We start from the raw sequence: 143535 nt of genomic DNA, 5'->3' as shown, positions 1-143535 counted from the left end.
CATGAGTGTTAACCAATGTTTCCAAAGCTTTTGCAAGTGAAACTTTCTAAGGACTGATTTTTTAAGTTTTATTGCATTGTTACTCTGTCCTTTTTTAAGCCACATTCGCTGACTCTAAGGAGCTACCAAAACAATGTTCCTAAAGATCAAGGATGTGTCTTTAAAAAAGCTTCCTGGTTCTCTTCTGCATTTACAGTTCCCTGCTGAGAGTCTTCTATCAGCTAGCAATTTTATATGACATGCCACATAGCTATCCGTGAAGCACAAAATTTGTCCACAGTGGACTGGAGTATTTTTAATGGCTATGTTTCCTCTTCAGTGACTGGGGGAAAAACAGCATGTTGAATTTATTGCCTTGAGCAAGGTGGGCGGGAGAGAGGCCTCATGAGAAGTTAAGGCCCACACAATTGAGTGACTGGGTGCGAGGGACAGCTTCAAGACTGTTTAGCTAAACAACAAGACACTCCATAGTTAAAAATAATAATAGGAAAATGAGGTGTGTTTTCTGTTTTTTTTTTCCAGCAAGAGGATCCACATTCCTCTGCATCATATTTTTTATGTACTGTCATGATATTAACTAATACACACTTCTCTAACAGTCAAATGCAGCTCACAATTCCAGTTATTTTAGGCTTTCATATAACAACACCAAAGCAATATTTCGGACTTCAAACTGCTGTACACTTAAGCTTGTATTTGACTCTTAAGCACACCAAGAGGCCCAATGGCAACATAAGGTGAGTTCCTGTGGGGGTGCACTGAAACACCTCTCCCCTCTGAAGGGCATAGTTCACACTGAATTTCTCCATGTGAGTTTGTCTACAGAAAGTAATACTAAGGAATTTCTTATTGGGGAGAGGTATTTTCTTCCCTTTTCTGCCTTATCTTCTGCATGAGCCCTGGAAAGCTTTGTTGCGCCAGGGTGTTTTGGGAGTGTGTTTTGAAGGCAGCCCAGGTTCCTGCTTCGTTTTATCCCACCTGATAGAAGGTTTTAAAGCAGAGTGCCCTTGGCTGATAAGGCGTTCCCTTCTCGGCCGCTGGCTTGTGAACCAGCCTCAGCAGCTGCACCTCTGCAAAGGAGCACAGGGAAAAACACACCTGGACCGGGGCCTTGTCAGAAGCCCTCCGGAGAGCGGGGAGCGCACGGCAGCGAAGGGGCAGCAGGGCAGCCTCATGGGCGCCATGCGCGGGCAGGCAAAGCCAGGCTCGGAAAGGCCAGGCAGAGCAGGGACCTGCGGAGGTGCATGCAGGCAAGAGTTGCACCCAAAAGCAGGGAAAAAGACCAAGGGGGTAGCACAGGAGGGTCGGAAAAGACAACCGAGAGGTGGTCATGGTTGTACTGCTGCAATAAGCCACTCATTAAATAAACTTCCAACATAAAAAAAGATATTATTCCCAATATAAATTTCCACCTTAAGAGCCTCCCAGCATAAATCCCATATGGCAAACTTTAAGGCAGTGAGGAGTGTTGTCAGCTTTTCAATGTCCACAAAGCAAAGCAGCGCACCAAGATAAACATTACTGGGATGGGAGGCTGGATCCAAGCCAACTTTTTTTTTTTCCCCCTTGGATGAAGAAGCATCTTTTTACGCAGGAACTCCTTATAAGTATTCCCTTCTTCTGCTCAGTTGCATCCCTGAGCAAGTTGTTCACAGACTGCTAACTCCAGCGCTAAAGGCTGCAGTAACACCACACGCACGATGCGCTCACGCAAGCACTCACGCCTGCGAGGAATGTGACTCTGTCAGTGCAAACCATCCCTTGAACATCGCTTTTCCTGTGTTCTGCGTAGGGAGAGCTGGATTCAGCGATTTCATGCTCAGAAATGAAAACTTACCAGCCTGGCACAAGGAGAGGAGAGTAGTTTCACCCCCATTTTGGCCACTTGTGTCCTGGTACTGGGCAGGGTCACTTTTTCCATAGAAAAGCAATCTATTTTAAAAATACTGAAGGACTATCATCAGAGCTTAGAAGAGAAACGCTTGTCCTCTTGACAAGGGAAGAAAATGCAAAGGGTATCAGCTCCTCAGCTCCTAAGTGAGATCTCTAGCCTCCAGCATGTAGTAGAGCGAAGGGAAGATCCTTCTGAAGCACAAGACAGACACTGAGTGTGAAATAAACGCAAATAGAAGAAGTTTTCATCACAGAGTCCACTTGGTTTTAAAGCTGAAAGGTTTTATTTCTGTGTGGGCTATTTCTGGACCTGGCAGACCCCTTCCAAAAAGGGCACTACTAAAGATGCCTGGTGTGTCACTAGTCCCGATTTTAGTATTTACAGTGGGGTAAGCACAGCTTATATAAGTGAACAGTTCTCTACTATGGAAAGGCTGGAACACGAAACAAAGCAATGCTCCTCTGCTTGTCCTTTTGGTGTCAGCCTAACATAAAAAAAAAAAAGACAACTTTAACGATTGATTTTCCCAATCTGATCCTTGCCTGCCTTTTAACTTTTCAAAAATCACAGCCCCCTCTACATAATGGGCCACCCCAGCCCCTCCAATTCCAATAATGCAAATTACAGTGCCACAGTACAGAATGAGGGGAGGAGGCGGAGGGAAACCCTACGGGTCTGGGTAGGGACGGCGCCTCCGAAATACTTCCTGCTCATCGTTACACAGCACTTTTTCCGAAGTCACAGGGGTTTTAGGTTGTGGGTGGTTTTTTTTCCTTAAGCAGGGCCGAGGCGCGATGCGAGGCCCGCCCTCCGCACGTACTCCGCCGTGACTCAGGCCACAGGGACGGGCGCCTCACCGCCGCCCTGCCACCGCGCCCGACCCCCCTCCCCCCGGCCGCGCGCGCACCAACGGCCAGCAGCGCCCCACCCCCAACGGCCGGCCGCGCCGCGCCGCGCCGCGCCACGCCACGCCACGCCGCGCGGCGGGCCTGCGCGCGCCCCGTGACGTCACCCCGCCCGGGGAACCCGAGCCGAGCCCTGGGCGGGGCTTCCTGCCGCGGTCAGGGGAAGGGGGGGGGGGAGGCGGCTGCCGCGCCTGCGCGCTGCCGCGCGCCGCGCCGGCGGGTATATAAGCGCGGGGCTGGGGCGGCGGTGAGAGAGCGCTTTGGCGGCCTGAGGGGACTAGCTGGGCCGGAGCGTGCCGTGGTGCCGGAGCGGACCGGAGCGGACGCGCGTGCGCGGGGACGAGGCCCAGGCCCTCGGCGCCCTTCTCTCCGTTTAACCGTCGTCGCCCCCCCTGCCCGCCGCCGCCCCGGCCGTCGCCATGGTGAAGACCGTGGGCAGCCTGGTGAGCCCGTTAGGCGGGGGCGCGGCGGGGAGCGGGGAGCGAGCCGCTGTCCCTTCTCGGGCCGGGGCTCAGCCCGGGCAGAGCCGTGGGGGAGGCGCGCGTGGTGCTGGGGGGCTGGAGGAGCCCCTTGGGGTGCCGGGAGGAGGCGAGTCGCCGCGCCGCCCCGCCGCTGGGCTGCCCGGTGGCTCTGCTGGCTTCAGATGCTCGGTCAGAGTGCGAGTGAGTGTCGGGGGGGAACGCTGTGCCTTCACGCGGCGGTACGTTGTTGCTCTCTTCCCCGTGGAAGCCTTCAGGAAATGTCATGCTTCGTTTCTTAACGAGCTGAAAACGGGGCTCCTGCACTGTGGTGCCCTCGTGTAGACGTCTCGGCTTGTCTGACACCCTGCCAGCAGGTAGGAGACCAGGTGGCTTCCTGAAGAGACTGGCATGAAGACCTGCTGTATGACTAGACGGGAATTCATGGAAAACTGCAATCCTGTTTTCTTGACTTGAATTATTAAAAGCCTATTCCTGTAGTGAAATAACAGGAGTTGCTGGCATAAAATGTATTTTCCCTTGTTTTAGTGCTGTCTGACTTGTTCTGTACGCTAACCTGGCACCTCATGGTTTGGATGGTTCTGTGAATACAAACTGTGGTTTTGTGATACAGAATTGTAGTAAAGCCTGCACTAACACATGGAGAATACTCTGCTGGTGATGAAATAGTATGTGGTCTTGTGTACAGCAGCTGACATGCCTAATGGTTATTTGTTAGCTGTAACTTAGAAACATCTAAATACAATGAAACCATATTCAAAATACCTTCCTTGCAAACTTAGTGAGCTCATTTTAGGAAAAAAATCTTGCGTTTTTGAACTTGAAATTGGTTGAAACTTCAGTTTCGTCTGATTGTGAAGGCCTCTAGGTGGTGTGGTATGGCATCCAAGTTTGGGTGTCTTCTAAAGCTGTGCTCTTCTCAAGACACTTTCCTGTATATAGGAAGTCTGCCATCCTTTTCATTTGTGGTCCTCTGAGGTATCAACATCTGACCCAGAGCATACTAATTCTCATAGCCAAAGCTTGAATGCCTATGAGGACAGAATGCTCACTAAAGTTAAGATGAACTAAATGCCTTACCTCGCAGGTCCTGGAGGTGGGATGATGTGCGTTCAACCTGAAATACTTCTCTTGGTTTGCTCCCTGCCCCCCATGCCCTGTTTACAGATGGGCAAAAGGGGTTAAGTCCTTGAGTAAGGATTGAGGTTTTAATAATGAATGGAATTTTTTAATGAGGAGTGAATAAACCTGGCTCTGGAAGAAGAGTGCAGCCTGGCCTAGCTTAAAGAGCTGGAGTAGGCTTCCACTATCCTCCCTTCTATGAGTACTGAGTAGAGTACTATATGTACCTAAGGATCCCCAGTAGTTAACATCTTACCTTGTCTAGTTTTATTGCTCATTTGGTGAGAATGTGTGGATTCTCTGAATAGACATGCAAACAAAAAGTAGTACTTAACATAAACAAGTCTTCCATGTTCATGTGCATTGAAACTGGGTTAATTCTGTTGTTCAGTAAAGCTGTTTAAAGGTTTGTATTCTGCTCAGATACGAAAAGGAAAAAACTGTTATCTTTTACTTAATGCCAAAGCTTCTATGAGCTGATTTCTTTAAAGGAATGTGAACATGATGGCTAACTAAATGTGGCCTGTTTCCTACCAGACTTTTTCAGAAACTGACTAGCTTCTGAAGGATGGCTGGTTTCATTTAGTACTACTTCTAGGCCATCTCGCATTTCCACTAGTGGGCAGGAGGAGCAGTACTTGTGCAGATTTCTTTCTAAGCCTGTGGTCTTGAGTTTAATGCCTCACATAAATTTTAACGTGATTGGGTTATGGAACATCATATGCCTTTGATAGCTGAAGTTAGTGATATACAAAATACTAAAAAGCTGGTGTTGCAGGAGTCCAAAAAAAAGCTGGAGTTCTTCTCTTCACACTGACTACCTCCCCCCTATTTGAGGCAAAGGAGATCCTGCAAACCTGCAGCTTCAGATGTAAATGATAGTTTTAGAAGTAGTCTCTGCTGTCATTTCAATCAGTTGAACCTTTAGTCTGTTTTTGCTAGCTCCCTATTGTTAAACTAAAAATGATGTATTAACCAGGTTAGCACTCAGCTTATGATTGACAGAGTTAATCCAAGTTCAAGGGCAGCTTGATATATGCTGGAAATCATGTTTGCAAGCAAGGTGGTTGATTAAAGCTGTCCTGGATGTTTATTACTGTAGAGCAATGGACTCCTTGCACCATTGTCCTTGGTCAGTAGCTTCCACTTCGAGGTATTACCTGGTGCTGGGGATCTGCCCCTACACTAGAGCCTTTTGTCATTGGTTTTCTCTTACTTGGCCCTTAGAAATTGAGGTCTGCTACCCATGCATTTGCTGAATGCAGGATCTGTTATTATGCTGGAGGACAGAACATGCAAAATGAGAGTCTACATGTGCTCAATGAGGTTTGTAATTAAATGTTCAAAAAGTACTATCCAGAGGCTTCCCCTGATAAAATGCTACTTGAAGAAAATGGTAATAAAGCTATGTGAGTTCCTCTAGCTGCATGACTAAGTGGGTTTGTGGAGTGTAGTTTACTATTATCAGAGATTTGTTTTCTGTATGGAAACTTGCCTCTTCACACACTTGCTTCTACAGTTGTCTTTTGTGGTAAACCAGAAAGGCCAGGTAGCTTATATTTCTGCTGATTCTGTCTTCCCTTTTCCAGAAATATTAAGCACTTGGAGAAGTGCTGAAGTTTGATATCTCTAACTAGCAAGTCTAAGCCTTTGGACCTGGCATCTCTTCAGTCTCACTCCAGCAATTCTAGCTGATACTGGAGATGACTCATAGGGTAACACCTGACAGAAATCAATGGAGGCAGCAGCCAGGGATCTGGTTTCCAGTGGTGTGTGGTTTGTGATAACTTGTAGTTATTGTGTCCTCCCACTCTTCCCTTATTCTGTGCGGTAGCAACCTGTGATAGGTGGCCACAGCACCAACAGGGCTGGACTTCCTCTTGCAGGATAATGTAGTTGTGCAGCTTGAAGATTTTAGGGTAAGAGGACTGTCTAATTGATAGGTGCAGGAAGCAGCACTAGCAAAGAGCTGATAATGTTAGAATGCAGAGGTATGAGAGGCTGCACTGGAAATCAAGCTGTAGGATTCAATGGTGTGTTGAAGTCAGGCTTGACTGAGAAACTTGAAGGAGTTTCAGGGAACGGCATGGATTCCTGTGTACTGGCATACTGAATTTTATTGGCAAGAATGGGGAACTTCTCAGACAGGGATGCAGGAATGCATAGTATGTCAGTATGAGTGGGAGGGATGTGGAGAGACTGAAGGGAAGACTTGCCATTCCCTGGTCTGGTAGACTTGAGAGTAGGTGATATGGAGTGTTAGCTACTGATTTTATAGCAAAGTAAACTCTGAATATCCAAGATCCAATGTTGGAAGAACTTAATTAGCATATGGAGATTGCACTTCTGAAGATAGTTACATTGGGAGGGGAAGAAAGTCTTATCCACAGGAAAAGTGTAATGCAGGTTGTATTTGCAGTTACAGCAAGCGACAAAAGCTGTCACATAACTTTATCCATAAGAATACTGGTGCTGACTGAGGACCCTTTGTTCATTTATTAAACATACTTGTGAACAAGTTGACTGTATGCACTGTTGGCTCCTTGCCTGTATAGCATACTTCAAGGGGAGAATAGCTTACCAAACTCTAGTGCTGAGCTACTTTGGCCAATTACAGAAGCTGCCATTGGTTAACTCCTGTACTGTAAAATTTACTACTGTTTAGGTGTGGCAGTAACTTTGTAGCTTTCAGCAAAGTATTATTGATAGAGAACTCTAGTGCTCCAGTCTAAAGTTGAGGAGAAGAAAGCATCTATCTTGCCTGTGTGTAATCTGAAATGGAGTTTAAATTAACAGCTGTCCTGGAGCCTACACTGCCATGAGAAAACTAAGTTAAGCAATATTCGAGTAGCTTGTACTTTGGAAAAGGAATTGTGAGGAAGTAGCTGATTAGCATTTTCTGCTGCTGCCTGAGATACTTATTTGCATTCTGCTAGCATACAAATGCTTATTGTTTTTAGTGTTTTTGTTCTGCTTTTTGACTGAAAATCCATGACTAATGAGACGTGTAAGGAGCTCTAAATCAGAATGGTGTCCAGATATGACTTGTATGACTAACAGCATAAACTAACTTGAAGCTCTAAATCTGGTGATGGATGTGTATAGACAGAATACTTACCTGTTCTATATGCTATATGTGTAGCATTGCTTTGTCTACTGAAGTTGCACTCAAATTCACTTGGCAGAATAAGTAAAATACCTGTCCTAAGAGGCTGTTGCTTTAGAAAACATTTTAGAGTATACCACATAAAACATGCTTTTATACTATCTATTGTCTGGAAGAAGCATCAAGCTGGAATATTGTGCAAAGGTTTCTGTCCCTTTCAAAGGTTTCTATCCCTTTCAAATTCTGTAGAGAAAAGCTTGTCCTTAAAGAAAATGACTCTTTTCCAGTTAAGACAGTGAGAAAACAATGTTAAGCATAATGATCAAATTCAGAGTAACGCAGAGCAGCAGGATTTGGGATCAAAGGCTTGATGAACTTCTAACTTCATCTCATATTGGTGCTGTTCAGTGAGGTGGAGTGCTTGAACATCATAGTCTTTCCTAATTAAATAATCAGCCAGAAGACACTCACTGACTGCTAATAATGATGAAGGCAATTTGCAGTGAAGCACTTCGCTGAGATTTATACCATCATGTAAGTGGGGTGTTTAAAGAGCTACCAGAATGGTTGGTTTGTAAGGCTTAGAGTAAGCTAGCCATAGGATTAATCTAAATCCTTTTGGAAAGGAGGAAAAACAAATCCTTAATGTGTTCAATTCTTTTTTTATCTATAGTCAGAATTTGAGGCAGAACTGAAATCTGCTGGTGAGAAGCTTGTAGTCGTTGATTTCTCTGCCACATGGTGTGGACCCTGCAAAATGATCAAACCCTTTTTCCACGTAAGTAGCCTATATAAATCTGTTTTGTCAGGCAACTGTATTAAAGTATGTCCAAAATGTTTTTGTGCTACTTGACAACAATATGGAGACTTCTTTTTGCCATATATGATTGTGACTGAATTTTCTGAAAGAGAAATCACTGAAGTATCTACTTCACAACCAAGTAAAATAGGCTGAGTGAAAGTTTTGATTCAAGTGGGAGCTCAAATTTTCTTTAACTTCTGCTGTCCTAATGCTTACTCTGCATCACAGGCCTTCAGAGGCTGAGTGAAAAGTTGTACTGCATCAAGAACTTGGGATACAAGAGTGTTAAAACAATGGTTATCCTTGTGCATAGAGTGGTTGTCATTCAGTAACAATGTTATCTCCTGGAAAAGGATGGGATTTGGGCTGTAGCATCTGTGTTCCACTGAAGAATACAGTAGAACTAAACATCTTTCACCTGTGTACTGGGATATTTGAGTCTTTTCTCTCAGTGGGGAGCACATTTAACATGTGACAAGCTTTGCCTAAGGCTTGAGTTTCAACAGACTCTTCCAGGCATTGAAGCAGAAGATTAAAATGCTGTTGTGATCAGTAAAATAGCTACTTCAAGGTAACAAGGCAAGCCTCACCATGGGGATGAGCAAGCCTTACACTTTCTATGAATGTCTTTTAAAGAAAGCTTTCCTGGAGCACTGCAACTACACAGTTTGTCTTTTTTTCATTCTAGAGTTTGTGTGATAAGTTTGCTGACGTGGTATTCATCGAAATTGATGTGGACGATGCTCAGGTATGGTCCTGGGGCTATACCTAGGGAGGGCAGTTATTAAGATCCATGCAAGTGACAATGAGAAAATTCATAAAATCTGCCCTTGCAGAGACTAAAAATCACTAGAGACCATTTGTCCTTTAAGAAAGAGATAGGGACTTGTCACCTTTACTGGAAAAAAGAATGAATATTTAGTGGACACCCAAACAGACTGGGGAAGAAACTGCCCTGTGGTACCTTCATACTGATCCCTGTGGCATGCGTTAGGTAACCTGGGATTATTGCTGCTTTGAACTCCAGGAAGAAGTGTTGGTCTCTAAGGTCTTAAGTTGTCTTGATGCAGTCTTCCCTAGAACTACTGGATTAGAAAACTGTCTAATGATTTCAGACTGGTCTCTCTACTGCACTTGTCCCTGTTTTTCCCTTTTGTGTCTTGATTTAAGTGGAACAAAATGGCTGTTATATAGCAGTTTTAGCAGCTGGTAGGTACTTGAACAAATCAGGTTGAAGAATAAGAGTTGCTGTAGGACTCAAGACTTACAGATAGCGTTCTGTTTTGATACAGAGGTCTGTGCTGTTCCAATCACTTAGAGTACAGATCTAATAAACATGTATTTCAGTTATTGTATGAGTTAGATGCTGAAGGGATGATCTTGCAGACTTGCTCCAGGGAGATACAGTATTGCACTGCTTTCTGTTATAGGGGTGAACAACCAGAGGTGCTCTTCTGTTTGTTTAATAGCAATAATGGCTTTGTCTTGCTATCCCCTAATTGAAAGGAAACTAGTGGGTTATAAATTTAACAGCATTTTTCAAGACTTCTCAACTGAATATTGTCTTCTATCTCTTCTAGGACGTTGCTGCACACTGTGATGTCAAGTGCATGCCCACATTCCAGTTCTACAAGAATGGAAAGAAGGTAGGCTCTGCTTTTTGGGTGGGGAGGGGGCACGGAAATCATTCTTCTGGAGCACGCATGAGATTAAACGCTTGAAGGGGAAGATTGGAGGGGTTTAGACCACATGGCCTGCTTTCTCTTGGCAGTGTATCTGGGGCACAACTGGTATTAGGGCACTCCTAAGAGCAGTCATGTTCATTTTAATACTGCAGGAAATGTAGCATGGATCAGTAAGTTGACTGTCAAAACAAACTCCATTAGTCAGAGCTAGTGAAATGAGTTAGTGTTACAGTTCGGTCTTATAGGCAGAGCTTCATGATATATTACTGGGGTTAGACATCTGGGTCAAGCCTGCTGTTGCCTGCTTAGCACTCTGGTTTTACCAGCCTTGGTTACAATTTGTCCTCTGGATGTAGTTCCTGTTCAAGCAGGGATTTAACTACATATGTCTGTGGAGTCCTACCCAAATAAGTAGACACTGCAATCTGGAGTGCAGGTCCTGTCTGTCTCAAAGGTCTGAATACACCTTCTGTGTCTGCTCTACCCAGAGGTATACTCTGACAGTGTAGTGGGCTGCTTGTACACAGCACTCGGACTGAGTGTCTACCTGGAGTAAAGGCTAGCTGAACTAAAATTGTCAGAGGCTTTTAATTTGCCAGCCAACTGAATGTGTTAACCTTTACATAGGCTTTTCCGAAGTAAAACCAACTTGCCTGGGTGTGCATATTATGGCTGAAGGCAATAGAATTGCTTCCTTAATAGTGTATGTCAAATGTTGCATGAGCTGTAGTTCAAATCGGTATGGGGCCAAACAATGGGTGGTAATGTACCTATGATAATGTTCTTGGAATAAAGTTCTGTTTCTAGCAGAGATAATGCAATCAGAACTGTAATTGAGGTGAGACAAGGTATAAAACTGATATTCTTGACCTTGTTGTGTAGCACCTAATTTTGAGCAACCTCTGGACACATGAATATCAAGCAATGGATTTCATGGCCTGTAGTGCAGTCTTCTCTGTACCTTGTGCCCTTGTAGGTAGTAGAAGACAGCCACATTTTGTTTTTGGAGTCACAACTGTTGCCTTTGTTTTCTTGCTGTGTAAGTTGCAACAAGGACATAAAACTTTAAAAGCAGATGCCAAGCTGTGACAGGTCATTCAGAGGCAGTCATCATTTCAAAACATGATTGGAAAGGGTCCTGAGCAAGCTGAGGTAACTTTGAGTTACTTCTGCTGTGAGGTGACCTCCAGAGGTCCTTTCATTTTTGAGTCTGTTACATGGTTGGCTCAAGATAAATTGTTTTGTGGGGGGAGGGGGGTTCCCCCCTTTTCATGCATGTAGAAGGCTCCAACCATGGTGGTCTGGAAGTGATTTTAATATAGATTCTTGTCCTGATCTTTGAGTTGAGTGGGAGATGAATGGCTCTTAAACATGAGCTTACTACCTACCTAGGGCTGAAGAAACTGATTAGTGAAGCAAAGTTGAACAGATATATATGCTTCTGGATGCTATGCAAGTAGATGTTATGAAACATTGTATGCTGCACTTTGTAAAAATCAAACTCTCTTTACAGGTGCAGGAGTTCTCTGGGGCCAATAAAGAGAAGCTGGAAGAGACCATTAAATGTCTAGTCTAATCTCCAACTGTGGAGACCAGGGATCATGACTGCTTCAGCTAAATTATAACCTGTAACTTTTCTACTGAAAATCTAACCAAGTGATCTAGAATAAGTCATGGAAACTGTCCTTTTGGTCTGTGTAAATGAGTACAATAAAGTGTAAATTCTTCACTTTTGGATATTACCTAGTGTTTGAATGAACTTGTGAGCAAGTCCTTAGTATCACTGAGGTTCTTATTACTAATACTTAGTTGTTACTTGCTAAAGGAGTGCTGTCTGGATACAAAGGTTCTTGTGTCAAATGCAGTCTGATCTATTACTGGGCTATTGTTAGGAATGGAAAATAGTGTTGCACAGGACAGCAGTGATTGCTTTAGGAGAAGTCTTCTGTCACCCCACTCAAGGGCATCAGTCTATCATCTGAAGAGCAGCAATCTCACTCCCAGATACAGAAAGGTGAGCTTGGGAGTTGTAGAAAAGACTGTGGTCCCTGATAAGGATTTTGTTACCTTTTTTTTTTTTTTAGCCCTTAATCTGCTGTCAAGCTTGGTTTGAGACTTCAGAGGTAAGACTCACCTTAAAACCTGAACATCACACACATCATACCTTGAAAGTACAAAGCAGGACTTGTAGCTCCTGCCTTTTCAATTTTGCCTTACCATTTGTGTACCTTCTGGTTCTCTTAGTGGCAAGATCTGTTTAGTTTCTAAGATGGGCTGCTTTGTTCCCTGGGCAGTAAACTAGAACAAATGACTGAAGAAGTAAAACTCCTAGAGTCTTAAACCCAAGATTTCTGCTTTCTCTTCTCCTCAAACTATACAATATTGCCTTGTTAGATCATACTGGACATTCTGTGCTTGACAGTAAATTGGGCTCTCTAGTGCTCCACACCTGCATAAAGCTGTCTAAATTAGTGCTGACCTGCCTACCTCTGCATGCCATTTAACTATTCTTTCAAGTTACTATTGCTGTCTTGGGTGTTGTCTCCTGGATAAGTATTCAGCAAATAAGAAGCAGGGCTGTAGCTACCAGCTAGAGCTAAAGGTGAGCTGTGTTGTTCATTGAGTATCACAGATGAAGGAAGCAAGACTTCCTGCTACATCTGCAGACATCATGGGCAATGGTGAGCCTCTAGCCCTTGCAGTGTGGAGCTAGTGTGTGACTCAGGCTTACTCACATCACAAACATGCATGAGTTTCCTGGTTTGCCAGAGAGCCAGGAGCCTTTAGCAGCTTGCTGCATGAATAGGAGACGCTATTCAAAACAAGATTTTTCTAATCTGAGATGCTGACCGCACCCTTTTTCTGAGGGTAAGCCATCAAGAGCCTTCTTGGAGAGATTTTCCTTCTACAGTGAAAAGGACATGCAAAACATCTCCTGTGTGACTCTGGCTATGTGACTAACCAGAAGTGCAGCTAGGTATTAAAGACTGCTCACATAAGTCAGAGGGCAAACACTAAGCCAAATGGAGCTGTGGACAATTTTCTGGGGAGGGAATAAGATGATGTTGGAGCAAGAATGCACTGTTTTCTTTACAGTATCTGAAAACAATGCACATGTTTTGAATTTGACAATGCTTTTTCTCCCTCAAGAGGTCAACTCTGCAACAGCTCTGAAAGATCCAGGCAGGTAACTGCAAATTGAAATAGAAATGGGAAAGGGTGAGAAAGGTCAGAGTAACTTCTATTGAAACTGGAGTGCAAAGAAGTGTTTAAGAGAAGCACAGCAGGTCTTTAGCCTTTTTGCCTGCAGGAATCCTCCAGTTCTGAGAACTGGCATGTGAACATACAGTGGCCAAAATACTTGTTTAGCTTTATTTGAAAGCAGGTGTTCTTTAGTTCCTTGAGGCTGTCATGGAGCTTGGAGGTATCTCGCCCTCCCAGAACATGCAGTGAAGAACCAAATGTATTGGTGAGCTTTCCTCTTAAAGGACCAGACTGAAAAGCTTATTCCCTTCAAAATACAGTTATGCCACAGTTTGAGAGAATGTGTGCAACAGCTCCTTTTCATTAAAGAGCAATTTACATCTTAGATAGGTATTACAATTATAAGGATTTTCTTTTAGTTCTTTTGCAGCAGTTCTTCTAAAAGGAGAGTACCGCAGTTCAGGACAGGGACCAGATTGGCTTTTTCACTGGGTCATAACATGGACTATGGCCTCTTAACAAGACCTAGATATAAAGAAGTATTTTGTACTAAATGGAGCAGGTGCAAGTAATCTTACTAAATTCTGATTGGGGGTGTCTGCTATGATACATAGGTGATAGTCTGGAGTGCTCAATGGGTGCATTTTTGCCTTCTTAATGGCTGGTTTTCCACTCAGAGGGCATTGAGACCAGCATTATCATGCTACAGAAAAATGCAGGAAAGCCATCTCTCTTGCATGGAACTGATTTAGCTCTGGTGAGAATCAGAGGTGACCTGCTGTTTGCAAGAACTGAACCACACTGATAGTTATCTGAGAATGTCCCTCCATGAGGGAAATGATAGACGGCCGAGTGACTTAAATGTTTGGAGGAAACTTCGTGTATGTAGTGGAAAAAAAACAACATATGCAAGTGTTCTTTCCTTGAGTAAAGGTTTCAGGAAGAAGTTATCCTCCCCTCAGGTGATGATTGCAGTCTCTTTCACTTGGATGTGAAGTAGCTGAGATCTCTGCCTTGCTGTCAAACCAGTAGAGCAAGATGTTTTTCTCTGCAGGCCTGTTACATAGCTTTCTGCCTTACAGAGGACTGGTCAGTGATGTAAGTGTACAGGAACACAGCTACTTCCTTGAGCACAGAAATTATCCCAGCTGCATGCTCTAATGAGGCTTAATGAGAGGACTATCATGAAAGGGATGGCTAAGCCAGTGGGATTGCAGTGAGTGGATAAGAAGACTGTACACAATTAGACTGAAGTGAAATAGTGACACTCCTTGGCTTAACTCTCTCTGCATGTTCTGAACCTGCTGTAACAAGACACTTGGGAGAGGATTCTCCTAACCATCCACACACCACTTCCAAATGTTTTCTTGTAGCACTCAGGTATTACTTAAACTCCAGTTAACTGTCAAGTTTTTCATTCTTTCCTTGACCTGAATGATGTTAGGCTTGGATACTCCCACACACACCTGTGATTCTGAAAAAAAGTATTTGTAGTTATTCTAATGTTTTATCAATTAATTTGGTGTTCAAAATTTTGTCTGGTATCCACCCTCATAATGACCTTCTGAACACATTCTTAGCAAATGGTTTTGTCCATTAGCCTTTCTACCTACTTAAGAGAACTCATGTGGTGTAGTACTAACAACTTGCCTAAGTTTCTAAGCAGTAGGAGACTTGAAGGAATCAGACTGCCTCCCCCACTGCAGCTATTGAGCTGTGGCCATAGCAGCTTCTCTGTTATCCTGCGCTATATTGCAGGCAACTTTCAGCCACTCTGTCAGGAGGGGCTGTGGTCCAGTGGGTGGCAGGGTTGTCTGGCTCAACTTGCTTGTTCCGGTGCAGCTACCCAGTGACATGTCCCCCAGCCCTGGGATGTTGCTGTTGCCTCAGCTGACCCTTTCCTGTGTGAGAGCCAACAGTGGCCATGCAGTGAGAGGTGCCTGGTGTTTTGGGCAGGGTCATGCCATGGTGGGGAGGGGGGAATCCTCCTAACATCTAGAGGGATAGAGAGGAGGCGATGAGTTTTGTGGGGTTCCTGGTCCTGCAGAAGAGGAGGGAGATGACGTGTTCAGCCTGACAGGTTCTCTGTGCCTCAGAATACCTCATTCAACTTTTAAAAAAGAGCAAAAAGTCACTGGCTTCTGTTAAAGCTTTCAAATGCTGCCCAAACTTTGTCTGAGCCTTGTCAGAAAAGAAGTGCTCTGTATCACCAGCATCCCAGGGAAACAATGTTTTCCTGTCTTTCCAGGGCTGTGAATTCAGTGTCAATTTACACAAGGATTCTGTGTAACACACAGATGTAGAGATTAGGTTAGTCATGGGACTGGGAGCATCCTTTGCAATGGAAGGAGAGCTCCTTGGGGCAAAGCAATTAAAGACAGATGCAGGGAGGGAGGTCTGCAAATGGTGTTGGGATATGAGGGAGAGGTGGAAGAAAGGACTCAAAAAACAGACACTGATCACACCGATGGTGATAATGCACCATGGTGGCTGCAAACATTTGGTAACAGAAGGAGAGACAGGTTAGTCTGGAAGGGTATGTATAGTTCTGCTGCAAACTGCTCTCTCTGGCAGGTGTTGATGTTGCGAGCAGCAGTTGGTAGGGGATAAAGTTGAAAGGGCCTGGGAGAGGCCAAAGGAAGGTAATGGAGCCTGTGGGGCTGACATGGTACAATGACACCTCTGTGGGCAGTGAGATGAAGGGAGTGTAGTTGCCTGTCTTGTCTTCAGGAGGTTTTCCAGGATGTCATTGCCTGGTCAAGGCCTGGTGTTATGAGATACTCTGGCTCACCCATGTGGTATTGCTGCAGTAGGACAATGGAATAAAAAAAGGGTTGATCAAGTCCCTGGAGCAGTGACAGAAAGATCTGGAGACCAGAGAAAGGGTCTTTTCTCATGTCAGACTTTTTCAAAACTTTCACTTAAGCTTGGACAACCCTCCTGAGTCTGGCTTTCCAAACTCAAAGAGTGCTCATTCTCCCAGATGTGTGTAGGAACAACTGTACTGGGTTACCTCCAGCTATCTCCCTCTGCTCCAGCAGCAGGAGCTCCCCTCAGTAAGGCTATGTCAGAGCTATTGCTGATGTACGCTGCCAGGATGCATTCTGTGGAGTTTGCTGCCAGCTTTGTGGATGGCTGGGTGCAGAGTTGAGATTGCTTTTGTTTAGTACCTGGGGTCAGAACTGCTGTTCCCATCTGTGTGTGTTTGTGTGCAGGGGTACTGGGCTGAGATGTTCCCATGCCTGCCAGCCCCCTGGATGGTGCACTGGAGAGAGAAAGCTTGCAGTGTTGCATTTGACCTGAGTGCAAACAGTCCTGGCATGGCTCAAGGCCGTACATGCCCTGCTTGGAAAAATGCTCTATACTGATGAAATCCTAACTAGATTAACTCTCTTCTAGTGTTGATCCCTGACCCTTGAGTGACTGAAGAGACTGACATGCTGCCAACAGGCAGAGCAGGACCGAGAGGAAACCAGGCTTAGCAGGAGCCTGGCCATGGCATGGAATCTCTGCTCTTCATCTGAAACAGCTGTGTATTAAATCCACTCCAACTGCTAAAACCTCTCTATATAGGGGTTCCTTGTGATGAAGACCAAGTACAGAAACTTTGGCAGTAAGCAGGAAAAGTTCGAGTAGGAGCTATGAGGACAGGCATTTGGTGCAGCTGCTAGGCCATCTTTGCACAGCATTGGTAGGTGGTGGGAAGCTGCACTCAGCACAGCTGAGCTGAAAGTGAACTGCACTTCAGTGCCCTTATTTACAGTGGAGGTTTCTTGCAGCCTGGAACTAAGAGGCATAGCTGGTCAAAGGCCTCCAGATTTGGTAAGGACTTACTAGAAGCATCTGAAGAACTTGTAAAACTGTTGTGGAGATGTACATGCACACCTGTGTGAAATGCATTTTTCCTTCTCTGGTGAGGAAAAGCAGAAGTGGTCCAGGGTGGTACCTGGAGACGAGGAAGAATGCAGGGTAGCTGGGGCAAGGTGTGAAATCCATCCTCACTTGCAGCTGGCAAAGACAAATTTGGGACAGATGCAAACCTCCACAAGGTGGCAGTGACTGACTATTAACCTAAAGGGAAGGTTCAAGCTTCTAGATATCCGTATGGCATCATCTGGCCTCTGGGAATTGGAACATCTGGGATGAGGTGGGGATGTCTGCAGCAGATGTGTGGATAGAAGGACTCCAGGGATCAAAGAGTTCCCCAAGGTCATCCTGCCCTCCAGCTGAATCAGTCTATTAAATTTCCTAATTATTGCTTCAGGGAAGCAATCAAGTTCAGTTTTTACCCTTCTATGTAACCTTTTTTTGTTCTGCCATATATCTCTGAGAGAAGATGCAGTAGGGTGAGAAAGGGCTCACACAATGAGCAGCTCTCTGAACTGTGCAGCCTGCTGATGAGATGCAATGTTTAGTTTTAATACCACTTAGTAGTATCATAAGGAGTTTGGGGAAGAGGAAACTCCCCTAATGCCTATGGGATACATCTGTGAATGATTATCTTTGGACCAAAGGGTCCTTCATATCCCCTCACCAATTTCTATTTCAGCTGAGCTCTGGCCTTCCAAAGTCCGTCCTTGCATGCTGGGCTGCTACTCTGCATTCCCTGGCTAGCCCATCTCCATTTCCCCTCCTGGACATTTATACAGTGTTTGAGCTCAACTCAGTTCCCCTTTTGGCCAAATCAGTCTTGTGTGGCACCAGCTTAGCTCCCTGCACAGCAGAATGGATTGTTGCACTTAGGGTGATGTTTCGAGGGGCGTGTTGCTGCTCTAGCTACACTGCCTGAGGGTAACAGTCTGCTTGGGGGCCCTTCAAGTCATCCAAACCACTTCTCTCGAGCTGATCCTAGAGGCTTGTAGTTTACTAGGAAGCAGAGTCCATGTTCAGCTAGTGAGGACAGGGACAGGAAGTAACTCCCCATGCTGTAGGTAGCAGCTAGCAGCAAGCTAAGCTATGAGTGATCAGTTTGGAGCAGCTGCAGCCTAGCTGGTGGGGATGAGAGACGAACAGGAACGGTCAGGGGTCATGGGAGCAAGGTAAGAGCAAAATGTTCTGGTCACTCCTATAGAGCATGCATCAGAAAAAGTGGCATTTTGACATCAGATTTGATTCACCTGATGAACGAGGCTTGAATGAAAACAGGACTGGAGGCTGCAGCAGACCTGTGTCTTCTCCTGTGGGGTCAGCAGGCAGCAATACTCTCCATGAATAGCTCCTAGGTTTCAGCAACATATAGCTCTTTGCAGCAATTCCCAGGGCTTCCTGAAACAGCCCTCAGTGTAACAGGCCATGGTGAACTCCTCAAGGTTGGCTGATTCCCAAGCTCAGGCAGGTTGTTTTTGCCAGAAGCTCACTGGAGGTAGGGTGAGCCTCAGTCATTTGTCTCTCTAGGCTCCCTTCGTGCTTCAGAGCAACTTGCCTCATGGCACTGCCTCAAGAACCCCAGCTTGTTGGCCCCACAGTCTGATCCTTTAAACCTCTGGTCCTGAATGTCTCAACACTGCTCAGCCATCAGGTGTGTGTCATGGTATTGCGGGTGAGCTCAAGGGGAAGACACAGAATGATGCTTCCCTCCCCCCACAAAAAACAAAATTCCTCAGAAGTAATCTCACTGTTTTCCAGGATTATATCCATTATGAACGTTAACACAGCTAGGACTAGTAAGAAGGAAGTAGGAATGGAAACATACAAAAGCTCCAGCAAAAACAGCAGAAGTGTTAAAAGAAGAGGAGGACTAAAACACAAGCAAAGTGTCTATTAATAGATTTATTTTTTATTTCCATAATCTCAGAATAGTTGAGATATCTATGTTGCCTGATGAAAGCAAAAACAAAACAAAAATGAAAAAAAAAAAAAAAAGCCAGCCATATGAGCAAGCTAGGAGCCTCTGCCTACTGTTAGCCTATTCCTTGCTCCTTGCTAGTGGTTACAAAATTAAATCCCCTCTTGCTGAGTTCCAGGCAGATCAACAGATATTAGTCATCAGATGTGCCATCAACAGGCAAAGCCTTTGGAACTGCATTTTCCTTTCTATGAGTCAACTTAAGTTTGGTTCAAATTTGGTGAAATTTGATTTAAACTGTTACAGTTCTGATTATGGTTTTCTAATGTACAGCAAGAGGTTCAATAGTTTCAAGGCTTTGTATACAGCTTTGGGGAACAATTCTCAAGTTCCTCAAAAGCTAAACCATTTGCATATACCTACACTTATTAGAAAAATAATTTTAAAAAGTTATCATCACAAAGCATCCAGCGAAGAGACAGAAACATGCCTTTTGAATAGTGAGGCAAAAGCACTTAATTGAGTAGAATCACATCCTCCTGTGCCAATGTCTCAGGAACAGGATATGTGACCTTCAGACCTTTACGATGGCTTTTCCAAGATTTTCTCCCTTTAACATTCCAATGAAAGCTGCTGGCATATTCTCAAATCCTTCAGTGATTTGTTCATGGTACTTAATTTTTCCCTGTGAAAAGGAAGAAAACAAATTGCTGAGTCTTCATTTCATCAGCTGCCTACTTTTTATTGTCTTTGGGAGACTAAATTGCTACCAGATTCTCTCCGGCTTGTATGTTCCGGCTGAAACAAATGTTAGCTAGCGCACACCAGGGTAACTCTGCAAAACTAGATGTGCATATGGTTGTTCCATGAGAGGATCTGCTTTTGCACCAAGATCCTCCACTAGAGTCAAAACAGAGCAAAAGACACTGCTATAGAAACACACCATGACAAACTTAGTGCAACTCAGTCCCCAAACAACGAATAGGTAGGGGATTATTTCCTCAAAGCCAGGCTCATCTCTATCTATAATTGAGCATGGAACTGCAAATCCAAGTGACCAGAGGCTGAGTGTCCCCAAATCCTCGGTTTATAAAACCTAGAGCCTTTTAGCCTTCCATGTTCACACTCACTAGCTTTTCACAGCTACAAACCAAGTGTTAAACTTGGCCTTCATTTAGAAAAATAAAATTAGAAAAATTCTCTGGTAACTCCCTTCAAAGCTTGGCTCCCAATTCCATGAAAGCACCAATTCTTGCCAGTAATTCCAGCACAACAGTACAATGGAAATCCTTGCTTATATTACAAATGAAAGAAGTGTGAAGGAGCAATAGAGAAATTACTCTAATTAAAACTGTTAGGAAAGTGTTTTGAATTAAAATGGAAGGATCCTTTTTCAAAAGCCTGCACATATTCTGTGGTATATCTAAGTGATGAACCACCAGTTAGCATCGCAGGCCTTAGCAAAGCTGAGGGGATGCAGCATGTTCAGCATGGTTTGAGTGTCCCCAAAATGCTCAAAGAGCAAGTCAGGTGGAAGAAAAGTATCTCACTGGAACCTCACCTCACCACCTATGATAAGAGACTCCTTGCAAAAAAGGAAGCCATGGTGTGAGCACACCTGCTGTATTACAGGAAATCACCACTTTCTTTCTTACCTCCAGGACCCATTTTAGGAGTGCCTTCTGACCTTCCTCCCGGCGGTTATTCCAGCGGTGAACAATAAACCCTTCCATTTGAAGCTCTTTGAGGATCATTGGAAACTGAACATAAGGTCCTGCAAGAGAAAGGAACCAGCAAACCACTCTTAGGAACAGTTCTATTTAAAATTGGACCCAATGCATAAAGAGAAGCTTTCCGCTAGTAAAGAAAAGTGCATCACTTTGTTCCAGCCAGAAGCAACTTCTGTCCTTTCCAAATAGAATATCCAGGACTAAAGACCAAGGATTCATAGACAGAGTCACCCACAAAAACAAAGACCAGATCCCTAAAGCTGAGCTTAAATGTCCAACACTTCTGAAACAGTATAATTCAGGAGTCAAGTGGCCTCAATTTTGGCTGAGGTGCTTCAGCTTCATCCTGAAAGTATTGTTTTGCCAGCTTGTTTGATAGCCTATTTAAAGCTCAAAATCTCACATTACTCTTTGAAAGTTGGCAAATTTTCATATTCTTTCTAAATCTCAAAAAACTTAGATACATAAAAAACCAGTTCCTTAGGTGTGATAGTCTCCCCACCCTCAAAAGCTCATCCCATTTTTAAAGTGATTTGGGAGTCTGAAGACAGTCACCTGTCAGAGAGAATTCCATTTCTAAATCCTTTAGTTTTTTTCTAGAAGACAAATTTGGAAAACTGCCTGCTACTGAAAATGAATATGCATCTCAGCCATATTTCCCACCAGTTTCACCAGTAGCCGAATTCTTGGCACTTGTGAAATGGAACAACAAATTAAAACTAAGCTGCCTCATCTAAAAAACCTGACAGAAAATGCATTCTCTCATCTAAAAGTATGCACTGTGCCAGTGTCATCATTCTACTACACCTGCCTTCTTTTACTCATCTGTATCTACTTGGATCCCTGGGGAATCCTGAATTAAGTAGTTTAGTCTTTCCTTCATTTCTAATCAGCTGATGCTCACCATCTGTTATGAGAGTGTACAAAGGAGGGTGAATGTAAGTATTCATAGGGAGTGTGGCCTCACTCCAGCTGTCCCAGAATCATGGTCAGCTGTCTAAATGTACACACATATACACTCAAATGGCCCACTGAAACAACCAGTAAAAACTCAAGAGTCTCCCAACATGTCTCTCTACCATCACCAAACAGTAACTAAACTTAGATACAGGAAAGCAGGCCCACACCTTTCTGAGGCACGGAGTCATTGTACTGAGAGATAGCTCCACAGACTGCAATCCTGCCGTATTTCTTCATCTGGTGAATGGCAACACTGGCAAATTCTCCACCCACCTACAAGAAACCAGAATAAATGCAGTATTAGATAAAATCCAGTTTTTGGCATTGACTGCCACAGCTTGCCAGCCTGAAGTTGCTGCACCAAGGACAACAGGTTCAATCAAAGGGAAAAATGCTAAGTTTCACTACTCCAAAGCTTTTGTGGCTGCAGAATCCCTTACACTTGGTCAAAGCCTATGAGAATTCTATGTCAGTATCTTTTGAAGAAATAGCTATGAACACAGGCAACCAGTTTTAACTCAAATCTCTGCTTCCATGATGCTTGGTTTGGAAGTGCTGGGCAGGATTCACCCTTAGAGAGATCCCTTTCTTTAAGGAGCACCTCCTGGCCCACCTCTGCTTTTTCCCCACACCAGCCTGCACTTTTACCTGTTCGCACCATTGTGATGACAAGCTTTAACTTAATGATTTTCTTCTCCCAAATATTCCCAGTGAAGAAGGAGCCCACAGGGACTGGCTGTACTCAGAAGGGTACAGCTTTTAATTGAGAAAAGTTGTGAAAAAAATTACTGCTAGGGACACTTCTGCACAAAAGTTTGAAGTGAGAGGGAAGGGAATGGACACGACCTTAAAAGCTGCTTAAGACCTTAACAGCACATGACATTAAAGTTGGGAGGGAGAGGTAAAGCAACCAAGAACTCCGGCCACAGTGACAAGTGCTTTGCCCTGACATTGTGCATTCACAAGGATTCCCAGAAAAACATGGAACACATGCCAGTTCACACAGAAATATAGGACTGTCATCCCTTGGTCAGTGATCAAACTGCTCACAGAAAGACATGCTAAAGGAGTAATGATGGCTGCCCCTTAGACCATGTGGTAACTCAGGGAGTTTTGATATCTATCTGCTGCTTGTCATTTTAACTCTCAGTGGCTTGCCCTGTTGGCATCTAGGCCAGTGCCTCAGCTAATACCCCCGTGTAGGTATGCTATACACACATGAGTTACACCAGTGCTAGGGAAATAAAAAAAAGCCAGGGCTTGTTCTCTGGCTCCAGCACCAACAGACATGGTTTGACTCCCTCCATGCTAGTAAACTCTCTAAGCCTGCAAAACAGCGTTGTCATTTTCAAACAGCCTATCAAGAACAGTCCATAGCCCCTGTTAACTCTAATTGTGCCTCGGAGAGGTCAGAAACACTCTGCAGACCGCTCTAGCAATTTTACAAGTAGGTCTTGTAACTGTTTTTTATACCCATATGTATGTAGTCACCAGGACTGTGCACTGCAGGTCCACTCACTCTCGTTCCACTTCCAGCAACAGCAGCAAATTGTCTGTGATCCAAGGTGGGGCCAGAAATGAACTGCAGCTCTCTGCCAAGCCTCAGTTAAACGTCTTCTGCTTCCCTCACCTCCCAAAAATCAGACATACTTTTGAAAGGACTCTCTCTCCCTTCACAAACAGCAATAATAATCCAGGCTTCTCTTTCAATGTTTGTTCTTTCTATTACTTCCCAAGTTAAGTTTGGGAAGGGAACAGAGAAGCACTAAGCTCTTAAGGAGACCATTTCTCAATGGGGTTTACATTGCACTGAGTTGCTGCTACAGTCTAAGGAAAGACAATGGTCTGCTCTTGCCCAGTCCCTCCCTCTGAACTCACATTATCAAAGAAACAGTCGTAGCCATCAGGAGAGGCTTTATGCAGCGCTTCTTTCAAAGATGTAACAGTCTTGTAATTAAAGGCTTCATCAAAGCCAATTTTTTTCAGATAAGCAACCTTTTCGTCTGAGCCAGCAGAGCCAACCACTTTGCAACCCTGCGAAGAAAGAAAAAAGAATATTTCTAAATCCCCTGGCAACACAGGCTGACACCTACATGGAGCACTGGGCTTAACCTGAAAGTCAGGCTGTCATGAACATGTCAGTTCCTGAGCGCTAGGAAATTTAAAATTAGCTCTGCTACATCTTCAGCAGCTTTTCCCATCTCAAGACCATACTGCAGACACACCTTCAGAGATTCTTGCCCTCCCCTCAGTCTCCTGATAATGCATGACCTTATTCCTCTGTCTTCCAGACCAGCCCTCTGTGGCACAAGTACGAGTAGTTCAAGCCACTCACTCCGATTTTAGCAAGTTGCCCCACCACAGAGCCCACAGCCCCAGCTGCAGCATTAACCAGCACCGTCTCTCCTGGCTTCACCTTGCAGACCTCCAACAGACCAAAATATGCAGTGAGGCTGGGAAGAAAAAGAAAGAATGTTCTGTGAGGAATAAAAGATGCCAGACACAAAGGTGTGACTTGACCACAGTAATCAAATAACATCATGACCAGAAAAAGGTTCATTTTTCCCAATTCTTTATGAAATACTAGTTAATTTGAACAAAAATTAGTCCAAACAGCTTCTCAAGTTAGCTTGTGAGCACATCTGCTTATGCTAAAAGGCTCCAGGAAGTTCAGAAAAACAAGACACACTACTGTGAAACAGGATGTTGTGGTAGAGGTCTACCATAGCTGAAGACATCTTTCCTTGTGCTCAGTAGCAAAAGGGAGGAATGCAGAGATCCACTTTATAATTTGACAATCTAGTTATGAACTGGAAAAGAGAACAAATCCAGGCTAGACATATATCAGTTGCCAGCTAGTTCCTATTAGATCAAGGCAGAGATTAAGACAGTCATCACAAATCCAGGCTCATAGAAAAAGAAAACTGGTGCAAAACCTTGCTGAACACTGGCCTACAGCTCCTGAGTACTACTGTGTACAGGTATGGCTGCTGAGTAAACAGCAGTTTCTAAGAACCACCATAGTTTAGCTTAAGCACGCTCTACTGATCATATAAACACTAAATGACATTATTATCTGCAGGCTTCTTGAAGCAACCTGATCAATCAACCCAAAATCCCAACAGTTAACAGTTCAAACTTCTCTCAGACTTCTCATTTCAGGCCTAAAGCTTCCCAACTGGCAAATTTGTCTAGAAGCTGTATGGAAAAATCTGCCTTGCCTGATTTCGGAATGAAATGTAAGTAAGTTCTGCATCATATAAAATACACCAATTATTTTGAAAGCCTCCTGTGTCAAAAGGATTCACTGAGGCAATATTTCATGTACAAGCTAAAAGAAGGAGGTAAGGAATATGGAAAGGTGACCAAGAGTATGCAATAATGTTTTTATTGATTCTCAAGAACAGGAGCTCTATTTGACTCCTACAGTGGAATTTAAGGATTGCTATTTTGCTGCAAACTGCAACAGCTGTGTCTTTCCAATTTGGGGTATCTCTGGAAATACAGTGACAACAGCAGAGACTGATAAGGAAAAGGAGCCTAGTCCAAATGCCAGTGAAACTTGAGTCTTTCTGTTAAGGTTAATTCAGATTGAACTGGGTTCTTTCCAGCTCCGGCTGGAGCCTTTCCCTGCCCCCCCCTCCAACCTCCTCAAGAAGAGACACCATAACCTCCAAAGTAAAGTAAAAAAAAGAAAGGAACATTCTAAGTTTCTTTCTTCTGATCTACAGAATGGGCCAAACTTAAGTTCCTCTACAGTGTGAGGGCATCCTTAAGTACCAACATGGGTTTTACTAGAGTAGAACAAGATGAGGGGAAAAGGCCATAGAAACATGCAGAAACATTCTGCACAGTGAAAAATTCAGAGGACAGCTTCCTTTGGATCTCAGTACTCACCCAGGCATGCCAACTGTCCCAAGAGCTAGAGATTTGGGGAGTGATTCCGGCCAGCTAGAAGGAAGAGAATGTAGATCTTTCCCATTGGAGACGAAATGAGTTCTCCAGCCACTATTAGCCACAACAAAGGCTCCCACCACAAAAGCAGGATTCTTGCTTTCTATAATCCTGTTTAAAAGAACAGAAAAAAACAAAAGGAATACCCTCTCTGAGACAGATCCCTACTGGCTCTTGAAAAGAAATACTAACAGGCCTTCCCTGCTTTATACCTGTTGCTCTGTAACGCAGGAGGAAAGAAATACTTCATGTCAGGGTATGTACCTGATGATGCTGATGGTTTCCAAAGCCTTTTCTGAAATGACTAGTATGTCTCATCACTGGAGGAATACTGGGCAAGATGAATTCCTAGACTCAATCCTACCTGTGCAAATCCTACGTTTCTATATAGACGCCAACAATTTTGACTAGCATCAACCAGTTATGGATTCAGGCTAGGCTTCTACAAGCTGGAAGGCAGGAAATGAACCTGCCCCTTTTCAGCAAACCTGGACCTCATTCAAAGGTTGAATATCCTGAAGATGGAACATCTTGGGGCAACAAAACTCTTCTTAAGACCTGTTAGAAAACAGCATCTAATAATGGAGAGAGGTTCATACTTCATACCTTCTTTATAACAAAATGAAAATTCAACTTCCTTACCCTAATGAGAAAACTACTTTGGGAAAGAGTAGGCATCAGCCTTGAAACACTGAAAACAGTTGGCCTTCTGTTCAGCAGATCTGGCTTTTAATTTATCCCCACCCTCAGTGTTTCTGCAGAAAAACACAAGAGTCAAAGGCCACAGATGTTCTTGGGCAGAAACTTAGCAGCAAGAGAGCGAGCAAGCTGACCAAAAGAAAAATTGGTGAAGCTAAATTACCATAAGGTTGGAAGGAGATGGATTTAAGGTCAGATAGCCCTTTCGGCTATGCATAGAGCTGTATCCTAAGTGACACTGAGGTATTCTCAGCTAGAATAGTTCATCATAATAGTTCATCATCATCATAAAGTTTCAGGTATGCAATTATTGCACATCACATTTTAAAATGTGAAGTTGACACTTCATTCCAGGTACAATAATTGTTGGCCTTTCATACCTCTCCTTGTAAAAATTTCCTTTGAACATATCACCTACATAAATAATATATGGATGGCACAGGAGGTACGAATGCTCTCCGAGAAGGGAAAAGAGGTTCACAGAGAATAAACACTGACCAAGCAATTACAGAAAAAGAATACAGTTGCTACAGTATGTAGACTCATGTCAAGAAAAGGTAATACAAGGCCGCATTCCTTTATGACTTGGAGTCTGCTGGGTGGTGGATAACAAGGTGAGAGCACAAGACAACAAATTACTGAAGACCTTACCTGGCAACCTGTGTACCTATCATTATGTCCCCTTCCTTCATGTCCCGTTGACTGTAAGGTCTGTAACACAGCAGAGAGATGGCTTATATATATAGCAACTATAATGATGTTCCAGATATGCTGCAGAGTAGTAGCTACTGGCTTACCCAGAAACAGTGCATAATCAGTCATGCTCAACAGAATGCAGAAAGCCTGTCTCTGTAATGACATAAATTGATGCTTTCTATAGCCAGTAACTCAAGCATCCCATCTTGACTGAATATTTACCTAATCAGGGACAGGATAGCATTAACCTTCCAGGTATGGCCCACCATTACAAGGCATTACAAGACACCAAAGAATTACTTCTGAGACCAGGCTCTTCCAGACTTCTTCATAGCTCTTGATAAATTACACAGTCTCTCTGTGCCTGAATCACCCTCTCTTAACAACGGCAACCAGCAATTTCCTATTTAGAATGCAAATCCGTAAGCACAGGGTTGCTAAGATAACCACAGCAGCTACTACAACAAGACTGCAGTCTCATTTGAGTTCACTGTATTCCACAGGAAGAGACAGCACAAAGAATAACTGCAGAGACCAAGGAAACTCTAGGGCTGCAGCAAAGTCCTAATGTCCAGCTGAATCTGGCACAGCTCCATACAGGGAGCATCACAATTTACACACAACATTTGACACAAAGCAAACAAAGGCATGTGGCATTCTGGCAGTGGAGGATGCTCCCACTGCATGAGCTTTTACAGTTTAACTGGGAGCTCAAATGAGTTAACCTAGCTAGCAATTTAAAAAGAAGAAAGTTATACCTCATGTAAGGATCAACACTGAGAAACACTGATTCAAGCAGCACCTCTGCAACAAAAGACAAATCAAATTCACAGGCATCAACAGTACAATAAAGTAAAGGTCCCACAACTCAGTCTTAACAAAAGCTACAGAAATTCTTCTAGCTCACAAGCCCCATATCCCATCAACCTTTATGGATAAACTACTACAAACAACTGCTACATTCATTGGCTTTGTTTGGATAAACACTGTGCTATTAATGAACATAGAGAGTGTCTTTTTAGAAGACTAGCTTCTTTACAGTGCTATTTTTTTATTTACCTCCTCTCTATTTAGAAAGGTCAACAGGCTAGACCCCTAAGCAAAAGACTAGGGTTTTTTGTGACCCAAATACAAAATGCCTTGTCAGGATTCAACCACCAGAGAGCGCCAAGAGACTACAGTTACCATGGGACAGATCAACAACAAGCATCACTTTCCTCCCATAGAGAAAATAACCCACACTTTTCCCAGGTAGCTTAGATTGATCCTCTTTGTTGTCTCTAATGTTACTTGTGAAGTATATTGTTAAACAAATTTTAATTTAAACTTTCATTCACACAGAAGTTTAAGCATTCAATTCTGCACCCAATAATACTTTTTTATTGTCTGTGCTGCAGTCTAGCTAATAAAAGCTAGAAATATATTTAGACATAAATCTTTTCCCATTGCTCAGAATGAGCAGGAAGAATAATCAAGGCATGTAACATAACAAGGAAGACCATCTCCTTTAAAAGTGTTACTCTGGTATGAAGTTATGCCCCTTCTTGCTGCAAGGATTAAAATGGAAGGAATGAATGGCTCCATGTTCTTAAATACTTGCAGGCTTAAAATTCTGCCCGCCCCCCCCCCCCCCATTTTTTTAAGTGTGCCTGAATGCTATAGAACTACGGATGCTAAAAGGATGCTTAAAAGTACATATGTTATATAAGAAAAAACAACCTTTTAAGACTTTAATTTGTAAACAAAACTAGCACTTCAATATAACTTCTTTGATGCACCTACTAAACTGGAGTAACTTTTGTAAAGGGCAAGTGAAGGGTGTGTGTGGATGTCCATGTGAAGCCAAACCAGGTTCATTCTTTTATTAAAATCTCTTGAGTAAAAGAAGTTATTCTGTTCCTTACCCCTTTCAAAACAGAGAAACACAGGAATAAAACCTGTGCAATTCATCTATTTTAATTTGCCCTGACATGCTGTAACAACAGGTCGAATATCACGGATAAGCACTGGCAAAGAAACAGATTTTGAATGCAGAGAGAAGTCTTACTGTGTTCCTTTTTAAAATGAAAGACCAGCCCCCACTGGCTCCATCCTTAAGGACTCCCAGGCAATGAGGCACCCATGGACCATCCTAAGCATCTTGTCCCTGCCAAACAGCTACAGGCTCACTCCCATCCCAGTCACTCTGCCACCCCTATGACTATGCTCAGTACTTTCTCTACCAACCTAAAAAACTCCATTGACAACCCAGGCACTCCCATAGGTTACCACCCTCTCCAGCTTCCTCCCAAGGAATTTGCAAAAAAAAGCCCGTGACAACTTTTCACACGGAAGACATGTTTGGGTTTTACTAGAATTAACTCATTTGTGTGTGCCATGGTTCATTTCTCTCTTTCTAAATTAAATGAATTCTAGTTCTTTATTGCAGTTGGTTTTCAGAGTGTACCACTTCAGTAATTTTCTCCTGTTAGCTTTATTTGTAAACATGTTTGGAAAGCTTTGCCATGATGCACCACACACAATTAGGCAAGGTGGGACTTTGAAAGGCATGCCACAATAGCCTTGCACTGCAGTTAGCAAGAGCTCAACCATCAGTTTCAGCGGAACTACCAGAAGGAAGCATTTCTCAAAATCCACCAAGCCCATCTGTATGCATGTTCTTCAGCAACTGCCCTGCTCTGCCAAGGCACATGGGTTGCCATAACCTCTGCCAAGCCACTTCCAAAAATTCAAGCTTGAGAAACATACTGCCTCCAGAAAAAATGAATGTCATTCTACTTACCTCCATCCTTTAGTTTGGGCAGCTCTATTTTTTTCAGGTCAAAGTCGCTGGTTTTGGGGAAACCTTCAAAATGCTTCTTCAGAACCCAAGCCTTGGCAGTCACCATTCTGCACAACAAACAACATATTCAAAGAGTAACTGACAAAGAGTTGTTAAATGGCATTAAGCTGCTAGCAGGGGCTGGTTTAGACTTTATGACCCAGAAAAGGTCAAGCATCCTGACTATATCCTGTCACACATGAAGGTTTCTGCTTGGAAATCCTATGGAAATATCAACTGATCAAGCAAATATCTGGAAAGTACTCTCACTGCCTAAGCAATCCAGAGCTTCTCACAACCTGCTAGACCTCTCTGCCTACTGGGCAGTAATCCCTGGAGTAGTATGTGAGAGAGCCCCAACAGAAGCTAGTGGTAAATTCTAAAGAAATTGAAGAGGGAACTTCTCCTGCTAGTTTAAGCACCCCAATCAGAGGGGAGGAAAAAAAGGCAATTAAACTTACAATTTTGCCCTGACTACAAGGGATGAGCACTGACTCTAAATTTTTACAAGCTTAAACCCAAATGCAAGTCAGAAATACAAAGGTAAGAAAGACCTCTTTCTTAAACTCTAAGTCTTTCAGTGACTTCTCATATGTTGAAAGAAGAAGTATCTCCAGTTGCCAAACTCCATGCTTGAAACTGGGAAAACACTATCACCAGCATTTTCCTTAAAACAGGACTTGCATTTGTTTTAGCCTCACAGTCCCCTTTTCATTCCTCTAAACAAGCATGCAAACAAGCAAAAATAAGAAGTTTATACTTAGAACAGGCAGGTGGAAAATGCTGACTTCTGTTGACAAGACCAGTCAACGAGCTTCTGTGACCCACTCAGTGAGAGGCTGGACTTCTTAGGTCACACACATTCTGAGAGGCAAAAAAAATATCTGCTTTTATCAGCAAAGGAGGTACCGCCCTCAAGGCAACTCCTTGGGCACAAGCTTAAGCCTTCAGTAAATCTCATGCAGGGCACACTCAAAATGAATTAACCTTCTCCCATTAAAATTTAAGATCACTTTAACAACCAGTTCCAGTTCAGCATCCATTAAAATAGATAGGCATGTTCTGGAATACGCTAAATGAAATATGCAAAACACAGAGTTCTAGAACCCACAAAATACTGCAGTCTAGAGACTGAAACTTCCCCCCAGATTAGGAATTTCTTCAGATCACATCTCACCAGTCTAGCCCTAAAACCCTTAGAGTTCTGCCACTGGGGAAGAAACACTTAACTAAAAAATGATGAATAAAAAGTCATTGCTCAATCCATCCATCAGTTAACAAGGTAAATGATCCATATGTATACCACTAATGTGAAAGAAAATTATCATGAGATTTACATAGTCAAATGCCTGCATGCTCTCAAATGACATCCGTATCCATATGTGTGTTCCCACATCTTTACTGTTATCAGTATCTGCACCAAAGGATTAAGACTTATGTGATCATGTCTCTGCATGCTCTGATCTCTGCAGATTGCAGAGGCACCTTAAGAAATGGTGGCAGGCTTTGGCATTTTGCCTCACTGTGCTACTATAAGGCACACAGCACAGCAGAAAACTTTGTCCGGGGACCTCACTGTCTTCCATTTTAATTTTTCCTGTGAAAATAACCACACAGATATGAAGGGTGGAAAGAGTAAAGAAACCAATATATAACAGCATGTTTAACTATAAACACCTCAAGGCAGCAGTACTAATTAGGAACAGAAGCCTGAGAAAATAAACAAAAAATTTTAAAAGCGCACAAGTAAGCACTAGGAAGAACAGGGCAAGCTCCGCATTATTTAGATTCACCAAGCAGAGCACACCTGACCCAGAAACTTGTCAGCACTCAGCAGTCCTCTGCAATGAATTGGGAATCTTTCTTTATCTTATAAAATGTCGTGTACACTACACAAATCTTGTGTAAAGATCAGAAGCAAGCATAACATAGTCCAAGGGTTCCTGCTTACAGCTTTAGAAACTTGCACAAAGGAAACCATATACATCAGGACATGTATATCTTTGACACAGTGAAAGGCAGTATCATTAAGTTCATTGTAAAAGCACTGCACATCATAAAAGTGCATTGCTGAAGCATTTGGCATTAGTAAGCGAGTAGCCAAAACCTGCATTCCTCATAGCCCACATAAAATCACAAGAACAAAGGTCATGGACTTAACTGCAGCAGTTGCAATTTGAACTGCAAATAGATTAAAACAAATAAAAAGTCAGGGGAGTGCCACTTGCTTGATTTTTCCACCCATGGCTGCACTTGCTTCGATATTAGCAGTGCTTATCTGTACTTTTCAATAGCAAATACTGTTGTGACACTGTAACAACATAGCAAACTCAGTAAAAGACCTGACAGGAGGAAAAGGTGAGTTCATTTCAAAACAGGACTGATTTCAATTACTCTCTTAGACACACATACCCACAAGCACTAAGATCTGGTTGTCCTCGTGGTCTGTCCAGCATTCATGTACCCAGGTGGTCTGGCCAGGAATGTGGGGGGCAAGGGACACTGGTTAGTGAGCTCTCAACACAGTCTCTTGAATTCTTAGGTTGGCAACCATGTGCTGATTCTGGATGTGCCTTTTGTACTGTTAAGGAGCTAACAGTGATTCAGAAACACTTTGTTTCCCCATCCTGTCCCACCTCTGTGAGTCATTAATACTCACTGCTTTTTGCCTCTTCATCTGTGTGTCGTAAGGCTCCATCCCTGTTCTTTATCGTCCCACCACTATCTCTTAATAACCTGAGACTTTGATTTTATCCAGGTACAGGTCGCTCGTTTTAGGCTGTTCTTTGTTTTCCTTATCTGGGTGCTCTGAGAAGCTGCACAAAGATGTGCTGTCCAAATCTAACTGCCATCAATACTTTCAATATTTGTATCCTTCTGCTGTTCTTTCTCATGCTTCCACGCTCAGACCTTCCCATTCACATTAACATTCGCACTGCTTTATAAATTTCCATACTTTTTGTGATACACATATCTTTCAGTAGAGCATTTCAAGCAAACATTTCATTAGAGCTTCTACAAACTACAAGATTAATTTCATTGAACCATTTTTATTTCTTTTAGGCCACTAACACTGGGAACAGGACAAATTTTATGCTGACTCCTCAAACCTTGTACTGAAATCTCATTACCATCATCACTTCAAAGCTAGGGAACTATGCTGCAGCCTGGGAGGAAAAAAAACAAAAATAAAAACACCACAAACATATACTTGATGAGTGGATTCACAAACCAATTTCCAAGCTAGCAATGAGAGATTATTTGTATGTTTAGATATGAACTGATAAGAACTGATAAGAACAAAGTTGCTTACAAATGTTAAAGAACTCTGAAGGGTAAAGGACAGTGATGTAATGTTGGTTAGAGATGCGCTAAAAGCACTGCTGCACTAATAAACATGTGGAAGCCACCTACTCAACTCTAAAAGCAGCAACCACTGTGCTGTGAAAGTACTTTGTTGTTAAACTCAGTGGGTTTGGATAATACATTTATTTGTGTATTTTCTGTACAACATGTTTTACAGACCACTATAACTATTAGTTCAGAGAGGCAGCTGTGATTTAAAAAACATAGAAAGGACAGTCAATGAGACTGATAAAAAGACTCTTGAAAATAATTAGTTCCCCCCCGTCCCCCCCCCAAAAAAAAATCAGGTGATGATATTCCATGTATGAAATTCTTACAAAAGAATCATTAAAGCTTTCACTGAAATTGAAGTTCAAGACAACATTAATTCTGGTGTTCTTCAAACCCTCCTTGTCCTCTGGTCTGGTCCACCAAGTTCTCATATGGTAATGTTTTACATTAATCTCTATTAACTTTTTCCATAAAATCAGACACCTAGGAAAGAAACAAGGATTTGGGGAATCTCAGGTTTGTGTACTAACTGTAGACCCACAAAGCAAAGATCCAGCCTGTGTTCTCACACTGCAAGTGGTACAAACTGTAGCACAGCTGCAAGCAAAGCACCTTTGGACAAACAGTCACAGCTCAGTCCCCAAAATCAGAATGGGGAAGGAGGCTCACACACAAAAAGGAAAAGCGGAAAAGAAAATAAAGAAGAGACGGGAATGGGATCCCATAGAAGATGCTAACAACTGGAGAGGAAGGCCAGAATTAAAATAGAGGACAGTCAAATTTGAGAAGCTTGAGAGAGTTTGACTGGAGGACGAAGAGAGGGTAGTGATGCCTGAACTAAATCTGGAAATCTTCACATCGAAGTAGAAGAGTAGTGAAGCTCTTAGGGAAGTGTGAGTCAAATTAGATACCACAGACACAGTAAAATCATCATTCTTCCTTAAATAATGCCGAGAGCTACATTTGCATCTTGTGTAGGAAAGCTTCCTAGTCTGGGCTTGCCCAAATCTAACCTTGAGGACAAAACTGTCTTAGAAGCCTGTCAGTTACAAATAAATTCAGTGCAAACTTGGGGTTAGGCTAACAGTTATCTTGCTGCTAGTCACAATGAATTTGCAGATATGACTGTAATAGTTGTTTCCTTTTATCTCCGTTCTGAAACAGGACCAACTATGCCACTAGCTACGTAGGAGCAAACAGGGTATGCTTATAAACTGAGTGGAATATGTGTCTCAGAAATAATTCATCTGTAGACTGGTGCTGAGGAAAAAATGTCAATCATCACAACAGCAAAGTTTTTCGGGAAATCATCACCTGATCCAGTCCCCTCTTTCAGATCCAACTTATGCAGTCTTCTATGGCATTTCAAAGCTGCCTGCCAGGCAACAGCCTACAGGACTTTCTAAATCCTTAAAAAATAAAAATATCCTTACAAGAATTTGTAAATCCTTGGCCGTAGAGACTATATGATACAGAGGCTACATTGGAATTCTCCATACATTATTAATTATCTGAGAGTAAATATGGCCTCCTACTTTAAATGCCTGGAAGTCTTAGCAAAAATTATCCCTTCCTCCTCTCTGATTTAGCTATTACAATGCTTTGTCACAAAACATTTTTTTTTCCATGTGATAAAAAATGAAGTAAATACAAATCATTCCCAAGCTATTACTGGCAGGCACTATACTGTAAATACCTGAGCAAGCATGACACTGCATTACAGAACAATGAAGCTGTAAATTCACTTTCTCATGCAAAGCTATCAATCCCTGGAAGCAGGTCAAAGATTGGAAGTGAGAAGTCATTGTGCAGTAAAAACTGTGCCACAGAGCGCTGTTGCAACTCTGTAGTTCCAACAGAGGTTCAACAGTCTACTAGGTCTGCTGAACGAACTCACACAGAAAAAAGGGGAACTAAGACACATGCAGAAATAGGTTAGCAGCCCTTCAGCTTTCAGAAATCACACAGAAAATGAGAATCTGAAGAACTGGATCTGATAAGAAAAAATAACTTGGCATTCCACGGATAAAGAGAAAGCCAGAGCACTGGAGGTGACCTGCAACCGACAAACCAAGCCAAAATTTCTTGAAGCACCAACTGTGGTTTCCTGGAAACTGCAGTGTGCTCTCAAACTCCTTTCCAAGGCACTTTTTCAGCTTCCTCTAATTTAAAAATGGATGCAGTCCCAGCACATATTGCAACACCAGTAACTACAAAACTCTAACAAAACTTGGTACACCCTGCAGCACAAGTTCTCAACAGTTTTGCTTTCCTACATTTGCAGAGAAAAGTCCATTAGTACAACACAGAGAGAAATCTTTTATTTCCTTGATTTTACAGCTGCCAATGAAAATCTTATTTTTTTAAAAAAAAAAGTTCCGTTAAGCTTAAATATCTAGAAAACTCCATTTAATATAAAGCCAAAACTTTTGACTATACTGAGCAAGCAATTTTGTTTTAGGAAAAAAAAAACAAACAGGAAGCCTCAGACACGCAAGAGCTTCAGGGCTTATTAAGCCTGCCAGTTGACTGCTCTTTTCCTCATTTCTGTTGCCCATTACTTACCTTTATAAAGATTAAGCACCCCAGCCTCTTGCAGTGTAGTGTAAGGTAATGACGCAACTCTGACCCTTTCTGCTAGTCGGCTCTGTGTACTCAGAGGGGAAGTTACAAGCATACTTTTGAGTGCCTGCAGTTCCTCTGAGGCCACCTGCTGAATTTCTGTAGTATTACAAGTACACATTCAACAGCATAGCTAACGCACAGCTTCTTCTCTGAATGAGTTCCTTCTCACAATATACGCTACCAAATTCTCCTTCCTCGAGAAGGAAACTCACTGCTCCAACCTACAGTTCATATTGGAGATATATCTGTCATCGCCTGGTCTGCACATCAGACTAACTCATTATCATTGCAATATATCCATATTTAGGAGATTGAGAGATAGATAAATGGAAAGATAAAAGGACAGAAGGAAAGAAAAGGGAGGGCTCATTGGGAGTCTAAAAAATTAATATGGAGCCTGTGAAAGTACAGAACAGTGATCAGCACTCGTTATACTACTATTTAATATGCATAGCTTTGGACTGCAGACAGCATGTTACAACAAAGCCCAGAGGGCCTCCACACTCTCTCAGCACATACAGAACTGCTCAATGCAGTAGTTTATTATTCCACAGAGACTGCAAAAATATGCATCTATGCAAAATGCTGTCTTAGGTCTCCCAGATGCCACAAAAGACAAACCATTCTCCTAGTGATGTATAGCCCCTGAAAGATTTCTGTCTCACAACCCATGAAGATTGGTCGTTCACAGGTGATAGGCCTTCCCTATCTTCTGTAAAGGGGAACGTGCATCTCTCTCGCTCTCTCCTCCCCAGGAAGCATTCACCAATGTCTAATAAGGTGTGTGTCTTCCCATATCAAGGCATCCTCAGGATTTTTCTCTCCTTTTTTTTTATTAAATGTGTCAAACAGCTTCGGAGTTAGATCCCCTTAAATAACATACACTCAAAATGAAACCCATGCACATACAACTTGCACAATATGAACCCTCATCCTAAGAAAGCGAGCTAAAATTGAGTCCTTCTGTCAAGTTTATACCTAGTCTAACACAAGCTAACTCGGGAGAGTTAGAGCAACAATTACACATGCCACTGAGATTTGAAAGACTGTAAATCTTCAGGTTTCAAAGAAAAATTCTTAACCCCTGCTGTACTTAGCTCACCTACTTTTCTTGTGGTTCAGCCACTTCACCATGTGAAGATCAGGGCCCCTCCAAACTGTCAAGACTGAGAGTTGTCATGCTGATTCCCCGAGGACTGCATTATCAATCTTTTTTTTATTTTTAATTTTTACATAAATGGAGATTCAGAAAACACACAACTACAATCATTCTTTGGACTTTGGTTTCTCTGGCAAACGATTTAATTTCACATTTGAAACCTCTGAGTACATACTATTCCATTGTCCTTATGCATTCAGGTGGACTGCAGTTTATTCAGGGTCTCACTTCCACCTTCAGGATCCTTTTTCTCAAGGGTCCTGAGCCTTCATGGGAATACCAGATCAAGTGAGGTGTCAAAGCAGATACAAACCTTCCATCTCAGCAGGAGATTTAGAGTGGGAGAGCAAGAAACTGTACCATTAACTTTTCTCTTGCTGAGATTCTGGAAAATGTGGAAACATTTGTCCAGGGAAAAGGAGAGATTTGAATTATTGTGGGAATAGATATGAGCTTATACTGCCTGGAAAGACCAACAGGTCAGATGCAAGCAATTATGCACCTCATTCTAGATATGCATTATTTTCAGTGGACAGATTTTGTGAATATAAAATGCTCACCTATGACCCTGTAAATGATCTGATTTATGCAAGTAACTCCCCAAATAATACACAGATTTTGACTTATGTTCCCATTTAAGCAAATTATTGCCTTGACCTTGGCCATGGTGCTACTCTACCTAAACATTTGCTATAATGCTCCCCTAAATCACTGGATTTACTTCTCCGTTTCCCTTTCTTGCAGGCAGATCTGTTTTTCCTGAAGCAACAGGGTAGTCAGACCCTGAACCTTCAGCTCAACACCTAGATCTGTAGAATATAGATCCTATGACTTTCCTACCCAACCGAAAAGCTGACAAGCTCATTAAAGACTGGAAAGAGTTTAGCTCCTTCAGGAACAAGAGATTAAATAAGCAAGGCAGACACACAACTATCCATTCTACACAGCTTATGGCCACTGTGAGCCAATGTGCCAAGCCAAGCCCTGTGGTACAGGCAACTTCAATCAATTACCAGCTTGCCTGGCCTGTATGAGGAAGAAAGGAGACTAAAGAAGAGAAAAAATTTGCATAGCCTAAGACCCAAAAGACTCCCTGTCTCACACCAACTCAAAGCTTGTAATGTACATTGCCATTACAGAGTTATGCAGTTGACTAATCTGCCAGCCAGGCACAAAGATCACAGCAGCAGAGAACTAAGCTGCAGGATAACACTGTTTTTTTAATAATAAAAAGTCTCAGTTGAACAGAAGTATTCTTTACGTTGCTGAAATTTGACCAAAGAAAAAAAATCACTGTGTCCACAGTCATCTTTGTTTTCCATCACCTTTAGAATCACAGAATAGTTGAGGTTGGAAGGGGCCTCTGGAGATTGCCTAGTCCAACCCCCCTGCTCAAGCAGGGTAACCTGGAGCAGGTCATCCAGAGCAGGTTGCCCAGGACCATGTCCAGTTGGGTTTTGAGTATTTCCAAAGACAGAGACTCCATGACCTCACTGGGCAACCTGTTCCAGTGTCCAGTCACTCTCACAGTAAGAAAGTTTTTTTCTCATGTTTAAATGCAATCTCCTGTATTTCAATTTGTGCCCGTGGCCTCTTGGCCATTCATTGGATACCACTGAGAAGAGTTGGGCTCTGTTTTCTTTACACCTTCTCATCAGCTATTTATACATACTGATAAGATTCCCCCCAACCCCAGCCCGAGCCTCCTCTTCTCCAGGCTGAACAGTCCCAGCTCTCTTCAGCCTTTCCTTGTAGGACAGATGCTCCTTAATCATCTTTGCAGACCTTTGCTGGACTTGCTCCAGTCTGTCCCTGCTTGTCTTGTACTGGGGAGCCCAGCACTAGACGCAGCACTCCAGATGTGGACTCCAGGGCTGAGTAGAGGGGGAGGATCACCTCCCTCAACCTACTGGCAATGCTCTTCCTCATGCAGCCCAGGATAACGTTGGTCTCCTTTGCCACAAGGGCACATTGCTGGCTCACAGCCAACTAGTTGTCCACCAGGACCCCCCAGGTCCTTCTCTGCAAAGCTGCTTTCCAGCTGGTTGGCCCCCAGCATATACTGGTGTATGCAATTTTTCCCCCCTGCATGCAGGACTTTGCACTTCCCTTGGTTGAACTTCATGAAGTTCCTCTCTGCCCATCTCTTCAGCCTGTTGAGGTCCCTCTGAATGGCAGCACAGCCCTCTGGCATATCAGCCACTCCTCCTAGTTTTGTATCATCTGCAAACTTTCTGAGGGTGCACTCTGTCCCATCATCCAGTTCATTAATGAAAATGTTTAACAGTCGTGGTCTCAGTATCAACCCCTAGGATACACCCCTAATGACTGGCATCCAACTGGACTTCATGACGCTGGTCACAACCCTTTGAGCCTGGCAGTTCAGACAGTTTCCAGTTCACCTCACTGTCCACTTATCTAATCCATTCTTCATCAGTTTGTCTATGAGGATGTTATGAGAGACAGTGTTGAAAGCCTTGCTAAAGTTGATATTCATAACATTCAGTTCTCCTCCCTCCTCCACCAAAACAGTCATTTGGTCACAGAAGGCTATCAGGTTGGTTAAGCATGATTTCTTCTTCATAAATCCATGCTGACTACTTCCAGTCAACTGCTTGTCCTTCATATTGTTGGAAATGGTTTCCAGGATTAGTTGCTCCATCACCAAGTGCGATCAAGGTGAGGCTGACTGGCCTGTAGTTCCTCAGATTCTCCCTCTTCCCATTCTTGAAGACAAAAGTGATATCTGCACACAACAGTTGACAAAGTAGGATGAATGCCTTTTTTTCCCCCAAGATTGGGACAACTGGAAATGAAAGTATAGCATATGTAAGAGGACAGAGATGGGACACAATATATACTAAGTGATATGCTTGCTGAGGTTTCAGCCATAACCTGTTTAATAGGAATTCTTGAATTAGACATCCTTTACAGGCATACCTCAGAGATACTGCAGGTTCAGTTCCAGACCATCGCAATAAAGCGAATATCACAATAAAGCGAGTCACACAAATGTTTTGGTTTCCCAGTGCATATAAAAGTTATGTTTACACTATACTGTAGTCTGTTAAGTGTGCAATAGCATTTTGTCTAAAAGAGCAAGGTACATACCTTAATTAAAAAATACTTTATTGCTAAAAAATGCTAACCATCATCTGAGCCTTCAGCGAGTCGTAATCTCTTTGCTGATGGAGGGTCTTGTCTCAGTGCTGATGGTTGCTGATCAGTCAGCTGAAGTGGTTGCTGAAGGTTGGGGTGGCCGTGGCAGTTTCTTAAAATATGACAGCAATGAAGTTTGCCACAGCGATTGACTCTTCCTTTCACGAAGGATTTCTCTGTAGCATGAGATGCTGTTTGACAGCATTTAACCCACAACAGAACTTCTTTCAAAACTGGAGTCAGTCCTCTCAAACCCTGCCGCTGCCTTTTCAGCTAAGTTCATGTAATATCCTAAGTCCTTTGTTGTCATTTCAACAGTGTTCACAGCATCTTCACCAGGAGTAGATTCCACCTCAAGAAACCACTTTCTTTGCTCATCCGTAAGAAGCAACTCCTCATCCGTTAAAGTGCTATCATGAGATTGCAGCAATTCAGTCACATCTTTAGGCTCCACTTCTAATTCTAGTTCTCTTGCTGTCAGCCTGTCCTCTGAAGCTTTGAAGCCAGGCATTGACTTCTCCTCTCTGGCTATGAAAGTCCTAGATGGCATCTTCTTCCTGTAGAAGGCTGTTTTGTCTACACTGAAAATCTGTTGTTTAGCATAGCCACCTTCCTCAGTTCTCTTAGCTAGATCTTCTGGATAACTTGCTGCAGCTTCTGCCTCAGCACTTGCTGCTTCATCTTGCACTTTTATGTTATGGAGACGGCTTCTTTCCTGAAACCTCATGAACCAACCTCTGCTAGCTCCAAACTTTTCTTCTGCAGCTTCCTCACCTCTCTCAGCCTTCATAGAGTTGAAGAGAGTTAGGGCCTTACTCTGGCTGAGGCTTTGGCTTAAAGGAATGGTGTGGCTGGTTTGATCTTCTCTCCAGACCACTCAAACTTTCTCCATATCAGCAAGAAGGCTGTTTTGCTTTCTGATCGTTCGTGTGTTCACTGGAGTAGCACTTTGAATTTCCTTCAAGACCTTTTCCTTTGCATTCACACCTTGGCTAACTGTTTGGCAGAAGAGGCCTAGCTTTCGGCCTGTCTTGGCTTTCGACATGCCTTCCTCACTAAGCTTCATCATTTCTAGCTTTTGATTTAAAGTGAGAGACGTGCGACTCTTCCTTTCACTCGAACACTTAGAGGCCATTGTAGGGTTATTAATTGCCCTAATTTCAATATTGTTGTGTCTGAGGGAATAGGGAGGCCTGAGGAGAGGGAGCGAGATGGGGGAACGGCCGGTCGGTGAAGCAGTCAGAACACACACAGCGTTTATCGGTTAAGTTTGCCATCTTATATGGGCATGGTTTGTGGCACCCCAAAACAATTACAATAGTAACATCAAAGATCACTGATCACAGATCACCATAACAGATAAAATAATAATGAAAAAGTTTGAAATATTGCGAGAATTACCAAAACGTGACACAGAGACACGAAGTGAGCACATGCTGTTGGAAAAAATGGCGCCAACAGACTTGCTTGACGCAGGGTTGCCACAAACCTTCAATTTGTAAAAAACACAGTATCTGCGAAGCACAATAAAATGAGGTATGCCTGTGTTTTGCAGAGGATGTTATGTATTGTACTGTCAGCTGGGCTTTAGTGTTACTGTTGAGAACCAGGGAGCTGTTGTGATTGTACTAAATTGTCTAATCTGTAGGCAGAGATTATTTAAATCAGTTGAAATACTGTAGGCTACAGGTGTACATTGTAGGGAAACATTATTTTCTTTGTATGCCCACTCAGCTTCTGGAATTATTTCTAATGCAGCTTGGTTATTGCATCTTGTATATGGCATTATTGTGAAAGCATTGCTTCTGGTAGTACTATAACTAGGAAGCGCTTAAGGATGCTTCTTAGTTACTAACATCTGGATATCATATTGAAAAAGATATTTTGTATATACGGGAAGAATGAGAATGTCACTTTGTAACTGTGCAGTCATCATTAAATACCACTTTTATTTGGTGATTTGAACACCATTCATACTCAGGGCAAAAGTTGGCAATTTCCAATATGCAGCAATCGGGCTTGCATGTTTGATGCCTGAGGCCGAGTGCCTGATTAGTTACTGTGAGAAGCAGGTACTTTGGCTAGCCTGCAGGTGGCACCTGGTTGTGCTTCAAAGGGCAGAAATGATTGCTGAGCAATGGCTGTCTCCCTGGTTGGCTGAGGAGCCAACCTTAGTAGTTCTATCCACCATTTTCTCCTACCAGGCTAGCTACAGCCTCAAATAAGAAAATGGAAATGAAGAGTCATTTGTGAGATGAGAGACTTTCCTCTGTGAAGATAACAAATATGCTTATTATGTATTTGCTTACCACATGTTGGGGAGGAAAAAGTTCATCCGTTATCAAGTGCCTATGTGATAGCTTTATGACCTGTTAGGCCCTAAAAGTTGGATACTTTGTTTTAGTGTAAAGGTAAAACACACTATTTTAATGATAGTGTTCAATTTTAAGAAGTAAAACCATGTTGTTGCTACTTAAAAATTGTACTTAACATGCTTCAATATAGCATGTGCTTTGAGAAGGAAAAACTTTTATCATTTGCTTATCTAAGAGACATTTTAGTTTTTATCATAACATATAAAGTGGATTATGCCAAATCTATAACAGATACCATTTTTAACTCTGAAGTCACAAACTGATATTCTACAAAGGTAAAAACTTCATTAATCTTACAATAGGGGAGTGGAAGCAGGGACAAAGGTCAAACACCAGACCAAATATTAACCAGGCAATTTAGAAACTTTGACCTTCCTTTCTGTCAGAGAAGTGAAACTAAAGGTTATTTCTAATCTAGACAAGTTGAATACTTATTAGATTTTTTTTTTCCCATGGTAATATTGCAGTGAGATGGTAATACTGTTAATTCTGAAGACAAGTTGACATTACCCTTTGTGTTCCTTTAAAGGTAGAAACAATTTCTACCACTACTAGTATGTTGATGCAATTTCTCTGGTGTAGTACTGATGCTTTTGAGTACAGAAAATTAGTTCCAGTGTAAATGGTGGGTTTCAACAATCTAAAAGGTCTACTGAGTGAAAAAAGCTTTTGTACTTATATGTTTGATTAAGGCATGCTTTTAGATGCCAACTCTGGCAAAGTGTATAAGTGGGAGTTTCATGATGCGAAAGCACAGGGAAATATCAGATGGCACTGTGTCTAGTAAATGGACATATAAATCTGAGTGAGATCTTAGAGAAATGGAAAATGATAATCATTTACTAAATCTCTGAGTAGATTAAATTTAACTCATACTCATTCTTTCATAAATTTCACTTATGCTGTTATACCCACATACTCAAAAGCAGCAAGATGGCATGGTTTTCCATTTCCCTCTGGCTTGGCTGACTGTCTCTTAGTTGTGGCTGAACCGGTAGTCTCTGTGTTTTGAGGTGGGTGCCTTGGCTTCCAACATCTTTGCCTTCCCTTTGTTTTTTCTACCCTTTCCAGTAGTCATCTGTTCAGATCCTCAGAATTGTCAGAGGACCAAAAAGGCAGTAGCTCCTGCCTGTTTGGATTTGACCTCTTCTGTTTTCACTTGGAAACTGGGTAGCTACAAGCCCTGGGAAATGCCATGGGTCCTATTGATACAGTGGGGTTGAGGAGCGTTATGAATCTTTGGGTGTTTGACTGAAGGCTATGCTTGGGGTGTTCTCTTGATGACATTGCATGGGATTTTCTTTCAATGAAAATTGGGGCTGTAAATGTCAGGGCTGAAAGAGAGAGAGCTTAGATGAGGCAGAGTTCTGTAGTCTGTCAGCATCCTGAGAGAGCTGCTGAGCACACACAAATGTGGAGGAGTGCCTGCTTCTACTTGTTGCTTTGTTGCTTCATAGGTGGCTGAGGGTGGAAGAGGGCAGGAAGAGGGAAAGGTTCCTTGGGGAAAAGTGTGGAGAAGTTTGTGGCAATTGGAGCTGGTTCTTCCATGCTGCATTTCTGGTCCCTGGAGAGGAAGAGGTAAGCACCTCCACACAGCAACTGAACTCATGCCAAGGGAGGTCAGGACTGACGAGATGACCTCTGGACCAAACTTTCCAAGATGGAAAGTAGGACAGTGGAACTGTGGCACATAATTAGCTGCTGTTCTCATGACCTCTCATTCTGGATTTGACCTATGCTCTTCCCCTGCTTGCAAGATTTGCAGGAAGGGATGGGGTGAACTGCTGTCTTTCCTTGGGCTCTCCCCACAGATACTGTGTGGTGTTCAGGTCTGCCCATGTCTCACCCACCTGGAAGCAAGCAGCAACACTTCCAACTCTTCCCAAGCTGCCTTCCTCCTCCACCATGGTAGACCCAGTCTCAGTGTCTAGCAATCTGGCCTAAGTGAAGAGGGAGGGTTGGGGGCACCAAGATGGTGGGCATAGCATATTCCTTGCATCACCAGGGAGCACGTGGAAGTGCAGCCAGGGCTTTCCCTCACACAGTGCCTTGCTTCCTGGAATACACCGTCCTGACCTAGTAAGACTGGGCTGGACCATGTCCGGGAAAGGACTATGCAGGTGCCCCAACACTGTCCTTGTGGGGATTGTGAGGAGGCATGGTGAGGTGAGTGCTGAGTGAGCACTGGGACTGAGCATCCCCATTAAGCTGTGAATCACCTGAAGTTGTGATAATCTGTTCCTGCAGGAGTCATTCAAACTAGGTGCCATGAACAGTTTTAGATGTTATTTATTTAAAGTTGAACAGGTAGAAGTTAGAATGTTGAACTGTTGCAGGGGAAAGATTAGCTCTGTGGTTACATCAAGAGTTTCACACATAAGAGGAACAAAACCTCCCAAGTCAGTAAGTGGCCAAGTCAGCAAGCTTAAGTGAGCTGGGGTTCTGGATTCCATCAGAGCCCAGGAGAGGTCCTGAGCATGCACATGCGTAGAAGAGTCCCTACTTTTGGCCTGTCATTTTGTCATTTTCTAGATGATGGGTGGCTGGGCAGATTGCCTCTGGCTGCCACCTGGGCAACTGTAAAACATCCCTCAGGATATATTGCTCCACCAGTAAAGAACGAGATGTTATGACAGATAATGTCTCACAACCCTGTTCCATCAATCCTGTAGTACGGCTGTGTGTTTCTTCATGCCTCAAATGAGAATGTTGTACCTGTAATTTTTATGCTTGTATTCACTGTGGTATTCACTTACTTTTCTTGCTTTTACAAATACCCTTTCTGTGGATCCTACTAGGTAGTGCTGACATTCTCTGTCACCTTTTTGATCCGTAGGAGGGCCTTGTTAATCTTCCCTTCTGCCCCCCACTCCCAATCCAGTTAGGCTGTTTGCTGTCTCTCAAAGACTAATTCTAGCAATTTATTGGTGAGGTGCTTAGTAAGTTTCTTATTCCACCGGCTCATGTCCTTCCCTATGCTTGTAGCTTTTCTTGTGCTTGTTTCATCTGCTCATTCCTCGACTTTCTCTGAAAAAGATGAGTTAGAATTCAGCAGTTTCCTCTTTGCAGTCCCATTCCCTTCTTGGAATGTGTAAATGTAAGGTATTTGCACCTTTTTCATTTTTGTCTCCTTTAAGTCATTGTTAATTGATTGCCCAGATCACCTGGGCCAGTCTGACCATCGGTATACAAGATCCCAGGCTCTCAAACTCGTCCTCAATCCATAGTGACAGGTGTATTTAGGAGGTATCTGTCGTGTTAGAGGCCGCATCACATAACTGTCAACTGGAATGTTCTTTAATTTGGGTTCTATGTAAATAGCTTTGTAGGGAGGGAGGGAGGAAGGGAGGGAGGGAGAGAGGGAAGGAAGTGGGGGGGCTGCAAGTGATTAGGGGAGTAGGACATCTGGAACAGGAACTTTTTCCAGTTGTGGGTGGCACAGACTTAGCATTAAGCTTCTGTGATAGCAGTCCAGGGACTAGACATATTGACTAAATCTGCCGGACTTATTGGCACTCCTGCTGAAGTATCAAGCGTAAGTCAGCTGGAAGCAGCCCACGACCTATGTTCCTTACCCAGGGAGATTTTTGCTTCTTGTTTTTTCTGCTGTGGTTCAGTTCAGTTCTTGGAATTCTGCTTTAGGGACTTCTCTAGAATACAAAGGTATGGTACAGAGGTATGCTAAACCTCTGTAGAGCAGAGCCAGTGGCACAGGCCAACATTTTGCAAACTCTGTAGCAAAACAAAAGCTACCTAGATGATTAAAGGGTGCAAGTCAAACCAAAAGTGACAGGATAACAGAGACATACCTTTGATTTCTTGGAGTGCTTGTTTGGGAGTCTTGCAAGCATGTGAGGTGAGTAGAACCTTTTGGTTGTTTTTGTATGTTAGCTACATGCTGGAGAACTTTCCTCATGGCTCAGAAAATAAATGTCTCTGGAGTATGGGAGCAGATAAGAGAATGGCTTCTGTTTTTAGTCTAAAAGGAATTCAATTAATCTATGCTATAAATGCTTTGTGACCCAAATTAACCTGAGACAACTGAAGACAGTGGAGGGCTCATACCAAATGCTTAGGCTTAGTTTGGCTAATTTTCTATTGTAGACATATCTATGGACACCCTAGCTTTTGTCCTCTGTCCACACTGGTTTAGTCCCATTCTGGCTGCTTCTGGATTGGGTGGTAGGTATAGTCCTCTCTGGCAGATACATAAATGATGAAGAAAGAAGTGCAGGAATTAGGAAGTGAAAACAAATTGAATAAGAAATATTTGATAAAAGCAGAAAGGAGAATATGATTAAAAAGGAGAAAAACTAGGAAAAGTCAAGATGAAGAAAAATTTCTGGATCTTTACTAAAGCTGTTACATGGTTCTCTCCTCCTTTATTTCTGCTTTTATTTGGCTTAAGTTTTGTAAATCCTGCTCCCCGCCCCCCTGACAGTTCTCTGAGATGCTAAGCTTTCGTCTTTCCTGTGCAGCCTAGCTCTCCTTACCCATGACATTCCTGCTACTAGCAAATCCTATCCTGGCCATTTGTTAAAAATCTCTGGGAACCTGAAGAATGTTGTGGGAATGATGAAGCTCAGAGTTATATGAGTGAAATTGGAACAAAAATTAGACAAAGAGTAAGAAGTGATTTCATAATCTATAGCTGAGTAAATGTTACATACCATATTCCATTTGAAGTAAGGAGAGCTTCAGTGGTATTGGCCAAATCTCCAAGACATGGAGCCAGAAATGATATGTTGGATACAGTCTCCATCTCTTTCTTGGCTTACAGTCTTCTTATTCCCTTAATAATTTTGAGGTGAATCTCAAATGTGATGTTGCTCTTGCTGTATGTGTTTTATGTACTGTGTTCTTCAGATAGGGTGCCTATTGGTGCAGGTTTTGCCATTTCCCATGAAGTTCCACATAGGAATATGCTGTACACTGTTGCTGTTTTGGCATTGCATGGCCTCCTACCCATGGTTCAGAACAGCAGCAATCATAATGTCATATTTATATTATTATAGAATAGTATAAAAATAATATAATAATATATGACAAGATGTTGCAAAATCCATGCAGAGCTCTGTAGTTACATCATTATATTGATGCATTCAAACATTTTTTTAGCCATTTGAAAAAACTGGCAACATTTGCCCTGTTTACATACTGTTTTTTCAAATGAAACATAAAAGAGCAGGAATATTTGACAAGACGGGGCAAAATGTCAGTAAGGGAACCAGAGAATCCTGATTTCTTTTGGATGTGTGTCCTGTGCATAATGGTACTACTGCATGAACCTTAGTTCCCCAGACATTTCTTAAGTCCCTGTCTCATCTATGAGTCCTAATCATCACAGTAAATACGACTCTATCATGTTTCAGTGCTTACTTCTCCAGAGTGTGGTGTTACAATTCCATCCCATCTCAACAAGATCCCAGTTTCCGACTTACCTTTCCTTAAACTGATTATTCCCCAAAAGAAAGTTAATGTGGCTGACACTCCAGAGACTTTATCCTCACTGAAGACACAAATAGACTCTGCTCTCCTTCTGACTTGCTGTTTTCCTAAAGGAGGTAAGGCTCTCCCTTTAAGACTTCTGCTACTCTGTCAAATTCAGCTGAAATCTCCCAACAAGTACAAAGCTTTTGGAGGGGCCTGGAAATCAGTTACCTTGGTCAACAAGTAAAATCAAGTGAGTTCAAATTCACAAATATTTGCAGAAGGACTAATGCACCAGCATTCAAATTTAGTGGTATTTCTTGGAAGTAGTCATACATTTTAGAAAGTATTACAGGATAGATAGTGATTTATACAGGCATACCTCATTTTATTGTGCTTCGCAGATACTGTGTTTTTTACAAATTGAAGGTTTGTGGCAACCCTGCGTCAAGCAAGTCTGTTGGCGCCATTTTTTCCAACAGCATGTGCTCACTTCGTGTCTCTGTGTCACGTTTTGGTAATTCTCGCAATATTTCAAACTTTTTCATTATTATTTTATCTGTTATGGTGATCTGTGATCAGTGATCTTTGATGTTACTATTGTAATTGTTTTGGGGTGCCACAAACCATGCCCATATAAGATGGCAAACTTAACCGATAAACGCTGTGTGTGTTCTGACTGCTTCACCGACCGGCCGTTCCCCCATCTCGCTCCCTCTCCTCAGGCCTCCCTATTCCCTCAGACACAACAATATTGAAATTAGGGCAATTAATAACCCTACAATGGCCTCTAAGTGTTCGAGTGAAAGGAAGAGTCGCACGTCTCTCACTTTAAATCAAAAGCTAGAAATGATGAAGCTTAGTGAGGAAGGCATGTCGAAAGCCAAGACAGGCCGAAAGCTAGGCCTCTTCTGCCAAACAGTTAGCCAAGGTGTGAATGCAAAGGAAAAGGTCTTGAAGGAAATTCAAAGTGCTACTCCAGTGAACACACGAACGATCAGAAAGCAAAACAGCCTTCTTGCTGATATGGAGAAAGTTTGAGTGGTCTGGAGAGAAGATCAAACCAGCCACACCATTCCTTTAAGCCAAAGCCTCAGCCAGAGTAAGGCCCTAACTCTCTTCAACTCTATGAAGGCTGAGAGAGGTGAGGAAGCTGCAGAAGAAAAGTTTGGAGCTAGCAGAGGTTGGTTCATGAGGTTTCAGGAAAGAAGCCGTCTCCATAACATAAAAGTGCAAGATGAAGCAGCAAGTGCTGAGGCAGAAGCTGCAGCAAGTTATCCAGAAGATCTAGCTAAGAGAACTGAGGAAGGTGGCTATGCTAAACAACAGATTTTCAGTGTAGACAAAACAGCCTTCTACAGGAAGAAGATGCCATCTAGGACTTTCATAGCCAGAGAGGAGAAGTCAATGCCTGGCTTCAAAGCTTCAGAGGACAGGCTGACAGCAAGAGAACTAGAATTAGAAGTGGAGCCTAAAGATGTGACTGAATTGCTGCAATCTCATGATAGCACTTTAACGGATGAGGAGTTGCTTCTTACGGATGAGCAAAGAAAGTGGTTTCTTGAGGTGGAATCTACTCCTGGTGAAGATGCTGTGAACACTGTTGAAATGACAACAAAGGACTTAGGATATTACATGAACTTAGCTGAAAAGGCAGCGGCAGGGTTTGAGAGGACTGACTCCAGTTTTGAAAGAAGTTCTGTTGTGGGTTAAATGCTGTCAAACAGCATCTCATGCTACAGAGAAATCCTTCGTGAAAGGAAGAGTCAATCGCTGTGGCAAACTTCATTGCTGTCATATTTTAAGAAACTGCCACGGCCACCCCAACCTTCAGCAACCACTTCAGCTGACTGATCAGCAACCATCAGCACTGAGACAAGACCCTCCATCAGCAAAGAGATTACGACTCGCTGAAGGCTCAGATGATGGTTAGCATTTTTTAGCAATAAAGTATTTTTTAATTAAGGTATGTACCTTGCTCTTTTAGACAAAATGCTATTGCACACTTAACAGACTACAGTATAGTGTAAACATAACTTTTATATGCACTGGGAAACCAAAACATTTGTGTGACTCGCTTTATTGTGATATTCGCTTTATTACGATGGTCTGGAACTGAACCCGCAGTATCTCCAAGGTATGCCTGTACTGATTTAAGCATACAGCATAATCAGCCATGTGAGGAAAAAATAAATTCATTCAGTTGGTCTAAGTATTTATTTGCTTTGAGCAATGAAGCTTTGGACACCTATTATTCTTTAAATGAAACACAGCTTGAAAGTTTTTTTTTGAATAGGCTCCTTTCTTCATTCTCCGAAATGAAAATAGCTCTGTAAATCGCAGCAAATTAGTTAAATAGGCATCTTCCTTTTTTTAGAGGAACAGAACTGAACTTTCTTCATTTTGACAGTTTTTCAGTTATTCTGGCATCACAACCAACTGCTCCTGCATTAGCCCTCTATTGCAAATATGGGTTACTAATACCTTCCTTTACTTACACAAAAAACTATATTGTAATTCTGAAGTTTTAAGTATCAGAAATATACATTCAACTTTAACATAACAGTATTTGTTTGGTTCTGCCTTTTCACAGCTGCTGGTAAATCAACTACCAGTCTTCCATGTTCTTATTAAGTTTCACTTGAAGAGCGAATAGCTTTTTGAAATTAACTCCCAAACTCATTATCTCTGTATTTTAAGAGTTTGCTTTGTGTTCATTTCATTTAGGAACCTACCTAGTCTCAAAATCTCCATATTGTGAGAAAAAAAAATCATCAGCTAATTTTTCTATTTTTCCTTTAAGGTCTGCACAGTAGCTACTGCCTACACACGTATCCGCCTCATTTTGTTCAGAGTGGCATGTTTTTCAGGGTTCAGTATTACTATTTCCGTCGCCATAGCTAGGATGGCGCCATAGAGGCTGCTCGCCTACTCTGCTTGCATAGGCAGTCTTTTTCAAATCCGAACAGGCAATCTGGGGGGGGTTGGGGGGGCACATCATACCTAAAAACCCCCAAACAAAGGCATCACCTTGAACAAACAGGCTCGTACCGACTCCCTAGTCAGCAGGCAGTCGTGCTCCCGCAAGTATTTTTCACTCATCCCCAAGGCAGCGCCCGCCCATCGGGACCGGAGGCGGACGCGGACGTGGATCCACCGCCGCCGTCGCCCGCCTCAGGCGCGTAACGGCGCCCCGCCCCGCCCCGCCCCGCCGCCTGGAGGGGGCCTTCGCCAGGGTGCCGACTCTCCCGCTCGCCCTCGAGATTGCCTGCCCTGACCTGACCGTGCGCGCCACCCCCCAACGCCGAGACCCTCGTTTCTGGAGACGCTCGTTGCTTCTTTGCGGTAAGGATGCGACCTAGTCTCTCTGCTTTGCCGCCTGCAGAGAGAGACTAGGCGAGCAGGGCCGCTCGAGACAGGCAGCGCACGGGGCAGCCGCCAACGGGCCCATTCTTTCGGCGCCAAAATTCGAGCCCTGCGAGCCGTTGGGCGCCCTGCGAGCCGTTGGGAGCGTTGAGCACGGTGAGCCACCGGAGACCGGGGCGGGCGGGGGCGCTGCTTGCCCCCTCCCTGCGGCCGCTGCGCGGGGGACCGGCTTCCTCTAGCCCTCAGAGCCGCCAGCGAGGGCCCGCGCGGGAGTGGCCGCGGCGGGGCTGTGGGGAACCCCGGCCCCACCGGCGAGAAGATGGGAGCAGGCACGGCCGCATGCCCGACAGGGGCGGGAGGGCGGTGATAGCGACGGGGCTGTGTTCGCGGCACTTCAGAGACGAGGCGGGTGTCGTGGTCCTTGATTTTTTTGTCTATTTATTTGCTCCTGGGCTTCAGTTCTCTGGGCTGGTGCGGAGAGCGGCGCGCGGAGCTGCGGTGGGGCTGGGTGCTGGTAAGAGCCCTGCAGGCTGCGACCTCAGCGCTGCCCCGTTTAAAAGGGATGCTCCCATTCTGTCGGCTTCTGAAAGCTCCTAGGCTTCCCTTTCTCTTCTTTGGATGATGAAGTAACGCCCAACTTTGTGAGAAAACTCTCGTCCCACGGTGTTCGTACAAATACCATGATGAAAATTGAGTAAAATCATGTTACTTAGACACCTTAAAGTACAATTTATTATCGGGATGCATCCTGAACCAGAGGTCCACCTTTTAAAACAAAAAAAAAAAAGGGGGGGGGGGACTTATATGCAGAAAATCACATGTCATTTCCAGGCATCCTCTTTGCTCAGACATTTGGCTATTTTTTTAGGCATGAGATATGATTTGTTTTCTTCTCTTGCTTATTTTGAAATATGCAGGATTACAGTGCAAAGACCTCTCTTCTTGCTCCTTGGAGGAACACTTGGCCTGGTCCTTTAGGGACACAGAAAGATGCACATCAAAACAATTATTGTTGAAGGATTTAAGTCCTATGCTCAGAGGACAGAAATCAATGGTTTTGATCCATTATTCAATGCCATTACTGGCTTGAATGGCAGTGGCAAGTCCAACATCTTGGACTCTATCTGTTTCCTGTTGGGCATCACCAACCTATCTCAGGTAAAGAGACGGTGGTGGGTTTGTCTTTCTTCTGTCAGTGACTTTTCTTATCTTATTATTCTCTTGAGTAATCTCTGTTGGAAGACCTGCTGTGGTATTTCTTTCAAAAAGTTGGGTTGGTTTATTCAGGTTTTTCAATACACAAAGCTGAATTTTATCATCACTGCTTACTTTTGTATTAAGTTTGAACTACAACTTCGTCCATATAATACAACAGCATAAAGTATGCAACTTAGAACATTAGAATAAAAATACCCAGTTATAAGGAATCAGCCTGAAGATGGAGTTCTTTAATAGCTAAAGGTCCAAACTTGTTTATTTGTAATAAACTTTTGTACTTTTCAAGCAGGTCTTAAAATTTAACTAACTGCTTCATCAGAAAAAACAAAAAGCAGTTCTTCTTGGAATACCTGATATTTAAAAGATGTTTGCTTTATTATTTATGTAAGGCTGTATTCTGAGGTAAATTTGAATCACTGTTTTGGGGCAAGTTGTGGGTTGTTGTTGTTTTGTTTTGTTTTCCTCTGGAGTTCTAGGGAAATCTAGCAGAAGTGCAAGGAATGTTTTCTGATTCAATTCCCTGTGAGCGCATCATGAATAATAAATGCTTTTTAAGTAAAGGTACTGGTGACTGAACTAGTCATATGGATTTTTTTTTTTTTTAATAGGCATTCAGGCTTTTGCCAGGAATCTCATGCAGAAACAAATAGCTGGCTCACTAAAACTAGACTGGCACACTATGCCTGTGGTTTTACAGCACTAGCATCATGCAACTCTCACATCTCAGTCTCCTCCTGATCTCCTAAATCTTCAGCATTACAGTTCTGATTTTTTTTTCCATTCATTTTTTCCAGAACCTACACCACTAGCACACTGAAGCTGTACAATGATTGTGTTTTTAAAAAATGAAAAATAATGCCTAGATCTGTTCAATATATTTAGGTGCGAGCTGCCAACTTGCAAGATCTAGTTTATAAAAATGGTCAAGCTGGAATTACTAAAGCAACTGTTTCTATCACCTTTGATAATTCTGACAAGAAACAAAGTCCACTGGGATTTGAAGCTAATGATGAGATTACTGTCACTAGGCAGGTAAGTCTGTATTTGTTCAGAAACCTGTATACGTTTCTAACATTCTCAACAGAGTGACTTTCAAGAAAGTTATTTATTTTAAATCCCTGAGTTTTTTGCAATTAAAGCAATGCTTCTACAGTGAAGTTAGTAACAGAAACTGTTGAAGTGGATCCAGTGTACTAGGTAATATTAATTGCCTTAGTAATTCCAATTTTATATGTATTAGATCAATAATTTTTCCTTGCACTTACATAGAAACATAAAGTTCCTGAAGCAAGTTATAACTTTTTATTCTATATATTTTTTTCTCTTCTGCTTTCATTTTTTTTCCCCTCTTAGTTTGTGAACTGTATGTTAAATTTGTTTTCCAAGATCATAGAAACCTTTACCTTTCTGATGAAGAGGTCATCCAGGTAAAAAGTTGTGACATTTTGTGAAATTTGGAGGGTTTTTTCAATCAAGAATAAAATTAATGACCTCAATGACTAATCTCTCTCACTTTTAAATCAGGTATTTTAAATATCTCTCCAGACTAATAGAATCTGTTCTCTTCTACATGGTATGCTTTTATATATGTATATGCATAGCTAGGATTTGCTCAGGTTTTGGTTCTTGTAGTTCATTACAGCTTATACTATATCTCATTCACAATATCAAGCCATTTTTTGAATCACTTGTTTCTTCCCTTTTCTATATCCAGGTTGTCATTGGAGGTAGAAATAAGTATCTTATCAATGGTGTAAATGCTACCAACACTCGTGTGCAGGATCTCTTCTGTTCTGTTGGACTCAATGTCAATAATCCTCACTTCCTCATTATGCAGGTATTGTGCACATCTTTCTAAAATCCAAAAAGAATAGAAATCATGCAAAATTTGGGGAAGGAGAGATAGTGGAAGAACATTTCATAATCAGAGAAAAGCAGGTTCTGATCAGGTAAAAACAATAAATGTGTATTCAGTAGTTAAGGTTTGCTGTACAGCTGAGCTAGTTTGACCATAAAATGTAATTTTCAGCTCTCCCTTCAGACTTTTTAAAAAAATACATGTCTGCATTAATATCATGCATAGCTTATTAGTGTCTAAAGGTGTTATTCTTAACCCATCTTTTGATGCCAATAGCAATTTTGTTTCCCTTTTTGCCTCTCTTACAGCTACATGTTGCTCTTATTATTGCATTAAAAGCCAAAGTTGTTGGGTTTTTTTTTCCATTATGTATGTTCCATGTAGGACAATGTTTTGTACAGAATTGATATGTTTTCTTAAGTTGCCGTTAACAAAGAATAGGGCTGGCCAATTGAAAAGACCCTCATAAACATCAATAGAGGGACAAGGAACTAAAAGAGAACAGGATTTACTGTTTCAAATAGAATTGTCCCAATTTCCTGTAGCAAGAACAGTTCTGCTTCCATTTACACAGACGCTTCCCCCTAGTGGCATATGAACTAAGTCTCCAAAAACAGTTTGTGATTAAGAGCTTATTCAAGATCAGCAAGTCAGTAAGCATAGTACTGCTTTATTAGAATATAAACAGGGATTTGGAATAAGAGCTTAAGATAATCTATAAGGGCAATTTCAAGCTTACCAGCTGAAGGAGTGACTCATATATTCGTTTGAACTTTCAAAAACAAAGTAATAGAAGCAAAACTAGATTATCATTATAGCAAAAAAATAAAATATGTTTGAGCTTGTAATACAGTGTGTAAAAGTGAATGTTTTATACTACAGCCTGGTCCACAAACACCATTCTCGTTTCATTTTTTTTATCACCAGGGACGAATTACCAAAGTTCTAAATATGAAACCACCAGAGGTAAGAATGTTGTGGTAGTTGTTTTTCCTCAAATTTTACTGATTTATTTTGATTGACAAGAATTAATATTTTGAAAAAGTTGGATAACATAAGCTGTTCAACTCAGTTTTGAGCTTATCATATTTTACTTGATAAGAAAAAAAATCACGTTTCTGTAACGTTGTTTTATTTTAGATTTTAGCAATGATTGAAGAAGCAGCTGGCACTAGGATGTATGAATGCAAGAAAATAGCTGCCCAGAAAACCATAGAGAAAAAGGAAGCCAAACTGAAAGAAATTCAAACGGTACTATGTGTTGAAAGTATACTTTATTTTACTGTTCTTAAAGATAATAAAATAACTAGTCTAGCATGTTTTTAATTTACAGAATATTTCATTTCTGTATCTGCAACTAGGTATTCATGCTTAAAGATATAAGAATTTTAAAAATCTGAAAGTAAATGTGTCCTGTCTCTGTTTCAGATCTTAGAGGAGGAGATCACTCCAACTTTACAGAAACTGAAAGAGGTACTAAAAATTAGAAGTGTGGCAAAGGCCTTAAAGTACTGAAAAAATAGTTGTAATTGCTTTGAGCTAGTGTGTAGTGGCTAAAACAATAATGTGTTCTCAAGCTTTATGAAATCCTTTAAGTGATCTAAAAATTTATCTTCTGACCAAATACAGAAGATGTGACATTCAGGGCTTGAAAGAAATTCTGGAAGGGAATGTAGGGAGAAGGAAGAAAACAAAGAGAAGTAGGTAAAAATAGTAAATAAAAAGTGTCTTTGTTATTAAAGAAATGCCTCCAGGTGATATTTTCACTTTACAGTCAATTGTATGAGCATTGTTTTATCCAAGATCTTCCTAAGCAGGCCTGTGATGTACAATACTGTAAATATATTCTTGAACACGGAGAATCCTTCCTCTCTTACCAGTTATTGACAAACATTCTGCAAAACATGAAAACTGGTCATTCTTATTCTTGTGTATATAACAAATAATAGCATTAGAAATACTTTGATGTAACAAATAATAATGGCATAGAATTACTTAGAAGCTTTCTATAATGGTCTTAGTTAATATTGTTTTAATTTCATTATTATTATTATTAATGACTTTTCTTTTCAGGAACGATCATCCTATCTAGAGTACCAAAAAGTAACACGAGCAATAGAGCATTTAAGCCGTCTGTATATTGCTTATCAATTTGTTCTGGCTGAAGAGACAAAGGTACGCTCTGCTGATGCATTAAAGGAAATGCAGGCTAATATAGAGAAGCTTCAGGAATCGATAGCTGAAAATGAAAAGAAAGTGAGACAACTTAATGAAGAAATAGCAGAAATGGAGAAGATAAGGGATAAGGTATGTGGGAAAGCAGGCGTGCACTTGTCCAAGTATGTTAATTCTAGGAACTATATGAGAGAAATTTTTCCAGATTATATGAATTTTTATGTTCTTTTTTATTATGTATAGCCGTTGTCTAAAAGACATCCATTTAGCAATTTCATTTTTGACTGAAATGCTTTACTTCCAATTCCCATAAATAATGAATAATAGAAACCATTTTTTCCTCATTTGCACTCTGTACATTCAGTGATGAACTTTGCCAGAGTTTTTTTCCTTTTGTTGGTGTCTCAAATATATAATTTAAAAACAAAATTTGTTCATCAAAGAAATCAATACTGAACTCTAGTTTTGGGGCAGCAGAATTGTTTGGATACAGGATGGCTCATGGGCCTTTAAATGCCTAAATGCACATTTTATACAGGGCCAGTGCCCTGTAATAACTGATGTTGTGCTGCCATAACAGCTTCAGGTTAACTTAGACTTCCGGCTGAGGAAGGGACATTTTTGACTGGTTTGCCTTGGAATCTGTTGCCTGCCCAGCCTGATCAGATGTTTGTCTTCTTATGTCTGAACATAACTGTGAACAGGTGGTGAAATATTACAAATATTATGTCGGCTGCTCTTAGGCTGGATTAAATTTCTTTTGCTTCCAATTATAGGAATTTGGTGGTACACTCCGTTCATTAGAAGGTGCTCTTTCAGAAATTCAGAGAGTTGATACTAGAGCACAAAGTGCTCTTGATCTCAAGAAGCAAAACTTAAAAAGTGAAGAAAATAAACGCAAAGAACTATTAAAAAATATGGAGGAGGTAAGACCTTTGTATATGATTTTTCTTTTTAAACACAAAATAAGTTCTTTAGATTCAAGGATGCAAAAAAGTTCTTATCCTACCTTTTCAAAGTTGGTCAGCAAGAATTACATCAGGAAAGCAGAAACAAATGCTGAGGGCACTGTCTGATTTGTGTATGGTGTAGATAGTAGGTTCCCATTACAAACAAAAGCCAGGGTGGGAGGGTGGTGAAGAAAGTACAACTCTTGGCTCTTGTCAGTTTTCTCCTAAACCTCAGGATGGATCCCAATAACATTTAAAATGTTTTGCACTCTGGAAATGTGGTGATCTTAACATTAAAGGAAAAAAATTCCAGGTTTCATATTCTTGAAGTTAATGTTTTTAATGCAAGAGTAACATTAAAGAAAATTTTTCTTGTTGGATATTAGGAAGAAAGGGCTCTTTTTGCTAGTTCTTGGGCAGTTGCCATCACTTTCTATATTTCTTCTCTTTCCGCAAGTCTTCAGTGTGTTGACAGGGCAGGTACATGCTTGAAAATGTGATTTTACAATCTGTCTTTGCACAATCTGACAAAGTGTCATAGAAATCTAGTTAACAAAACTATTCATAGCTCCACTTCTAAACAACATAGACTTAAAGTTAATGGGACTCTAGTTGATCTCTTCTTTCACTTTTATTGTTGTTCCTCTCCATTTTACTAAAGGATTCTAAAGCATTAGCGTCAAAGGAGAAAGAAGTAAAGAAAATACAGGAAGAACTAAATGCTTTACAGGAAGCAAGTAAAAAAGATGCAGATGCTTTAGCTGTAGCACAAAAACGTTTTAATGCTATGTCTGCCGGCCTGTCCAGCAATGACGATGGTGAAGAAGCTACTCTTGCCGGACAGATGCTGACGTGCAAAAATGAAATCAGCAAAGCCGTAACAGAGGCCAAACAGGTAAGAATCAAAGCTCTGCCTGTCTCAGACAGCCTTTCTGCTTCTCTTGAAACTTGTCTGAAAATCAAATAGAATACTGTTGAAGGAAGGCTTATGAAAAGATACTTGCAGAATACCTATGCAGGAAATTGTGTAGGTTGACATATGCATTAAGGTGACTTCTTTGATGAAACATTGTCAAAAAATCCTTGCAAGGATACAGATAAATAGGAAAAGTCACATAGCGTTGCCATGAGAAAATACAGAATTTGGCGTTTGAGATATAAAGGAAGATTAATGTTACTCAAGTTACTGACAGTATTAGATATGAAGAAATTAACACAACTACCCACGATGTGCCTTCATATTAATTTATTTCTACAGTAAAATTAATGGACTCGGAATAAACTTGCCTGAGACACTGAACAGAGAGTTCAGAAGGAACTGTTTTCTACTCAGTTAAATTATGTGCTATTCACATAGTTAAAACAGATAACTTAAGAGAAAATATGAATGGCATGAAAATTTTGCTGTAGTAGTTCTCACTGAGGAATTTAAATTTTCAAAGTTAAAAGTGAACCTTCCCTGTCACATTAAAAAAAAAAAAAAATCCTTCCTTTGGAAAGATGAGGACAACCGCTTTGTCTCGCACCGTTTTACCCTGTTTCTTCTCTTGTGTGGACACTATATTCATCTCATAATATGAGCTACAGTATCCAAATAAGTGACTTATGTTTTTATTTCCAAGTCACCCATGCTCTTCTTTTCAAAGGCCAGGGCTGTCTTTTGCATTTCTGCAAACAGTGGGAAGCTTCACAAGCTATGTAAGCACCAAATTAGTGCAAGCATTCTAAATATGCACTGACAAGATTGTTTGAAGCACTTCTGGTTCTATGTTCCCTTATTCCGTAATAGGCTGAAATGAAGTTGAAATATGCGCAAAAGGAATTAAAGACAAAACAAGCTGAAGTTAAAAAGATGGATGGGGGCTACAAGAAAGACCAAGAAGCATTTGAAGCTGTAAGAAAAATGAAAGAAAAACTTGAAAATGAAATGAAGAAGCTGAACTATGAAGGTTTGTACAAACTTTAAGGGCATAACTTAGGGGGAATCTGGAAAGAAATATACAAGGATCTATAAGAGCAGGTATACTGCTTTCATGTCCAGGGAAATTTCTCTGATAAAAATGCTGCAAATCTTTTACCTTCTACAGAAAATAGTTTATAAAATCAAACTAGTTTAAATTTTAGGTCAACACTTTTGAAGTTTGAGTTTAAATTTAGAAGAAATCTAGAGTTTTAGATTTTCTTTCCCCACTTAAAACTCTTAGTAAAGGTTTGTTTCTCATTCAATGTAACATTTTTTGCGGAAGTTGAAGTTATCCTACCCCAAAGTATCACTTGATGTCTAAAATGACATTAAAAGAAGCATATGAGACTGTCTTTTCTGTGTGTTTCATAATGTGTTGGTGTTAATATTTTGACTAAACTGGAAATTAAAAAATAATTTAAAAGTCCTTTCCATTAAGTATCTTCTGTATATATGTAGATAATCAGTGTAGCATACCACTTTTTAATCTGCTTCATATCTGTGCTCTGGATACTCAGTGGACTGTTTTTGTTCAACTCTTAGACATAAAAGAAGAAACACTTTTAGCGAAAAAGAAGGAGTTGACTCGTGATATCAGTCGGCTGAGAGAATTATATGAAGGCTTAATGGCCAGGTTTCCCAATCTGCATTTTGAATACAAGTAAGGTCTGAGTGATCCTAAAACACATTTAAAAGTGTTTCCTAGGGCATTTTATGCATGGATTGTGTGACTTAAGATAATTCCATTGATCTGTTAGCTGTTGGTTTTTCTTTTGTCTGTGGATGCTGGTCATCTTACTGGAGGCAAGTGTAGAGGGGGGGAAAAAAAAGTCAGAAAATGTTAGCTGAATTAATGAGCAGCAGGGAAAATGATAGTTTTAAATTACAGTTTTATCAAAATCATTTGAATTGAAAATTTTGTAAGGTGGTGTTTGCAAACCATAGCTCAAGTTCAGCACCTGTAATGAATTACGCTTTTTTCTTTTTTTTTTTAACATAAAACTACAGTATCAGTTTTCACTGCAAAAATATGTAACCATTACTTTTCAGAGCCCTCCCTAATGACTATAAATAGACTTACTTTGTGGAATTCAACATTGTATCTTTCTTTGCCAATCAAAAACATGCATATCCCTGAAGTTACATGCTTGTGTAAAAATCAGGCTGAATTTGCATATTCATGTAGTTGTACTGGCGTATTATAGGACTAATTGAACAAATCAAATGAAATCTGTTTGAACAAATTGATACCAAAATCAAGAAAGATCTTTTTCTATTGACTTTGTAACTGACACTTCATTGGGAACCCTTTTGCTCGGAAATACTTAATTTAATCATTTTGGGTTTTTTTTTTCCTCATAGAATTTAAAGTCTCTTATACCGCTATAATAAGTAATATGACTTTTTAATAATTTTTTAAGAAATGGGGAAGAGGATCATACCTGTGATATCATAATTGTAATTTATTTTAAGAGATCCAGAAAAAAATTGGAATCCAAACCACGTAAAAGGCCTTGTTGCATCTCTTATCATTGTGAAAGACATATCCACAGCAAAAGCCCTGGAAGTGGTGGCTGGAGGAAAACTCTATAATGTTGTTGTGGACACAGAGGTATGTTTATTACTTTAATACAGAAGTCTAAATATTGAGATTAGGTCATGTGATTCAGTGTTAGAAATCCTGTGTTGTATGACTGATTGCTTAAGAGTAATTTGAGTCAGTGTAGATGCTTAAATTAGATCAATGGAGACATGCACAGTTGTTACCAATAGTAAATCTGAATTATTCCTATTACAATTTCTTATAGTCTTAATTTTCAAAATCAATTATATATTCACGTATGCTCTATAACTCTTTTCATTCTAGGTTACTGGTAAAAAACTTTTAGAAAAGGGTGAACTAAAGAGGCGATACACTATCATTCCACTAAACAGAATTTCAGCCAGGTGTGTTGGACAAGAAACTGTCAAGCTGGCCAAAAGCTTGGTATGTAAATAAATGCATTATTTTGCTTGAATGCCATTTATTTGTTTATAGCTAAAAACCTGGCCTTTGTAATTGTACATTAATAAGAATTTCTTTGGGGTTTGAGGGTATCTTGATTTTATTGTTTCCTTTGTAATCCTTGAGCTATGCAATGTTCAATTGAATTATTATTCCATCTTTAATCGAAGTTTTGTTTTAAAATGACAATGTTCCTAATAAGCATCTTTATCAAGAGATGCCAGAAATGGAATTTGAAAAATTTACAGTTTCAGACATACTACTTTCATTTCTTTCAATTTCTAGGTTGGCAGTGATAACTTGCATTTGGCCCTTTCTCTGGTTGGGTATGAATCTGAACTGCAGAAGGCAATGGAATATGTGTTTGGAACAACACTGGTCTGTGATAACATGGACAATGCGAAGAGAGTGACCTTTGACAAAAGGATAATGACAAAAAGTGTTACACTTGAAGGAGATACATTTGACCCCCAGGGCACTCTAAGTGGAGGCAACTGCTGTTTTCATTCATATAATAATATTGTGTTTGTGTTGACTTGCTTACTGTTCTGCATGTTTTTTATAAAAATGAACAGTAAAATTGTAGTTAGACTCATACTTGGGATAATTTGATTTCTTTGCTCAAAGACGTGGTGTGTAATTTTTTAAGCTGAAATCAGAATACAATTAGAATAGAAAAAGGAACATTAATGGCAAAATGTTTGTTTGCATAAAGAAGTTTTGATTTTTTTTTTTAATACTTAAACCTTATTTGGCTGCAGAATGTTCTTGAAAGAGGGCTGGGGAGAAATACTTTGAGTTCAAGCACTTGTTGATGAAGTAAATGAAAGTGTGAAAAATTAGTTTATTTCACAAGAAATGCATTTGTGGTATTTAAAGTTTGCAGAACTGTAACCTTTGACCATAAAAGGTAGTCTGTCACAACTGACAACCATTGTAACTTTATCCCATCTTTTTTTCTGTTTTATTGTTTTCATTTGTAAGTAATATGAATCGGCAACCTGCATCATCATTATCATTTAGAATTCATTATTTGCTGGTGGTGAATTTACTAGACTGATTCCAACTAGCTTGACTTTGCTTTTTTTCTGCATTAACAGGTGCGTGCTCACAAGCTGCACCAATTTTGTCTAAACTTCAAGAAATGAAAGATACTGAAGTAGAACTCAGAGCAAAGGAATCTGAACTGGAAACTGTAGAAAAAGAGCTGGCAAGCCTAAAGAATGTTGCTGAAAAGTAAGGGTTGCCTTATATAAATGTCTGTTATTTCTCTTATGTGACTATAATTTAAAGAAATATTTTTAGAGGGTGTAGGGCCTCTTGAGAAGTTAATATGTAGAACAGATGGGAAGTGAAGGAACCAACAAGCGTGCTTAATTTTGGATAACAATAATTTAAACAACAAAAAAAAATTAGCACATAATGATGTCTATTTGAAATCACTTCAAGTTTTCCAAAGCTCACATTAAGTACACAGAAGAATAGATCTGCTTTGGTCATATTTTGTAACACCCATCCAGAATTACAGATTCTGATAGCTCTGACTTTAGCATCATTATAGTTTCTTGGAAGAAAGAGGGGAATATCTGACTGATACTGTTGTAAAGATTTAAATTACATAATTTTAAGTATATTTGATCTAAGCTGTTTTGATTTCAGCTTTAATCAATTACTGGAGATCTCTTTAACAGATGGATAATAACATATATTTGATGGGTTCTATAAAATCCCTTTAAAAGATAATGTTTTATATAAGCTATTTATTTGCTGGATTTATTTTTCAAATTGTTTCAGATTTTTCAGTTTGTCATCATAAATATTTTTCAGAAATATGGCAAAAAGGAAGGAATTAGTTTCGCTTGTAATTTTTCTTTAATATTTCCATCGAAAAACTATCATGTTGCTGTTTGAAAAACATGAGCTCTGAATTGTTGCCAGGCTCCATTCATCTGTTGCATTTGTTTGTTCTTATATGCCTTTTTGGGGCTTCATAACCATGGATTGCATGTATAGTAATTAGAATTGCACATACCTATAAACTTCATGACAGCCATTAAAGAAACTATATCAGACTTTTATCTATATAGACTTATTTGCTTTATAGTCCTTACAGATTGCAAATGAAGTTTGGAATTGGGAAAAGCTAAGTCTTCAGTGCTGTCAGTCATCCACTGCATCACTGTGTCTCACGCTAGAATGGGAATATAAATACTTCTACATCTGTGTATTTCAACATAGAAACTGAAGTGCTGAGTACCCTTCATAACAGCAATCTATATCACTTGCTCTCTTCAAAGGTACCGTGAACTGAAGCAGCAGTGGGAAATGAAGTCTGAAGAAGCAGAGCTATTGCAAACCAAGCTTCAGCAAAGTGCTTATCACAAACAAGAAGAAGAACTGGATGCTCTGAAGAAAACCATTGGTGAGACGAATGTGTTCTAATTTTTTAATTGGAAACTAATTGCTGAAGATGAGATGGATATTGTTTGGATGTTTCTCTAGCAAAATACTTGCTTTTGAAAGCATGTATTTTTAGCTTTGAAAATATTAGCTTAATATATTTTGGAATACATAACAAATACAAAATCATAATCAATTAGCATATGGGGAGATTCTGATAAAGTAGCTCATTCTCTTGTAGTATAGTTCATATCCTTATTTGGAGTTTTATATGCTCTATAATAACTAGAAAAATGGTGTGACATGGAAGTTTAGTAATGGATTTAATCCCAAATCTAAGTTGTTGTGGCTTTTTGTCCCCCGTCTCCCCCCCGCCATCTTTGGTTTTGTATACACTTAAAAGTTTGCAGTATAGATAGTTCGAGAAAGCACTGGGAAAAATTATTGTTCATATAGCTAAGGAAGAATATAAAAGGAAGGAAATGCAGCAGTAAGTGAATGTTTAAAGGAAAAAAAAACTGACAGAAGGAATAAAACTGATAGTATATTAAGGATGAGATGTTATCTTATTTGGTAGCCATTTGATGAATAATTCTTGATAGTGTGATTTGGTGTATACTTGCCCCTGCGTTTAAAAAAAATAAATAAGGGGGGAGGGAAAGCTTATTTTCAGTAACTTTAGTGAATGGTTTTCTAGTTGCTGCCTTAACAATAAATGGTAACACTAATATGCTGTCTTAAAAGAGGAATCATTAAAATAGCTGACTGCAGTAATTAGCAAACTTACCACTTTTTTCTAGTAGAGAAAGATTATTTCAGCTGGAGTTCAGTATGTAAACTTAAGGATGAGAACAATGTCCAACTTCAGTACTGTACCTTTTGATTCAGAGCAGTGTGAAGAGACATTAAGGAAAACCAAAGAGAGTCAAAAGAAAGCAGAAGAAAAATACAAGGTATTAGAGAACAAAATGAAAAATGCAGAAGCAGAGCGTGAAAAAGAACTAAAAGAGGCCCAGCAGAAACTAGATGACACAAAGAAAAAAGCGGATGCTTCAAGCAAAAAAATGAAAGAAAAGCAGCAGGTAAAACCTGTGCTTTTGTTAGCAATTTCACAATGCGAAAAGCCGTTGCAGTAAGCAGAAAGGGGCTGCAAAAGCTTGATTCTTCTAAATTTTTGTATTATCAATTTCAGAAAATACATTAATTTGTAGTCACTGACATGTAGAAATTGCTGATTCTTCTTTTGTGAGATCACTCCACTTCTGAAGAACAGATACTGTAGTGTCTTCTACAGCATTTACTACATCAAACTGAACATTAGTTCTTTCCATTTAAGTATAACCTTAGTACTTCTGAACATATCTATTTAGGAAGTTGAAGCATTAGTTCTGGAACTTGAAGAACTAAAACGAGAACAGTCCTCCTATAAACAACAGGTGGAAGCTGCAGATGAAGCTATCAAATCCTTCCAGGAACAGGTTAATGCTATGGCAGCTGAGGTATCCAAGACCAAGGTAAAAGTGAATGGGTTTTATTTTCAGCTTTGGTGTGACTTAAGATAACATCTCCTAAAGCTTAAATTATAGTGTGCATTTTGTTGTTGGTTTTTTGTTTGTTTGTTTTGCCAGCACTCATTTTACGTTTAGTCTAAGTAGTTATTCTTTAGCTTTATTACCACTTGTGAATTCTTCCCCTTGCTTGCTGTCATTCACTTTTTCTTAGCAAGTGTCTGACACCAGTTTTTAAAAAGAGGAGGTCTAATGCATGGCAGTCCCATTTTCTTTTCAGGAGTCTGTAGAGAAAGCCCAGAAGGAGCTGGCCAAGCAGAAGGAAATCATTGCTGTACAGGATAAAGAGATTAAAGCCAAATCTGCAGAGACAGTAACATACAGAGAACAAAATAATGAATTGCAGCTTAAGGTTGAAGCGTTAGAACATAACATCAACAAACATGAGCAAGAGACTGCTGAAGCTGCTGCTAAGGTATTTCAAAATTGTGCTTTTCCCTGCATCTAGTAAATGAAAGTGCTTATTTCCCTCACAGCATGTAAAGGAAATAGCCTTTTTTCGTAATATGTACTGTCATATTCACAAATCTTGGTGAAAAGTTTTTAGGCAAAAAGGAGGGGTGGAAATTGTACAAGTTTATCTGTGTGGTGTAATAAAGCTTGTGAGTACAGACTAATAGAGAACAGATCAAAGTGGGAAGATAGTCAATGAAAAAACTCAGATTTTTTTTGACCAATCAGGTACTAATTAAAAAAACGAATCTAGAAAGTCAGTAGCAGTATCTTATCCAAATATGGAAAAACAAGTGTTCCAAGTAACATGTGACAAGTATATGTGAAAGCTCCCCTAAAACTTTGATTCTCTTACAGTCTTGGAAATCAATGAAGCCTTGTAAAGGTACCCACATATGCTGCGTTGGGTTAAAAAAATTAATGTTGTAGCATAATTTTAGGATGCTGATTTTTATTTATTTAATTCATATAAAAAATACAGCCTCAGCACGTCTACTTCTTGTATGTTTGCAGGTGGCCAAAATGTTGAAAGAATATGAATGGATAGCTTCAGAGAAACCACTCTTTGGTCAGCCAAACACAGCCTATGACTTCAAAACTAACAGTCCTAAAGAAGCTGGTCAGAAGCTGCAGAAACTGCAGGAGAAGAAAGAGCAGCTGGGACGAAATGTGAACATGAGAGCTATGAATATGCTTTCTGAGGCAGAAGAGCGGGTAAATGTTCTGTGCTTTAAGCTTAGAGATTGGGCAGCTTGGGTGTATCATGTTATGTATAATATAGCTTTATTTTCAATATGCTCTGTTTCTGAACATCCCCTGAAATAATAATAAATTTTCATGTAATAGCAGGACACCTTTTGTAAAGTCTTTAATACTAATTTTACATGATTGAACTGTTTGTGCACTAGTAATCTAGGTTAGGCATAATCTTTCTTGACTTTGGATGTTAAAAAGACTAATTTCATTCCTTCCCCTGCATCAGTCCATTCTAAGTCAGCAACAGCAGCATTAGGCAAGTGTTATAGTATCCATTATAGCATTTGAGAATTACATACTTAATGAATGGTTTTCTGATCTGCAGCCTTTCATCTCTATCTTGAAGGTATTCCAGGATTGTATCAAAGCTGTCAATTGACTGACATTTTAACCTTACTACTTTTTCATGACTAGAATTTGTCCATTTTCCCTGTTTGCCTCCAGAAGCATCCTTTTGTTTGTGGAAAGCAAACTTTATAATGAAGCATGACTAGATTGGAAAGGAAGTGCAACTTTCATAAAGTAATGTTAGTCTTCCTCATTGCCAATTGTTGAAAAATTACAAATAATATCCTAAAACCTGAATCCTGCCGACAGTTAAATGCTTGCTTGTGATTTCAATTTTGTGAATAATAGCTATTTCATATGCACAGTTCAACTGTCTATAGTTTTAATGAGATTTGCACAAAATATTTTGAGTACTGAGTTCACTGAAATCGGTCTTCTCATTGCACCAGTACAATGACTTAATGAAGAAAAAAAGAATTGTAGAGAATGACAAGTCTAAAATTCTTGCAACTATTGAAGAGCTTGACCAGAAGAAAAATGAAGCTTTATACATTGCTTGGCAAAAGGTATGCCACTCAATTTAGTTTTCACATTTAGCATGTATTTTCTCTTGACAATCAAGTTTCTCTTAGTGTAGTGTTAGTATAGACTAATATGTTTTGAATGTTTCTATGAAAATATCCTCATGTCTCATTCCTGAACTAGTCTCCATTCCATAGTATCTAAATTACAAAACAGCTGCTTTGTTTCTCCGTGTTTTCCCCTCACTTTTGAGAATAAAGAATGAATTCTGTCTGCGAACTGTAAAGGTAACAGGCCTGCAAAATCAGTTTACCATTTACTTTCAGTGCCCACAAAAATATAAGGACGGTTAAGCTACCTGCATGCTGAAATCATTGCCTCTTACATAGACTGATACCATACTGCTGTTTTCTCCAACTTTTTTTTTTTTCTTCTGTGTACTTATATCTTTGTCCAGAGTTAAAATCTTTTCGGTCTATGACTATTTAGTAGTCCCAAACAATGTGGGGCTGTGGGCCTGGGCCAGGGTTCCTGTACCTGGTGGGCTAGGTAATACTGGAATAGATCAACAGCTGATTTATGCTTCTATAATCTAAGCACTCTACCTTCTTACTAGTTCTCTTTCTCATGTTATGTACTATATCAAAAATATAAATTTTTTCCTGGTATAATATCCTTTCTACCTGGGAGGTTTTTTGACACATCCTGTTCTGCTATCCCTATTCTAAGTTCTCAGCCTTTGAGAAGTTTTTTTTAGGTGCATATCTAGTCAAATAACATAAACTGCTCACAACTGAAGTATCAGTTTTAGTTATTACTGCCTGTACTCAAGATATCACTAAGACAGTCTTACCTCTTGACTGCAAAATCTTTTTCAGCATTAATCTTTGAATTATATTTAAAAGTTTCATGGGTGGTGAAAAAGTACTCTCTCAGGTGTGTTTCTTGCCTTATGGACTTGTAATCTAGGTTCACAAAACTACATCATATCTGCTATTTGGCCACTGTTTAAGTATTCCTGAGAGGAAAAGGTGGGGGGGAGGATGCCCATGCATGCCTCTTACAAGGTGCTTATACTTTTAATAGTTCTTCTAATTTACTAGTTAATAAATCTGAGATAGGGCATAACCATTTTCCTGGTTGAAATGAAAAACACACTAATTTTTCTTATATTTGATCCTTCTGAAATGCTGTCTAAAGTGTCCTACATACATTCCTGGATCTTGCTTCTATTTTCAGTACAGAGAAAAAAGATTCCATATGCTAATATTTTCTCACTTCCCAATATGCTCTAATTTCTCAGATATGAGAACTGATTGGGTTAAATGGGGCAAGAAAGCTAGAGCATAGTGTGGCTTACCATTTGAAGTATACAACAGGTCTTGATTCAAAGCCTTTACAAATACCTGTGATGGTCTGACTTCTAGGTGAACAAAGACTTTGGTTCAATTTTCTCAACACTACTACCGGGAGCCAAAGCTATGCTGGCAGCAACTAAATGTCAGAATGTCTTAGATGGTTTGGAGTTCAGAGTGGCCTTAGGAAACATGTGGAAGGAAAATTTAACAGAACTTAGTGGAGGTCAAAGGTTGGTAATTTGTTTTTGTTTTCCATTGCAGTTATGTATGTGATAAATCCAACTAACTCATTTTTGCTTTTCTAAAGTATAGTATTTTTACCTGGAAGGAGATAGTCCCTGACTTGACCAATCTGATTTAATATTCAAAATATTGCTAATTTAGTTCAGTTTAAATGTGCTAATATACTTGCCTGTGAGAGACATGCAGAAACAAAAGGAATTTGACTTAGAACATTGTGTTGCTTATAGTGTATAGCATATAATAACGGACAGAAAAATTTTACTCCACAGAGAAGTGACAAAAATGAATTGACTGATGGAAAAACTGCATTAACTCTAGGTAGTAGGGAGTTAGTTCTGATGCTAAATGTTTCCATCTTTGAGTCAGAGTCTCAACTATCTATGTAGACAAGTTCTTCCTGAATTCAAAAGTAGTATGGTGACAAACTTTCCCCGTTTTTTTCCCTCTAGTACCTTTAGGAGAGATTTCAGCTGCTATATAGGGTATGTGCTCTTTTGTCAGGAGTACAGCAACTTCTAAGGAAAATCTGACAAATTAAAAAGTAAAAATAGAATTTAAGAAGAGGTAAAATAGAGATAAAGAATCTTCTGGAGAATAGAGAAAGATCCTGAACACTTCAAGAATCGTAAGCTTTAGAAACAGTACTGTAAAGCTCACAATTGAAAATAGGTAAAATAACAGCATGATCTTAAATATCATAATCTAAGTAACCTTGTCTCCTGATAAAAGATAAAAAGTAACATATCCCATTTTTGGCAGAAGTCTTCCGATTTTGAAATCGGACCTTGTGGCAGAAGTTGTTATTCTGTCTCTCCAGAACTCACAGCATGAATCTGCTTTTGAGAGAGTGTCTTATTAAAACAATCATCTCGTAGCAATAAGAGAAAGTCTTTTAAACTAGAGGGCAAAACATAATTTTCTTGTTCTCTGTACTAGATCACTGGTGGCTTTGTCTTTGATCTTAGCCATGCTTCTCTTCAAACCTGCCCCAATTTACATCCTGGATGAAGTGGATGCAGCACTTGATCTCTCTCATACCCAGAACATTGGGCAGATGCTACACACTCATTTCAGACACTCCCAGGTATGATCTTGAAACTATTGTGACAATCTATATATGCATTTCATTTTCAGAGGCAGTCTGCCACTGGGGAGCCTTAGGTGTTTAGGTATTTTCTTCCTGATACACATTTTGTATTTCTAAGTCATTTCGACTGGAGGCTGCACTGATGGTGTGATAGCAGTGAAACTTCTAAGCATTGCCTTTTATTTTACCTTTTATTGTAAGCAATTGTTGTAGCAGCAAAGAAACAGGTAGTAATAGGAAGAGTATCTGGGATATGACCAATTTAAAGCATAACCTACACTTTGAGTTTTCTTTTTTTTCTTTTTTCCTTTTTTTTTTTTTTATGTTAGATCTTCAAACTGAATTTAACTATTTTGTTTTGGGCCCTGTTGAAATAAGCCAGGCACATATGGAAAGAATCTTTGTAACACTGTGGCATAAGCACAAAAAATCTACAGAATTGAAGAAATTCATTCCTCTGAATTAAAAGTAGTGCTTCACTTCTATTTGGTGGTAGGAACACTTGTTACCAGTATTGTGAAATAATTTAAATGACATTTTGGCACTTTGAGGGATCCTGCATTCTTATAAAACTGGTGACAGTGTTTTCCAATGACTGTTGTTCCAAGAAAGGGCATTCCATATTTTGTTGTTACTTACCCCAGAATGAAGAGACCAAGCTCTGGGATATGGCCACAGACACATATGATAACCATAGCAGATGTTAACCTGCCTAGCTCATTGTGATGTGGTTTCAGTTATGTTCAGAATATTGAAGAATTAGCACCAAGTAAAGTAAAAGGAATCCTTTTCTCTGAAGCCTTTTTAATTGTTGTTTAAAATCCTTATTCAAATTGCAGCATTTATTCTATTAAGATTTCTGTTTGTTTGTTTTAGTTTATTGTGGTATCCTTGAAGGATGGAATGTTTAACAATGCAAATGTCCTCTACAAGACCAAGTTTGTGGATGGTGTATCCACTGTTGCAAGATACGATCAGTCTCAAAGTAGAAGGAGCACATCTGGAGGCAACAAAGACAAAACACAATCAAAAGAGAAGACTCGAGGACTGGGAAACCTTGTTAGATGACACACCAGATGCCATAACAACATCTTAATGTCCTGTGTCTTTTGTCTATAGCAAACCCAGAAAGATAAACTTAACTTTTTAGTATTAAATTTTAGTTTTCAAAATTTAAATTTAGTTTCTTAATTTTTAGTTCACATCTGCACCTTATCTTCCTATCTCATTGCAGACTGTTGCCTATATTATTAGCAAAACTGACCACATTCTTCTTCTTGGTGTCCCACATGTAATTTCAGTTTCCCTCTTTAAGTGTTTCCAGACAAATGTATATAAAAAGTAACTTGCTCTGTAAGATGAACAGGAGTAACTGCAGCCTTTGAACAGTTGCAGAAAGAATCTGATATGGCTTGTAGTATTTTATGGAGTTTAGAAAACTTATTGCAAAGTGTAAGTACTGCATTTATTTCTTGTCAAATAACAAAGAAGTGACAGGCTAATATTTTAGCTGGTGTAATTTTTTTTTTTTAAGCAAGGTATTAATCACTCAGTTATTTGGCAATTTGCTATATTAATGTTTTCTTCAATAAATAACTTCAAATACAAAACCTGATTCTGTATGTGCTTTTCTTGTTTTTTGTCTGACAACATGTAAAGAGAATTGAACATATTTTCTCAATTCTGAACTTGTTTTATTTCTTAAACTTTATCGTTTAATTCTGTACTCTATGCATTACAGACTTCATAGAAAAAGCAAATATTTTTTGAACACTGATTTCCAGTCAAATTCAAACACTTTTTTTTTCATTTTTCTTCACTTCCATTTTCTTCCTTTCCCAATGAACACAAATGACATTAATAGGGCTGTTGCTGCTCGGTCTCTATGGTGACCATCCTGTAGCAAAGTTAGCTAGTCTAAATTTAAATAAGTGAGAAAACAATCTTTGTCGCTTTTTTTTTTTTTATTTCAGACTGATAAAGTACACAGCTCAAAAGGGCTATAGCAATAATTTTTATCTTGTTCAAAACACTTAGGGGGGAAAAAGAGGTTAGAAGTTGAATTTTCTGATTTTGGGTGAAATACTTGAGACGTTTTGCTGTCCTTGAAGAGTGGTTCATAAAGTTGGAAGTGGTGTTCCTGTCATCAAAATTACCTAATGTAAAGGAGAGTGCGGTATGGTATTTTTCTTTTTTTTTTTTTCCTGATGGTATTCACAGAATCACAGAATGGTTGAAATTGGAAGGGACCTCTGGAGATCAGCTAGTCCAACCGCCCTGCTCAAGCAGGGTCATCCAGAGCAGGTTGTCAAGGACAGTGTCCAGATGGTTTTCAGTCCCTCTGAGGAGGGAGAAGCCACACATGGCCTTTCTGGGCAACCTGCTCCAGTGCTCAGTCACCTTCACAGTAAAAAGTGCTTCCTTATGTTCAGGCAGAGCTTCCTGTGTTTCAGTTTGTGCCTGTTGCTTTTCATCCTGTCACTGGGCACCACTGAGAAGAGTCTGGCCCATTTCTCTTTAATCTTCCCTTCAGGTATTTAAATGCGTTGGTAAGTTTTCCCCCCCTCAGTCTTGCCCAAGCGGAACAGGCCCAGCTCTCTCAGCCTTTCCTCACAGAAGACATGCTCCAGTACCCTGATCATCGTAGTAGCCCTTTGCTGGACTTGCTCCAGTAGCTCCATCTCTCTCATATGGGGGAACCCAGAATCAGACTTGGTACTCCAGGTGTGGCCTCAGCAGGGTGGAGTAGAGGGAAGGATCACCTCCCTCCACTTGCTGGCAATGCTCTTCCTCCTGCAGCTCAGGACACCTTTGGCCTCCTTTGCCTCAAGGACACATTGCTGGCTTGTGGTCAACTTGTTGTCCCCCAGCACTCCCAGGTCCTTCTCGGCAGAGCTGCTTTCCAGCAGGTCAACCCCCAGCCTGTACTGGTGCATGTGGTTACTCCTCCCTAGGTGCAGGACCCTGCACTTGCCTTTGTTGAACTTCATGAGGTTCCCATCTGCCTGTTGAGGTCCCTCTGAATGGCAGCACAGCCCTGTGGTGTTTCAGCCACTCCTCCCACTTCTGTATCATCAAACTTGCTGAGGGTGCATTGGGTCCTATCATCCAGGCCACTGATGAATAAGTTGAACAGGATTGAACCCAGTATTGAACCCTGGGTGACACTGCTAGCTACAGGCCTCCAACTAGACTTTGCACCACTGCACACAACCCTCCAAGCTCTGCCATTCAGCTAGTTCTCAATCCACCTCACTGCTCATCTAGCCTGCGCTTCCTGAGCTTGCCTATGAAGATGTTATGGCAGACTGTCAAAAGCCTTGCTGAAATCAAGGGAGACAACATCTGCTGCTCTCTCCTCATCTACTCAGGCAGTCATTTAATCATAAAAGGCTCTCAAGTTGGTTGAGCAGGATTTCCTCTTGGTAAATCCATGCTGACTACTCCTGATTACCTTCTTATCTTTCCTATGCTTGTAAACAGTATCCAGGATTAGCTGCTCCCTTGTCTTTCCAGTGAGGGAGGTAAGGCTGACTGCTCTGCAGTTCCTTGGTCCCCTCCTTCTTGGCCTGTTTGAAACTAGAGTGACATTTGCTTTTTTCTAGTCCTCAGCCATGTCTCCTGATCACCATGACCTTTCAAAGATGATTGAGAGTGGCCTTGCAATGACATTGGTCAGCTTCTTCAGCACTTCTTGTAGGGGCATCTCATCAGGGCTCACGGTCCAGCTTGTTTAAAAATTCCCTAACCCAATCTGCCTTCACCAAGGGAAAGTCTTTCTTTCTCCAGACTTTCTCCCTGGTACCAGAAACAGATGCCTGAAGGCTGGTCTTACCAGTAAAGACTGATGCAAAGAAGGTGTTCAATATCTCTGCCTTTTCTGTATCCTTTGTCATCAGAGCCCCTGCCCCACCCAGCAGCAGGCCCACAGTTCCCCTAGCACTCCTTTTGTTACCAATGTATTTAAAGAAAGAAGCTCTTCTTCCTATCATCTTTGACATTCTTTTTGCCAGATTAAACTCCAGATGGGCCTTGGCCTTTAACCACCTTTCTTGGACCCCCCCTCTTCCATCTAGGGCCCTAGCCTATGAGATTCTTCCAAGCAGCTCCCTGAAGAAGCCAAAGTTTGCTCTCCTGAAGTCCAGGGATGCGATCCCTGCTTTTTGCCCTGCTCCCTCCTTGCAGGAGCCACCATCTCACGGTCACTGCAGCCAAGGTTGCCCCCAGCCTTCACATCTCCAACCAGCCGTTCCTTCTTTGTAAGTACAAGGTCCGGGAGAGAACCTGTTCCTCTATCATTTGTATCATCAGGAAGTTGTCATCAATGCTCTCCAGGAACCCCCTGGATTGCTTGTGCCCTGCTGTGTTGTCCCTCCAGCAGATAGCAGGGTGGTTCAAATCCCCCATGAAGCCCAGGGCCTGTGAACCTGAGGCTCCTTCCCGCTGCCTGGCAAAGACCTTGTCTACTTCTTCTTCCTGATCAGGTGGCCTGTAGCAGGCACCAACACTATCAATCACCCTTGTCAGTCTGCCCCTTCATCCTTACCCATAAGCTCTCAACCAGTCGTGTTCCCCCCCACCAGCCCGGCAGATCTCCATACATTCCCCCTGCTCTCTCACACAAAGGGCGACTCACCCTCCTTGCCTTCCTGGCCTGACTGTCCTAAAATTTTGCAAGCTCTTTCAGTTTTGTGCAAAGGCTTTAATCTATCACTATTCAGATAATTGTTACCTCCATGCATCTTTGGCAGTCCCATATTTAGTAATAATAACATGGCAATTTCTTTTGAGATAGATGATAGACATTTAACTTTTTGTTCATTTTCCCTAAAAATTTCTGTCTTGTTTCTGTTGCAGTGATCACTATTTTATGACTGAGGGCTTTGCAAAGGCACTGACTTTCATAGCCAAAGTTTAGAAGTTGGGCTCCTTATCAAATCAGCTTCTCCAGTTGAAACAATGTGTCCAAACAATACTTCTAAATGTGATTAGGTGTGATGTTATCACAGGCTGTCTGGTTTTAGCTCAGGAAGTGTCCCATAGTCAATTAAAATTTCACAGTTGCAATCTCAAGAGCAATGATCACTAGTTGTCATCATTGCAGAAAAGGAGCCTCATTTGCTCCTGTTTCAGGCAGGGCTAGCGTACCCTGAATTCACTTATTTCTGGAATGGTACACATCACCGTTAGTGCATGTTACTCTAGTGGAAATGGGACAGTTTCCTCCCACACTGTAAGTAAGTAAGTCAGATGCATCCTACCTGGTTCAGCTGTTCAGGCAGGGTTTAAGTCTGTAGTCTACAGAAAGCTATAACTAGAAGCATAAGAAATGAGTTAGCTTGCCTGAGGGGGCTAAAATTAAAAGCTAATCTGATACTAAGCAAAAAAGCCCCCCCAAGGTGTGTCTGAGTTATCCTGCTGCCAAGGCAAAAGGCATCTCTTTGCTTGGATTATTTTGGAATGATTTTGGCATAATCGTGTTGGAATCAGAACTATATTTATATATTAGAAGCACTGAGACATAGCTATGAACAAAAAACTTCTTAAAGCAGGAAAACTTTACTGCACCTTTCTCTATTTATTTTGTATGACATACCATAGTCAACCTGCACCCCCGTTGAACTTTGCAAATACACAGTTTTGTAAACTGAAGTCAGGCTTACTACTGGCCAGAGATAAAGTGTCTGTGCCGCTGTAGTTCAGAAGGCAGAAATCCAGCTTTGCTCAGTGCACACGAGAGAAAGCAGTGACCTTACCACTGTGGACAGGAGGGTGAGAAATGGAAGGTGACGCAAAGTTAGTGGCCAGGCTACATCATTTTTTTGGTGTGCATCCTGACAACTGTTGTCTTGCTAGGCGCAGCTTTAACAAGGTGGTAGAAAAGTAACCAGCATCAGGGAAGTTCATAGTTGCTCTTTTTTTTTCCTCTCCTGCTAGAACAGCAATAAATTCTAATTGAGGCTGGTTTTTAGGGGGTGGGGGAAATTTCCTTGACTGAAATAGTTTGGAATTCTTAAGTTCTTGAATAGTTGCTATTATTTAAATTATTTTCAATTTAATATCCTCATCTTCCCTTGTATACAACCTGCTAGGTTGAAAGAGACAGAGCTGTCAGCTTACAAACAACTTCACACCTTTCGTCCTCACCAAAGGCACTCAGTCTCTGCAGCACAACCACCTCCATGCTAAACAACTTGAAAGCTTGCACCAAGTGCTGCTTCATTTAAGTTAGTGGCCTGAGGTATTCATCATAAAGTACAAATACCAATACCAAGTAGGTCAGCTTAGAGCATAACACACAGGCTTGCTTTCAATTTAGAATATGGAAATACTGTGAAATATTCACAGGGGAAAAAAATTACCAGTTACTTCCAAGAACAGGTCATGCATCTTTATTTTTTACCTTTTTGGTAAGCAGGAGGGTTTTCTTTCAATCAGTCCATTTACATACTTCAACAGCCAAGTACAGATTGCAGTGAATTTGATGGCGATCTTGCAACATTAGAAAACTTTTCTCAATATACATCCATTTAAGCAACGGCTTAGCTTGTAGGTTAGAAGGAGTGCTAGTGTCAAATCTGCACACCTCACTTTGGGTGTACAAAGCAGCATTGCAGCAGCACAGGAAATGCCCACACTGGGCAAAGTAGTACAGTGTGTTTTACATAGTGCAATCAACTTTTAGAGGAAAAACTCTAGAAGGCCACAATTTTTTTTTTTTTTTTAATCCTGTCAAGTTTACAAATGAGAGGGGGTGGAAATCAGACCTCTGGCTGAATAAACTCTTGTGCAGGTAGGTTTTGTGTATAGGCACATCCTCCAAAGAGGATCTCTGAATCTATCCTGTAATCACGAAAAAACATATTGCTTTGTGATTCAGAGAGAAACCTATTATACCCTCTCTAACCTTCCTAAAAATCTCAGCCAGAGTTGTTAATTCAGCTGCTTTTAGATTTCCTAGAATATGCTCTTTGATACAGTTTATATCCCCAGTAGAGAAATACAAGTTGCTATTGACCACTGTTAGAGTTACTCTGTTCATAGTCATTTGACATATTAAGCATTGCCTCTGAATACTCCAGTCCACAGTGAAAAATCAAATTACCAGAGACCTGGAGAGTCTTGCTTTTCTGTAACTGTAATGCTGACCAATACCAAAAAACAAAAAAACAAGTCAGACAGAAACTGCTACAGCAAAGCATCACTGGTAATATTGATCTAATACAAAATTGAGCATTCATGACACTACATGTCATGATGAGCAAGATTTTAAAGATACCATAAAGTGATTTTTCCCAATAAGATTTTAAAATTTACAACTGTGCTTAACAGTTCAAACTGCATGTAAACAAAAAACAGCTCCCTGCAACAAGGTGTAAATCAAAATATTATAGCACCAGCTCTCAGCACCAAGGAGTTGCTCATTGACCACTTCTAGTACATGATGCATTATATCTAGTATATGATGCTGAGGTTTCTGCTACAGAAGCGCCACAGAGGGAGAGATCTGCCCATTTTTGCTGAAATTTTCTTATCAGGCATGCACAAGTTACATTCCTCCCTTCTATGGGTAAAAAATCAGACAACTAAATAGTTACAGTACTAGAAACACTGAATGGGAAATGGCATCTGAGGGAAAAGTAGGTATGGTATACCTAATTCTGAACAGGCATGGAGGAAAGGTAACATTATCTGAGTAACTCCCTGCCTAACAGATCAAATCCTAGAGGAGACCATAAGAAAAGAAACAAACCTTTCTCTGCTTGAAAGCCATGGACATAATATTGTCAACACTAAAGATTTTATTTCACCATCAGCAAAGCATTCACCTCCAAAAAAGCTGTACACATATGGGTCAGATTACGGTACAGTGGTAACTTTACACTATTAAAAGTCTGTTGTTATAGTGGTCAGGTCTTGTCTTTTGTCTGAGGAGGGGAAAAGGGGACAGGCAGCCTGGCCATTTCATCATATAGAAAATTTACTCCAAGTTAATGCAGATATGTTCTTTCTTCTTAAGTGCAAATTAAAAAGTATTTGCTAGAAACCAGCATGAGTTGGGCTGCTGTGAAATGACAGATGATTCAGTTTGTAACAAACATTGACAAGTCTAAATCATTACATGTTTCCAAAGCAAGAACAGGGTTACAAACATGAAGAGGGGAAAAAAATAAAAATACTAGTATTAAAAAAATGTATCATTGCAAACTCTGAACACTCTTCAAAAAACATATCTAGAAAAGATTTTTTTTTTTCCTGCAGCTGAGGAGTGTCCATGCAAAACAATTTTGAGAAGAGCAGTGTTCTACCTGGGCTCCAACCAGACCCAAACCACTTGTCCCACACAGCTCAGTAAAGTGCTCTCTTGTGCATCTTTTGAGGAAAAACGTTCTCATTTAAAGACTGGGAGGCCGAGAGTGCTAGCTGGGGAAGGCATAGTCTCGGTCAATCCATTTTGAGGTCAGAGAAAGAGGAAGGAGAGAAGTTAACAGTGCTCTGCCTTTCATAACCCAAGGGCAAATGGGCTGCAAGGGAGGAGCAGGCAGGACAAGCAGAGGTGGATCCGTCCACTGAAACCCTGCCTCTGCAAAGCCCCAGGAATTTTTTCTTAGCACAGACTTCAGCAGAGGCAGCTTTCACTTCTTACAGATAACAAAGACTAATTCTGTTGTAGAGTCAGAAAGATTCATTATTTAGACAGCAAGTAATAGATATCTACACACAACATAAAGTGAAAATCAAATATGCCTTTCACTTCCAGTGCTGGTGGTTTTTCAACAATTTCTTTGACAAAGGGGATCTGAGTAACATTCTTTTGCCTATTTAAAGAAAAAAAAATAATGCATCTTGCCCTGAACACTTTTTTATGTTGCACACTTGCAAGCATTCCAGGGCAGATCATTAGAGGTATTTACTGATATAACAATAACTAACCAGTAGCTTAAGAGAGTAAAAATAACATTAACGGGGAACAGAATTTAAGGCATTTTTTATTTTGGCCAGGAATGATGCATGCTACAAAGTAATCTTCATATTCCCAATTGGTTTTCAGACCACTGCACTTTTTTTTTTGTTTTACATGGCACTTTATAGTTTGTGTTTACAATTTAGTAAAGATTTTCAAGTGTTTTCTTCAATGTAAAGGCCTTCTCTTGTAGCTCGGGTCTGCTATCTGATGCCATTGTAGATAATGAACGAATGAGGTGGTCTCTGCTTTCTGGTGTCAGGCTTTCCCACTGTTTAGCTTCTGTGTAGATAAAGAGAGACAGATACTGGACTTGAATACCAGAATGCCAAAAAAACCAACACACTTTCTCCATGCCTGGACAAGCTGAAGAGAGACTGCTTCACATTTCACACTCAATCCATACTGCTCCTGGAGGAGAAGGCTACCGAAGAGGCAACCTCAGCTGGGCACATTGGTACATGTGCCATCTCCTGCACAGGGAGCTGTGCCCATTTAGACCAGGCTGAACTTGATTCTCTAGGCCTGGAACACATGAAAACATGCTTCTGACTTCCCAAGTGCTTCGTGTTATGCAAGAGGAATGAAAACCATTTTCTGCTTGAATAAAGGAAACATGCAGGGCATAACAGATATCCAAAGGAAATATCTGCTAGAGAGCAATTGCAGACTTATGACATGAAGACCTAAACAGATTCATTCTCTCAGGTAAATTCTACAAAGGCTGAAACTCCGAATTGACAATGAGGTGCTAGGTTTGGCACAGGAAGGGTAAAAGTCTCTCTTCTGCACAAACAAAAGCTCTCTATGGAGCCTGAACATAAATGTGAAAGGTTGGAAACAGCCTGTCCAGCTCAGTCCTGCGTGCTTTCTCTGGAACCCTCCTTGCTGGAGGTTTTCCTCACCCAAGGGGTTATTAATGGTACTTTAGACCTTGACTTTATTCACAGTGCTTCAAGCCCTCTCCAAGTTTTCCCAGTCCCCAACCACAAAACTCCATGTCCCATCCACCCTTCCAAAGCTACATGCACACTGCTAAATCACCCAGTTTTGCAAATAGGCAGTAATGCCACCTCTCCATGTTTCCAGGCCATACAGCCATGTACCGCCTTTCCCAAACACTGACTTTCCCATGTGGAAAGATGTGAAGATCCTCACCATTCAGTTTGGTGAACAGCAGTTGTATCACAGACAAAGCTTCTGTTCTTATGGATGTGTAGCTTTTGTTTTCTAAGGGGAAAAAAACACATTCAGAAGCAAATGCACACTAACTGCACAAAGAGCAGTAACCACTGTGGTCTCAAGAGAGCTTCTGGCTCCATAGCTCACAGAACTACTTTGTGCTGCAGTGCTCCCAGTTAGTCATATCTATGAATGGTAGAGTGAGCAAATAGAGGTTAACAGGAACATTAAGCCTTGTGCATGGCATCTGCATGCCCACAGCACTACTTTTCCTCATGTTGAAAGGGAAAAAAGTTGGCATAATTGCAGCGTGATTGCAAACAATTTCTGTGCATAGTGGACTTTACTTTTGACAAATTGTAATGGCTATAAACCATCTGGATTTCAGTAAGCAGTATTAAGTGAGGGTATATAAATCCTGTACAATCAAGCATCAGGCTAAAGTCTTTGAAAGTACTGGTTTCCAGACATCCAGTCTTGTAAATTCCTCACTGCATTGCAGGCTTAATAGTTAAAAGAAACTCAACTGTCCTATCTTCCCGTGAGAGGCCACTGGATCTGTAGTTAGCTGTTAAGCAGGTGCTCTTATGGCATACCAGATACAAGAGCTGCATGTGGGTGTGCAGAGACTTTGGGCACTGTCACAGTCATAGGATAAAGCAGGAAAACTGCCTCAGTAACAAGCAGCCCCCAGGACTGTCAACACTATGTAGGGAGCACTTTCATACCCACACATACTTTCCTCAGGGAGAGCACAAACTGGCTCAAAGTCTTGGAGCTCCATGCTTTGGCTGCCTGAGCAAATTTTGGGTATTTCCAAAGCAATGTATGCAAGAAGTCTGAACTTGGAGAGCAGAAAAATTTTTCATTACATCACTAATAGTTTGATCAGATGGGGTTCATTTTCTACAGGAAAAAAAAATTACTGAGTTTCAGATTTACATGCCTGAGAGGTACCTCTGCAGGAGTCTGTTTTCCTTCTCCTTCTCCCCCTCTGAAGCTCCCTCTCACCAAAGAAATTTAACTTTTCTGGGCATGGCACCCTTCACACTACTGTCTTGAACAGCTACTGCAAAATCAAAATAATCACTGTGCAATGCAAAGAAGGGTGAGGTATTATCTCTGACAGGCTATGTTTATCCTTCACTTTCTCTGCCAGCCAGCCTTCAGAGGAAGAATGTATTAACAAGCAATTCATCATCAACCACAAACTGGGAAAAGTCCATTTACCTAAAGAACAGGTGATAGATGAGCAGGTTTCCAGCAGTATTCCTGTCAAAGCCCCAGGGTCTGAGTGCTCCTCATCGAACAGCATTAAACTGCCAAATGCAAAAACGCTGTCAAACACCCTGTGTCATTGTGATCAGAAGCCTTTCTACACATCTGCTCAGCTTCCTCTGAGAAAACAGTAACTATCATTGCCACATCACTGCATGTCTGCCACAATTTCACAAAACAGCTTGAAATGTCAAAGAAAAGAAACAACATCAAGCCAGAGTGCAGTTAGAAGAATTACCCTTGAAAGTAGGCATTCATGGCCTGTAGCACTCCAAGCTGCACTTTCCATGTACTGAGTTTCAGACGCTCGCACATTAACTTGCAAAATTCTTGTCGATAGCAACCTGCAAAGAAGTAAGGATGTCATTATGTTACAAAGAGGAAAAGCAGAAAGAAACATTTCCTGCTCTATCTCCCAAGTGCTCCCTGTACTGTACTCCAAGTGACATCAAGCCACATCCTCTAAGAAGTGACCCTAAAAGCCTGCACCCATCTAGGCAGGACAACACTCTCATTAACAAACACTGGAACATGAATAGCTAACACAGTACATTTTGACATGTTAGTAAAAGCAGCCTGTTTTTTCAGATCTACGCAGTTCCTTCACCTTGTACCAGCTCTGAGGCAATGTGAAAGTAATGAGCAGAACTAGGCTTCTTTTGATAAGCGTGCCACATCAGGCACCCTGCCTTAGAAGATGATGTCCTAAAAGTTTCATCATGCAAACTCAGAATAGTTCCATGAAGTGAACAGTAAGGAGTTTACCCAAGGATGGGCTACTCTGTGGGAAAGTTTTGGGGGCAGCTTTCTCACTGAAGACCCGAGAGTATCTTGCAAGCTGCAGGCAGTGAAATCCTGCAGTTCCTCCCCACCCCTCCACATGATCTCCACCCTGCTTTTATTTTTAGGGGAAGACAGTATGATTCCAGAGTGTTCACTCCGCTGACTTACGCTGCGTCTCTGGGCTCCTTGGCCAGGCTTTACCCAAACTCTCAAAGGCACAGATCAGGGACTCCATCTGCATCTCCTTCTCCCTCACGTCCTCATCTTCTTCGTCGTGCTTTGGTGAACCTGCACCCATGCTCTCAGAGTTCTGTGGAGGCCGTGGGGGAAGGTATGTTTGACAGAGCGATGAGGGCAGGCTAGCTAAACAGTTCAGCTTAGTCTCCCCTTGCAGTTTGTGCACACTAGTCTTGTACCTAGTCAATGTCCTCAGTCAGATGCAGCATGGGACTCCTTGGCCAACAGCAGCTCTGACACTACTGGCAGCCTACAGAAGGGCACATCAGCCTCTGTGGCCTTGCATTCAAACGGCTACATGTGCTGTGAGGGTCTATTTGCAGAGCACTGCAGATACTCAGTGGAGGCAGACTAACTACACAGCTCCCTAGGAGTTTCCTGCTGCCTCTAGAGCAGACAGGAATCAAATCTTAATGCAGCACTGGGGTGATGCTGGACACCACAGAAAGGACTTGGCTTAGAGAGCAGTTGGGCTAATTCAGAATTTAGGTAGCAGTTACAATCCTCCCAGGGCTCACCAACAATCTGGCATTCAACCCCACCTAGGACCTGGCTGAGTGGGGGGTATTTCTCCCAACAGCTGCCCCTTCTGGGCAGAAGTGTGGAAAACTGAAGGTGTGCATCTAACAGCATTGGCTGGTTTGTCATGCTTGGGTGTTTTGTTTTGAAAGAGGGAAAACCCAAGAAGCTGAACTGTCACCTTCTTTATCATGGGAAAGACGATATCTGCCAGTTCCTGGAACCGGTCTTCCTTTGTTGCCTGTAGCACCTCAGCCACACAGCGCAGTGCCACCATCTTATACTTCAGGTTCTCTTTCCGACACTCTTTCAGGACAGCCTGGACAATCTCACTGACACTGGGCTGGCCAGGCATGGACATCTGCAGCTCTGCACTGAACCACAAGGAGTACAGAGACTTTCAGACCTCCATTAATCCCTTCCCAAGCATAGCTTTTCCCACAGATAGCAAGCATTTCCCATGCTCAGGCCCAGGGTGGCCTACCAACAGCTGTAAGTAAACTTATACTCTGGTGCTCTTCTTTTACTATGTCTGTTCTTCCTCACTTTTCTTTCCCATTCTTCCTCATATGCTTTCAATGCACTCTCCCACCTCACCCATCTTCTACCTCTTGCTCTCTTTCTTCTTAGCAATTCTGGCCTTTCATCATCCTCCTTCTTGCCATAATTCTACCATTCAGCTCCATAAGTCCCTCCATAACATCTTTTGCTGCTCCGAGCCCTCACCAGTGACCCTCAGACAAGACAAGCAGAGAGGGACTGCTCACTTCCTGATGGGAGATCAAGGCAGTGTTCACAACTTTATACTACTTCTTGTCTCCTTGCTGGAAGAGGCAGAATTTCCCTAGCACCAGCTAGCCAACAGCTCTGTGCAAAGAACCTCCTTTTTGGGATCTCAGAGCCTGAAAGTACCACCTTTTGCAAGGCACTTACTTGCATGTGGAGACGACACTGGCAATGGCCTTTAGCAGTTCCTCCTGCAATCAGTAAAACAGTAAATTAATAAAACACTGAGAAACGTTCCCTAGCCAAATGGCACAGTGCTACTCCACAGTGGTATCCTTTGCACTCTACTGCTTGAGGTTGTGGGGAAATATGCCCCTGACACCAGCCAAGAGAAGCAATGTTTTTCTCCTGCCACTTTGGACAGGTTGCTGTTCTTTCTCCTTTTTTCTAAATCAGAGGTCTTGACTTTTCATCTACTCTGACTGGGAGTGGAAAGGTGCCTTGCAGTGCCTCTGAGTACAAGTTAGTCCCCTTCAAGGCTAGGATATGGTACAGAGGAACTAGTCTAAATGAGAATCCAGCTCTCAAAGCAATCTGAACTCTGCCCAACACTTATGTTTCCTGGTGCTTTTATTTCCATTAAATACAGGGCAAAAGTCAGGCTGCCTAAGCTAGAGTTTCCATCCACTCTCACCTGCAGCCCAGAATGCTGCATCTCCTGCCTCAGGGACTGAAAGCTGGTGCTCACATCAATCCTTTTGGGGCCAGCTCTTTTTTTACCTTTCCAGTCCATGTTCTCCCTGGCAGGCCTTGCAGCAAAGCAGACAGCACTATTCCTAGGTGTGGCGGTACCAGAGAACCTGTCTGTTTGGCAATTGATGCCATGGCAGCTGCTCCCTGTGCTTTCATCTTCCAAGACTGGGACTGCAACGCCTTCTGGGTAATGACTATCAACTCCTGCATGTACAGTCTGATACCACCCTGAGTACCTGCATGGCAAACAGAGGAAAATTGCAATCATGCCACAAAAGGAACAAAAACCTGATCTTATTAAAAAAAAGAAAAAGGAAAAAAAAGGACCTATAGCAGTTATGGATTTCTTTTCTGAGCCAGAAAAACATATCAGCAGGCCCTTCTTCAGGCAAAGGGGCAAAGAATTCCTCCAAGGCTGACTGAAGATGGGTTCTGTTTTCTAGGTGCTTCAAAAGCACCTGAAGAAAATCTCTAACATGTCCCTCCATACTATAGAAACTAGCTGTTGTTTTATTCTGTTTCTGAGGAAATATAACCTTTTGGTAAGAACAGATTACTGGAAAACCTCTTCTGGAAGCTCCTTTTCCACCCCAGGGAAGCAAACTGCTGTCTGGGGACCAGATCCAAAATCAGGTCAGAAAAGGAGCTAGCAAAGCCATTTCACTAGGCATCCACATCTTCCTCTTCAGACAGAAAACATGGCAAATTAGCCTTTCTATAGGGTAGATTCACCTTGAAGTTAAAGCCACAGGCACCACTGGAGGACCAGATGAGATCACCAACCCTAGGGAGAGGTCAAAGTCCCTTATGACTTCAGGGTGTGCAGCACCCTTTTTAGGCTGGCAACAACATTTCCAGACATGTCTGGCTACTTGCAGCATGATATGGGCTGTATTACAGTGACATTAAGTGTCTCTCAATCTTAAAATTCTTAACTTCATTGTGTTTGTATATCCTCAGCTATCAGCAGCTCTTTAACTATTTTAAATAACCACAAAGAGGCCAAATAACTTGCCCATCTCACATAGGAAGTCTTTAGCAAGGAAGAAAATGTAAATAGGTTTCTGAAATCTCTTGCCATGAAAACTCTGTATTTCCAAAGTAGATTTCCAGAAAACATAATATTTTATACCCTATGTTCCACAGAAAGTTTTTGCCTCTCTTACGGCAACTTACCAGGCACATTTTCCTGCCAAACTTCAGTCCACAGAGTAGAATCCTCTTTCTCTCCTTTCTCTTCATCGGAGACCTCATGCATGCCAAGAAAAGCCAACGGCAAGATGTGTTTGGCATGGTTCTTCACTACATCTGGGCTGTAGCGTCCCATAGCATGTACAGTTAAAGCACAGCCTGTTCTGTAAACTGGCTCTGAAGAAGCAAAACAATCATATTGTGTGGTGACTGGTAGGCAGGATTTTCATTTCACAGCTTGGTCAGCTTCTTGGGAAGCAGAGGAAAAGCACGGCATTGCATAATGATACACTGGAGTTCTTCAGCTAGCAAAACTAAACATTATAATACAGAAACATTTCTTTACCAGTTTCTGCCATGATCATTAACTCTTTTCTGCACCATATGCTATAACTGAATATTCAAAAAGCCACATACCTTCCTTCTCCATGTACCAACTGCTGAGTTTGTGCAGCAACTTCTCAATGCTACTGTCCCGGGAAGTCTGTAAAAGGGAAGAGACTTGAATCACTCAAACACATGTTAAAAATTAAAAAAAATTAATAATAATTAAAACCATTTCAAACCCCAACTCACCCGGACTAGATGCCCCATAGCGAAGGCAAAAGACTTCTGCACCACACTGTTACGATCAGTCAGGCCACTGAGCAAAGCACTCATAAGTTTGCCTGTTGGAAGAGGGAACCCAGACTTCACTTTGTCTGAAACATCATGTTTTTATTGCTGTGACAAGAATTATAACAGCCTGCATTTTAACAAATTTATGCATTTATACACGCTCTCTTTTCTTACGTTTGCTGGGTCTCTCTGGTCCTCATGCTTAATAAGCACACATCATAACATAGCTCATAGTGGCAGCAAGCCTCAGTCTGCACACCTCAACCAGTAATGTTCCCCTGATGTGGGCACCCCTAGCTGATTAGTGTGTTCAGCCATACTTCTATTTTGCAACAGAAAGGAGATCTCCTCTATAAAGAGAAGACTGAGATTCTAGTGATTGTCAACAAAATCTAAATTCAGGAACAGAGGTGCAAGAGCAAAGGCCTTCCTGTCTGAGACAGAATAGCTCTATTAATGTTGAGAGAAAGCAAATTTCTTAAACCTTTTTTTTTTCTTACGATGCAGCCATTGGAATGGGACAGGCAATAGGTATCCTGGCTGGTGCTTTTAACAAAGGCTGACACACTGAGAAAGCCACAAAAAAGGTGCTGTACACTGGGTCAGGAGTGCAGTCCCTGTTTATGCTGGGTAGCACAAGTTGAAGAACACGTGCTTATTACAGCACTGCACTAGCACAGGCATTGCTAGTCTGTTTCAGCAAAGTCTGAAGAGAGATTTCAGCCTGCGTGCCCTATGGTATACTAGGGAATTCCCTCAGCTTTTCCCTCTGCTCCTTCAAATTTGATGGAGACATTTAACATCTCAAGGATCTACTCCCAAAGCATGCACAAGGGAGCTTCAAACAGCTCTTTGAGGGAAATACACACACAAAGATCATTACTGTGGGAATGGGGGGCCAGTAGAGAAGAAACACCAATAGGGAAGAAACACTACCTATAAAAGAGCAATAAAAACAAATTTAAAACTTTACACTAGAAATGAGCCTTACCTGAATAAGGTGTTATGTCCTGGGGACATTGTGTGGTTAATGACACAATTACACTGGCACAACCTCCCTGGAAGATTACAAGGGGAAACAAATATAAGAAAAAACCACATTAGCCCCTGGTACTACTATTAATACTTGCTGCAGTGCTGGATGCACTTTGTGTGACACTCTCTAGACCCACCCAACCTTTGCCCAGGTATAAAGGGAGCCAGTGTTAGAAGCAGCTGAACAATTTATAACAAATGAATCACAAGAATTGAATTAGAAGTATAAGACAACCAGGACCACACTCAGGATGGATGGTCCTGGGAGATTCAGAGGTATCAAGGAAAACATTCTGCATTCTGCTCCCTCAGAATCCAACAGGCATGTAGCCAAGAGAAGGTTGATGTGGCACAAGTGTGAAAAACAGCAAGTAATGTAGATGGACCGAGACTCAGACCTAAAACAACTATAGTCTGAATGAGCTAAGCTGTCACTTCAAAAAAGAAAGTGAAAAGAACTATATTTAATGTGATATTTAATTGTTTTTCCTTTTCCATGTCCAAGCAATCCATTAATATCACAGGCATACCTTTGTACCAAGGCCTACTCCACTTTTGATCAGTTCACAGAGCCGAGGAACCAGCTCACCCAGGATGGACACATCCAAGTACTGCAAGCTCTAGAAAAAGTCAAAGGACAGAAAACAATGGTAAAGCTGAAACCCATAAGCTGAACTGCTTCTAGCTGTGGGCTACCTCAGTTTCTGCATGCTGGTGTTTTGCTGCATTGTGAGAGTTTGTGTGGTGTGAGAAGGGGACCATGAGGTAGCTTACACGACATGACGATTCCCTGGTCCCACTTCTATGCTGAGATGACCCTGCTGAAATTAGCAGTTGCACTGTTGGAACAGATATATTCCTGCATTTCATCTTTCTAGAAAAGTGAAAGTAACACACTAGCAAGAACTCCTTTTTGGGAGGGAAAGCAGAGAGATGCAGAGGTGTGCCTATTTTAGGACAAAATCCAACATTATCTCATGTGTCTGAATGCAGTAACCCTAATGTAGCTAAACTAGACAAAGGAGAACTATTCAGACTGTTTTTTAACAGGTCAAGGCAAATAAGTGGAAAAAATGAAATAAATGTACAGCAGAGATGTTATTGGTATGGTTTCTAATCCGTGCTTAAGATGCTAGTGGGCAAAACAAAAAGCCTCAGGTTTCCAGCCCTCTGTGTAGCACTGCCTGCAGAGGGGAGATCCATCCTCTAGCAAAGCCAAAGATGACACATCAGCTGAAGGTAACCCCTCTAGGCTAACCCTCAGAAGTCAGTTCTCCTGCCACATCTCCCTCCTGCACTGGTAAGGTAAAGGGAGAAGGGAATAATCAATTATAACCCATCAAAGGTTGTAATCTATTCCTGTCTCCCAGTCAGCCCCCAGATACACAGGAACAAGAGGGAAGAGTGCTCATGAACCGGGACATCTTCATGCTGCTCTAAGGAACTGTGGAATCTCTCTCCTTCCATGGGAAATCTCAAGCAGTGATGGTCAGGGCAGCACAACTGTCCCCCATGGCTGGGAGCAGGAGAGGCATGGCCAGCACGAGGGACAGCAGCAGCTGCTCCAGCTTGCAGCAGGTTGGTGAGGACATTTTTATACGGAGCCTTTCATCCTCATGTGCTTTACAGATTATTTATAGAAAGCATTCCACCTGACACCAAAACACAGCTCCCTCTGGCACAGGGAGTCCTAGCTGCTCCAAATGCTGTTAAATATGGAAGGGCTTGCTGCTGTTGCTTTTCTGTAAGTCCAGGAAACAAAGAACAGCTCTGGTAGCTGTGCTTCACCTTGAAACTGCTCAGGTACTTACACACCATGCCTGCTCCCATGTCCCTGGCTGCAAAAAAGGGGATTATTCTCTTCGGGAAGGGACAGGTTCTTACACATGGCAGTGAGCTCTGCCCCGCAGCACAGTCTGGGCATCAGCAAGTCCTCCACTGGCAGAGAACTACAGTGCCAAGTACTAGCTGCTGACAGGGTTTTCAGTGACATCGGGGTTTTTTCAAAATGTTTCCACCATGTAAAACACTGGCAAGACCCAGGTGGTGTTGTCTAATGCACCAGGAACCAAGGACTGGACAGCATGTGTCCTAAGAACAATGACTTTACTATTGTTTTTTGTGGAGTAACAGGGCCAAAGATGAGGAGAAACAGCAGCTAGCATAGCCCAGAACCAGCTGGGTTATCCACAGAAGAGCACTTGAAAGATGCCCTCTTCTTCAAACAAGGCAGGTTCTCAGGTGGAGAAACAACTCCTCTGACTCCAAATGGAGTCACAGTCATTTACAACTGATGTTAGAGACAAGCTGTGGGGACAGGGTGAGAGAACTCAGTATCTGAAAGAAGACAGACATCCACAGGGAGATGTGACACTAAAACAGAGCCTGAAGAAGAATTTGGTTAAGGCCTTACTTTGATTCCTGTTATCCTACAACAAACCATAAACAGGAACCCTCCTGAATGAATTACTTACCATGTTAATCGTTTCCATCATGGGAGATGACTTTACAGCACTAAGTCTGGCACTATCCATTGCAGTCTAAATAAAAGAGGAAAAAAGATCAAAAACAAAAGTAAAGTCAACCTGAAGCCAGTGGAAATGCCAACATCAGCTACAATTCACTTTCTCACAAACTTAAACCAGAACCCATTTCAGATGTGTGAAGACAAGGAGTCATTACTCCTACAGACTATGAATGTTTCCCTTCTAGGGAGAGATGGATGTTCTAGCTGGTGCACAGGAGCTGAACAACACACTCCTGCCATCATGAAAATGAAATAAAATATGAGAAAGCTCTACTCGGTTATGCTGTCCACTTGCTTCTTACTGGGGAAGGGCAGAGTTTGCCCCCTTCCCCCCCCCCCAATGAAATTAGCTCAATTTACTTCTGAGTAGTGGGATTTCAGTCACTTTCCCAGGAGACTGCAACTGATTAATATGCTTCTCTGAGATGGGTTAAAGGATGCAGTGCTGAGGACATCTCACTCCAGCCCATACTACTAATGCATATCTTCTAATTTATGTTATAAGTAGTTCTGCAGCTAAACCCCTTGGAAAAACAGAGCAAAGTTTGATAATATAGGTGCAGTACAGATAATTATTACAGACCTGCTCTTCACTTCTTCCACATTTGTACACGGAGCTGAAGTGACATTTAACTACAGTTCTTACTGAGATTGCTCTTTACTTTCTGAAATATGTGGATGTGTAGTGTATAAAAAAAACAAGAAAAAAAAATCCTGACCCTCCCCATAAAACAATTCATCCAGCCATACTCCAATGACCATATCTTACTTTTTACAGAATTGTAAAAAATAAATCTTTTAGTGACTTTGAGTGATTCATTAGCTACTTCTTATCACACCTTTGAACACCTCTGAGCCAAATTTGCTATTTTTCTGCACATGCTTAGAGAATGACAATATGAAGCTCTAAATCTCTGTGTCTCTCCTCTGTTGATACTCTCCCATAATAATTGCACTTACTTTCTCCTGATCTGTTGCACAAAGACTCAAATAATTGAGAACTTGAGGCTCCAGCACACTCAAGGACTCCAGCAGGGCTGGGATAAGTTTTGGTGCATGAGGTTTCAGCATAGATCCAGCACTTTTACTGATCTTCACGAGAGTGTTAATGCTGGAAAGAGACCAAAGAGAAGGTCACCATCAAAACCTATAGACTTAACTGAAAAATCTTTCTGTTCCAATTCAGTACTAACAGAAAGACCAGTCTAGATGTCAATTACACCAGTACGGCTCTACCTGCAAATAGAAATCACTGTATATTTTTCTGCTTAAGCAAGTTCAGACCCAGACCCCTGAGCCTGCACAGACACTATTCTTGGTACAGAGATTGCTTGGATTGGCCAGAGTATAACAAAGGGAGTGGCCAAAGAGACAGATGCAAGAAGAAATAACATTTCTTCATGTTTTAAAGAAGTTTTAGGCAAAGTCACCACAGAAATAAGTCTCTGCCCAAGAAAAACAAATTACAACAATCTGTTCAAATCTCACTGTTCAGTTTCAGACCAGCTGCATCTCTCAGGCTGTATTTTGACAGTGTTTCCAAACCTTGAAAAGGAATGAAACAATTCAAGAAATATACGCTATAATTTGTTGGGAGCTTTTTAGAATTCCTGGATAATCATGTTCAATAAGAGAAAATTATGTTTGCAAAGACCAGCTATATTCCAGATCTGAATCTTGCAGTTTTTTGTCCATCAGGTAAAGGAAGCTATACACAAGGTTACAAAGTGACAAGCATATGAAGACCCTAAATGTCAAGGGACCTGAAACTGTTATGTGACATAAAATTTATTTGAACTGTATGACCAAATGCAGCCACCTCTGGGATAGGAACTATCATTACTTAGAACCAGCCGTGAAATAAGACATGGCTCTTACAGCAACTACCCTGCGATTTTCCATTTACAAAATGAAAGAGAGCCTCAAGCACAGAAAGCTCCTTGCAGATCAGTTTACCAGTTGTATAAAGCCAAAAGAATTTCATGCTGGGATTTGAATCTGGGCATTTGCAAAGAGGTCAGATACTACAAGGTCAAAATTTAAGACTAGTTAACCTTGTTGCCTACGCTTGTTTAAACAGGACGTTCTTGAGGGATAGCTGGAGTTCTCAGCACTGCTGTTTGAACTCAGTAAGAAAAGGAAAAGAACAGCAGGAAGGCTGCTTTGGGGAGGAACTTCTGACTTAAAACAGAAAGCATATTCTGTGATTCAAACGAATAAACTAGGTCCCCTCAGGATAAATCATGCCCTCACCGCCAGGGAATTTACAGGACGCAAAACTAACCTGAGAGATCGGACTTCAGTGACTGTGCTTACTATTCCTTTGTCTAGGAGGCAAGGGAGCAATACAGCTACGGTTTTCTGACCTGCTGCTCCTTTAGATGGATCACACATTTTCACACAGACCTGGCAACAGATGAGAATCAGTGTTGCATGCATGTTCAAACCCCTCTCTCAGATTACATTAAAGCACCTTCTCTGTCAGACAGAACAAAGTCACAGCAACTACAGGAACTGCTCACAGAGCCAAACACAAGCTCTGCTACACCATTGTTCTCTTCTCCAGGAAGCACTAAAACACTGAGCCAAGTTCCTAAAAGGAACTTCAGCTGTGTTCAGCTTCCCAAGAAGGCAAATTCAGAGCAAACAGGTAAGAGACACTGATTCACAACTTGATCAAGAGATGGACCACATGACCTTCCAGGTGAAGGACAGCCTGTCTCAGCCACAAGGATTCAACTGCTCCACAAGGCTGAGCTGCCCGCCTCAGATCAGAACAGATTCTGACATCACCTGCAATGTTTTGGAACTGGATCACCACTTCTGCAATTGACATTTCATGTAGCATGCATTGTCGAAGCCGTGATTTCAAACACAGCTCTTCAGATGTGTTTCTGTTTCCACTGAAATAACTTTTTCAGAGGAATACCAAACAAAACATGAAGCAATGCATGTACTACACCCCAAAAAAATCTTGTGGTGGCAACAGCATCAGAGAGAAAAGTCCAGACTGGATTACTGAATTTCAGACCAGTGAGGTTCCACTGTGTTTGGTCAACTGCACGCTGTTCCAGTTATATAAAGTTTCCTTAAATCTCATCCTCAAATGGAAAAAATATAAGGACATCAAGGATCCATAAAGGGACATCAAGAATTCAGTATCTCCCTCTTGGGATTGTACAAAACGTAACATCAGAGTCGCCTCAAGCACTAGAACTCCACCAATACCAACATAAGTACATAAGTGTACAGGACCAAGCCTATTATGAATGCTTTCTAGTGGACTGTTCTGTTTGTCACTGCATCTCATACCAGAGATCTTTTCAAGACAACAGAAATGTCACTCCTGCAGAGATGGAAGTGAATGATTATCTGACATCACAAACACACACCTCTCCATGCACAAATTTTGAAATTAGATTTTTACCTTACTTAAAGTTTTTAGGGCTAGTTCTGCTGCTTTTCGCACAGACTCCTAAAAAAAGAAGTCAATAATCTGCTGTTAATACTTTTAAATCTGTGTAACAGTTCTTATTTGTAGACAACTAAAATACTAGTATTGACAAAACTACATTCATGGCTAATATATAATACCTTCTAAAGAAGTTCTGTCTGTGGTCCACCTAGTATCTGGTCTATTCAATGCCAAATACATTAAAAATGCCACCTGACACCACCAGGCTGTCTGTGCTTCCATTCACATTTGTCTCTTTGGTATTGTTATTAGGTTGTCCCCCTCCAAACCCAAAAACCTTCTACTACAAAAGGAAGTATATAATCCTTTGTGTATACTTTATTGTCTCAGCAAAATGCCTATTCCTTCGTGGTGCTTTACTCAACTGAATATCTAGGATTAGAAAGACTAAAAGCAAACAGCAAAATCTGTGCCAGTCCAGTGGCATGTGACAGCAACACCAACCAGACACCAGACTCTGACTTTATCTGTATTGATGAATTAAGACAATGTCTAGCAACATTCCTGGGCCCTGGAACACAATCACCTAGACTGCTAACTTCTTAGGGTGCTCCGGGCACAATTCTAGCCTGTCCCAAGCAGACTCTCCCAAACCATTTCCAGGCAAAAATTCAGGAATTAGACTGTCCCAGGGACCTTTCCCTATAGGCAGTTTGCAGGCAGCTGCTCTGTTTTGGAGGCTAATACAGTTCACTAGCACAGCGGCAGGATGCTCTGTGCCAGCTGGCTTCAGTGCCCAGGAACATTTCTGAGCGCACTGAATTTACTAGTATGGAAGCAGCTGCGTTGTATACAGTGCACTTTAGGAAACAGCTCAGCACAGCTTGAGCTGGAAAGTCTGATCCCAGGGAGAACATGACTCAAACCTGGAAGGACCTGAGGACTCTGACTTCGTATCTGCAATGCTTTTAATAACACAAGCAGTCCAAAATAAATACTTCTGTCCTTAAAGTTAAGCATACTTAAAAATTCTTTCATATCCAGGAAAAAGTGCTGAACATGCAAGAACAAGCATGTCAAGAATGAAAACCAGCACTCAAAGGGTAAGGAAATGCTAACTGCGAGTGGTCTGAGCTTGTAGTCTGCTTAATAACCAAAACTTCTATTGGCTTCAACTTAGTTTCTCAGAGAATCTCTTTTCAGTGATTATTTTTTAATCTCTTTTTAAATACTTCAGCGTTTGATCACTCTACTTTCTGCTGGCAATTCCTGTTGAATTATCAATTCCATTACCTTAATGTCATCTTGCACTCTAAAAAGGATTTCCCAGATCTCTGGAAGTTTGTCTATAATTTCATCCAAAGGTCTTCCTCTTAGTAAATCATTCAGTGCTAGACAACTGCAAATAAGAAAATTTTATTTCCATTATGTGGTGTATTTATTTGATATGGAGGTATACATAAATAGATATATTTTTAAATATATAAGTAATGGTTAAAAAAAAAAAAAAATCTGAGAAACGTGTTGTACATTCCTTATTTTCACCAAACCATAAAACTACTGTTATAAGAATGTCTCCTTTAGAAGAAAAAAAAAAAAAAGCATTCAGCCAGACAGGTGAAATCTAAAACAGATGAGAGCAGGTGAGAAAGGCCATTGTAATGGAAATTCTAGCTAACGCAAATATTCTAGTAATGATGTTGTTTCAGATTTATTTTCTATAAAGCACAGGATAAGAAAAAAGCACAATGGTCTGAAGCCTGCAACTAAGATTAGAACAAATATTTTCAATACGGCATAACTATAAACAAATATAAACAAAAAACCCCCCAATTAACAATGCTATATTGAATGGCATCCTACTGCCAAGTACATACATAGCCACATCACCAATTCAAACTGCAACATTAGCAATTCTTCAGGTTCAAGGATAGCCAAGAACTTTGTGACCAGAAAATTCCTTCCTCAGAGAATGCTGTTTAATATTATGCTCAAGTTGCATGCAGTAAAAAATCCTCAGGTTCAGTGAGGCAAATAGCTTCAGGATTGTATCACACCTCAAGTGCAGACTGCAGGAGTGGGTTTTGTTCTGATGAAAGGACATGTGTCACCCTCCCCCCAACCTCCGCAGCTGAACAGGTTTATGGTGAATAAAAGAGATGAGAGTTGGAAGAAAAATCTGTTACTTTTCCAAGCAATACCTGGATTCCCTGATCCTCCACAGATTGCTGGTTAGGTTACTGATCAAGTCTTCAAGAATTTCCTTCATATACTTATCAACCTATTATGAGAAAAGGGAACAATCATAAAACAGGCATGGACCACACATCCCAGTCCTGCACTCTGGAGAAAAAAAAAAAAAAGAAGAAGGAACATTTTGGACAATATAGCCTGCTTTCTGGTACCAGCCACAGCAGATGAACTAACCCTTACCCAAGCTGACCCTGCACAAGCTTATTCTGACTCTGTTTTAGAGGTGCTTCTCTCTCCACTGCTTCAAGGCTCAGGGTGTGAGAGAGACTACGGGGAAAGATCATGGTCCTTTCAGTTCTCTTTCAACAGAAGGGTTTAGAAGCAGTAGCAAACCATATATCTCACAAGAAAAGCAGTTCCTCTTTGATGAAGAATCAGAGTCAGTGACTTCATGCTAAGATCGGCCTTGCTAAGAAAAAAAGATTCACAAATCCAATTTTAGACCTTTCAGAGCCAGAGGAAGGAAAAGTCCTGAAAACCACTTATTCTTGACACTCGTATTGGAGGAACCGTCCTCAAACCGATGAAACAGCTTCTTCCCACCTAAAACCTGAGGAGCCACATTTAGACACCCCTGCTCTGGAAATGGCATCTTCAGCCATAAGGACTTCTAAGGAACTTCTCATAACCAATATCTCAAGTGCAGAAGACCCCACTTTCAGCTCAGTCTTAGACTTGAACATCAGCTACACAAAAAAGCTCTGGAATATCCTGCCACATACAAGAGGCAACACAAAGTCTCTGCACGTCCTCCACCTTGTCCTTGGATTCCAGCATCTCTCGCTCTGTAGGACAACGCCTCATCCCTTTTTGCAAAGCCCTTCCTTTCACTAGATAAAGTAGATACTCCCTTCCCATGACAATCTCCGTGAGATGCGGCTAGCAGCAAGCCCACAATTTTGCACTCTAGCAAGGCTTGATGTTCACTCACCATGGACTTGTCGGTGACCAAGGCATTCCAAATGCTGGTCATTGCCTGTCGAATGCCAAGGTTGGGGTCAAACTGGTAACGGTAGAGCCGTGGAAGAAGCTGGGGCAAAAACGGAGCCAGTTGTTCTCCTGCCTTGGTAGCTATCACATTGAAACCAAAAGCTGCTCCCTGAAATGGTGACAAAAGAACTTATATTGAAACAATCTGCTCACTCAGGTGTTGTTCTTGGGCACACCGCAGTCAGTAACAAAGCTGGCTGACACAGTTTAGATACCAAGATAAAAAAGACTTAAAGAGTTAAAGTGATACCAGAATTAGCCCTCATCAGTGCTACAGTGCCATAGTAATCTCAAACATACTGTCACACAGGGAAGAATATACTGCTCCAATATTTCCCTCTCTTATTTCAAGATGCCCTGTTTGATCCCTTTTGCAAAAGTGGTGGTGGAGAATTAAAACTTAGGAAGAATGGAGTAGGTTTTTCCAAAAACAGTTTCTTTCTCTGAAAGACTGATGAGATCAGGCCACTGCTTCCCTACAACTCAGCTGCATTTAGAAGAACTGGACACTTCAGGAATAATTTAGAAACTCAAAAATTAAAAGTGAAACAACTCCATCCTAACTGCGCATTCTGGAAATTCTGGGAATTACCACTTTGCACATGTCTACAGTTTCTTTAAATTCAAATATTCATTCATATTCTTTTTCTTCTACAACAGGGCCCCCCTGACAATTCTAACACAATGGGATAGATACTTGCCCATGGAATCCTACGGGAATTAGCAGGATAACCCAAGGAGGAACTGCTCAGTAGCAGCAGTTCAGAGACCGCCTCTTCATCCATATCGCCTGACTTGCAGTGTCAAAGCTGCCACTCAAACCCCACTTTAGGGATTCACAGGACAGGACGTACTTTCTGGGTCACAGTCTAGAAAATGAAGACTAAAAAAGACTAACTCTGCCTTTATTCCCAACGATGACCACTGCTGTGAGGATTGAGAGGCTGCAGAAAGTGCAAGGAAAAGGGAGCAGCCTACTCTAACTGGCCCTGCCTTGCCTGGAAGGTTGGACCACAGATCTCCGGATATGCCTTCCAAACTAAACAATTCTTCAATTCATTCAAATGCTGAAGCTCATCCTATAGTTGCTGAGTGGATTTTCCTGACTCATCCTGGCTTGTGAAATTCCACAAAGTTAGGAAGGACTGGGCTGCACACCTGTGGCTCCTGGAGTCCCAGTGCAGAGAGAGGGAAGTCTTGAGAGATGTGTTGACATGTCAGACTTTGGACAAAAGTTAAAGCTGGAACTTGCTTTTTGCACTAAGTGACATTGCCAGAGACTCAAAATCTCAGGTAGGGAGCATGTATGCTTCAGTACAGAAGATACAGCCTACCTGGATCTTCTTCATGAAAGGGCATGAAAGGTGCACTGCCTGCTCCAGGAACAAAACAAATTCTTCTATGTTTAGGTAAAACCCATGAAAAAGACAGGCCCCAAGTTAGAGCTCTGCAAGTATACATAAATTTTAAAATTTATGATCCTACATTTTTTCAGGAAGTAGATCCAATAGTATTTTGGCTTTGATAAAGGTTCCAGCAGCTGTAAAATATCAAGACTTGATCTTTTTGATAAATTAAAAAAAAAAAAAAAAAAAGGACACTATTTGGACAACAGTGGTTAAACTGGTGTGTTGGGAACTGGGCTTCTAACCACTTGCTCCTGAATACTTTGCGCTCTGCCTTCCGATGTAACAAAGCTCATTTTCTCTTGCATCTGAAAATTCACCAAGTTTTGAAAATACTCACTGTCTGAACACATCAGGACCTGGCTTCTAAACACTCCCAGAAGTAACAGGAAAGGATCACAGCTGATTCAGAGTGGAATGCAGGATGATTTAAACAGTGTAATACCAATATTTTGTTGTAAGAATTTCAAGTAATCTTAAAGCTGCTTCTTAGACTGGTGAACCTGCATTAGATCTGACACTGAAGTATCAACACAGAAAAGCCTCCACAGGCAGTTATCCATGGATCATATAAGCAGAGTTAGAGAAATACAGTTTTTGTTTTCAGAGTTCACAGAGGGAACGGAAATGGTATGAAAGCAACAAATTACCTTCCGAGAATTCCACATGGCATGATGGTTGGCCAGATTCATGAATTTGTACACCAGGTCTGGCTGATTAAGATCACTAGCCAGTGAACAAAGCTCCTTGTAAGTAGAAAGACCTTGACTTTGGAAAACAGAAGGAAAACTGGTATCACTATTTTTAGCTACAGAAATGCCACAGCTATACAGCTATAGTCAAATTACAGCCTAAAGCAAACAGAGAGAAGTGAATATCTTATCTGTGCTACAAGAAAACAGTTAAGGTAACTTAGAAAATAAGCAGGAATGAAAAACACAGGGAATAGATCTATATGAAAGGGAATACTGTTTCAGCACAGATTATGCGTGCTGTCATTGAGACTGTCAGTAAACTTACCCATCTGGAGTTTTGCTCAGGCCACCTTGAAACACCACAGTTTCTCCAGTCACTTCATGTTTGGCTCTGGTGGTAAAAGAGGTCCAGTATTAGCTTTGCCAAACCCTGTCCTTGAATGGACTGCACACTACGGAACAAGTGAATTTGTTTTGCTTTATTAACTCAGTAACTTCCCATTCTTTAGGTTCCAATCCTGCAAAAAACATACAGGTGTGCAAAACCACACACACTGCAAGGAGTCTCATTAACCCTTATCATAAGTATTATTAAGGAGAAGCTGCAGAAAGTTAGGGTTTTGCTGTGCACCGAGAAAGCAAAGGTCAAAACACTGAATGGCAGTCTTTTATTTCAGCCCAGACACAAGTTACATCATGGACAGCACACATGTACAGAGAGAGCACACCCCTACTTTAAAAGGAAAAAATCCAATTTCCATTCATCTCTTCCTCTTCTCAGCCACTAGAGTCCCCCACATTCCTAGCCTAGATTTTTGTCATTCACAGTGGCCACACCCACACTGAGTTAGACAGGAGTGGGCTGTAGGAGTAGGATTTCCAGCACTGATCCAACATAATTAGTAGCCAGCAGTCTTGTAAGACCAGCATCTGTGGCACTAAAACAGACAAGCGACCATTAACACTTCCTCAGCAAAAGGTGCATTTCAGACACAAGGCAGATCCCCAGTTCTGCAACATTCACATTGTTCAGAGTTGCTGCAAGAGGCGATTGACCTTTGCAGTAACACAATGCAGCAAGTAGGGAATCCACACAAACCAAAACCAATTTGAACTGCTTGAAACAGGAACGAATCATTATTTAGAAGCTTTGCTGAACTCAAAATGGAATAAAATTTGGAGTAATTTCAGTCACAACAAACCCTAACCTAAACTGAGAAATGTCCCAGTTCATTCACCCCTGACAGTATGCAGATATTGGCTTCCCCTGCCACAAAACATCTCTCTCTGCACAAGAGAGAAGCACATTTTTGTTCCCATCAGACACACAGGGCAGAGTACTCTCTCACTGTGTTCTGAGCTCACTGTACCTTTTCCCAGTCATAAGGTTATCAACGAGTGTGGTGACTAGCTCTTGCTGATCCTGTTCACTTCCTAGTTCATATACCAGGCCAAGACCTTTTGAAGCAACGTCTTGACTAAGTTCTGCAAAAGATTTTACAAAATAAAGCTGAAGAAGAACATATAGGTAGTAATAAACAAATTCCAACAAGAGCCAACTAAAATAATGATCTAGGAAGTGGGAGCTCTGTGTTGCAGTTCACAGTTCTCCGTTTCAGAGCTGCTTGATTCTGGCAAGACACAGGCTTTGGATTCTGAAGCAGCAATTTGTTCTGAAAGCACATACTTCCCTCACCCCCATCCACAATATTAAGTGATATCTTTGTGTTAATATTGTCACTGCTCACTTTGAAATAGCAGGGAGCGTTCCAAGAGCTGTAAATATTCTGTTGAAACATTGCTGGCCTCTGAACAAAAGTCCAGTGAAATTAATGGTAACACTCTCTTCTTCGACTTCCATGAGCTCTGATTAGGCCATCAGACACCACCCCTTCCACCACCTGCCATGGGTGGACATTATGAGCTACAACCTGTTAGTTTAAAGAGGGCTGAGAGTTCCTGTCTATGCAGAACTCCCTATGCACACTGCTGCCCAGTACAGAGAAGAAGCACTGAACAGTCTCTGTTACTACAATCTGCAGGGGCAAATGCAGGAAAACATTTGTGCTAAGGTACCTGAGAACAGAAAAAAGCTGTGCCTCCTGTTTCTGCATGCAACAGTACAAAAGGAAGCATTCCTTTTACTATAGAAGCGAATGTTTCTACCGACAGCTTTTAATGTTGGCTGACAAAGGGTGTGTACATGACTTTCCGTCTGTTAACAATTCCCTCCATTCTGTCAGGAGCCTATGAAAAAACAAAACTCCTAAGATACAATAGTACTTACCATCACTATCTGACAGAACTGAAACAAATGCACCTTGGATATCCTTGAGATGAGACTGAAAGACGAGAAAAAGGATATTATTTTTATTTCAGCTTTTGCATCGTCTGGTCTCAAGGCAAGTCTCTAACAGATAAACAGGTTATTTTATCAGAGGAGTTGCCTATCAAGCTACGCCTAAAACAAGAACTACCCTCCTTTCAAAGAGGCAAGCAGCAGCCTGACTGCAGCTCACAAAACATAACAGTTACTTGCCCAGCTTCTACAGCTCCCATGCCATTTCTAAATCACATACTTTATTTTCGTTGTCTAATACACGGTAGTAATGGACAGGCCATAAATCTGGCTTGCAGCCAGACTGGGCAATCCTCTGCTTGAGGACACCTTTCCTCCATCCTCAGACTAGAGGATTTTGCCACCTCCTGCAAGATCCATTGTTTAGACAAGCATAATACGTGGCAAGTTTTACATGTAACAGTAAATTTGCAAAGTACCTATCCTCCCAAAACTCTTTATCAATTACCTGCAGAGCATAGCCAGAAAGTGGCTACATGGCCCCATCACAGTCTACAGCACCTCTGTACTGAGAGAGGACATTTCAATAGGGAATACTTGATTAAGTTTCTGCATAAGATCTTTCACATTTTGAGTCTCTCATCACAGACAAGCACCCTAACTATAAGGTTTTCATCAAATCACACCAAAAATATTAAATACAAGAAGCACTCGGTAGCAGAGTTGTGATAATCTCTGTGAAGCAAATGAGCCAAGGAATTCCATTTGATTTTCCCCCCCATTTCCCTCCTCTACCTCCTTTCAACATTTTGCAAAAAGAAATCCTTAAAACTATAAAGACACCAACCTCTTCTTTGCAAGGGAAGATGTATTGGCACTTCATCTTATAACAGCTATTTATACCAACATCAGACTGACCTGAATGCAAGTCAGATGTTTACAAAGGTGGCATATGGCCCTGTTCATCTGCCAATTAATATGCTCCCCTAGTAACATAAGACAAGCCATGTCTCAAAAAGACCTCAGTAAGGACTGTAGCAGCACTGGGAAAAGGGGAAAATGGAAGTGAAGGGGAAGGAAGGTACCTAAAGGAAGTGAGCAGCAAAAGCAGGGACAAGGAGCCAGTGATTGGAAAGAGGCTTATTTCTTACCTTAATTGCTTTGTGTGTGCTCAATTTCTTCACCATTGACAGAAGCCAGATGCAGGCTGCCTGCCTGATGTGTGGGTTGGGGCTGATAATGTGCTTGTTCAAAATAAGGTCTAGAACCCAGGGAACCACATCATTCACTTTCAAATCTATATGAAAGAAAAAAGCAGTAGGGGAAGGGAGGAGCTTTAACAATCATCCACATTCATTTTTAATTTCAATATAATGTGCAAAAGCAATGGAAACCTAATCAGCACATGAGTACTCAGGTGACATCTTCACCTCTGCTGATTCAGGAAAAGCCTTCACTGGAGTCACTGGAAAAGTTTTCATCCTGGAAAAAACTCCACCGAACAGAGGCCTCCTAACGCTTCGTGAAAGTGTTTCAGAGCATGTGGCCAAGAAGAAGCACCACTCAGACTGCATAAGATTCACTGGACTATATTTAGTTGCTGGGAAGACTCAAAATTTCTGAAGCAAATGCAAACTCCACCGAGTTCTGCACATGCTCAGCTTTGTATACACTTAAGATCTAAGAACACTCTCACTTAAAATGCTAAGCACCTGTTTGCCCAACTAAGGCTGGTATTTACCTCTGACTGTTTTGGAGCTAGCATTTTGTCATGATCATATTTTAATGGGGCCAGAATCTCAGTCCTTAAACAAGTTACCCAGAGTCAGATAGATGTGCAGAACAGTGAACTTCATGTAAATGTCACTTGATCGTATCAATCCAAGTTGTTGGAAAAAGACTTGAAATTTAATCTTACAACCCTATTTTCCAATTCATGCTTCAAACTGTTATTTTAAAAGGTTTTTGTGTGTTAAATCTAAAATTAACTCAACATGGGAAACTGCAATGAAAAAATTAAACAAACGCAGTGTCAAATGGCAATGAGATTTCATCAAGAAGCTATTTAAATAGCAAGTGAAATAAAGTATTCTACCCTTTGACTAGATGGACTTGAAGAGGTAAAAGGATGCATAAATAACCCAGCATTGCAAAACACAGAGCACTGCATTAACAAATGCAAAGTGCATTTATTTCCACCACTATAATCAAGCCCAGTGCTGCACCAGAACAGTGAGATTTTATGTTCCTTATTCCAGCCTTCTGTACTAGGAAGGCCTACCTGGAGGAGGGATATATTCCTCCTCTGCGACTGTCCATGCATCACGTGCAGCCACTGAGCTGGTTCCTACAGCAGCACTGGTAATAGCTTCACCAACGGTGAACTGCAGTTCTATTTGTTTGGCCTGAAAAAACACAAGAGAACCTCACTGATTGACAGTACTTATTAAATAAACAGTAAAACTTCTGGTATTTCACAGAACTGCAGTCTCTTCCCTCTACCCCATTTCTCAGCACCAGTTTGCAGTAAGATCACATTTGTGTTGAACTTCTGAAACTATCTAACAGCCCAGACCCACTGAAGTTGATGGAAACTGAGCCACTGTCCAACTCTCCAAAATACCTGATGAGAGCTAAAATCTCCACATCTGTTTTTACAACATGGCTCCTACAAAGCATTTGCCAGTCTCTCTGCAAGTTCAAATTAGTGAACAGAAGGACTAGAGAGACAGGATCAAAGTAATACAAACAAAAATTAAAATGGTAACAGGACTGCCAGTTATTAACAAAAATTACTGTGACTTTGTTGTAGTAAGCAGTAGTATAAGATCCTCCTGCAATTTCATCCAGAAGTTGATCATTGCTAAGAAAGGAACAAATTTGTTTTCCACATAAGAAAAGATGCAGCAAAAACTTTGCTTTGTTTCTGTTCTCTCTGCACTATTGCCTAAGGCCCTCAGGAACAGAATGTGCAGAACTCTGCCACTTCTTGCCGTTATTTATGACGAATCTCTAACTGTATGAACTGGTTTTCCTATCTGCTGAGCACCTTCTAGACTGCTTCTCTTAACCCTGTGGAAGCAGAAAATGCTCAGGCATTTGGAGAAGTAAGCCTGTAGCTTCCTGCAGTCTAAGATCAATTGTTTTTTTCTCAGGTATGTATTTTATAAAGAAAGCTGTAATGTCCTTGAGCAGTTCCAGGAGATAAACATGGCACTCAAGCATCATTTTGTAGATGTGTACACAATGTTCTTGCTATTTTTGTTTGTTTGATCACACCAGACTAGATGACTCAGCAAAGCTAGCCTGTCTGATACTCAATAGCTGCTTCTACAATATTGAATCCTATGTCAGTGTGACTAAGGAAGAAAGGTAAAACCAAGCTGTAAACGAAGAACACCGAAAAAAGCTCCCTGACTATTTAATTTTGCTGTCTTGTATGCTGCAATATATGAAGCAGCTCTTCAGTACTATGAAGGAACACAGTGCAGTACAAACACTGGTGCATGCAGACTGACAAAACAAAACTTCCTATGAAGAAACAAAGCTCCTAATTCAAGTGAGGTACATTGGTGGATGTCATCCTAATGAGAAAAAAAGCTGTATTTAAATTATCTACTTTTAAAACACTTTTGAAGGCCCAAGTACAGACCTAATGCTTCATTAATATAAGCTCTAATAATTTTACACATACAGACAGTCCTCCTAAATGGGAAGACATATTCTTGTCAGAGACTAGGGTAGAGACCTCAAGCGGCAAGTTTTTAAAACTCAAAAATATTTTATGTCCACAGTTTACAAACCCCAAACCTACCTCTGCTCTCTATTTTAAGCCAGCCCTAAAAAACCCAGATGCACTATTACAAAAAGACAGCTCAATGTTCCCTTGTAAACTTGGCCCCAGAGTATTTAAAGAGCATCCAAATGGGAACACACACTGCACTATAAGGAACAATGTGTTATTAGCGCCTCACCTCCACAGAATCCATTAAACCTTGCAACAGTAGCTTCTGGTGGGGAAAATCTTCATCTCCCACTGGAAAGTAACCTAGTGTTTGTATTGCTCGTTCCTTCATCTTAAATATAAATAAAACAAACAAACACATCAATCACATAGTTTTCCTGCAAGTCCAGGAGATACACTTTAAACCCACTCTTTCTCACTTCCTTACTGAACTTTCACATAAGGTACCAGAATTTAGACATGCAAGAGATTTTACAGATCAATCACTGCACCTCTCTTCCAAAAACACAACTTTTCTACAGAACACAAAAAACCCAAATGTCTTGCTACCTTTGAGAATTACTCTTCAGGCTAGTTCGTTCCATTGTAAAAGATGATATTCCTTTTTTTTTTTTGAATTAAAATTATCACCTTTCATAATTTTCATCCCCTGAGCTTCTACTAATGAAGATACAAAGTATACACTATCAAGAGTTAGACAACACTAGATTTTCTGAAAGCCCTTAGCCCAGTTCTGACTCACTAAAGCTTATGATAATTCTAATTACATTCAAGTAAGAGATCCTTTAAAAATTAAGGATGAGTTTGGAAGGTAATACATGAAATTGGGGATGGAGTATTCCAGAAAGGAACAAGAATCATAACAACATTACAAAATCTTGCCTTATTTGTTTCCTTGCTGGAAGGGATTCGTGCCAATAAACTTTCAACAAGCTGCAGCTTTGTAAATCCTGTGCCTTCACTGGGGATTGGCAAGGGGCCGTTCCTGCCAATCTCCCCCAGAGCCGTGCAAGCAGCCACCACGAGGAAGGGAGAGGTACTGCCCAAAAAAGAACCTACAGGAAAAAGCAGACAGGATGACCTGGATTTTGTATTATTACTTAGTAGTGGGCAGACAGGCAGGCACTTACATTTTACCCAAGCAAGAAGCTAAGTACTTATCTCCTCTACAGCTGGTAGGAAGTGTTATGCTAGAACAAAACCAAACTGACGGGAGTCACTGAGATGAGTCTAGGCAGTGGCACCACACCTATGTGTGCTATGCTGGTCTGTGACCTAAAAGTCTAATTCTTGTTGAGATGTCCTGCATTCATACTTTTGATCAGATGACATTTCTAAAGACTAAATTCTATTAAACAAGTGAATTCAAGATGACTTATCAATGGGCTGACTATCGTAGAAGTGTCCTCAGCCAGGGGCGACTGAAAAACAACTGTCACATGCAGCAAAGTCTCAGGTGGGAAGTTACCTATTGTCTCTGTCGTCGACTTTATGAGCTGTTCTTGTTCCGGCATGACTGCAGTGTTTGGTGGTTCTATGTCGTGTAGCTCCATTGTTCTGATTTTCCTTTTGGCCAAGTACCTTCCTACTGTAAACCCCAAAGCCAACAAGGAGCCATGTTGGACCTCCGGGCTCTACAGACAACACCAACAGTGCAGAAAAATCTCATTTTCAAAGTAAGTAACACTTTGCAAATAGCAGTGATTTAAGAGCACACATGGAAAAGCCAGCTGGAAAGGCACCCTGAAGAGTGCTGAGGTTCAGCTTACAATGCAACAGGAGAATGTTTCGTACTGCTAGCGCTTTCTGATGATGGAGTCCTTTAAGAAATTTTTTTTTAAAACTCCTAAATTTTTAATGCGTCTTCCTAAATCTCTTATCACCAGAACTCAGATTCATCTAAGTACAGAATTTTGGAGATGAAACAAGATATTGCTATATTGTGTCTACTTAAAAACTGGAGATACTCAGATTAAGGGAAGAGAGTCTTCTCTTGAATAAAAAGCAGTGCTGAAGTGGAATTACTCAAGATTTGCATTATGCAGAGTGTGAAAACACTTGACCTACTAACATTGAAGGCAACACCTCCACACAGTTCAGCAGTCCACAGACTGTGAAACCTAATTATCACAATTAAATATCAAGAATGTTAATTTCTCCAATACTGATACGACACTGAGAATATTTAACAATGGTGCTTTCTCTCACAGGTGAATTCTAGTAAAATGATTTAGTGCAGAAATAAGACAGTGAGACTGAAATGCAACCTTAATTAAAAAAAAAAAAAAGGGAGGCAGGGGATTACACTCAGCTTAGTTCAGTGATCTATTTTTACAACAGCCCTGCAAGAAGCTGCATCACTGCACCTGTGCTGCCAGGATGGGAACCTCAAACTTGCTTTGCCACCAGGGATTGCTCCTTGCTGTGGTCTCACAAGCAGCAAAGCCTGCTGAAGATGGGCCCTTTACCCCTCTCTGCTTCAGCTACCCATTTCCACCACTGTCCTTACCGAGCCACCAGAGATCACTGCCCTACAGCCCTAGTTGTACTGAGTTATCTGACTTTGTAAGTTCATGCTGAATCAGAGCACTAGCTGACTCAAATTCAGAAAAGCCTTTTTTTGCTTCAGGTTTCACTTTCCTGTCTATTTTAAGGCACATTCTGTGAAAAGTCAAGCATGGCTTCATGGACTACTGGATAAGCAGGACCAATAGCACAGAAAGCAACTGTCAGGGGCTGAGAGCCTTCTGTGCTGGCTTTGTAACTGCAGAAGCTGTACCCTAAGTAAAGCCGAGCAATGACATGGTTTGGGCTCCCAGACTCAGCCTTCACAGAATCAAAGTAATCCATGTCTGTTAAATAATACACAAAATGATCAGCACTTCTTTTCAGCATTTGAGTATCTGTTGTCTGAAATGAAAAATGGGGGTCCATTAAGTCCATTAGAGAAACTGAGACAAAAAAAAAAAGTTTGGGGAAAATGCAGTTTAAAAATGCTAATACTCTTCCTAGCTTTCAGAATTCAAGACATACCACGAAAGAAATATGCTCAATTTCTTTTCAGAAAGAAAGTTTTCATGACTCCTTCTCAATTCTAGTAGTGGCAAAATCCAGAGATAAAAATAAGGCGAGGGGGAAGGAGCTCCAGAAGGAGGGAAGGAAAACCCACCTTGTAGCGTTACAGCTACAGGAGGTGGAGGGTTGCTGACCAGTCCATTGTGGGGGTAGAAAGAAGGCTGGCAAAGGCCCTGAGGCAATGGGAAGCCATGAGGGTGCTACGGCTGAGCTAGGGGAGGGGGACAAGTAACAAGTTAAATATTTTCTTAGTTCTGTGGGTACCTTAATTGCTCATGAATATGGACTCAAGTTGTCTGAGGTAAGTAATATGACCCTTTACCAATCAATGGGACAAAGAATATTTAGCTGACTAAAGCTGGTGAATACATGATGGCTGTGCTTATGAGCACTGTCTCCAAAAAACCCTCTTACTAACTTTAACAATAGCTTCAGAGATTAATTTATTTAAAGATCTGTTCCACCCACCTACAACAAAAAACTCTTCCCACTGTCCAACTAGAAGCCAGGTAGTTAATTTTATACAATAGGCTAATACATCCTGGACAACAGCAAGAATCACATTTTTTATTAGTCAAATGACACTAAAAAAAAAAAAAAAAAAAAAAAACAGGAAGCAGACAGAGAAAGGTAGTTACATGATTGTCTTTTGTCATCTTGATCAGCTGCTCTACAGAGGCCCTAAGCTCATCTCCAGACATTGTAGACAACACTACAGAATAAAACAAGGCTGCAAGCTCACGCATTTCTTCTTTGTTCGTGTTCATCAGGCTCTGCAGAAGTTTTCAAAAAGAAACAAGAAATACAGAATCAACTTAAACAGCCTGTTCTTACAGTGTTGCCATATACAAGCACAGATGTCATGGAACTACATAATTACTACTTAATTCTGAAATCTTTCTTTGAAAGAGCATTATCAGTAAGTAACAAACTAAGCATTCAACTCAGCAAAGCACCTGCTGCACTTGATGCTTAACTTTCGGAGGAATACTACCACTGGCCACAAGCGATCTGTTCACCACTTCTGAGTTAAATATACTGACTGAATGCTTTGCTGAGTTTTTTCTTCAGAGAAGAGCTTCCACATTTCACATCCAAACTGAGCTAAAATAAAAACCCTACAGAACTGCAAAGAACTACTTTTCCTGAGTTACAAGAGGCCTCGATTTTCTTGTTATTAATCAAAGGGAAAAAAACTGAAGAGAGTAAACAAATTTAATTCAATGGTGATAGAAGAAATGTGGGGAGGAATCAGTTCTCAGTATGAATTCATCTACTTTGTATGCAGAATCTTTTAACAACCTGGTTGTTAAAAAGTTAAATTTAGGAAGCCTCAGACCATTTTTTTAAAATATAACCTTACCTCTGCTATTAATTTGACGTATAATACAACACATTCACATGAAAAATTCATACTCAAGGCTTTGAATGACTTGGGTCACCAGGAGTAAGAAAAAAAAAAAAAAAGAGCCAAGCAAACAAACAAGAAAGTAATGAGATCTGTCAGACTCTTGAAAACAGAACTCCAATTTCAGCTCAAAACCTGCATCAGATCATGTAGCTGACTTCTGACAAGCCACTAGACCTGTTCCTTCATTACTACCACTTGGCCAAGTAAAATCACACAAGCCTTGATTTATGACAATATTTCTGGAACTAGGTAGTATCAGTTACCATCCCTGGAAGTATAATTTAGCAAATGGATACCATGCCAAAGAAAAAGAAGGTTTCTCTGCAAATGATGAGCAATACTGAAGAAAAGAGTATTTTAAGTATTCTCCTTTGAAACTCAATACATGCATCTGAATAGATGTGTTAAGTCATGTGCATCAGCACAGAAGACAGCAAGAGAATTTATCAGAACACATTCTGATTCTTCTTCAGCTTCTCTGTTTTTTTCATGGCAGATCCTCTATTGAAAACAAAGGCATTGCAATCCGTAAGAGGTTAGCAAATTCTGGATGCTTAAAGAGACTCATAAAAAAAGAAGGCATCTGCCTGAGAAGAGAATCCAAGGAAAGGTGCATTCTCTTTGGCTTATCCTCCAGTGGGCTCCAGTTTATCTGGTTTTCATTAGAGGGGAAAAAAAAAAATGCACAGAAATTGCTCTAAGACAATTAGTGATCTAATTCTTCTCTTTTATTGGGAAGCAACACACTCACATCTCCCAAATGGAACATCCCCATTTTTAAACAATTTGCTGAATTTTGTTTTCATTTTTGTTTTGCTGCTTAACAGATCTTTGAATCAAGAGCAAAACTGACAGACTATTTCAAGGGGATCAGTGAGATAGGCTGCCCAGAATGTGTAGGTCAGTGTACAAAACCAAGAATATTAAAGAACCAAAAAACACTTTTCCCTAGCATATTTCATATAACATCTCACGAGTTGTTGACCGTAGGTAGAAACATCAGATTTCAAATTAAATGCATGCTTTACAAATAAAACTCCATTCCACCTTTAGAAAATGCCAGATTTTGCTAATGCCAGGCCTCTTCCATCCTCTCCCAAAAAACAAACAAAAGTTTTCAACATACCTTTATCCAATCCATTTTATCTATAAATCTGGTGGCTAGTTTTTCTGGATATACTGAAACAACTTCCAGGAGACAATACATGACTGGCAAACCTGAACAGTCATTAAAGAATGAAGTTATTTCAAAAAGCACAGTATTTCCAACAAAGAATGAAGTTATTTCAAAAAGCACAGTATTTACAACAATGAGTGATAAAAAGAGGTAAGAAATACCAGGTATTTTAAAGTATCCATTTGCAATTTATTGGAGATACAAAATAATATGGAACAGTAGGATTTAATATTTCTTTGAGACACTAGACAAACTAACAGAAGCAAACATTCTGGTAGCAATTTGTTCTAAAGGTATTCAAGTACTTTAAAACTACACTTGTCTCAGATATGCTATGATCAAAATGAGGAAGTCAGAACAGAGGAAGCATTCATAGGTGAGGAGGCTACTAAAAATACAGACAATAGCTTCACAATTTTAAAGCACTATCTCAACCGATGGTACAATTTTACTGTGCTATTTTCTCCAACTGATAGAGTACAGAAGGGAAGTACGGAGTATAGAAGTACAGAGTATAGAAGGGAACACTTTAAACTGAAGAGGATATATCTACGTTGCAATTTTGTGATTACTGAAGCCAAATTCAAAGTACTGGGTGAGACAGATCATTTCTAATGAATGACTATCTTTTCTTTCTTAAATATGCTGTGGCACATAGCTTCTCACCTCCAACACCAGATAACAGCTGCTGAAGAAGGCCAACATATATCTGTACAGGGTTGGTTTCTCCAATTTTTGAAGAGGAGGAAGAGAAGGATATGTGGTCACCAGACATGAGGTTTCTTATATAACGTCCAATGGCTGGAGCATGATCCTGCATATCTGCCAAGCTCTGTGAAGTTGGTAACACACCTGCACTGTGAGCAAGACACATCCGTAGGTACAGGACTATCTAAGCAGAGGATAGAAAACAGGATTCTCATGAGTGCACAAGCACCTGGCAAACCATGGTGGAGTCAAAATAAAAGAACAAGGAATATGCTGTACTTAAGTCAACCAAAACAAGACAGTTCCTTCTTTGACCAAATTTAGACAGAGCAGGAAGCAATGAGATAGGGATATACACGAAGTGTAACAAATCTTAGGAACTGTTTCTGCAATATGCTTGTGTAAGCAGACAGCCCCACACTGCCTACAACATACTCAAGAGGTTAAATCATAAACAGACTTTTGGTTTATCATAAGCTGATGAAACCTTCTTTCAGGTAGTTCAGCCTGTACTTTACACCAATTTGGCAGGCCTCATCCCAGTGCATTACTAATACAGATCTTACATCACATCTGAATTTGTGTCTACAGTCCAATGAAGACAGGAAATTTGCTAGGAGGAGAACAGCCTCAAGGAGAGCATGGTGGGAAATTACACAGGATTGCCAGCTCCTTCGTTTGAGAAACTATTATGTTGGATACACTTCAGAAAGCAGCCCTCTTAGAAACATACGCCCCAACCCCTGTGAAAATCCTGTTCAGACCTGTTTAAGGACAGACAAACAAAATGAGCAGAGCTCCTTCCAACATCTGTTTATAAGAGAAACTTTAGAAGGTAGGGTGACTTATGATAACCCTCCATTAGCCTCCTCTACCACTCTCTAAATAAATAATGGTACACTTAACGAAGGAAGTGAAATACTGACAATTACCTCCCCAAATGTGGCAGGATTGAAAGGCAAGGCTGCGGTTCCAGTCATATATTTAGCTGGAGTTTTCATTCGCTGAGAGGCCTAAACAACAGAGTATATTAAGAGTGGAATATTCAGGCACATGAAGAGCAGAGATACTACTAAAAAGGTCACCAAAATTTTGATGTTTATCCTCCACTTACCTAGTGAAAATATGCAACAGTTCTATAACAAAAAGGCACTGTACACTTGATAAGAAGACCTCAAATGCACTGTAGATCCATCAATTTTACCTCTGTATTAGAACTGGAAAATGTAAACTCTGAGTTCATGAAAGGGAAGTGCAGAGGTTGGAGAAGAACAGCATTCCCCCTCTCCCCCAAGAAAAAAAAAAGTGTTTGTGAATTAAAAAAATACCTCCAAAACTTCCAGATTCAGAGTTTCCCCAGCTGAGCAGCAGCCAAACAACCTTGGAAACCGCAGCTGAGTGGGGAGGCTGCTGAGTAGCCAGGCTGCCCCAGCCCTGGGAGGTGGGCACACTGTGCTGCACCTACCAAAAACCAGGGAGACTTGAGACCCTGCTGCCTGGCAGCCTGCCAGATGACAGGCTGGTGCAGCAGGTGAGCAACTCACTTTCATGGAAATACTAACTTTGACAGGCAGGAATATGCCAACAGAAACACATGCAAACTGAAGGTTTCCAATGAAATCTAGCACAAATGCTCCAGAAAGGCATGTCAGTATTCTCCAGACAATATGCACGTTAGCGCTAGGGCTGGATTCAGTAATGCAGCCTCACATGTGAGTAAACACATACATTAGCTGCACAGAAATTAAGTGTTCCTCAGATCTCTTAATATTTTTAGATCCTTTGCTGAGCTAGAACCTCAATGATATCCAGAACTGTTACTGAAGGCCCTAAATAATGAATCAGAAAATGACTTCCCAGAAGAGCGAGCTGGTTCCATTTTACATTCAGCAAACTAGGTCCTACTCTTTCAAATATTCTTCCTTGTAGAGGGAAAGAAAGACATTTTGCACCTTGGCCTCCTGTACCAAGCAATACATATAAATTTCTGAAAAGTCTCCAACACTTGCAGATAATTCATGATATGCATGTGCAAATTAACATTTCCAGATGACAAAACAAAAAGTTCTTCAGGTATATTCCTTTATGTGCCTTGAGGACATGTAAAGAAGATTTAAAAAGTACTCAAATTTTTTTTTTAATATCTACAAGAGCAAAGATATCTTGTTTTTCTCAGTAATGAATCAGACTAAGTTGATTCCTAGAAATTTAGTAACATTACAGAAGTTAAGGGAATTTTAAAAAATGAACTGAGAGGGGACAACCATTCATTAATATTATTTAAAATTCTGAATTTTGGTTTATTTTTTTATGAGTAACCAGTATTCTGGACAAAAGGAGGTTTTTCCTAAAGCTTCAAATACTTCAAACACTAGTAAAGCACAGCACTAGTAAAGTATATCATTTATAGCCGAGATATTTTTTGTGAAGAGTTAAGCCATTAAAGATCACTCACAAAACCAAATGAGCTCCAGTCCGACACATCCGTTATTATTTCTTTTTAAAAAAGAGATTATCAGAGGAAAAAAAACACGTATTGTCAGTGATCTTTCAGGTCTTCTTTATAGCTCAATAAAGCTATAATAAAATAAGCCCCCAGAAGTGTGCAACACCCACTGGATTTTAACACCTTTCCAGGCAATCTCTCAGTGCAAACAGTGAAGGAACAAATGAGTACGGCTTCAGGCATTTCACACACAGGTAGAATCACACACAGAATAGCTGGGATTGGAAATGACCTCTGGAGATCACCTGGTCCAATGCCCCTGCTCAAGCACACTGCTAGACTCTTGAAAGGTCACTTACATGGCCCTTATTTACACAGACTGCAATGAAGATAAATAATTAAAGCCTCTGAGTTAGCAAACCAGACTTCATCATTTGTTCCAGTATCTCCTTTCCTGCCTGAAACCTTTTCACTGTTTTATGCACAATATTATTTTTCAATGGCCTATCAGGGAAGCAATCTACCTATCCCTTTAAGAACTTGTTTGTGACTAAACTGTGTTTGTGAAACATGCTGCACTGCTGGCACTGAAAACTGGATTCCTCCCTCCACACATCTACACAAACTGCATTGGTGCAAAATAATCCCTTGGAGACTCATCCTTTAGCCAAGGATTATTTAGCATTTGGATCCCTTGGGATTATTGCCAGTGGAAAATAACTATGAGTGCTAATCCTGGCATTGTGGTTCTTTTGACATTATATGTAGGTCTTCACTTTGATTTTAGCTAATTCTACTTCTTTAGGAAGGGAGGAAGAAGAATTGGACGGGAAAGCAAGACAGCCCTTAATTACAGGCCCGAGAATCAATCTTGTTATTCACTGAGAAAGAAGCACTGTACCTTATCTTGGATGTAGTGGACCATTTCAGGGAAGGAAGGCATCTGCTTCCCAGCACTCTCCTTTTCATTTTTACCAGGAAATGTTCTCAGCACCCGCTGAGCCTCCCCATGTACCTCTTCCCGCCTTTCAGAGAAAACGGAGGAGAAACGGATGTTATTTGCACAGAACAAATGGCCTTTAATGAGCAATGAGGTATCTTGTGCAGCTCAGGAGAGAGAACAGTTTTTAATGGGAAATGGCTTTATTAAAAGAAAAAGAAAAAAGCTCTGCAGTGACTTCAAAGAATTTGTTCCTTCTAGGAAACGGGAAGAAAAAGGCTGGTGATGAGTGGCCTCTGCAGAACAGTCTAGAGTAGCTCACTTTTGCACCTCTTAGATTCTGCTGGTGTTCATTGCCAGTTTCTGGTTCCCACATCCTTGTTTTCCTCCTCCTCCTCCCCACCACTTCATATATTCAAGTTTCAGCTCACTCCTACCAAGTTTGCTGCTATCTGCTTAGCTGAAGAACAGCTCTTGAAAAAGTGCTGATTCTCTGCAATGATAGAGGTTCATTGCAATTGATCTGTTTAGCCTTCCTTAGTTATACAATAGCTACCCAGATCCAAATCTGAGCACTTAAAGTAAGTTGATTAAAAAAAAAGCAACCCACACACTTGAATGGCGGGGACAGACAATTTCAAATGAAATGATTACTGCGATTTAATGAGTCACCTGCTTCTCAGGAGAGGATGACAACTTTCATGTGTGCATGATCCTGACTCTTGGGAAATATAAGCTAAAAACAGATTGCCACAATTCACCAGGAAAAAAGACTTTTAGCCACTGTAAAGGTGATTTAAGTTAATGCATTTTACTTTGCATTTGCAATTGATCATTAGCACACACTACTTTAATGACAGCAGTTCACCTGAAACAAGAAAAAAAGCCATGAAAGGGAATCCAAGCCAATAACTGCTGTAAGGCACAGTAATATTACTCCACAGGACTGTCAAGAACACCACCACGTAAAGCCCAATTTCCAAACTGCCATACCTGATTTTCAGTGTGTTACCTTACACATATATTTGGATGAAAATCAACTAAAAAGAAAAACCACTTACGGGTCTCCAGCAGCTAACAGTAGTAAGTATCTGGAAGGGACATGATCTGGAGGGAATACTGTGCTAGCAAATTTCACAGCCACTTGACGTACTTGAACTTCAGGCTGAAAGAGAGCAGACACAAATATATGGTTGAGTTTAAATGAACACTCTAGTGACGGGCAATCAAACCTTGTAACTCGCCATTCCAGCTCTATTCTCCTCCAATACCACCGTGGCTGAAACACGAAAGGGGAAAAAGAAAAGCAGTTAGCTTCTCACACATATACAAGTGGAGAACTAAATGTTTAATTACATATATGCACACTTCTGGGAATTATAAATTAGGTATCTCTAATTCTTACACATCTGAACTGCCCCACCCAAGCAACTTTGAAATGAAGATTGACACACAGAAGCTGTTCACAGAAAACAGAACTGCATAGAGGAGCAGCATAATCAGAGATGGGAAAAAAAATAGCTCATGAAGGTCATTCGTTCTGCTGGGTTCAGAAAGTCTTAAAATGGTACTGCCTTAAGATGTAGATCAATAGAGCGCACAGGCAAAAAAGTCACCAGTATGAAAATACTGCTTACATGGTTACTGGTGAACCACTAGAAATACATATACCTCTGCGGTCACCTTGGGTGCCCATATAAACATGCAGTATACAACAGCCACTGATTCTGAAAACCCAGGCCCAGATCCCTGGCAAATTCTTATACAAAAGCAAGATACAAGTAAGAAAGTCAGTGAAATTTGTTTTCCTGTGTCTCAAGGTTAAGGTCCAGGGAGGTCTTCAGGTGTCTTAAAATGGTAGAAATCATACTTCATACTGAAATCTCCACTTGGTAGTGAATGATCCTTTCACAAAGCTTTTTACCAGATATTGTACCTGAAGTAGTTACTCCTCCATCAAGTTCTCTTAGGAGGAGACTATGAGATACCCAGTGCACTTGCAGAAGATTTGTTTCTTTGGGAAACAAATCAGAAACAGAAAACTACATTGTTATCATTATTCCAGCCATTGCACCACATTAAAAATATTTCATCTCAGCATACAGAACCCCCCAACAAAGATATAGTGATACATTCAATAAGAAAAGGGAAAACAGTTCCAAAAACCACACAACAGTGTCAGAAAACAGGAAAACACTGAGCAGTAAAGCTCTTGTTTTTAAGCTACTTAATTTTGACTCCACTGAAAATACCTTTATTAAATAGGAAGCCACAAGAGCTTCCATCAGAGTACGCTGGGCTCCTTCCAAGTTACTATATGCTCCAACCATCATAGACAAGGCCTCCTGAATGGCAAGCCTGGTATCAGCCTCTTCCTGTAATAAAAAACAGGAGTTTTATGTTACTTTTCAGTGTACAGTGACATGAACCAAGAAAAACCAGCACAAAGTACTAAACTTTTCCCAAAGCCACATCAGCACCTACCTTGCATAAAGCTTCAAAAAACTGCTGCACCAGTGCTATATCCTTGGTAAAGAGCTGAGGTATTCGGCTGAAACAAGATCATTTCTTTCATGAAATTATTTTCATTTTTTACTTGAAATGTTCCACATTTCATTGGTCTTCCCCTTGTCCCACATCTTAACTGTCAGACACGGCCAACACAGAAAGTTTGCTCTACCTTATCCACTTACACCATAGAGTAGAGCATCCCTCAGTACAGTTCAGAAATCAAGATATTCTATGAATAATCATTTAGGTCACCAGCACACAGGTCTGCTTCTGAACATACCACTTGCCTATCTTCATGCTCCCTAGTCTCTGCTGTACATTCCTCAAACTTATATTTCTGGCAATCCAGAAAGTGAAGCCATTTCTTAAATTCTGTGCATAATTCATGAGCTGCCATTAATTCCTGCAAGCAAAGCCATCAGCCAACATTGTATTTCATTATGGAGATGTCAGAAGAAGAATGCTTTTTCTCTGCAGTGTACATTCAGTTGCAAAATTGGCATGTGGCACAAGGCTTGCTTCTGACAAATTAACAGATTATTCTGGAAGAACTATTTGGCATCCCATTACGCAAGAGCTTCAGTTACCTGGAAAGTTTTCCAACCGCCGAATATGCCATTGACAGCAGTTTGGAATCCTCGAATGATAAAACAATAAACATAAGTCAGCAAAAAGAGAAATACATTACAGTACATCTATTCTTTATACTTAAACATTTACTTCAGATCCTATCTCCAAAGCTCTCAAACAGACTTTCATGAAAAAAACATCCTGGAAAATAAAATGGTCACATCCAAGAATATAACCATCACACAGAAACAGAGAGACTATATTTTTCCAGGCAAAACAGAAAATTACAAATGGCAACAAAATGTAAATCTTCTGGTCTCAGTTAATTGCTTTTTTTCCAAGGTGGAACAACTAAGAAGACTTGGCACATATATGAAACAGTAGCAAAGGAACAAAAACCTTCCACTGACCCTAATCAGCAGCTTTACACAACGGAAGCTGCCTGTGCAGTGTATCCTGGACATGACCAAGGCAGAAAATTTACACAAGTATTTACTCCCTCCTGAACGCTCCCCTTCCATGCCTTCTGCAACAGCAGGGGAGCCCCACACCGTCAAACACCACCTCAGGCTATAAGGTCACATTCAAAGACTACAGTAAGCCAGGAAGAGGATCAAAGCTGCACAAGAGGAAGTTTACAAAAATCAGCCCTTGATAAGATATATAAGGGAGTATCTTGGGGAATTTGCTTTCTGCAGCAGCATTGGAAATACCAAATATCCTTTTGGCCAGACTGCAGTTGCATTTGGTAATACCCTTCTACCTACCAATATCCTCACCAGATAGAAAGGAGGAAGGTATTACAAGCAGGCCTACACAGCTGCTTAGCACAGTGTGGTATATGCCTGGGGCTGAGATCTCTTTGTTTAGTAATCTGTTACAGCAGCTGCATGCTGCTGTGGCCTCACTCTTTAAATTAACAACACTATTACGTCCTGAGACTTTGCAAATGCTGTCCAAGCACCTATGCATAGCTGTTAGACAAATATAACATAGTTTTCCTACAGTATCCTTTTAAAATATGTCTTTCCCTCCTAAAAACTTTCCATAAGGTGTTGTCCTTTGATAGCCATTTCAAACAACTATAGAGATTTAACCAAGATCTTTGTCTTTTGCTTGTATTTATAGAAAGAAACATAAATATAAGAATCCTTTCAACTTACCTCTTTGTATTCATTGATCAGCTTTGTAAGTCCATTTAAAAGCATTGGTCCTAAGGGCTTTATTTTACTTTCTGGACAACTGAAATTAGAGACACCAACAAAGAAAATATTGGGGTATTTTTTGCACCTCTTAAAAATATCTTCAGTTAGTGTAATTTTTTCTCAGCTTTGCTATGCTGAGAAACTGCAGCTTATGTATGTGCAAGAACACACGCACAAAAACTCCAAAATTATTTTCAAGATTAAGAAGAAAACATTTGCTGAGTTTTAATATTCTCTGCTCTTACTTAAGTTTCATGTTTAGTAAATAGGACAGCTTCCAAGCATATAGTTTGAAAACATTGTGCCCATTCTCAGTTACTTACATGATACAAATATGATGCACAAACTGCAAGGACAGACTTCTCAATTTTGTATTGGTGTTTGCACCAAAGAGTCCATCATAGACTACCTGGCCAGAAGGAAGAAAGAGTAGGTCAGAGAGTAGCTTGCCTCACTTTCAGAGTTTTTTTGATGCCCCTTCTTCAAGTGCTGTCATCAACAACTAAGCTTCAATTCCTTCCCTAAGTATCGGAGGAACTGTATTATCAGGCTCATTGGGATGAGCAGCTTTGGACCATAACCGCTACCTGAATGTTAGCTGGAAATGTTTCGGCAGCTTGTCTAGATCGCAGAAGATGAGGAACAATCTTTAATTTAACTCGAGTGCTGACCGATTCTCGTTTCATTTCCGGCTTTGGAACAGTTCCCTGTCAGAAACAGAGTTGAAGTAACATAGTTCATGTTGGACATAAGTACTTCTAAGTTGGCTAAATTATCTTCGGCAAATTAGAGTGTACTGAGACAGAAAAAAAATTATTCAATAGCAAAAATGTTCAGTAAAAGCTGAGTTCAAAGGAAGTGACAAATTTAAGAAATATACATACTTTCTCCAGCAAATAAATTAAGGCAGCTAAAATAAAGCCTTTCGATATTAAGCAGGTATGCAACTCTGAAAGCAAATCTTACCTCCTTGGTTTTCAGTGGTATATCCCCAAGATACACTTTAAACATTTTGTTGATGATAGCAGGATTATTCCAGTCAATTAAACTAAAGGAGGGGAGGGGGGGGAAAAAAAAATCAAACACCAACTTGTTATGACCCTTACTCTAGATTACTTTTCAAAATATATATATTTTACAGCATTTTGCATCATATTCACAGCCTTACCTGACCTTTATTAGCTCTAGCTTGAATTCTAATCACTCCTCCCACATCCAGATAAGAGATAATCACCAGGTAAAGGATAAGAAGTGATTACAAAATACATCCACAAATTCTGATAACATGATTCCAAATAACTCATGAGGAATCTACAAGCTCCCTTCTCTTCCACTGAAATAAAACATGTAAATTGTGATGGTCTATTGAATGAACACATAATGGTCACCCGTTAACAAACTTCTCCACATTCTTCAGCTGCAGTGCTTTGACATTTCAGTATAAAAGAGGGTATTTTTACCTTTCGGCTATTTTGTTTTGTCTCTCAGACAAACCTGTCAGCCCACACGGTAATCACCACTCTGAGTCTGCCAGCAGAAATCCATTTACAGGAGAAAACTGATTCATTCTAACTCCAATTCACATAGAGAACCTAGCAGCTAGCAAATCAGAGCACAGTTCCTTCAAACCTGATGTAATTTGAATCTCTGACCTGAGGCTTTCCCCAAAATACCGGACACTAGCTATTGACGAGACTGTTCAGAACACAAGAAAAGAAATCAAAAAGATAAGAACTCGTGTTTCAGAGGGGAAGTGCAGGGACGGAAGAGCCTCTTTCTTTCATTAAAGCTACTGATTTCCAAACAAGTGGGCAGTAGAGTACCATGTATTTCTCATAAAAGACATTTAACACTGCATATCTAACTGCATTTTGTCCAAACATATTTTATTCTCCAGGCACAAAATATTACCATAAAGAGAAGGTTTCACATAGCACTTATGACATGTTTGACTCAAAATTAATTAGACCTTCACTTCCAAAAATACATAAGCCACCCACACATTTCAGAGGCACATTTCAAAGGCAGGCCTATCCCATTCCAAATCTCTGACATAGGCCAATGAACCTCACATGGTCAGTGACTCAGCAAATAGTACCAACAGCAATTATAGCAACTATTCTGGCCTCATGCTTCAGAGGACGAAAGGCCGGCTGCAGGCAAGCCAGAAGCTTTACTACTGCAGACAACAGCGGCCACCAAACTTTCTAGACTATGGTCCACTGTCAACCTTTACTATTTCACCCTCTTTACTCCCTTACTAAATTAAATTAAAATACACTTCTCCACGGAAGACCATACAATTTTGTTGATGTGGATCACTTACTAAGGCCTTGTACACTATCAATAATCTACAGAGGGCAATCTGTAAACCAAGGAGTAAGGAAATGGCACAAAAGCAATACCAAAGATGACTGAAAACAGACAGCTCAACCTTCAGCTCCAGAGCTGAGTGATTTTCCCAGCTGCAAGACTGCTACCTAGACCATTCCAACCCTGTGTGAATACACCTATGGTGACAGCTTCACAGCCATTCAGGGGACTGCAGCCTCCTTCCTTCCAGAGCACACTTCTTTTGGAGCACTACATTAACTGCAGTTAGCATTGTTAGAAACACTAGCACCATCTTTTCTAAACACCCAAGCCCATACCTTTGTTTGCTTTTCAATTCAAGGTCTGCTGCAGTGGCAACGCTGTGTCTTGTGTCACTGGAGGCTACAACCAGATGTATAACAGCTTCAAGCTCTGGCACCTGCTCGGCTTCAATGAACTTCACGATCCCCAGCTTACACTATTGAGCAACATGGAAAGTAAAGGCAGTATTACTTGCAAGAAAGCGTATGTTACAATAACCATAGGAGTTCAACCATCTGGAATGTCAGCTTTTGCTTGCTAAGCAGAAGCTCACATGCTCTCCACTTCTTTAGCAGTGCTGTCCTCTTGCCTCCTGTCAAAGTAGTCAGCTGCAGCTGAGTATTAGCATACTGACTTGGGAGTGGGCTACTTCCCTGTAATGGGCTACTTCTTCTCTTCCCTTTCAGCAAAGGGCTGCTAAGATGAGTAAGGAACTGGAGCACCGCTCATATGAGGAAAGGCAGAGAGAGCTGGGACTGTTCAGCCTGGAGAAGAGAAGACTAAGGGGGGATCTTATCAACATGTATAAATAACTGAAGTAAGGGTGTAAGGAGGATGGGGCCAGACCCTTTTCAGTGGTGCCTGGTGTCAGTACAAGAGGCAACGGTCACAAACTGAAACACAGACAATTACGTCTGAACATGAGGAAAAACATCTTCACTGTGAGGGTGACAGAGCACTGGAACAGGTTGCCCAAGGAGGTTGCGGAGTCTCCATCCTTCGAGATATTCAAAAGCTGTCTGGACAAGGTCCTGGGCAACTTGCTCTAGGTGACCCTGCTTGAGCAAGCAGGGAGGTCTGACTAGATGATCTCCAGAGGTCCCTTCCAACCTCAACCATTCCATGATTCTGCTAAAAAACCGCAACTTTGTCAACACAGGGTAGTTTCGCAACCTTATTACCTCCAAGAAGAAAACACAGGAGTAGGCTGTAGTTGTGTGTGCTCCCTAATCAGCTTTGAGAACTGCTGACAGACTGAGGGAGGCACGTTCAGCTTCCACCTCATTGTTCTGAACTTCCTGATGTATCAGGTGAAAGTTTCTCAATAAATTCCTTCAAGGCAACTAAACACCTTGTCAGAATTAGTTACCTATTTTTCTTCTAGCCTTCCCTTTCCCTGTGTGTAGCTGCCTTTGTTATTACCCCCATTTCACTGAGAATCAGCCCCTGTGACTGCAAGTACCTGTTCCAGCTGTTCTGGTGTCCATGGGCTATCTCCAATTACCCTTTTAGCTGCATAAAAGCTCATTCCTGGAGGAGGCTGAGGGATTCCAGGACCTCCCATGCTACTACTGGATGAAGAGCCCTGTGTTGAGGGCACATTTTGTCGAGTCTGAGATTCATTCAATACATACCTAAAAAGGTAGAAAAGGAGCTTCATTAAAGGCTTTACCAATCCACATCACCAGCTGAATTAGATGCTGGTATGGAGGAATCAACACAACCTGTCCAGCTTCAAATATTCTTCTTTAATTAATCCCATGACTCTGACATGAATTTTACTCATCTGGGATTCAACTACCAGTTATCCCAGTATATACTGCAAGAGAAATAAAGATTTCATTATAACTGTTTGAAAACAGGTCTTTGTTTAGAAAGAGAAGGGCTCACTAGCATTTCTGAAAAGAGTTAATTAGGTTATGAACCACAAAGAATTATCTCTGTTATATTAGAAGTCAATACCCAAGCAATACTAGAATTAACAAATTTATATTCAAAGCTCTAGCAACATTTGTATGATTTCTTTCAAAGACTGAAACCTAGCAAGGGAAATAATGAAGCATACACAACAGGGTGAAACACCAGGAAACAATCCTTCATGTCAAAAATAAATATATAAAATAATCATGTCTCGGAAACAGCTCACTGTTTTAGTGCTGAGCAGGGAAGGAAAGCAAAAACCACAGAGATTATGTTCACATACTTGAGTCTTTTTGGAGGTTGGCTAGTCCAGCCACCCTGTGCACATGTATATAAAGAAGCCACTCTCCCTGTGTCTGAGTAAACACGCAAAGGCGCCAAAATCATAGCACAGCAAGAATTATTTTGCTCCAGGACGTCATAATCTGTTCTGCTTTCAGTACATAGCAACAAAAGGAAGTAAGTCAGTCTCAGCACCGAAGATAAATGTTCATCTCAAGTCTCCAAGAGAAATTTTTGAAGTAGTCAAAACTCTGAACAGTTGAACTTGATTTTGAGCTTTAAGCCCTACAGTTAAATTTTCAGGTTGTTCTACCGCATGCAAACTAGTGAGACTAACTCACAAGCAGATAATGACTGAGCACATTCTACCAGGCATAAATTAGCTGTAAACAGCTGCAAACCATTTCACCCCAGGGACCAAGACTCAAAGAGAGAGGCATCCAGAGTCAGAGGCTAGCTGAAGACACTGTCTGAGCACTTTCTGGAAGGAAAATGAAACCAGAAAAAACATTGCCACTCCATCCCCACTATCCTCATGGTCTGAGTATTCAAAATCAGTTGTCATGCTTTGCCAGGGGACAAAAGCACCTAAAGAACTAAAGTCTCACTGAAGAGCCAGAGGACTTCATCTCCTGAAGCTACGGCTACAGCAGTGTTGAGGTGAAACCAACAGCATAAACTTGGGGCAAATTGCAGCCTGTGAGCTGTGAGGAGCAGGCTGTGCATTTTAAACTATAAGCTACAACAGGCTACACACTCAAAGGGTAAGGAAGTGGCTCCCAAAAAATCTGACAGGAACATGGCCTCTGGCAGAGTTACACAGTTTTTAAGAGATAAATCACATGCTCACTATTTTAGAAGTCATTCTTTTGGGTTAATCCACTTGGGTAAGCTAGAGTTAGGTGCTTAAAAGAAATCCTACTGGGATCAAGGAACTGTCAGAAAAAAAAGAAAAAAGTGTTCTACTGTAAAATTTTTTCTAATTTCCTTCAAAGCAAAAATTCCCCAAGCAATATAAAGACACAAAAACCGATGGAAAGTGACTTTTGTGAAAGCACTGACCTTATTAGACACCAGAATATTCCTGACAAGCACTGATCAGTAATTCAAGTTGCTCTGTAAATAATTGTTGCTCTCGGAATCAATGCTCACACCAAAACAAGCCATTACAATTAAAACTTTCTTATTCAAGACCAACCTTGTCACTAAAGGTTCTGTTTTGGAAAGTGAAAATTTTCAGAGATTACACTTGCTTATGACCTTGGAGGACTAAGCCTCAAAACTCAACTACAGGAAGATGGGCACACAGTTTGATTTTCCTCCTATTTTAAAAGTTTGGTTATTTAAAGGATAGCTCGCATGTCTCATAGCTTCCATTTGATGTCAAAGGAAGTCAACTTCAGAGTAGTTAAATAAATACACCTAATTGCACAGAAAAAAGATGTTTTGTTAAGAATGGAATCAACACCTTCCTCTAAAATTAGGATCCTGCTTTTTCCCTATTGAAATATGTAACTGAATTCCTTTGAGCTAGGCAATAACAGCATATTTTAAATGAGATTCCCAGTGCAGCTGCAATATGTTTCACATGCGAAGAACATGTGATTACATAACAAAGCTGCTACTTACTCTCACTTACCCATAAGGCATAAGAAGGACATCCAACATAAAGTCCAAAAGCAGCTGTACAGTCTTTGGTTTTTCAGCAAGATTAAATGGAGAAGCTGCTGCTTTCAGCGGTTCAACAGGATATTTCATGTGAAAAAGGGTTGGTATTAGAAGATGCATTAGGCTGAAAAACAATTATATTTACTGCAACCATTAAAAAAACCAGCTGTTTTTTCATAACATTAAAGAGAAAAATGTTTAAGAACACACCTGGTCCTTAAAACAGCAAAAATTCATAATAAATCTTACAGATTCATAACCCAGTGGTTATGCCACTACTTGCCACCCAACATACTTTACAATGGAAGGCAGAAGATAAATCAGGATTTGCACTTAAACATACAAGTGTGTGCACACATGTGAACACATACACACACAGTCTACAGAGATAAAGTCATTGCCTGTGTCCACACTTCGAATGTTTTATAAGTATGTCACAAACTTAGCGTTACAAAACGTTGTCTAGGACTGCCTCATTCCCAAGACCTTTAAAGTTTTAAATCTGAGTCTGCCTAGAGCAGAAGGTGATCCATGCTGTCTAGATTCACCGAACAGCGCACACCAACAAATATATTATACACCAGTACATCCAGATTTCCTAAAGCTCTCTTCATCCATTTACTTGCTTCTGAGCCAGGGCAAAATCACAGCCCAAGAAAAGACAGGGTTTTTTTCTATTGACATCAAGAATGGGGAAACAAGATTTTACTGAACCTTTCAGTAAGGTCATTTTAAAATACCTTCATACTGTCACAGTGCTGTAAAATGAATGGAGATATGATTTTGACATCCCTTTCCGTTGCCAACATGATGGAAACCAGTCTCAGTACAAATAAGAAGCAGGTCATAATTAATAATGCAGTTTCTAGAAGTGCTTGGTACACAGCATTTTCAAACCTTTGTTCTGCAATGTTTCTTCCTCACCCCCCCCCCCCGCCCCCTCAGTGTCTGAAGTTAATAGAAATTTGGGGTATTTCACAATTTAGAGTGGCCTGTCTGGGGCATTTACAGCTGTTCCTGTTGCTAGACAGAAGATATTTTCTGAAGGTCAGGCCCTAAGCTGGAAACCCAAACCCATAATTTGATGAAGATGTGGGATATAGACAGGCATATACATCATATCACAGGCTTTTTATGATATGGGGAGCCTGCTGCAGTGGTGCTATATATTATTAAAGTATTAGACTATCTCACTTCTTTGTACCAACCAAACTTATGAACTGCTGATCTGAATTGTGCAAACCAAGAACATCCTAAGCAACCAAGCTTTAACCAAGAAGAAAAATCTTGTTTTACTAAAATGATACAAACAGGATTCACTCCATGAATAAGTAGTTATACCTGTCTTGCTGAGGTTGAGGCTTCCCTTCCATTGCAGTGAGGAGAGTTGGAGCCAACTCACATTGCTTCTCCACTGGCAAACGAGGGTATCCCATCTTAACATAAATTATGGTAAAATTCTAAAGGGGTAGAAAAAGAACAGGGTACTGCAACAGCGCAAAAGAAATATATATTCTTTAAACTCTTATGTTGTGTTACCAAACTGGTGTTGGAAACAACTTATGTTTTGGAAGATCCTATTCCTTAATTCTAAGGCTCACGTAAAATGACAGCTTTCAAAGGGGAGGAGGTTCAGCAAGACCTACTCAGAAGGGGCTGGAAAACAATCACAAAAAAACCTCTCTCATTTCTCTTATTCACTATCAATTTCACCAAAAGGAGCCTTACCTGAGCAACAGCTTCAAGTAAAGCAAATCTAATGTTCTCATTTCCTTATTTCTAAAAAATAAAAAAATAGTAGGCACTACTGAATAGGTACAGAAGTTAGCAATACAGGCAAGGGTTCTCTAGAAATGTGTTTTTAAAGTATCATATTTAAAAGCTGCAAATGCACTCCAAACAGAGTCCAGCAACAGAAGCACTGGACAGAAACACTGAATACCTGAATATTTTTAACTGCTACTGTGTTGATCCAAATCCACCTAAGAACTGGAGAGTTATGTGTTCTATGGTCTGGCTGAAATAAGTATGCAAGTTCAATTCCAATCAAAAATTCTATCCTGGAAAAAAAAAACCCTACTAATAAGAGGTTAAAAACTATTAAAGATGAAAAGCTGAAGATAACAAGGATTATCTAGTCTTCAGCTCTACTGATAGTCCCTCTGATTGAAAATATATTTAAAAAAGCATATTAACAAAGACAGAAGATGGTGTTGGTGGTTGTATAAGGTCTTTGGCTTGCCCTGACAAAATGTGAGCCCTAGTTATGATTTGCTGCTCCAAAGTACCACTTTACAATAAAAAAAGTCCAAATTCAGTTTGTCCAAAAAAAGAACAGTTTGGAACTTACTCCATTTTCAAGAAGCAAACCACAAGACTGATCAATATTAACCCTTTCAGCAATTAACCGTTATTTTTCCTCACGTGAGCACACATATTTGAGTCACTCCCATCTAATGCCTGTATCTAAAAGAAACTAACCAACCAACTCCCCCAGTGACACTAGCAGAGACTGTTCGGTGCAAACTGTGCCCTGCAGAGCACAGAGAGGGCAGAGGGTGGACACAGGGATGCAGCCAGGCAGAACGCAGTAAGGAGGAAGAAGTCAGGGGACAGGTAGGTGCAGGCGAACAGCTGACAGCCATAATACACTGTTGCAGTCCAGGATGCTGCAGACCTGAGCTGTGCACCTCGTTTGTTGACAATTATTTGGAGACAAAATAAAAAAAACATGTCACAGCAGGAAAGCTTCAAACCACTGAGACAGATCTAGTGCAGTACTGCAGTGGGAAGCATTATACTTCTTCAGAGATGGCACTTGTTAAAGTTTTATGAAGCCCACTATCTCACAGCACAAAACAACATGCATCACTTAGGTACACTAAGTGAGTGAACTTCAATTTTTGTTATATCCAGGCAAAAGCACATATGTATTTCAAGTCTGTCATCAAACAAGATGGTTCTTTTACAACTCCACAGAACACATGCAGTTTAGAAATCCTTGGTCATTTCCAGAAGGTGAATTCTGGACAATCTCACTTGCTGAAAAGCAATCTGAGATTAGTTCTATAGTACTGCAGTTTAACTGTCCAAACATTTTTCCTTCCAAGAGGTGATATTTTTCATTAAGGTTATATATGACTTGATAGTCAAATGAGAAAGTCAGAAAATTTCCCTCTGATTTTATTGCCTTTTTCACAATGGTGATTTGCAACAGACACACCACAGTTGAAATAAAAATTGCCTTCATCAGTTTCACAAAACACTTTTTTTAAAGCTATTTTCACTTTTTAAACTGTATTGAATGAAACCATCACTCAATTTTCACCCCCTATAAAATAGAAAAATTTTTTCTCTTATTTTCTTGCTCAATAGAAGTCCTGACCCTAGAAACACATAAAAACTTATGTTCCTATGGGTTCAGAGAAATGCAAATGTTTCTAACTTACGACCCTGATCCTGCACGTAGTAGGATAAGGACTGGTTCTCAATAGCTGCTTGCACAATAGGACCTCTACAATAAATAAAGCCTCTACAATACAAGCAATTACAATCCATGCATTCATAAAAGATCAAGAGTGATTATCAGTAATTTGAACAGTCAGTGGTATAGCAGCTTTCTGAAATTAAGTTTCACCCACAACAGACTAAAAAGTTCAGTAAAAAAAAAAAAATCACTTAGAACTTCAACCTTATTACAATAGCACACTTCTAAGGAAAACTGACAGCTTAATACAAGAGCTTTAAAGAATAATCTGCTTGTTAGAAGTAAATCAGCAACTAGCCTTGGAAGAACAGATACTTACAGTGACAAAAGACACTGCAGAAGGATCTTGATATTGAACTAGTAGTGTCTCTACTGGAAGTTGGATTTTTGGACGACTTTTGATGCGCTTGTTCAGATGAACCAGCAGCTCCATAACCTGAGAGGAAGAAAACAAAAAACTTGAAAGAACCACCATCAACTTTATGAATTTGGGCTCAACACATTCCCATTACACTACATGGGCCTATTAAACACAAACGAGGCTGGAGAGTGCCTGATGTACTCTGTCTCTAGAGACAATGGCAGCAATCATTTATCGTATAATCTCAGAGCCACTTTGACATGTCTCAACTGTCAGACACACACATCAAACACCCTCAAATCCATGCCATGACCAATAGCCTCCATCAATAGAGATGCCAGGAAGCACTGATTATCGAGAACAACCAGTTCATTCTACATAACTGCTTGCCAACCCTCAAGGTTGAGACAGGCTTAGGAATTTTGCATCTCTGCTGTCTGCTCTGTCTGTGGCTGCATGATAACTCCAATTCATGACACAGAACAAAAACTAATGAAAAAAACTACCCATAAGAAAGGTCTTAAATAAGTGTATGAAAGCTGATGCTTAGTGCTGAACAAGACAGAAATAAAGTATTTCAGGCCGTAGGAAGGGGCTGACAGGGTCCCCATGACATCCAGCAGAGTCCTGGCAGCGACACTGACGGGGGCCAGGAGCAGCTCTGCAGAGAAGCTGGGCCCCAGCAGCAGTGAGTGGAGCAGGGGCAGTTGCACACCGGGCAGCCCCAAGGGCAGCAGAGTCCTGGGCAGTGCGAGCAGGGGCATGGCCCAGAGCAAGGACAGGGCAGGGACAGTCCCTCTGTTCGGCCCCTCTGCTCAGCCTTGTCACACCTTGGCCGGATGCTGCCATTGGTATGTGACCCCATGCAGGAGAGGTCCACAACTCTGAGGGTGTCCAAGGAGCCCCCCGAGCCACTGGGACCTCCCAAGGTCTCCTCCATGCTATATTATCCTGTGATTCTACAATCCTATGAAGCAGTTTCTTAGCACAACACCAGCAAATCTGTAAGTCCACTGAATGAGATATAACAACCGAATGGAGGAACCTAAGAAACTACAGACAATGGGACAAAACTGTCCTACTACTAAATCTCCATTACCTGCAGCAATGGTACTGAGAAATCACATTGAACGCCTCTATCTAGCTACCAGATACCAACCTGATTCCTAATGTAACTGATATTTTTGCATCCCTGTGCTTGAGAATCTGCTCAGCTCCACTAAAATCAGACAAAGCCAGCCTTAATGAGTCCTAGATGTATGTTGACTCCAAGCAACTCAAGTCACAGAACCAGGGTGTCACCCTGTCTTCTGCTTCCAGTGACTCACCAGCTTGGTTATAGTATGGTGCAAAACCAGCTAAATTACTGTCACTGAAGTTGGCCACGGAAAGCAGATCCATATCAGCTTGGAAACCATCCTTGCATCCACTTCATGACTAGGCATCAACCAAAATAATAATGGCTAGATATAACCCAGACAAACTGCACAGCTGAGCACAAACATGTGATGGAGCCTGGAGGTTAGCTGACTAAGTAAAGCTGAGCTAACAAATTTTACTACAGTTCTTGTAACTACAGTGACACATTCTTATTGTTTCATATGGAAGAAAAATCATCTGTGCAGTCTTTTATTGTAAGGCAAGAAAAGCATACACACACAGCTATAGCAGATTTTGAGGAACCTGTTCACACTATCCAAGGTGGCTATTGAAAAAAGATTTGGTCGGATTTGAGTATGTATGGGGTTTGGCTGATGTCCTGCTTCTCCAATCATTAACATCAAATTAGTACACTAAGCAACTCATCCAGCAGTACTTATTTGACCTGGATCAGGCACATGTCTGCACTTCTGTGGAATTCATCAGAGCATGATTGCTTCTTATGTTTTTATGTCAGCTTCATACAGGTTGCAAGAAGAGGGATGGTATCTGATCTGGCACAAATGCTGTTGCAGTCAGTGCATCAATATTTCTTCAAGCACATCTGAACCAGCAGAGTTTACACTGGACCAGTTCTTTGGGTCACATGGCTGAGATAACTGATTTGGTAAAAGAAATCCTAGTTCTGAATTTACTCAACTGTCAAACGGTGGCCTGAAAGGGATTACCTTTTCAGAGTAAATTGATTAAGACATAGGTGTTGCAAGCTTATCTACACATCTAGACTATATCCTAGACCTGAAAACTTCCATGGACAATGTGTTCAAATTACTGAATAAGGCAATAATATTGCCTTGCAAGTCACAAAATTAAGGGAAGGGATAAGATTAATACAGCAATATGCTGAAGCAGCAATAAGAAAACAGTTTTGTTATTCCCTTTCCACTCTAACAGCACAAGCTTGAGAAAAAAGTCAGTATGGGGATTCAGAGTTAAATTACAGCATAAGCAAGCTGTCTGATATATTAAACAAACTACACTGTACTCCTGAAGTTGGGTGAAGGCAAGTACTGAAACTATACTGGTCTATACTTCAACAGCACATTGGCCATGCAGAGATGTTATTTTTTGCTCATATACCTATGCTATGAACAGCTGCACTGTAGATGCAGTTACAATGGCATAAGTTTTCAAACTGCAATTAACTATGTTGGCACATGAATTTTATTTTATTTTTAACCACTATAATAATTGCAAGAGAGAGAAATGCCATGGCATGTCACTTTACTTATAGGCAGTCCATGGGTGAATAAAGAGTTTGTCCTTCTCCTTCCATTCTACTTCATCTGCTTTATTAGCCTTTGTTTTCTAAGGGTCTGAGTGCTTCTGAAAAAACGTTAAGCTTCTGACATATTTCCATTGTCTTCACATGATCTTGAGGCTGGAGCTGAAAAAATAGGGACATTCTTTGCTGTCCACTGGCCAAAGTTCACAAAGGACTGCTAGATATTTGTGTTTCAAAGTCATTAGCATTTGAAAATACAATACTGTTTATAGATGTTTTTTCCACCAATTTAAGGGGCAAAATAAGAGCAGCAGACTGAAAAGATGAGCTTTGATGCAAGTAACAGAAAAAGGCAATGTGCATGTTGAACATATGTATCTGCAAGATACACACTCACCAGTCAATCTTCACTGATGCTTATCAGAAAAAAACTGTCAGTTTTTCCCTCACTTCTGTTTCACTGATAATTTAAATCATTTCACTGCCTGTGTAAAAAAACTCCAAAAACTAAACAGGCTTTTTGTTCAGTTTTGAATTTATTATGAAAACAGAATACTAAAAGAGTCCCTTCACTGATACATCAAGAGCAGAATTCTGGGTGATTTCCTTGATTACAATGGATTTGACAGACAGTAGAAAGCACAGGAAAGTGTTCTAAGTGCTTATGATACTATCATCATCTTGTAATGATAATCTACAGTTTAAATGTATAGGAGGAGGAAGAGGAAACAAGTTTTATTTCATTTTTCTTTCTAACATAAAAACTACAATTCACCAGGAGATTGACATGTGTTTTTGAGAGGTCTCTAAGAATTTCACTTTCAAAGTGGCATAGTCTTCTCCCTTTCCTGAACCTCACAGCGCTCCAGAGAAACAGGCACCACATTCCAATTTATTAATGAAAAAATACCATATACAAATGCCCTAAGGAATTTAACTAGCTAGTTGGTTGCCTTTCCTTACTGCTTCAAGTGCAGATGATAAGCATGTACTCAGAAGAACCCTCTTTCTGACAAAAAAAAAAAAATCTGTCCTTCAGCACAGTGGAAGGGTTCCACATGTAGGGACCCTTTTTCATGTGACCACTGTTGGGACCATGCTTTGCTGAAGAACTCTTGGAACACCTATGCTCTAGTTACATGAAGGTTCTGAAACCTACTAAAAGCCAATGACAGCACAGTCATTTCCCTATTTCTACAAGATGAAGAGGGGACTAAAGAAAAAGCTTTTTGTGTTCTTTTTCAAGTTTGTCACCAGACAGCTCTTTCTGATGAAGGGTTGCGGGGACAAGAATTCTTCCTCTGTTTTCTGATCCAACTGCTCTAGACCTGGTCAGATCTCTTATAGTGAGCTTCCACTGCCTCATGGGTGTCTTCTGGTTACATCCTCCTGGCAGAGCAATAAACACAAGCAGATGTTCCTCTGCCAAAATCCAAATTGGGTCATATCTCTTCTGCCTTAACACTGCGTTTAGTGATCCTTTCACACAATCGCACAACTGCTATTTCACAGTACTTTTGTAAGACCATTGGCCTGGGAAAAAAAAACAAAAAAACAAACTGCTAGTAAACAGAATTCAGTTCCCTGCTACAGAAGGCAGCTATATCACAGATTTCCTTCAGATATGTATTAAACTCCATCTTCAAAACTGTTTGGTCCTCGCACCTGTTCCTATAACTAGTCAAGTAAATGACACCAATGAGTATATCTTCATGGTCTTTTGCAGGCTGTAGAGCAAGCTTGCTCTACATGTGCTGTGATTCAAGTGGATGCGAAACAGCCCTAACTTGGAAGCCAGACAGTTATAGCTTGATTAGCTCTGTCCCTGTGCCAAAAAGTCTTGGTCTCAGGCTAACCCACAGTGAGCTGGCTTCAAGTTGAAACAAGGGCAGTCTCCACACATTTGCAAAAGACTTTGCTAATATAGACAATGACTCATGTTTTCTTTAAGCGTCGGCAGTTTTAACAGCCCCTTTCTCCCTATCAGGTTCATGACGTTTCTTCAAAGAATACACCTCCTCATGGAGAACATCAAAGAGCAGTAAATCAGGCTACATCTAGGACATTTACTTCTTCCTGATCGCAACAATTTACCACTATGGAAAACCACACCCTTACCTTTTTACGAACTCCTTCCTGTGTGCTGGACAGCTTGAGGAGAACAGGGGGTAGGAATTTGGAAATAATGTTCTGTAACTGCTCATCTGTTTCTGCATGGCCGAGGCGCAAGAACACACGTTCAAGTTGATCTGCAGTTCAAAAAAAAGAGAAACCCATTGAAACTCAAAATTATGGCAACAAGAAAACAACTTTTTCTGAAGATCCCCTAATGGGTCTGTAAGCAACGCTGTATACAATTCTTAAAGTACTTCAGCTCAACAGCACTCAGCACAGATCCATCTACTATTTTTAACACTCACTGAGCAAACTGTTGATGGAAGAAACCAGCCTGATGGCTTCCTGTACTAGACTGCACAATTATGTACAGACCAGTCCTATCAAAGACAGAAGCAATTAAGATTTCCTTGGCATTGCTCCATGCTGTGTTTCAACTAAAAGCCAGAACATCTGCAAAGGGAAAATGAAAGGTTAACATCTCTAGTCATTCTGTGCTGTTTCTGCTCTGACTGCAAAGGTGTAGGTTGTGAGGCTGCTAGTTTTTAATGAAGTGCTTGCTGTGATCTGCATTCAGACCACAACATTCCATATACTCTAATTCATAGTTAGAAGGCAAAAAGATTTGGCCAATTCTTGTTATTCTTCTTGTTACATCTAGGGTTCCAGTCATGCAGCAGGACTCCCTTGTTGCAGATGCTGTGTGAACAGAACAAAAACATTAAGCACATACAATAGGCCCAAGAGCACAGCTAATACCATAGAAAGGAAAGAGTCCAGGCAAAGCACAAGCTATAAACTTGGGGCAAGCAGGACCATGGTAGCTGCATACAAATAAACAGGCTGTGCACCTGAAAGCACAAGAAACAAGTTACAAGAGCTTCAGACTATTGTTCCAAAGTAAATTTGCTACTGATAGAGCAAGACTAAATCACTCCTAAATGCTGGCCATTCACAGGATATCTTGACACAGGTTTACCTGTTTTTCTGACTGGCTTTTTGTTAAGCCACATATATCACCCAGAAAGATTTTTATGAAGCTATACAAATCCCGACTGAATTAATTAATGATTTGTTCCAATTTGTTACCCTTGTTTTTAAAAGACATCATTATCATTAGCAAGAATGAGACAGCAATTGTGAAATACAGGATGTGCTGCTGTAACTTAAAAGACAAAGTTCCTGTTATTGCTCTATGAAACTGCTGGAGTATGGTAATGAATTCATCTATCTTCCTCCCACCAGCAGGTCTTCTCCTCAAACCCAGGAAGGAACTTTAAAAAAAACTGAATGTCAATAAAGAGATAGAAGTTGCAATTTTTACAAGATGAAGAGAAGAAGAACAGAGAAAAAATGCAGGAAGTATTTGTCTTCTAAATAAGCTAGCAAGAGATCATTTCAGGGAAACATATGAGGTCAAAATCTTCTGTCAGCAGCTCAAGTACAAGGACTGTGGACCATCTGTCTTTACACTAAAGAATGGAAGAGTCACTATTTTAGGCACAAAAATGCAACTGCCCTGAGAGGTAAGCCAGAGGCAAAGCAAAACACCACTGGCACAGCAACGCTCCCAATGGCTGGGCTGAGGAGTGCTCTTATACAAAATTGGGAATGCCTCTCTTCTCTGCACTGCAGCAGTGCAAGCCAGATTCACAGAAAGCAAGGAAAGTAAGTGCTTCTGAAGGGAATACAGGTCTTAAGACATCCTACAAGGAGGAAAGCTCTCCCCCAAAGACTGACTGAAAGTGATGTGTTGCAAGCTGAGATCAGAGGGAGACCAAAGAGTACTCTCCTTTGGGAGAGAGGGGGTCACTGGGCAGGCTGTGAAGAACCCCAGAGGCAGAAAAGGAAAAAGCACTAGTTAGGGTTAGTTAGGGCGGAGTTAAACAGAGAACATGCAGGTGAATATGTCACTCAGGGCATACAGTCAGGCCTTCAGTGGACAAAAAGGAGGTTCAAATTCAAACACAGCTCTAGCTACAAAGCCTCCCACTATGTAACTGCAAAAGCCTTTACTGTCCTACTTTTTAATCTGCCCTATCCCTATATTAAGCATCCTCACAGCATCATCCCTCCTCTACTGGCTGCAGTTTAAGCAAAAGCGTATCACTTTCAACATTTTATTTTCTGCTAAACAAATATGGCAGGCACTTGGAAAGATAGAGGACTATGAAATTTTACTGTAAGACAAACTACAAGCCAGAACTCTGCAGCACCTATAATGCAAAATAATTTGCTAGTCAATCTCTTGTTTAAGAAAGATTTCAAGGAACATTTGCGCTGTCAGCTGCTCAGCAACTTTGAGGTATTTATCTTATATCATAAAAAAAAAAATTAAGTCCCAACAATTCCTTTCTCTCTTCACCTGCCTTTTTGTGTCGTATTTCACTTCCCTGAATTATTTCCTCTCTCCAGTACCTCCAGGATGTCTCATGACCATTAGGAGCCTGCTTGGGACACTCTAAGCAGCTGAAATAATCCAAATCATTAATGAAACCATCAACTATTTCCCATCAGACCTGGAACACCAGTAGATTGCTGCAGTTCCATCATCCTCAAACTGATTTGCTGAGGAACTTTCCCAAAAACATGTTCCTTCACCTGGCAACCAATCATACTTGAATGCAGGGAAATACAAGTGAAATTACTTCCAAAGCCATTTATTATAGACTCTGGACAATAGACACCTTCTAAAAGGCACAGAAACCTCTACATCCCTGTCCACAAGAAATGCAAAAACGTACTAAATTGCAAGCATCTACTTCCTTCCCAGCTTCCTCCAGCTTTCTGTTATTACAAGCAGCAACCAGCATTGTCATAACAATAGATTGGGGGGGGGGGGGGAAGCTATTCCCCGTGTTCACTCTGGCTGTGAAATATGCTTAGTACTTCCCAGACTTCTGTCTAGTTAGTTAAGCCCTAATACCACAATCAGGTATCTTTCCCTTAAATGTAAGCATGAGAGGACTTGTCAGCAAATTCAAGGAGACTAGTCACCTGGCTGTAGCAAGAAATTTGGTCAGGAATCTGTTGGATCAACGCCAAGTCACTCGCCCATGCTGCTGATGCAGGCTGTATCCATAGCCGCAGGACAGGAAAACAAAGAAAAGAATGCGACTGTAGAAATATAAACCTTCGCTAGTATAGTACATCAACCAATTTTTATCCCACTAGCAATTAAGACTATCTCTCAAGCTCATACTGTTCATTATTGGAGAGCATAAACCCGAGAAGATTAAAGGACAACACATGCTGGTCCAGGAGAGAGGACAGCAGACCAACACTCAGATATTGAGTCCCACCTCCACATCCATCACAGACCTGGAGGTGGTGTGGGGCAAATGCTTTTCTCTCTGTGTCTTCAGGTCTTCTCGCAAGATTTATCTAGCCTCCCTGTTCAGACCTGCACAAGCAAGTGGGCCACTGTGCATTTGAAACAGGCATCAAACAAGACGAAGGATTTGCTCCCAATCCATCTCACATTCCTACAACACACATTTTACAACTTTTTAAGAATGAAGCCAAAACCTTCTCTATTTAGTTTTACAGTCCCTACCACAACAGGGTTGTAAACTTATTTAGGACCATGAGGTTCTATTATAACAAAAATATTTAAAGTAAGAAGCCTAACTTGCTTTGCTACATACCATAGAAAAGATGACAATCCCATTTTGAATAAGCCTTAGCATCTGAAACTAATACTACAGCAAGCTCATCATAACTTGACAGTAAGTGCATTTAATTTAAAAACAGAAAGTCATTGCACCTCCCAAACTTCGTCTTTGCTAGCCAACGCTGAACTTGAAATTCAGTTCATCAAATGACATACTTTCTATAAATTTTCCTTTCACAAGTTGATTAATGCAATGTTTTGTTAACAAAGATAATTTGTAAAGCTTTTTTGGAAGCTTTTGAAGGAAGAAGTAATAGAGATATGAGAGTCAATAATGTAGAACTTTACCCCCATCTAAAATGCTGGTATTTGAGAGATCTGAGATTTAACAAAGGCTTCTCCTTCCTAAACCTCACACAAAACCCTCATCCCAAACTTAGGACTGTAATATTTCTTTAGTATTGGTTCCCAGCTAGAGCACTCACTGTATTAGTTAGTTATATGTATATATATATGTATATATAGTTATATACATATACATTCATGACATTATCTGCACAGTCAATCTATTGCAGCTTAACTCTGGCAAACATGGGTGCAGTGGGAAGAGCACACTGTCAGAGGCCAAGGATCAACTCTTAATACAATCCAGATAATCAAAAAAACCCCCCAAACTATCATGTTTATTCTATTTACCCTGGTAAGAAAGTCAGAATGAAAGAGAGAAGGGTAGGAAAGGAAGGAGACTTCACTGGAAGCACAAACTGAAAGCCTGTCAGGATCCCAATCATGCAGGGCTCTAAATAAATCACCCCAAGAAAGATCTTGCACTCTGGCACCATCGGAAGCATTAGAAAAGAGCAGGGCCCATGCTGATCACTGTGGGCTTCTAGGTTCACTCCACAGTGGAAACCCCCTTGCTCTGTCAGTCTGTTTTAGAAGGAAGAACCCAAATAAGATTAATTCACTACTATCATTCAGCTCATCACTGAATTCACTATGTTGGGACACTCTTGCGAGTTTCCCTTTATCAAGCATGAAAGCTAGATGCGATTTGTTTAAAGAAATACGATCAATACATCACCTAGAATCTGGTTATGAGGTATGTGCAACCATAGTCCCAGGAAAAGCTTTCCCACTGCATTATAAGGCACGACTGGTTTAACAGAAGTAGTCTTAGAAACATGATAAATACACCACAACTACGGTAATCAACATTTACTAACCATTAAAAAAAAAAAAGCAAGGAATGAACTGCATGACTGTAATAATAAAATTATTTTAAATATCCTTATGGTTAAGTTCATGCATAATTTTGAACAGATATTCACGTATTTTGGTACAATCACAACTCTTTTTCCTTGGTGCTGTGCAGTATTCTTCATGCAACAGAAAGGCAAGTTGACTTGACAGTGTTTTTTCAGAAAATGTGTTTTCAAAAGAATGAATATAAATATGGAGAACTTAAAAACAGACATTATATACAAAGAGACCTTTCATTTCACCATACGTAAAAGAACTAAAATGGCAAGAAAACAAGATGCATCTTTGTATCACTGCTTCCAGCACCAGTGTCCAATTTGTGTCTACAGATAGGGTGTGTTTGGAATTAGAAATCCTCAAGTTACCATGACAATGCAGGTACCTATTTGTGAGAAAATGCATGTGTCACTTCTGGTTCTTTCCAGTCTTTGTTCAAAATTACAAAAATGAATATTGGTTTCAGTACTTAAGACCAGTTGTCTTGCAAAAACAGAAGGAACAACAGATTTCAAAATGTATAGTATGCAAATTTTACAAGAAAGTCACCTTAACAGCAGGGCTTTAACTTGTGCTTTAAAAACTTCCAAATCCTGTGGCATGGGCTACAATGGGTCAGATTTATCCCTAAGTCTCATAACTTCAGAACTGATCCTGCAGTCACTCATGCCAACAGCAAAACTTCAGCCTGCTCATTACATGCCCCTTCTTCTGGCTCTGCCATATGGTAGCTTGCCAAAGGGAACAACAGAGAGCAAGATGCACAAAGAAGAAGTAAATAAATAAATAGCTTAATGTTTTCCATTCTTTAACAAGGGAGTTTCCCTACCTGCTTCCTCCCTCCCCCCTTTTTTTTGATTGAAATCAGGGAAATGAACTATTTCAATGCTTGGCTTTACTCAGGTAGCTAGCTCACTGTTTTTCCACCTTTTTATCAAAAAAAATCTGCTCTCAGTTCAGCTGAGCTCAGTTCCATTTCATGTGTCCAGCTTCTCCTCCCTGCCTTTATGCAAGATAACAAATTAGCTCCCTATGGCATTTAAAGATATTCTATGTAGCATGTCAGCCATTCTGCACTGACCTCTCAGCAATGCTTATTTGTGTAATTGAGTATCATGTATAAAATTCACCATTCTTTTTATGCAAACAGACTCAAGGAACTGTGAGGCTGGGACATGTCATGCTAATTGTATATCATAATTTAACTAATTGACACCAGAGTATCCTAGGAACTCCAAAGAGAGTCTGGGCCCTCAGCAAAACAGAGAGTGGGACAGGAAAATTCAGTGCATGCAGTGGGAATTTATTTTCACTTTCCCTGGAAACTAAACTGTATTTGACAGAAAAATGCAGCAGGACTACTACATTAAAGCATTTCTAGAAGTATGCTTCATAAAAACAAAGAAACCCCACAAAACCCTCCCAAATTACTTTAATTATGCAAACCCAACATTTTCTCCAAAAGGTCCTACACCAAATAAAGAGCACTGGATACAGAGTGTTTCAACTTCACCACCTGGATGACAGAGGAGTTTTAGGGACAGATATTCATTAAAGCGAAAGCTCAAATATAGCTTTCAGTACCTCCGGGTTAGGCAATTGTTTCTGCATTATTCTGGTTGCAGAAGAAAGGATAAAGTTAGGAAATCAAACTGATTCTTATTTATTGGCCCACTACTAAAATAGGAGTTAAATTCTTGTTCAAATGTTATTAGACTCTGGGAGAAACTATATTCAGTATGATCATAGAAGCAGACAGGGAGTCAAAATCTGCTGGTACTATCCCTGGTTCTACTAGTAATTCATTATGTGCCTGTAGGCAAATCACTTAAGGGAGCATTTATGGAAGTGGACTAATCACCAGGTTATTTTACAAGATCTGAGGGGGAAGGTTGGTAGGGGAGAAGTATTTTTCTTTTTTCATCCTATTCTTCCTTCATCCTATTCTCTCATTTTACACAAAAGTTAATATAAAAGTTTGAACAGCATACCGAAATCCAAAATTTTCACAGTATGTCAGATTTAGGATCTCTATTCAAATGGCTGACTATACTCACTGAAGATTACTTTCCATTCATTTGCATCTGAGCTCTTAAAGCTTTAGGGCCAATTTGCTGAACTGGCATTCATTTCTAAGCTGCCATACGTTCATTTTTACACTGCTTTCAAGTAATTTGTCCTCTAAGTGATAAGCATCCTCATAAGAGGTTTAAGCAGAGAGCAAAAAGCTTATCTTTTTGACTGGAGCTACAGATCAAAGTTTCCTATAGCAATGTATACATAAAACAGGGAAAAGTGGTTTTCCAGTTTAAAACTAATAATTATTATTATTGCCATTTTGGGAATACTCATGATCCTAAAGAAGATCAGGTTTCTTTTGAAATATGATGCAATTTGATTATTTAATGTGTATCAAACAAAGGACAGTAGGTCTACAAGGCAGTGGTTCAGTTATGCACTCCTTTACCTGAGCAACTTCTTTTTCCATTAGCTTTAGTTATTACCTAAAACTACAGTACCTTCCACCCATTCACAGAGGCAATACTAGGAAAAAGCTTTCCTCTCCCTTCAAAAAGAAGGAAAAGGATTCTAACCATTTGAATAAAAACTTCTCTGATCTGAAATACAGTTCTTTACAGCTTGTATGGATACTAGTGGACAACTAACCAGAATGACATCATTTAATTATTAACAGGAATCTTAACCTAAGGTCATTCTTCCTTTCAGAGCAGTTTAACACAAATGGCTATACAGCGACAGATACATGGTTGAGAACCGATATTTTGCAAGGTCAGATGTGGGAGCTGGGAAGCTAGATGCCACACAGATAAATGCAGAGGATCTACACACAGGCGCTCTCGCAGTGACCAGTTTCACCAAGTGGAAACATGTCAGCATCGTAAAAGGGACAGACAAATTTCTTGGATCACAGCAGGTGTGAGGCCAGTTGTGGTCATGACGGCACTTTATCCCAGTTGTCAGTGGAATAAATAGCTTCGGATTTGTGTCCTCAGATTTAAGGATCAGTGTAACTTAAAGATCCTTCTTACTCCACCTTGAGATCCTGTTTTTCCGGTGACATAAGAGACATCTCCCCCATTGCAGCATCCCATATTGCACGCAACCGAGCTCCAGGAACATCTGACCCAAGGAGCAGAACAGGAACATTATCCTCGTGGACGTCAGCAGAAAACAAAAGCAGCAAGTTACGCAGCACACAGCAGCGCCTTAGATCTGAAGGCCAATACTTCGGAAATACGCTCAAACTATTTCTTCTGCCCTTCATCCCTGGCGATAACATTAAGCTCATTGCCAAACCTACTATTTCAAAACAGCCAAGGGTCTTTTCGCTCGGCTGGCTCGTGCATTATCTTACTGTTTATTCCTCAAGGGCAGGAGAAGCAGGAAAAGAAAAACAGGTCTTCAAGATTTCGCACACTTCTCCAGCGGCCCGCCTACCGCTCACCGCACCGGGCCGCGGAGCGGCTCTGCGGGCGAACCCCAACCCCAACCGGGCTCCCCCAGCCCGCTGGGCACCCGCCGACGAGGCGCCCCGCAGGGCGGCGCAGGCCGCGGGGCGGCAAGGGGAGCCGGGACTACAGCTCCCAGCCTGCCGCCGAGCGACCCGCCGGCCGCGCTTTCCGTCCCCAACACGACGGCGCACGGCGGCGGCCTGCCCCGGCCCCGGCCCCGGCCCCGGCCCCGGCCCCTGCCTCGCCTCCCCGCCCCGGCCCCGCCAACGGCCGCGCCGCCACTCACTGAGCTCGTCCTGGGCGGCCGCAGCCATGTTGCCGGCCGGGCGGGCAGGGAGGAGGCGGCGGGGGGAGACGGCGCCGCGGGCAGCCCCGCGCCCCCCTCTGCGCTGCGCGGCCGGCGGCGGGCAGCTGCGGAGAGGCCGCGGGCCGCGGGCCGCGCTCCCTCCTCCTCCTCCTCCTCCTGCTGCGGCGGCGGCTGCTGCTGCTCCCTGCGGCTCCCCGGCGCCAGCCACCATGGGAGACCGCGCGCAGGGCGGGCGGCCGGGCGCTCGCTCGCTCGCTCGCTCGCCCGCCCGCCCTTCCTCTCTCTCTGCCGCCGCCGCCGTTTTATATTTAGAAAGAGCCGAGGCAGGGCGCCGCCGCCCTCGGCCCCAGGGCCCGCGCAGGGGAGTGCCGCGGCGGGAGCACTGACCCGAGTCCATGCTGACCTCCATGGCGGCGCGGGCGCTCGTCTGCCGCTCTCGCAGAAGGGGCGGCGGAGGAGAATGGGCCAGCGAGCCGAGCGGGCTGCGGCGCTGCCGGGCCCTGCCGTGCCCGGCCCTGCCCGGCCCAGCTCTGCTCTGCTCTGCCTGCGGCGGCTCCTCCTCGCCGCCCGGGCGCCGCGCGGCCCGCAGGGGGTGCTGCGCCGCGAGCCGGCAGCCCGCGCAGCCCTGCCCACCGCCGCGCTCCGGCCCCCGCGCGCGGCCCCGCCCGCACGGTGGCACGGCGCGGCCTGCAGCGTGCCACAGCCCTGCGGCGTGGCGCAGCCCTGCCGGGAGCAGAGCACGGCTCTGCCCGCTGCGTGGCTCAGCCCTGCGAGGTGCGGGGCTGTGGCTCTTCTCTGGACAGGCTCAGGCTTCGGGCCTAACACACAGCTCGTGTTGAGGCCTGGTCTACGCTGAGAGCAGCACCGTAAAGCAAGAGCAGCACTATAGCAACATATGCCAGATACTCCAGAGCAGAAAAGAGTGTCTTCTGTCCTTGCAGTTTTGCAAAAGTAACTGGTTTATAGTTTCTGATGAGACTGGAACTCTTCAGAATAAGTAAATTCTTGCCCACAGCTGAAACAACCAATAGAGATGGTTAGACCAAACTTCCGAGCTGGAAGGTACAAATACCCCAAACAGCCTTTGAAGGGAATCCATCAGCAGCTGGACTGCTGAGGCTCTCTTGCTTCCCAGTGTAATTCAGCGGGTGCTCGCATCATGACGGAGGAGGAGGGATGAGGGCTCACCATCAGCTAGGTTAGCATTTTGCT

At 41.2% G+C, this 143535-nt stretch overlaps 4 protein-coding genes across 15 annotated transcripts; 2 read left to right on the top strand and 2 right to left on the bottom strand.

Moving 5' to 3' along the window:
* Positions 1–3033: 3033 nt before the first annotated feature.
* TXN (thioredoxin) lies at positions 3034–11722 on the top strand. Of its 2 annotated transcripts, none has more exons than XM_067315798.1 (5): positions 3034–3242; positions 8180–8284; positions 8997–9056; positions 9889–9954; positions 11507–11722. In XM_067315798.1, exons 1-5 carry the CDS (start codon positions 3219–3221, stop codon positions 11567–11569), a joined length of 318 nt encoding a protein of 105 aa, XP_067171899.1. In that variant the 5' UTR covers positions 3034–3218; the 3' UTR covers positions 11570–11722. The 2 variants fall into 2 exon arrangements, with proteins under 2 accessions (XP_067171899.1, XP_013816567.1); XM_013961113.2 differs by lacking the exon at positions 3034–3242 and adding an exon at positions 5634–5726.
* Positions 11723–18951: 7229 nt separating this feature from the next.
* On the bottom strand, positions 18952–35839 carry PTGR1 (prostaglandin reductase 1). Of its 3 annotated transcripts, none has more exons than XM_013961114.2 (11): positions 35765–35839; positions 30603–30706; positions 29804–29910; positions 27780–27825; positions 26977–27036; positions 25570–25737; positions 24008–24125; positions 23551–23706; positions 21840–21945; positions 20638–20756; positions 18952–19667 (listed from the first exon to the last, which is right to left on the bottom strand). In XM_013961114.2, the coding sequence occupies exons 3-11, from the start codon at positions 29907–29909 to the stop codon at positions 19557–19559; spliced, it is 990 nt and encodes a 329-aa protein (XP_013816568.2). In that variant the 5' UTR covers position 29910; positions 30603–30706; positions 35765–35839; the 3' UTR covers positions 18952–19556. The 3 variants fall into 3 exon arrangements, with proteins under 3 accessions (XP_013816568.2, XP_013816569.2, XP_013816570.2); XM_013961115.2 differs by lacking the exon at positions 35765–35839 and adding an exon at positions 32255–32272; XM_013961116.2 differs by lacking the exon at positions 30603–30706.
* Positions 35840–51439: 15600 nt separating this feature from the next.
* On the top strand, positions 51440–71761 carry SMC2 (structural maintenance of chromosomes 2). Its single transcript, XM_067316012.1, has 25 exons — positions 51440–51469; positions 52231–52471; positions 53414–53563; positions 54246–54368; positions 55317–55355; positions 55530–55640; positions 55818–55862; positions 56463–56696; positions 57341–57490; positions 58176–58409; positions 59304–59463; positions 60021–60138; positions 60951–61089; positions 61345–61464; positions 61768–61972; positions 62583–62718; positions 63780–63904; positions 64771–64964; positions 65253–65396; positions 65671–65865; positions 66417–66617; positions 67397–67513; positions 68897–69057; positions 70007–70154; positions 71034–71761. The coding sequence occupies exons 2-25, from the start codon at positions 52304–52306 to the stop codon at positions 71223–71225; spliced, it is 3609 nt and encodes a 1202-aa protein (XP_067172113.1). The 5' UTR covers positions 51440–51469; positions 52231–52303; the 3' UTR covers positions 71226–71761.
* Positions 71762–76533: 4772 nt separating this feature from the next.
* ECPAS (Ecm29 proteasome adaptor and scaffold) lies at positions 76534–142823 on the bottom strand. Of its 9 annotated transcripts, XM_067316147.1 has the most exons (49): positions 142711–142823; positions 133674–133804; positions 128849–128965; positions 126384–126502; positions 125014–125166; positions 122635–122806; positions 121469–121608; positions 119784–119865; positions 119405–119524; positions 119141–119226; positions 118776–118854; positions 117630–117679; positions 117016–117082; positions 116784–116906; positions 115593–115696; positions 114493–114616; positions 112078–112158; positions 111104–111329; positions 110387–110478; positions 108488–108622; positions 106243–106408; positions 105657–105829; positions 105004–105105; positions 103311–103434; positions 102181–102326; positions 101018–101072; positions 100101–100215; positions 99056–99121; positions 98686–98803; positions 96571–96738; positions 95588–95667; positions 94680–94785; positions 93399–93446; positions 92256–92377; positions 90932–91082; positions 89919–89984; positions 87975–88064; positions 87401–87467; positions 86368–86459; positions 86209–86275; positions 85777–85968; positions 84628–84836; positions 84055–84098; positions 83303–83495; positions 82534–82675; positions 81821–81926; positions 81535–81623; positions 80281–80352; positions 76534–79404 (listed from the first exon to the last, which is right to left on the bottom strand). In XM_067316147.1, exons 1-49 carry the CDS (start codon positions 142730–142732, stop codon positions 79265–79267), a joined length of 5532 nt encoding a protein of 1843 aa, XP_067172248.1. In that variant the 5' UTR covers positions 142733–142823; the 3' UTR covers positions 76534–79264. The 9 variants fall into 9 exon arrangements, with proteins under 9 accessions (XP_067172248.1, XP_067172249.1, XP_067172251.1 ...); XM_067316148.1 differs by lacking the exon at positions 93399–93446; XM_067316150.1 differs by lacking the exons at positions 133674–133804; positions 142711–142823 and having other exon boundaries at positions 125014–125101; positions 128849–128915.
* Positions 142824–143535: the final 712 nt, after the last annotated feature.

Source organism: Apteryx mantelli, chromosome Z (genome assembly GCF_036417845.1).
Source record: "Apteryx mantelli isolate bAptMan1 chromosome Z, bAptMan1.hap1, whole genome shotgun sequence".
Classification (NCBI taxonomy): domain Eukaryota; kingdom Metazoa; phylum Chordata; class Aves; order Apterygiformes; family Apterygidae; genus Apteryx; species Apteryx mantelli.
Note: the sequence above shows the minus strand (reverse complement) of the source record. Positions and strands in the feature narration are given on the sequence as shown.

Bases quoted from the DNA above. Each gene is read 5' to 3' on its own strand.
- SMC2 (XM_067316012.1), top strand. From the start codon at position 52,304: ATGCACATCAAAACAATTATTGTTGAAGGATTTAAGTCCTATGCTCAG. The intron at 55,641-55,817 runs GTACTATGTGTT...TCTCTGTTTCAG, and splicing joins AACTGAAAGAAATTCAAACG to ATCTTAGAGGAGGAGATCAC. The intron at 67,514-68,896 runs GTATGCCACTCA...TCTGACTTCTAG, and splicing joins TATACATTGCTTGGCAAAAG to GTGAACAAAGACTTTGGTTC.
- PTGR1 (XM_013961114.2), bottom strand. From the start codon at position 29,909: ATGGTGACTGCCAAGGCTTGGGTTCTGAAGAAGCATTTTGAAGGTTTC. The intron at 23,707-24,007 runs GTGAGTGGCTTG...CTTTCTTCGCAG, and splicing joins GGCAACTTGCTAAAATCGGA to GGTTGCAAAGTGGTTGGCTC. The intron at 19,668-20,637 runs GTAAGAAAGAAA...TCCTTTTCACAG, and splicing joins TCCTAAAATGGGTCCTGGAG to GGAAAAATTAAGTACCATGA.
- ECPAS (XM_067316147.1), bottom strand. From the start codon at position 142,732: ATGGAGGTCAGCATGGACTCGG. The intron at 84,099-84,627 runs GTAAAAAAAGAG...TACTGATTGCAG, and splicing joins GGAGAACATGGACTGGAAAG to GAGGAACTGCTAAAGGCCAT. The intron at 81,927-82,533 runs GTAAGTCAGCGG...ACTTCTTTGCAG, and splicing joins AAGGAGCCCAGAGACGCAGC to GTTGCTATCGACAAGAATTT.
- TXN (XM_013961113.2), top strand. From the start codon at position 5,694: ATGCAAAATGAGAGTCTACATGTGCTCAATGAG. The intron at 5,727-8,179 runs GTTTGTAATTAA...TTTTATCTATAG, and splicing joins GTCTACATGTGCTCAATGAG to TCAGAATTTGAGGCAGAACT. The intron at 9,955-11,506 runs GTAGGCTCTGCT...CTCTCTTTACAG, and splicing joins TCTACAAGAATGGAAAGAAG to GTGCAGGAGTTCTCTGGGGC.